General features: G+C 41.7%; 5 protein-coding genes and 1 non-coding gene across 13 annotated transcripts; 2 read left to right on the top strand and 4 right to left on the bottom strand.

Annotated features, from left to right (window-relative positions):
* Window positions 1-9,092: 9,092 nt before the first annotated feature.
* LOC129511651 (nascent polypeptide-associated complex subunit alpha) lies at window positions 9,093-21,739 on the bottom strand. Of its 3 annotated transcripts, none has more exons than XM_055328523.1 (7): window positions 20,757-20,828; window positions 11,533-11,618; window positions 11,277-11,354; window positions 10,411-10,557; window positions 9,779-9,907; window positions 9,441-9,563; window positions 9,093-9,217 (listed from the first exon to the last, which is right to left on the bottom strand). In XM_055328523.1, exons 1-7 carry the CDS (start codon window positions 20,824-20,826, stop codon window positions 9,203-9,205), a joined length of 648 nt encoding a protein of 215 aa, XP_055184498.1. In that variant the 5' UTR covers window positions 20,827-20,828; the 3' UTR covers window positions 9,093-9,202. The 3 variants fall into 3 exon arrangements, with proteins under 3 accessions (XP_055184498.1, XP_055184499.1, XP_055184500.1); XM_055328524.1 differs by adding an exon at window positions 21,628-21,739 and having other exon boundaries at window positions 9,173-9,563; window positions 20,757-20,919; XM_055328525.1 differs by adding an exon at window positions 21,628-21,724 and having other exon boundaries at window positions 9,173-9,563.
* LOC129511361 (nascent polypeptide-associated complex subunit alpha, muscle-specific form-like) lies at window positions 11,630-18,295 on the bottom strand (the record flags this gene model as incomplete). The annotated part of the gene is made up of 1 exon (XM_055327947.1): window positions 11,630-18,295. A coding segment is annotated over one exon (5,583 nt), but the record flags the coding sequence as incomplete, so codon positions are not given.
* Window positions 21,740-23,808: 2,069 nt separating the features above from the next.
* PRIM1 (DNA primase subunit 1) lies at window positions 23,809-48,529 on the bottom strand. The gene is made up of 13 exons (XM_055329124.1): window positions 48,362-48,529; window positions 47,597-47,754; window positions 41,501-41,607; window positions 41,356-41,429; window positions 39,795-39,931; window positions 39,338-39,396; window positions 38,189-38,298; window positions 37,380-37,468; window positions 37,075-37,213; window positions 34,567-34,636; window positions 33,607-33,698; window positions 27,461-27,559; window positions 23,809-25,912 (listed from the first exon to the last, which is right to left on the bottom strand). Exons 1-13 carry the CDS (start codon window positions 48,462-48,464, stop codon window positions 25,893-25,895), a joined length of 1,257 nt encoding a protein of 418 aa, XP_055185099.1. The 5' UTR covers window positions 48,465-48,529; the 3' UTR covers window positions 23,809-25,892.
* Window positions 48,530-48,654: 125 nt separating this feature from the next.
* On the top strand, window positions 48,655-86,809 carry LOC129511964 (17-beta-hydroxysteroid dehydrogenase type 6-like). 6 transcript variants are annotated; one of them, XM_055329139.1, is made up of 7 exons: window positions 48,671-48,718; window positions 70,251-70,342; window positions 72,029-72,117; window positions 75,846-76,178; window positions 78,971-79,229; window positions 83,150-83,313; window positions 86,006-86,809. In XM_055329139.1, the coding sequence occupies exons 4-7, from the start codon at window positions 75,866-75,868 to the stop codon at window positions 86,221-86,223; spliced, it is 954 nt and encodes a 317-aa protein (XP_055185114.1). In that variant the 5' UTR covers window positions 48,671-48,718; window positions 70,251-70,342; window positions 72,029-72,117; window positions 75,846-75,865; the 3' UTR covers window positions 86,224-86,809. The 6 variants fall into 6 exon arrangements, with proteins under 6 accessions (XP_055185117.1, XP_055185114.1, XP_055185116.1 ...); XM_055329140.1 differs by lacking the exon at window positions 48,671-48,718 and adding an exon at window positions 48,739-48,759; XM_055329138.1 differs by lacking the exon at window positions 48,671-48,718 and adding an exon at window positions 69,204-69,568.
* LOC129512266 (U6 spliceosomal RNA) lies at window positions 58,401-58,505 on the top strand. Its single transcript, XR_008665003.1, has one exon. It is a non-coding gene; the product is annotated as a U6 spliceosomal RNA (small nuclear RNA).
* A 4,885-nt stretch (window positions 86,810-91,694) lies between the features above and the next one.
* Window positions 91,695-92,723, bottom strand: LOC129511822 (60S ribosomal protein L7-like 1). Its single transcript, XM_055328903.1, has one exon. The coding sequence runs from the start codon at window positions 92,598-92,600 to the stop codon at window positions 91,830-91,832; it is 771 nt and encodes a 256-aa protein (XP_055184878.1). The 5' UTR covers window positions 92,601-92,723; the 3' UTR covers window positions 91,695-91,829.
* Between the last annotated feature and the right edge of the window lie 17,098 nt (window positions 92,724-109,821).

Consider the following 109,821-nt stretch of genomic DNA (forward strand, 5'->3'; position numbering starts at 1 on the left):
AGACACAGGCAGAGGGAGGAGCAGGCTCCATGCAGGGAGCCCGATGTGGGACTCGAACCCTGGGCTCGATCACACCCTGGGCTGCAGGCGGCGCTAAACCGCTGCGCCACCGGGGCTGCCCAATATTTCATTCTTTTTGATGGCTGAGTGATATTCCATTGTGTGATGTGTGTGTGTGTGTGTGTGTATGTGTGTATGCATATCACATCCTCTTTATCCATTCATCAGTTGATGGACATCTGGGCTCTCTCCATCGTTTGGCTGTTGCTGATAATGCTGCTATAAACAATGAGTGCATATATCCCTTCGAATCTGTATTTTTGTATCCTTTGTGTAAATACCTAGTGGTGCAATTGCTGGATGGCAGGGTAGTTCTATTTTTAACATTTTGAGGAACCTCCATACTGTTCTCCGAGTAGCTGCACCGGTTTGCATTGCAAAAAGCATTAACCTTTGAAGTTAAAGACTGAATCTAAATCCTTCCTTAATGTTATGCTATAACCAGATACACCAACTTGATTTATTACCATATCAATAATCACAGTATTATTCATTATATTTCAACTACAGTTCTCAAACCACACTTTTTTAAAAAAGATTTTATTTATTTATTTTGGATTTTATGTATTTATTCATGAGAGACACACACACACACACAGAGAGGCAGAGCCACAGGCAGAGGGAGAAGCAGGCTCCACGCAGGAAGCCCAATGTGGGACTCCATCCCAAGACCTCGGGAATCACAACCTGAGCCAAAGGCGTAGACGCTCAACCACTGAAAAAGGTGTTCCTGAAAATCTCTCTCTTTCATTACCCCAACAGAAATAAAACAATAATTGGAGGCTGTTCAAATGCTGAATACTCCTTAAATGAATAGGTTAAAAGATGTGTAGAGAAATATATGGAGACCAAGCTAACGACTTAGAATTTCATTATTTGCCTTTCCCATTAGACTAATTTCCAGGAGGGCATATCCATGTCTTATTCTCTGTTGGATTCTCACTGTGTAGCTAATGATAGGAATTGTGGAATTTATTGAATGAGTGAATACTGATTCCCATTTTTCAAACTATTCCAATGAGAGGGATATGTAAGGCCGAGTAGGCAAGGCTCCAGAATAGTTTCTTTAATCAGTTTGTTAGAATTTTAATTAACTTATATGGAACAAAGGATTTCATGACTAAAGTTTTAAAGTTGCTGCTTTATTCAACAGAGCTTTATGTGGGAGAGGATTTTACTCTAAAATTTATTTTAAATTAATTAATTAATTAATTTATAGAGAGTGAGAGAGAACATGAGCAGGGGGAGGGGCAGAGGGAGTGGGAGAGAAAGAATCCCAAGCCAACTCTGCACGGAGTGTGCAGCCCAACTCCGGACTCGATCCCAGGACTCTGAGATCATGACCCAGCCAAAACTGAGAGTTAGGCACTTAACAGACTGAGCCAACCAGGAGACCTGAGAGGTTTTACAGGCAACCCACCTTACGGAGGTAAGTGTAGAGGGATTCTTAGTGGAAAGTAGAACAGTTAGGAAATTATGTCAATAGCTTGCTCAGGGTGGTCTTTCTTTCTTTCATTTGAGAGAGAGTGAGTGAGTGGGGGTAGAGACAGAAGGACAGAAGGACAGGGAGAAGGAGAGAATCTCAAGGGGATTCCCCACTGAGCAGGGAGTCCAATGCAGGGCTCCCTCTCATGATCCTGAGATCATGACCTGAGACAACATCAAGAGTTGGTCACTTAACTGACTGAGCCACCCAGGTGCGCCTTAGGTGGTTTTCTTTTTTTTTAAATATTTTATTTATTTATTTATGAGAGACAGAGAGAGAGGGAGAGAGAGAGAGGCAGAGACACAGGCTGAGGGAGAAGCAGGCTCCATGCACCGGGAGCCCGACGTGGGATTCGATCCCGAGTCTCCAGGATCACGCCCTGGGCCAAAGGCAGGCGCCAAACCGTTGCGCCACCCAGGGATCCCCTTAGGTGGTTTTCAATTAAGGCATTAGGAATGAAGAGAGAGGGGATAGACAGAATTTTTTTTTCTTTTTCTAAAGATTTTATTTATTTATTCATGAGAAACAGAGAGAGAGAGAGAGAGAGAGAGAGGCAGGCTCCATGCAGGGAGCTGACGTGGGATTTGATTCCGGGTCTCCAGGATCACGCCCTGGGCTGAAGGTGGCCTTAAACCGCTGAGCCACCTGGGCTGCCTCAGAAATTTTTTCTTAAAATAATTTAAAAAAGCCAAAACACTTAACATAGGGGCACCTGGCTGGCTCAGTTAGTAAAGCATGAGACTCTTAATCTCAGGGTGTGGCTCAAGCCCCATGTTGTGTATACAGATTACTCAAAAATAAAAAATCTAAAAAAAACCCAAAATCCCCCAACAAAGCCTTTAACATAAACAAATGATTACCATCCTAACCATTTTTTAAGTGTAGTTAGTTCAGTGAGATTAAGTATATTCACATTGTTGTGCAACCCTCACCCTCTATCTTCAGAACTTTTTCATCTTCCCCAATTGAAATTCTTTACTCATTAAACCAAATTCTTCCTTTCCTTTCTCCAACCCCTCGCAAACACCATTCTATCTTGTCTCTATGAATGTGACTAATCTAAGTACCGTATATAAGTGGAATCATACAATATTTGCCTGTTTGTGACTGGCTTATTTTACACAGCTTAATGTCTTTAAGGTTCGTCCATGTTGTAGCATGTGCCAGAATTTCCTTTTATTTTTTTTAAGATTTTATTTATTCATGAGAGACAGAGAGAGAGAGGCAGAGACACAGGCAGAGGGAGAAGCAGGCTCCATGCGGGGAGCCCGACGGACTCGATCCCGGGTCCCCAGGATCAGGCCCTGGGCTGAAGGTGGCGCCAAACTGCTGAGCCACCAGGGCTGCCCAGAATTTCCTTTCTTTTTTAAAGATTTTTTTTTTTTTTTTTTTTAAATTCATAGAGACAGAGAGGCAGAGGAGGCAGAGACACAGGCAGAGGGAGAAGCAGGCATCACACAAGGAGCCCAATATAGGACTCGATCCAGGGTCCCCAGGATCATGCCCCGGGCCGCAGGCAGTGCCAAACCACTGCGCCACCGGGGCTGCCCAGAATTTCCTTTTCTTTTGAGGCTGAATACTATTCCACTGTGTAGATATACTGCTTTTTGTTTATCAATTCATCTGTGAGGGTCATTTAGGTTGCTTCCATCTTTGGGCTATTGTGAATGCTTCATGGATATACAGATGTCTCTGAGGCCCTGATTCCACTGGAGTCTATACCCAGAAGTGGAATTACTAGATCATATGGTAATTCTATTTTTAATTTTTGATGACTACCATACTGTTTTCCATACCAAAGACAGCATTTTACTTTCCATTAATGATGCACAGCAGGGAGCCTGGGTGGCTCAGTTGGTTAAGCCTTTGGCTCAGGTCATGACCCCAGGGTCCTGGGATTGAGGACAAGGAGCTCCCTGGTCAGCGGGGAGCCTGTTTGTCCCTCTCTCCCTCTGCTATCCACCCCGCCTCCCCCTGCCCCCCGTGTGGGCTTTCCGGCTCTGTCAGGATTTTATTTACTTGAGAGAGTGAGCACAAGAGGGGTGGGGAGGAGGGCAGAGGGAGAAGCAGACTCCCCACTGAGCAGGGAGCCCAATGTGGGGCTGAATCCCAGGATCATGACCTGAGCTGAAGGCAGAAGGCAGATGCTTAACCCCAACTGAGCCACCCAGGAACCCTTTTTCAATTTTTTGAAAACACTTTCCTTTTGATAGTAGCTATTCTAATGCGTGTGAGGTGCTATCTCACTGTAGTTTTGACTTGCATTTCCCTAATGATTAGTGACAATGAGCATTTTTTCTTGTGCTTATTGCGGATTTGTAGAACTCCTTGGGGAAAGATCTGTTCACGTTTTTTGCCCATTTAAAAAAAATTTTTTTTGTTCACCTGTAGTTCTTTATATATCCTGAATACTATTCCCTCATCAGATAGGTCATTTATGAATATATTCTGACAATCTGAATGCTTTTTTTTTTAAGGTTTTATTTATTTGACAGAGCACAGGCAGTGGGAGTGGCAGGAAGAAGCAGACTCCCTACAGAGCAGGGAGACTGATGCAAAATTTTTTTGAGGGGTGCCTGGGTAGCTCAGTTGGTTTAGTGGCTGCCTTTGGCTCAGGTCATGTCAGGTCATGACCTCCGGGTCCTGGGATCAAGCTCCTGTTAGTGAGTCTAGCAGTTAAGCAGTTAGAGTCTGCTTCTGTCCCACCCTGCCCCTCACCCCACCTCATACTCTCTCTCAAAATCTTTAAAAAAAAAAAGACTTTTTTCTGAGAGAGAGAGAGAGAGAAGAAAGCACAAGCTGATGGGGGTGGGGTGGGGTGGCGGGGTGGGTGTAGAGGGCTAGGGAGAAGACTTCCTGCTGAGCAGGGAGCTCAAGGCAGGGCCCAATCCCAGGACCCTGGGATCATGACCTGAGCTGAACACAGCTGCTTAACCAACTGAGCTGCCCAGGTACCCCTGTAGGTTGCCTTTTTATTCTGTTGATTTAGTCCTTTGTTGCAGAGAAATTTTAAATTTTGGTGAAATCTAAATTTACTTTTTTTTTTTTTATGGAAAGAGGTTTATATTTAGATTTATTGCCAGCTGGACTCAGTTCAGATGATCCCAATTTTGTTGGCAACATCCAAAGCATCAGTCAGGAGCTAGTGGAACATATGGTTTCTTCTCTCCATCAGGCTTGCACAGGGTGTTATCTTGGCCACAGCAATATTGTAGAGCTTCTTCACAGCCTGATCTGGTGCTTGTCGGCCTTAACATCCACAATGAACACGAGTGTGTTGTCTTCTATTTTCCTCATGGCTGACTTGGTAGTCAGGGGGGACTTGATGGCATAGTGATCAAGCTTGTTTCTCCTGGGGGTGCTCTTTTGAGGATATTTGGGCTGCCTTCTGAGATGCAGGGTGTGTTGGGTCTTCGGAATGTAGGCATTGTGCATATCTTTTTTTTGGATGCCTTTCAGCACAGCTTTCTTGGCTTTCAAAGCCTTTGCTTTGGCTTCTGCTTTGGGAGGGGCAAGGGCTTCCTTCTTCACCTTAGGGAACATCTTCATGAAAGGTATTTTTTTTTTTTTTTTTAAAGGTAATCTCTACACCCAACGTGGGGCTTGAACTCACCACCCTGAGATCAAGAGTCATATGCTTTACCAACTGAGCCAGCCAGGCACTCAAACCTATTTTGCTATTGCCTATGCTTTTGGGATCACATAAACCATTGCCATATCAAAGGCACGAGGCTTTTCTCCTGTTTTTTTCTTAGAGTTTTATGGTTTTAGGTCTTATAGTTAGGCCTTTGATCCATTTGCAGTTAATTTCTTTATATGGTAAGGCAAGAATGCTTTGTCATTCATGAGCTGTGTTAACACAGAGAAAACACAGGAAAATTCTGAGAGGGTAGATAGATAATGGAATTAATTTTGGGGATGTCAAAACTGAAGATGAAACAAATTTAAGAGGAAACAAGGGGATGTTAAGGAGACTAATTTGAAGACAAATATAGCTATGCATCAATGCCCATTGGAATTAGCAACTAGGTGAACTTGAGAGCTATTTGGTGGAAAGGTACAGATAAAAGCCTACTATGGACTAGAAAGGGAATGAATGTAGAGCTACATCTATCATCATAGAGAGATCATGGAAACAAAGTTGAAATGAAATCTGCAGGAAGATATATAATGTACAAAGTTTTTTCTTTTTTTAACCTTGTTTAAAATTTTAAAACTTGTAAATCACTAACTTCTTTGGGTATATAAATATGTATTGAGAAAATATCAACTTAGGTAGAGGAATTATAAAACTAGTTCATGATAGTGCTATCTCAGAGGTAAATAGATCTGAGGAAGGATATACAAGGGTCTCTATACCTATCTGTAAGGTTTAATTTCTTTTTTTTTTAATTTTTTAAAATTTTTATTTACTTATGATAGTCACAGAAAGAGAGAGGCAGAGACACAGGCAGAGGGAGAAGCAGGCTCCATGCACCGGGAGCCTGATGTGGGCTTCAATCCTGGGTTTCCAGGATTGTGCCCTGGGCCAAAGGCAGGCGCCAAACCGCCGCGCCACCCAGGAATCCCTAATTTCTAAAAAACAAAATAGCAGGAGCCTGGGTGGCTCAGCAGCTGAGCATCTGCCTTTGGCCCAGGGTGTGATCCTGGAGTCCTGGGATTGGGTCTCACATCTGGCTCCCTTCATGGAGCCTGCTTCTCCCTCTACCTGTCTCTCTCTGTGTGTCTCTCATGAATAAACAAAGTCTTTTTTTTTTTTTTAATTTTTTTTATTTTTATTTTTTTATGATAGTCATACAGAGAGAGAGAGAGAGAGGCAGGGACACAGGCAGAGGGAGAAGCAGGCTCCATGCACCGGGAGCCCGACGTGGGATTCGATCCCGGGTCTCCAGGATGGCGCCCTGGGCCAAAGGCAGGCGCCAAACCGCTGCGCCACCCAGGGATCCCTAAACAAAGTCTTAAAAACAAAATAGCTGATGTCAGGTGCACAGTTCTCTATCTGCACGTTTGAAGTATTTCCCCAAATAAGAAGAGAGTCTGCTAATGGAGAAACATGGTGAGAGAATACAGCTAACTGGCCTACTTTGTTTTCTTCATCTTTTCCTTTATAAATCAGAAGGGTCATTCAGTAAATAACCAGTGGGATCTAACAATCCTATACATGTTTTGGAAATATCAGTTTGTTTTTATTCCCTTTAACAGATGAAGTCAGAGGTTACTTAAAATATATCTGTTGGAACGCCTGGGTGGCTCAGTGGTTGAGCGTCTGCCTTTGGCTCAGGGCCTGATCCTGGATTCCCGGGATCGAGTCCCAGGTTGGGCTCTCTGCATGGAGCCTGCTTCTCCCTCTGCCTGTGTCTCAGGCAAAAAAAAAAAAAAAGGTCTGTTTACTATTTGAACAGAGACTTAATCATTTTAAGAACCAGGAAAGAGGGGATCCCTGGGTAGCTCACTGTTTAGCACCTGCCTTCGGCCCAGGGCGTGATCCTGGGGTCCTGGGATCAAGTTCCACAACAGGCTCCCTGCATGGAGCCCGCTTCTCCCTCTGCCTCTCTGTCTCTCATAAATAAATAAAACAATCTTAAAACAAACTCTATATTCCCTAACTTAAGAACCAAAAATTCGAAAAAAAAATTGATCATTCTATGATAGAGAATGTTAGTGATACATTTCAAGTGTGGTGGAAAAAAAATGCTTGAAGGGAAGGAAATAATGGTTGAAGAAAAAAGTAGCGATAACAGGTTCTTGAGATGGGAAGAAAGCACTATATAGCACTAGTGGCAGTAATAGCCTTGAACAAGATACTTCTCTAAAAGTAACCAAGAATTGGCAGTTAACACTGTAGAGAGGGAAAGGTGAGGGAACTAGGAGTTAATATCCCTGAATTTCTTTCTGAAACGAGAATTACAGAGCTAAGTCAGATTTGGCAACCAAGGGGCCTATCTTCAGCCTCATGAGACTTTCGTTGAGCAAATGAACTCTTCTACCCCAGTAAATGGAAGGTCACCGTTCTTAGTGAGATATCAATTTGTGGTTCTTCAGTACAGCTTACGACTTCTTACAAATATAGCCTACCGCAATGAAAAGACACTACTACTCAGTGGCTGTCTTTCGAGGAAGTCATTTAACTTCTTTGGCCCTCAGCTTTCACTCACATCTGTTAAAGTATCTACTCTTAGGAATCAAGAAGACTGAATTCAAGGGGCACCTGACTGGCTCAGTCAGAGGAGCATACAACTCTTGACCTCAGGGTTGGGAGTACAAGCCCCATGTTGGGTGAAGAATCCTACATAACTAAAAAAAAAAAAAAAAAATTGAACAGTAATATAAATGTCTAAAGTTTCGTTCCCAAAGCCTTCCACCATGTTAATCTCCCATATCTCTAAATTTACTTTTAAGCCTTCCTATTTCCAAATTTCAGTCCTCGGCTTTTCCCCCAAACCATTTTCTAACAATTCAAACTCAGAAGCTTTACTCTTCATAGGACTTCTATGGAGTTAGGTGTATTTTTCATATACTGGCTAATTATGTATTAATTTACCTGGTCTCCACTCACTGTCTTAGCATAAATTATGGCTACTCTAATTATAATTTATTCTGTACATTAAAATGTCTGTATAATGAGAGCAGAGGATTTGCACTGTATACAACAGTCAAAAACTCCCTTCATGAGGTACCTTTTTAGTCTTTTCATCTACATCCATTATGTTCCCTCTAAGCCCTGTATCAAGCTTTTACGTATCAAGATGTAATCAGTATGAACTTCTCAAAGGCCAATATATATATTCAAAAAGATTGTGGGCCACCTGATTTTGGGCCAAAAAGAAGTGGTTGAGAGCATCTGCCTTTGGCTCATGGTGTGATCCTGGAGTATCGGGATCAAGTCTCACATCGGGCTCCCTACAGGGAGCCTGCTTCTCCCTCTGCCTGTGTCTCTGCCTCTCTGTCTCTCATGAATAAAGAAATAAAAATCTTAAAAAAAAAAAAAAAGAGAAAAAAAGAGAAAAAAGAAAAAAAAAAGATTGTAGGCCAAAAAAGAGGCTGATGATTATCAAATATAGAAGAATCACGGGCAGCCCCGGTGGCGCAGCGGTTTAGCGCTGCCTGCAGCCTGGGGTGTGATCCTGGAGTCCCGAGATCGAGTCTCACTGGGGCTTCCTGCATGGAGCCTGCTTCTCCCTCTGCCTGTGTCTCTGCCTCTCTCTTTGCTCTCTTTGAATGAAAAAATAAATAAATCTTAAAAAAAAAAAAAAAAAAGAAGAATCAGGATTTGCTAACAGTTAACACCTGGGAAAGAAAATGGAAAGGAGAAACTTTACATGTAAGTTGTATTCTCTGAAGACAAGACAGTCCTAACAGCCTAATATAGCATCTTCTTACAAGAGTCAAAAAGACTGAGATTTTAAGTGGGGAATATGTGGCTTTAAACCTTTTCAAATAAAGCTGAGGTCTGAAGAGTAATTATGGATTTTTCATTCTAGAACCTTCATGGTTTTTTTGGGGGGTGGAGTGGGGGGAGGGGGGAAGAGACCAAGCACCCATGGAGTTCATCCAACAAGAAGCCATAACTTTATTAATGATAGAAACAGTACAAATTTCAAACCAAGCTGTAGTTATTCTTTTGAAACACCAAAAAAAGTCCTCGTTTTCATACGGTTACATTGTTAATTCCTGTAAGAAAAGAGATCATTAGTAGTAGTAATAAGCAAATTGAGAATTCAGGCCATTAAAATATGAAGTAACTCAGAATAGGCTTCGGGATGAAGCTTTTTTTTGTTTTTGTTTTTTTTTTTTTTTGATGAAGCTTCCTAACTGGCTAATATTAAACAGAGAAAATAAAGTCACCCATAACTGGTCGGGGCAGAAGTCAAGGAATAAAGGTTTGGACACTTACCATAATAGCATTTACAATATCATTACTGTTGTTCTTCAGGGCTCGGACTGCCTTTGCTCTTGACACATTTGCTTGTGACATGACCAATTCTATGTCCTTAACCTCTACACCCGTTTCATCAACCTAAGAGAGGGAAAAAAAAATAATAATAAATTAAAGGCCAAGAACAATTCCAGTAGTTCTTTGGAGTCAGGAGTCTCTTGAACCTAGATAATATAATTCAGAAACTACTGAACTCCATTGAATTAGATAGTCTAAAGCAATACAAAATCCACTCATCAATACAAACATACTACTATCTGGAGAGGATGAAAAGTATAAAAGATTTCCCTATATACCTCTTCTTCTTCACTCTCCTCTTGTACAGTTGGAGTCTGTGTGTTTTCTTGAATGTTTGAGACAGCTTCACCTTGAACTTTGAATTTCTCAGCAGCTGCTAGCTGTGCTTGCTGAGATAAGTCCTCAATCTATAGGGCAGAAAATACAGATTTATGTAAATAGATCAGTCTGCAGTAAATGAAATACATCATTTTTATCTTTTCTAACCTCTCACTCTAAAACCATTTCAGGTTAACTTACTATATAGCTTTAAATGCTTGCCCTCACCAAGATTATAGATCACTGTACAAAGAGAAGTAGTTTAGGGACGGTTGGGGGGGGCTCAGCGGTTGAGTGTCTCCTTCGGCCCAGGGTGTGATTCTGGAGTCTCGGGCTCGATTAGGTCTAAAGCAGTGGTATACAACCAGGAGGTGGTTTTGTCACCAAGGGACATCAATATCTTGAGATCTTTTTTTTGGTTATCACAACTGGGTAGGATGCTGCTAAACATCTCTAACACTCAGGAAAGCTTTTCTACAATAAAGAATTATCTGACCCCAAATTCCACACCAAAGAATTATCCAACGGAGTATCAATAGGGCTAAGGTTGAGAAACCGTGGTCTAGAGCACATCCAAGAAAACTTTCTTTACCTTGGCTTCCCCAAAAACTATGTAGGTATCTGAAGCTGGGCTCTTGTAGACATCTGGTTTTGTGATGACAAACAGGATATTCTTAGATTTCCGGATAGTGACTCTTGTAACCCCTGTAACCTGTCGAAGACCCAGTTTGGACATAGCCTAAGGAATAGAAAAGAACATCAGATTTTTAACTTCTCTAGAAGCAGATTCAGAGGGGGATATGGGTAGCTCAGATGGTTGCATGTCCAACTCTTGATTTCAGGTTAGGTCATGATCTCAGGGTTATGAGATCAAGCTCCGCTTCAGGCTCTGCGCTTGGTGGGGAGTCTGCTTCTCCCTCTGCCCCTCCACCTGCTCGTGTGTGAGCTCTCGCTTTCACATAAATGAGTAAATAAAGTAAAATATTTAAAAAAAAAAAGAGAAGTAGCTTTAGAAAGTAAAGAACATAGTAATAACTACATCCAAAGCAAAGCCTTTTCCTAGGCTAACTTTATATAATACTGAATTGGTTTTCAGGACTCCTGTTTTTTTTTTTTTTTTTTTTTTTTTTGCCATACTAATTTCTATCACTTTAGGTATGATTTTACTACTATGGTTCCTCCTCTCTAAAGCTGGTTCATCAGAACTTTTTTTTTTTTAATTTTTATTTATTTATGATAGTTACACACACACACACACACACACACACAGAGAGAGAGAGAGGCAGAGACACAGGCAGAGGGAGAAGCAGGCTCCATGCACCGGGAACCCGACGTGGGATTCGATCCTGGGTCTCCAGGATCGCGCCCTGGGCCAAAGGCAGGCGCCAAACCGCCGCGCCACCCAGGGATCCCTTCATCAGAACTTTTAATCATTGTTTGTAACTTAAAAAATCTTACCTTTCGTGCCTTCTTTTCACTCCGGCTCTGTTTTGCTTTACTGACTGGTTCTTCATCGATTTCAGCTGCTGCTGCCAGCTAAGAAGATAAAACAGCTATGAGTAAACTGGAATATAAGGCCTGGATAACAGAATCCCCATGAGGTTTTCCGTTTATTAAGGTTCACATTTCCTAATATTTAAGTCAGCTCTCAACCCTCGTTTTCCAATGCTTCCTTGACTCAAGTACTTTGACCAGCAAGTAAGAGAATACCCACCTGGGCTTGTTGTGTGGTTGCTTGTGTGGAATCCTGTTCCTCAAGTTCTGGTACTGATTCATCACTGTCAGATTCTGTTCCAGACCCTGAGATGACAAATAACTTTTATTATTTTATAATAGATTATAAGGAGGAGGCACCTCACCACAGCCTGCCTGGATTAGAGGTCACTGGCTTATGCTAGACCTCACAAAGTTAAATGTAAACCAACTGACTTGTGTGAAGCCAGCCTGACAGCCTCCAACTTAGCCAAACTAGTGTGTACACATCCATTAAAGACCTAGCCCCAGAAATAGGAGGTGATTACTAGTTACAGCCAAGCAGTTTATCAACTGTAACTGCTTCCTTTCTCTCGGTCTTCACTTGGCACACGCCAATACCAATGACCTATATAACTCCAAATTCTACCCAACAGCCCAACCACCCCCCAAAGGTTCTAGCAGACAAGGTATCTCCAGATAAATAAGATCACATTGTGGAAGTAGACCAGGGAGGACACTTTCCCTTCATCCTTTATATTGGGTTGGGGAAGGCCAGAAGCAGTTGTGTACACACATTCAGCTTTACTTTCAAACTACTTACCCTAGCAATTTGGTTTCATCAATATAACTTGATGATTTTCAATGATTGCCAACCTACAATTCTAACAGTCACCTCTGTTAGAGCCTATCCTGTGACCTCTCCCATTTCTTCCAAATATAATTTACATATTTTACATTTACCTCAATCACAAGGCCAAGCATCAATAAAGACTACTGAGAGAAAAAAAGCATACACCTGCACCATTCTCAGGCTAGGAAAAAAGTCTTGAAAAGGAAGTCCCTTGGGCACTGGTCATTACTAAATCGAAGATGTGAAAAGAAATTCAAGTAGTTCCATATTTCCCAACATTTTAGCAAATCCCAGGCCCAGGGACAAGGTTAGTTATGTGGTAGAGATTAGAGCAAATTAAAAGGCCTAATAGGTCTTGGTTTTCAATGTCAGATCATTTAGGTAGAAAAGATAGCAGATTCGTAGTTAGCTTGGACTGTATTATAGATGATGATACAAAACAGACTATCTGAGGTGATGAAAACCAAGATTGTTACACATTCCTAGAGCTTTTGCATTTAAAATTATCACTCTATGTTCTATGTCCAAACACAAGCAGATATACTGGAGAAAGCGGCGCATCCTAGGGTTAGTATTGGTGGGTAGCCCCAGGAGGGGTGTGGGCGACACACCATGCACACAGCAAACCAAGGCAAATACCCTTGTTGTTCTTCAGAACAGGCTGCTTGGCAGAGGGGGTTAGGGCAGGGATCCCAGCAGGTTTGGGGGTGGGCATGTTGACGAGGACCGACTGGAAAGGCACTCCCCCCGAGATTGGTTCCGGGGGAATCAGAGGCGGCAGCTCATCCTCATCAGCAGGGGCTGAGGGCTTACAGGGTGATTCCAGCACCAGCCCAGGTGAGGACGGCAGAAATTGCTGTTTAGGAAGCAGAGGGGGGACTGGGGAGGGAGCGAGAGGCAGAGAGACTGATGGGGTGGGTGCTGGAGAGACAGGTGCTGATCCAGCTTTGGAAAGGACTTTCTCAGAGGAAACTGTTGCTAGAGGAGGAGACGTCACAGACTCAGGAGGAAGAGCCAAAGGGCTTTTTGGGGAATGAAAAGAATCTTTGCTTTTTAATGGAGAAACAGGGAGGGTTTTGGGAGTCTTTGAAGAGACTTTTTGAGCAGAAACTGTCTCTGTAGAAAGGGGTCCTTTAGTACCATTCTTAGCCGAAGGATCTGGGCACACAGGAGGTGAAGCAGAATTCTTCTTGGCCAGGAGACCTTTCTCAGAGGGAGCTGTAGAGCCTTTCTTTACTGGTAGGCCTTTAGAAGCCTGAGGGGCAACGGACCCCAAGGGACATGTGACTGAAACTGGAGACGTAGGGGCCTCTTTGGGTGAGGGAGGAATCTCAGATGAGGAAGTGGGGGCATCTTTGGATGGGGTAGCTGGGGCTCTCTTGGGGGATGGAGTTGCTGAGGCAGCTTTGGAGGATGGGGTTCCTTTAGAGGATGGAGCCACAGCTGGGGGAACGGAGGCCCCCTTGGGAGATGGGGTTGCTGGGGCCCCTTTGGGGGCTGAAGTTGCCAGAGACTCTTTGTGGGAGGAAAGAGCCACAGTTGAGGGAGGGGGAACCCCTTTGGGAGGTGGAGTAGCTGGGGCTTTTTTTGAAGGAGTCATTGCTGGGGGAATGGGGGCCCCTTTGGGAGGTTGGTTAGCTGGAGACTCTTTGGGGGAGGAAGGAGCTACTGATGAAGGGGTGGATGTCTCTTTAGGGGATGAGGCTGCCGAGCCCCCTTTGGGAGAAGGAGGAGCCACAGCTGGGGCAGTGGGGGTCCCTTTGGGAGGTGGAGTAGCTGGGGCTTTTTTTGAAGGAGTCATTGCTGGGGGAATGGGGGCCCCTCTGGGAGGCTGGTTAGCTGGAGACTCTTTGGGGGAGGAAGGAGCTACTGATGAAGGGGTGGATGTCTCTTTAGGGGATGGGGCTGCCGAGCCCCCTTTGGGAGAAGGAGGAGCCACAGCTGGGGCATTGGGGGCCCCTTTGGGAGGTGGAGTAGCTGGGGCTTTTTTTGAAGGAGTCATTGCTGGGGGAATGGGGGCCCCTTTTGGAGGTTGGTTAGCTGGAGACTCTTTAGGGGATGAAAGAGCTACTGATGAAGGGGTGGATGTCTCTTTAGGGGATGAGGCTGCCGAGCCCCCTTTGGAAGAAGGAGGAGCCACAGCAGGGGCAGTGGGGGCCCCTTTGGGAGGTGGAGTAACTGGGGCTTTTTTGGAGGCTGGAGTTGCCTGAGACTCTTTGGGGGAGGGAGGAGCTACAGGTGGAGGAATGGTGGTCTCTTTAGGGGATGAGGTTGCTTGGCCCCCTTTGGGAGATGGAGCTGCTGGTGTTCTTTTGGGGGTTGGAGTTGCTTGGGGCTTTTTGGGGGAGGGAGGAGCCACAGCTGGGGCAGTGGAGGCCCCTTTGAGAGGTGGGTTAGCTGGGGCTCTTTTGGGGGCTGAAGTTGCTTGGGACTCTTTGGGAGAGGAAGGAGCCATAGCTTGGGAAGTAGAGGTCTCTTTAGGGGATGGGGTTGCTGGGCCCCCTTTGGGAGGTGGAGTAGCTGGGGCTCTTTGGGGGTCTGGAATTGTTTGGGACTCTTTGGAGGGAGGAGCCACAGTTTGGGGGGTGGGAGCCCCTTTGGGAGACTGGGTAGTTGGGGATTTTTTGGGGGAGGAAGGAGTCATAGCTGGGGGAGTGGAAATCTCTTTAAGGGATGGAGTTGCTGGGCCCCCTTTGGGAGGTGGGGTAGCTGGGATTTTTTTGGAGGCTGGAGTTGCTTGAGACTCTTTGGGGGAAGAAGGAGGTACAGCTTGAGGCGTGGTGGCCCCACTGGGAGGATGGGTAGCTGGAGACTTTTGGGGGGAGGAAGGAGCCACACTTGAGGGAGTAGAGGTTTCTTTAGGGGATGGGGTTGCTGGGCCTCCTTTGGGGGAAGGAGGACCCACAGCTGGGGCAGTGGGGGCCTCTTTGGGAGGTGGAGTAGCTGGGGTTCTTTTTGGGGCTGGAGTTGCTTGAGAGTCTTTGGGCGAGGAAGGAGCCACAATCGAGGGAGTGGAGGTCTCTTTTGGGGATGGGGTTGCTAGACCACCTTTGGGGGAAGGCGGAGCCACAGCTAGGGCAGTGGGGGCCCCTCTGGGAGACTGGGTATCTGGAGACTCTTTAGGGGAGGAAGGAGCCACAGCTGAGGAAGTGGAGGTCTTTTCTGGGGATGGGGCTGTGGGGCCCCCTTTGGGGCAAGGAGAAGCTACTGCTGGGGCAGTGGAGGTCCCTTTGGGAGGTGGGTTAGCTGGGGTTCTTTTGGGGGCTAGAGTTGCTTGAGACTCTTTGGGGGAGGGAGGAGTCACTGCTGGGGCAGTAGGGGTCCCTTTGGGAGATGAAGTAGCTGGGCCTCTTTTGGGGGCTGGAGCCGCTTGGGCCTTTTTGGGGGATGAGGTTGCTGGGGCTCCTTTGGGGGAGGAAGGAACCACAGCTGGAGGAATGGAGGCCTCTTTGGGAGATGGGGTATCTGAGGTCTCTCTAGGGGATGGAGTGGGTGAATGCTTCTTGGCCAGTGACCCTTTAGGGGCTTGAAGGGAAAGATTGGCCTCTGGAAGAAAGGAAGCTTCAACCGGAGAAACAGGGGATGATGAGTGATTTCCAGCAGGAGTATCAGGGATAGCAGGAACACTTTTAGAAAGAGAAGGAGAAAGAGTTAAGGTAGTAGGAGCTGAACCCTTCTTGGTTGGACGTCTTTTAGTTTGAGGAGACACCTTAGTCCCTAAAGGAGATGAGGAGTCACCTAAGTAAGTTCCTTGAGAAGATGCATTAACAGAAAGACCAGAGTCCTTAGTTGGGTGCCTTTCAGGAGAGGAAGCCACAGGTGCCAATGCTGAGGTTTGAGAAATACCATGAACTTTCTTTGTACCATGAGGAAGAGAGGGAAAGGGCTCAGACTTGGGAATTTCAGGGGCTAGTGCCACGGCAGCTGAAAAAGCAGAAACATTCTGGGAGGATAAAGTCACAGCTGAAGCCACAGGGCAACTTTCCGAGGCTGGAGGAACCAAAGGTAAAACAGAAAGAGTGGAACTACCCTTCTTATCTGGATGGCTTTTATGAGCTAAAGAGACATCTCCTAGATTAGGGCTGGCTTTAGCGGTAGGAGCGGAGGCATCTTTGGTAATTGTAGGGACCACCCCAACAGTGGCATCATGTTCCAAAGGAAATGTAACTACGGCTGGGATAGTGAGAGAACTTTTGAGAAGCAGACTAGAGGAGTCTGGGCTTGAACAAGGATCTGTCTTAATTACAGAGGTTGGAGAATTAACATCCAGAGGAGAGGGAGCAGTACTGGCTTGTGTAACTACAGAGAGAGGCTCTACAAGGCTTCTCTTTGCTAAGGTGGCTTCAGGAGAAAGAGTTCTCTCCAGAGATGATGATATACTTTGGGGAGCAGGGGGATTTTTAGGGGCTACCAGGGCCAGTGGTATTAGAGTAGAGTCTTTCTTGGTAGGAAGTCCTGCCTGGGCTGGTGAAGCAGGGGTTCCAATAGCAGAGAGAGGTACAGTTTGGAGATCTTTTTGTGTTGGTAACTTTACCAAGGCTGATGCAGGGAGACTTTTGGGGTTCTCAGGGGCTGACAGAGGAGAGACTGGTATTCCCAGAGGGGTCACTTGAGGAATAGAAAGTTCTTTGGGAGCCATAGGAGCCATAACCAAGGCAGCGTGGGAAGCTGAGTCCTTATTACTTATGGGACCTGATGAAGTTGGAGGAGACACACAAGTAGTTACTTCAAAGGTAGTAGGTGCTGCAGAAATTTTAGAGGGGTTAGTCATAACAAATGGGGTGGTTGCAACAGAACAAACAGAAGTTTCTTTCAAGCTTGGACTCCCTGGAGGAGGAATTTGGGTCACCAAAGGCTGAGGATGAGTGACATTAGGAGAGCCTTTGAGAATGACAGAGCCTGTAGGAGATAATGGAGAAGAGGTATCTACACTTGAGCCAGAAAAGGAGGCTATGTCAATGATGGCAGAGGGATCTTTGTCAACAGAAAGAGCCAGAGGGGAAGCTGAAGCCCCCACTGGAAAAGTAGCCATAGCAGCAGGAGCCACCTCATTTCTAGAAGGCAGTGGAGGAATTACAGATCTCTGAGAAGGATAAGAGGCCCCTATGGGAGAATGATCTGCAGAAATGGCATCCACTTTAGGATTTGACAAAACATTAGGGCCTGTTTGACCTAAGGTCTGAAGAGGAGAACCAAGAGAACTCTGATGTAAAGGTGTAAGATGAGAGCCTGGAGAAGTGAGGGAAACTGGAGGGATACTAGGAGCCACAGATAGAGACTGAGTTGAAAGAGATAACACAGCAGGTGAACTAAGGGGTCCCTTTAGGCTGAGGCTTTCAGGGTTTTGTGGAGAAGTCAGAGCTGAGGAAACAGGGATGTCTTTGAACTGAGGAGGAGTGATGGGTGGCATCTGAGGACATGAGGCTACTCCAGACTGAACAGAGGCCAAGGGAGTTCCAAGATGGGAAGGTACAGTACTGACTATACCTGGAGGGATGGGAGTGCCTTTTGGATTAGGGTCTACTTGCAAGGGAGCTTGAATAGGACAGGTCTTTGGATCTAAGAAAGCAATGGGAGGGGACAGAGATGTCACTGACCCAGACTCAACCACAGCAATCAAAGGAGGAGAACTAAGAGGGTTAAGTGGATAAGCAGAACTCTTTTGAACTGAGTGGGGAGCCAAGGCCACCAGCGCCAAGGGAGCTGAAGAGGAATGGGCACCTTTCATTGTCGGAGTTATCATGGGAGAGGCCAGAGCTAAGGCAGCTGGGGAGATGGGAGGCCCTCTTAGGTTGGGTAGGAAAGCTGGGGTGTCAGTGGGGGAATGGGCAACTCCCAAAGGCAGGGCTGTCCCAGAGGATGACTGGGGAAAAGGAGCTTCCAAAGGGGTTGAGACAACACCAGAGGGAGAAGGGAATGGGGAAGGCTGGTTAGGGGTTGCCAGAGGGCATTGCTGGGGGGCCAGGGAACAAGGAGGGGGAAGGGTAGGTTCAGACTGCCCTAAGGCAGCAGTGACACTCAAGGCTGAAGACACAGGAAGCACAGCTGGAGGAGAAAAGCAAAAAGGGGAATAAAAAAGGGAAGGAAAAAAACAAAGGTGAGTTATGCAGCCCAACTTGGTACAACATGCCTCATAGGAAACACGGAATTTTTAATCTGAGAATGAAAGTCACCACACAGGATTAGACAAAGGTGACAGGCAACAGCAACCTCCCCAAACATACTTCAATGGGTGAATAAGAATACATCCCTCTCTCCATCTCCCACATTTCCCAAGTTCTACCAAAAAGAAGCAAACTATTTTAAAGGTGGAGATAACAGTCTAAGCAGCCTATTAGTCTCTAAACGGGGAGCACCAGGCCTAGGAGTGGGTTGGGAATACCATGCTTTCCACCCTTTGTCAGATGTGCCCTCCCTTCCCTCCTTGAACAAACCCAAAGTCTCTCTTCAGGCCATAGAATACCACTAGGATAGCTGCTCTACTGTCAAGGATGACAAACTGAAACCACATATTGAAAACTGGAATAAGGAAAGTAGGGACTGGTGATGATGGGAGTTGGACATGAATGAAACAACAAACAAACCTAAGTCTTTATATGCTCAGGCTTTTACTAGGTCAAGAAAAATCTGACTCGTAGAATAAACTTTTAGGAAGGTGGCGTCGACGTACAATTCTATATGAACTATTAAATACTAAGTCACTTTGCCTCCCTGTGCCTGTTTACCTACTCCCCTAAAACAAACAAGCAAGCAAGCAAACAAAAAAACTCCAACTCAACCACAAATGGGGTGTACTTCATAATCTCTACCTACACACTCTCCTAGTAGTATAGTTAGCTCTTCAGACATCAATTTAAGATGAATCAGACTGCCAGGGAGAGAGTTTAGTCACAAGGGTAGGGACTCTATTATGAAACCGTAGCCCAACTTGTTAAACCAGACTGTGGTTCTATTTTGGAAGTAGGGAATTGGAGTGGAGAATATATTGGCTCTCCACCCCTTAATCTGGATAAGTATGTCATCCTGCCAAAATAGACCAATGTTCTCCACTACAGTAAAGCTCAGCAAAAGATTTTCTGAATGATAAAAATTCACAATTTATTCAACCAGTAATCCTGAAATTGTTAGAGAAAAGACAAGTGGCCCAATCAGTTTTTCCCGGAGAGTAGGTAGATCAAAGTCTTAGGATTAGGGTGCAAATGCCTCCAAACATATTAATCACAATTTGAAACTTAGAATGTTTCTTCTGACTAGAGTTCAAAATAGGATAAGGCCCAATTTTCTTGCTTTAGACACCATAACCAATTCCCCCGGCTAGTTTTCGCATTTGTTGTAATTATAGAAAAAATTCAATGTTTTACCACTGGCACTCCCTTAGTATTACAAAATCTATTGTGCAAGCTCAAACTATTCAGAAACAAACTTAACAGCACTAAGAATGACTTCAAAAGCAAATGGCATTTGTTTTGAGGCTTGAAACCAGATTATTCTACATTCATCTGAATTTCAGTCTCCACATTTGTAAAACCAAATTGTTCAATAAGGCTCTGGTTAGCACTGAATTACAGGATCTTTAGAGACCAGTCCTTTATTTTCTCCTTCTGTTAAGTCCCTTGAACTTTAAGGATGTCATATAGCTTGTTCACTAGCTTAGAGGCCCCCTCTCTTTTCTAGCAGCTGTATTAATCCCTTCAGCTGCTAAAATCAGACAGGTGGGGAGAGAGAACCTCAATGCTTTCAACTATAAACAACTCTATTTTAATTCCAGAAGAAGAAAGAAATTGCCCTTAAGTGACAGGTGGAGTTTAAAAAAAATTTTGTATTAAGAAAAAATGAGCATGGAAGTTACAGCCTGAAGATTTATTTCAACACAACTGACGCAGCAAGAATATCATTAAATATTTTTCAATACCTCTCAAGTTTTCTAGAGAAGTATTTTAACCAGAATTCAAGACTTGCCTTTACACTACGTTTACATCAATCAATTTCAAAGCTGAAGAGCAGTCAAAGGAAAAGCCTTATTTCAATTTTGGGTTCCAGGCAAGCTGCTGATGCAGGCACTATTCCAGCACACTAGAAACATCTTAGCACCAACCCATAAAGTGAGTTAACCAACCTAGGAGGGCGGGGGGCCCAGCGGGGCACGTTTACCACCAGCACACATCTCATCCAGACATGTGATGAAGGCACAGTGCCAAACTCTGCCATCTAAAACCTTGATGCAACTTGCTGGCTGGAACTTCACAAAAGCTCAGGTCTCCTTGGCCTGCAAGTGTGTCATCCAGTTCCAATAGGTAAGAATCACCAAGCCCCTTCCCCGCTCGGTTTTTCTCTGTGGGTTGAGGGTTGGTTCCGCAGAACAGTCTGTGAGGCAGTTGCCATACACTACAAAGCAGGCCAGGGAGCTTTTAATGCTCCTGGATCTTAAATATACGGTTTATATTCCATTCCCTAATTAAGTCCCTCCAGGACAGCAGTTAATACCATGGATTCTCCTCCCTGGTAAAGCTACAGCCATCGTCAAAGAGTTAACCCTCAAAGACCTCGTTTTACCCACCGAATGCTCTTAGGGTCAATCGTACATTTCAATGCACAGTAAGGGGGGGGCCTACCTGTCTCAGCCTGGGGCTGTGGCAACTCCTGCTCTGTAGCAGGGACGGTTTCTGTGGCTTCACCAGGCATTTCTGAAGGGAATAAAAAGGAGGCCTGAATTGACTGGGATCCGTTCTGCTACCCAACCCAGAGTCAAATATCCTTTAAAAACTGTGCGAAGGGCTGTTAAGAAAAAAACAAACAAACAAAACCATCAGGGTGTTTGGGGACAATCTTCCCCACAGCAGCCAGGAATACGTAAACAAGAAGCCGCGAGCCTCCGATCCCGGATCCAGCGGATCACCTTCCTCTACCTCTCTTCACTCCGCAGGGCACGGCCTGCTAGCGCCCGGGAGTTCCTCCACATCCCACAAAGGCGACAGCCGCCACTGCGTTCTCGGGCCGAGGCAGAGGCTCCTCGGACGCTGCCCTGCAGCACCTCCCCTCCGCCGCTCACGCCGCCGGGACGCCCGGTGGCCGACATCGCGCGCCTTAGGTCCCCGCACTCGCTTGCCACAATTAACGGCGTGTGCGTGTGCGCGGGGGGGCTGTTCCCAGGCTGTGACCCCCTTAACCTCCTTTAGGTCTCGAGAGGCCGGCCCCAGCCGCAGACGCGCTCCGCTTCCGCCCCCAACACCGCAGCGGCTCTCCTCTCCCCGGCCTCGGCCTGCGGGTCCGGCGCGCGGGCCCCCTGCCCTGCTTTTGCCAGGACGTCAACCACAGACCCCATTTTGTCCGGAGGCCCCAAGGCCACACTTCCCTGGGCCGAGCGGGGACACAGTCATCCTGCAGAGCCTCCGGCTGCCCTTAGCTCTCAGGCCGCGGGCCGGCTTAGTCCGCAAGAAAGGCGGATGGCTGCGGATAGAGAGTAGCGGCGAAGACAGGACTTACTGTGCGCGGAACGCGGAACCAAGATGGCGGCGGAAAGAGAGCGAGCGAGAGCGTGACCCACGCCTGTTGCAGGAGGAAGCCTGGCGGAGGGGGCGGGGCCACAATGCGATTCCGGGTCAGGAGCGGCCGCAGTCACTTCCGGTAACGGGTGACCCGTCCGAGTGTTCGCGTGTGGAGGTGGGACGAGGTCTAAATAAGGGTAAGAACTGGGAACGCCGCGCGCCGGCCTGGCGGGACCCGCCGCCCCGAGCTCTGCGGCCCTTCCCGTCCGCCGCGTCCAGGCATGTTTGACACCCGAAGGGAAGCTGACGACGGAGCCGCCTCTGCGCGCTCGGCACTGAAGCCGCGCGGCCGTACTACATACAGTGACTTTCCATTTCCCCTTTTCAACGAATGCAGGGAAATAGGAGACACTAAATAATACCGGGTTCCACGGATCGTGGTCACATTATTGCAAGGCAGCGGTGACTTAGGTTAATCCTCCGCTATTTTACTTTTGGAGTACACGGTTTAGACCGGTGCTGAAGCTAGTCGATTGCACTCCTCGGAAGAGCGATACTATTTTTTTTTCTTTTTCTTTTTTTTGGCCTCCTTTTAGGTAAACAGATACTATTCATTCTAGTAGTCCCAGCCCTCAACGTTAAGAAATCATGCTTCAGGGGCTGCCCGGTGGCTCAGCGGTTTAGCGCCGCCTTCAGCTCAGGGCCTGATCCTGGAGACCGAGGATCGAGGCCCGCATCGGGCTTCCCGCCTGGAGCCTGCGTTTCTCTCTCCCTCTGCCTGTGTTTCTGCCTCTCTCTCTGTGTGTCTCTCAAGAATAAATAAAATCTTTAAAATAAGAAAAGAAAATCATGCTTTACACGGTAAGGGTCTGGACAGTAGGGTGTAATTTCAGTGTTTGTGTTAGTGAAAGGCCATGGCGCAAGTACCCTACCGAAACCAGCCTGCGCTGTTCGCGTTGTGGCTGCCTTTTAAGGGAAGCAGCGACTATGCTTTGGAAACTACTTGTGAAGTGAGGATTCGTAAATTAGAATTCAATTAAATAGTGGGGTTTACCGGGAATGAGAAATGCTGAAACTTTTTTCAGGTAGGAGAGGCAGTACCGCGGAGTGATAAGAGCATGAACTCTGTAGGGGGTGCCTGGCCCCTCAGTTGTGGGCACACAGGACTCTTGATCTCAGGGTCATGAGTTTAAGCCCTACGCGGGGTGTAGAGATTGCTTAAATAAACTTAAAAAACATATATATAAAACATGAACTCTGTAGCCGTACTCCTTGTCTGAATCACAGCTTGGTCACCTCATAGTGACCTTTCGCGATTTAACCCATTTGTGCCTCAGTTTCCTCATTATAAAACGGGGCTATAGTAACTACTTCATAAGATTGTTAGGAAAACTAGGTAATATATGTACATTACTTAAAAAGTGCTTGTATTACTTTTTTTTTTTTTTACGATAGTCATACAGAGAGAGAGAGAGAGGCAGAGACACAGGCAGAGGGAGAAGCAGGCTCCATGCAGGGAGCCCGATGTGGGACTTGATCCTGGGTCTCCAGGATCGCGCCCTGGGCCAAAGGCAGGCGCCAAACCGCTGCGCCACCCAGGGATCCCTTGTATTACTTTTTATGAGTAAATATGTGATCTGGAAGATTTGTCAGCACAGTCTATTTACCTTCAGAAGAAAGGGCCAGCAATAGCTTATCATCTCCTTAGACAAGTAAATATTTTGACCATTTCCTTTCCTTTCCAATCAAACCCACTGACCCTTCTGTTGTGAATGACTAAGGAAGGATGTATTTTCTTTGGATTTTTTAATAAATTGGCAAGTTTGGAGATGGAAGACAGTTTTGTGCCCTTTGTTTCTACAATTCTCATATATGTAGGAGTTGGTAAAATCAGAGAATAGGGAAGTCAGTATAGTTTTTGAGCATGTTTCTGCTGTCTTCAAGAACTACATTTATTTATTTAGAAAAAAAGGACTTTATTTTTAAAAAATCCTTTAGGTTTAAAAAATTTTTTTAAATTCAATTTGCTGACATATAACACCCAGTAAAATGAGTGGGGAGGGGCAGAGGGAGAGGGAGAAGCAGGCTCTTTGAGCACAGAGCCTGATGTGGGGCTCAGTCCTGGGACTTGGAACACCAGTATCATGACCTGAGCTGAAGGGAGACGCTTAACCGACTCACCCAGGCGCCCCTTTAATTTTTATTTAAATTCCAGTTAGCATACAGTGTAAAAACATTTATTCTTTTACATGAGTACAATATGTTCAGCTTTATCCAAGAACTTTAATATTAAAGCATTAAAAGACTTTAAATGGTAGACATTTTGGAAGCTTGAAACATCTTGTTGAAGCATAATACCAGTTCTTACACTCTTGTTCTGAAGTCTTTTTTTTTTTTTAAGATTTTATTTATTTATTCATAGAGACACAGAGAGAGAGGCAGAGGGAGAAGCAGGCTCCATGCAGGGAGCCCGATGTGGGACTCGATCCCGGGTCTCCAGGATCACACCCCAGGCTGCAAGCGGCGCCAAACCGCTGCGCCACCGGGGCTGCCCAAAGGTCTTTTTTTTTTTTTTTTTTAAGATTTTGTTTATTCATGAGAAACAGAGAGATAGAGACACAGGCAGAGGGAGAAGCAGACTTCATGCAGGGAGCCCAAAGTGGGACTCGATGGGTCTCCAGGATCATGACCTGGGCTGAATACGGCGCTAAACCACTGAGCTACCCAGGCTTGTTCTGAAGTCTTAAGATGGACTGAGTCTTTAGTAATTTTTTATTCAGGAATTATAACTGACCCACTTTTCCAGACCTAAAAACTGAACAATATATAGTAATTAGAAGCTTAAATAATGAGGAATTTTGCACAATGGTCTTTAATGTTTTTTCTTTTTTTTTAAACATTTTATTTATTTATTCATAGAGACACACACACACAGAGAGAGAGAGAGAGAGAGAGGAAGAGACACAGGCAGAGGGAGAAGCAGGCTCCATGCAGGGAGCCCGATGCGGGACTTGATCCCGGCTCCCCGGGATCACGCCCCGGGCTGGAGGCGGTGCCAAACCCGCTGAGCCACCTGGGCTGCCCTTTCTTTTTTTTTTCTTCTTCTTCTTCTTTTTTTTTTAATGTTTTTTCTTAAAAAAAATTAGAAACGAGAAGGAAATGCAAGGCATTGCAATATGTTGACTGCACTGTAAAGTCTTTTATATATATAACACAAAAGATTAAGAAAAAAAAGGCTGTGTGGCTATAGAGAAAACTATGTTAAAGGAAATGCAAAGGAAGGAAAATTTTCATAAATCACAGAATGCACCAGCCTGATAGCTTGACTTCTCAGTGTTTCTCAAAAGATGGACTGTAAACCAGAATGACTGTTTTGTTTAGATTGGTTGTAAAACGAGGCAAAAGAAATCTGACATTTTCAGAAAAAAAAAATTAAATATGGTAGAAAAAAACCTTTAAAATTAAGTATCTGGGTATGTAGAAAGGGAAGTGTTTTGACAAGTATAACAAGTTTTTATCAGTGAAACTGGTTATTCTAAGCTGCTGCTTTATGGTGCAGCCTAATCCAATTGTTTTCTGAGGAAGGAAGTTGGTAGCTACAAATGCAACAGTTGTAAAAAAACACTCTACTATCTCCTATTGTAATCCAGTAACATATTTTTTGAATTGAAGTTTCCGTGTGTTTAGATGCCCAGTATAAAATGATTTTTAAAAGATGGGCAGTGGGGTGTGGGCTGACCAACAAAAATATCAGTAAGCAACATTAAAAGTGATGAAATACACATTCTAGGTATAATTAAGTGTCTAAGACTTAAGGACAAAGCTCTCATGCACCTAGAATATTCATTCAGTTCATTAATTAGGAGGCTGTATCCAGTGAGCCGAGATTAGAGTCTTTGGGATATTACTGCTCACTTGCCCCTACATGTGGCAACTGGTAGAAGTATATCAAAATACATATGGCAACTGGTAAAAGGTATATAAAAAAAATCTTCGCATTATCTTTGTATGATATTAACTTTTACAAATGTATCTGCAATCCACTTATTTCTCCCATTATTCTTCCTTCCAGAAAGCTGGACACTCTCCTTTGGTAGTCTCAGGAATCTTTTCAACATAATCATTTTTCAAGAAAAGGAAATTTTGCTTTGAGCATTAAGACACATCTATGGTTCTACAATATTTATCAAATGGCTCTTGAAATATCTGATTCTTGGTTGAAGCTAGAAGATATCTACACTGGTTTGAGGAGAGTTGTTATCTTCAGAAGTCTTTTTGTAAATCTGAAAGAGAATAGATTCTTATCAAAGGATAGTAAGGGAAAACAAGACAAATCCCATTTATTTTCACATTCTGATTTGCTTAATGCTTCCATTAAATTCACATCATGCATAAAGATTTGTTTTCACATTTGCTGAAGCCTACATTACAGGCTGAGCTAGTACAGAAAAAGAATACAAAGGACTTAACACAGCCAGTTGGAATGGCAGGTTCATTGAGGCTTTCCAAGTTCAGAGTCATCATTGTTCATTCAATAAGCACATATTTGAGTGTCTACTATGAGTTCAGCATTATCTTGGGCACTACTCTTTAAACATCATGCATATTATTAAAAAATGAAGTGGAAAGGGAGTTTGTATTTCTATAACCCTACTACAGTTGTCTATGGTATCTATCAATTTCCTGAATAATATTCACTGCTGATTTCATTTGGCTTATACGTATGTTCACATCTCTCCTATTCAAAGAACTTTTTCCTTTGATACTGCTGTCCTCTTACTCTTAGTATCTCCTTTTAGTTTCAGTATCCAACAGGATCTTAACAGTTCTCTACTGCATTTGACACTTGATAATCTCCTTGAAATTTTCCTTTCCCCTGGCTTCTGTGACACTTTTAACTTTCCTAACTTTCCTCTTTCATCTCTACTTCCAAATCATTACCAACTCTCAAGGATGGCTCTAGTATTTGCACCTTTTGGAGATAGCCGGTACTAGTGTCCTAATGGGAACAGCCCAACTGGCCTCTTGCTCTCTCTATTCTCCCCCCTTCCTCTCCTCAGATATATTGTTGTTAGTTTTATTTTGCTAGATAAAACTATAAATCATGGTACTACTCAAAAACCTTTGCTAGCTTCCTTGTCCCCGTTGAATTAAGCCCAAACTCTCAAGACTAGAATTCAAGGCCATTGATACTCTGGCTTTAGTCTGCTTCTTCAGAATTCTATCACTTCCTGACACATCTTTGTTCCAGGTTAGCTGTACTACTCGATGGACTCCAGAGTTACCTGACGCTTTCCTGTCTAATGCCTTTACCTTTGCTATTCCTTCAAGAATGAACAACCTGTCTCCTTTTTCCATTCCTGTACCTTTATCAAATCTCTGCTTGTGGAAATCCTACTCATACCTCAAGGCATGGTATAATGGCATTGGGAATTAGAATCTGCATAGCAGCTCACTGTAAAGCATTCAAATACCACTCTTCATATGAAATCTCAGGTTCTCTCAATCAGATGAGATCTTTCTTAGCATTTTATACTTTTTTGTTTTTATCAGTGAGTACTTCCTAAGGGCAGGGAGGCATGGTGTGGAATTCATTTTTGTAATTAATCTTTGTTTCCTTCATATTACCCTATACACAGAAATGTTTAATGAATATCTGTTGAATTGAATTAAGGGAGCTCAATTTTTAAAACACCAAGGATAGTAAGCTAAATTATTAACTTATTTTAGGAGGGCAAAGGCTAGAGCTCTAAAATTACTCACTTGCTGGATGCTTTCAACTTCCCACACTAAGATCTAAGTGGCTAAAAGGGAAAGGTATAGAGTCTTACCACTCTTCTTGAGAAGTTCTCCTTTTCGGGATTTATCCAGGTTTTCAAGAAACTGTTCAAAAACTTTTATATAAGGAGCTAGACTAGTCTTCTTATAATCTAAATTATAAAGGCCATGCATTGTAATTAGCATTTTGGAAGCAAGAATAACAATGACAGCATAATTTTAAGTTTCTTATAAGAATTCTCTAGAACAACACAATTCTCTATTTTTTAAAAAAATATTTTATTTATTTATTCATGAGAGACACACAGAGAGAGGCAGAGACACAGGCAGAGGGAGAAGCAGGCTCCATGCAGGGAGCCCAACATGGGACTCGATCCTGTATTTCCAGGATCACACCCTGGCTGAAGGCGGCGCTAAACTGCTGAGCCACCCGGGCTGTCCCAACAACACAATTCTCTAGTACAGTACTTCCAACATAATGATAAATGTGTTGTTTAACTACTCTAGTAGCCACATTAAAAAGGTAAAATTAATTTTAATATTTAATCCAGTGTATCTAAAATATTAATACACCATAAAAATTGAAATATTTTACATTCTCTTTCATAGTCTTTGAAATCTAGCATTTTGTACACATCTCAATTTAGATGATACATTATCATGAGAAATATTTGATTTATATTTATATTTGAAGTGTAAAATAGTATAAAAGTAGGCTCATTTACCCAAATTTCCCAAACATTAAAACTTTTAAATTTTAAACATTAAAGCTTTTTAAAAAATTTTATTTATTTATATTAGAGTGTGTGCACACACTTGTAAGAAAGTGAGGGAAAGGGCAGAGGGAGAGAGAGAATACTGAAACAGACTCCTCCTCACTGAGTGTACAGCCTGATGCAAGGCTTTATCCCCAAGATCCTGAGATCATGACCCGAGCTGAAATCAAGAGCTGGCCACTTAACCATTGACTGAGCCACCCAGGCCTCTATCAGTTTTAAAAATTTAAAGCAATTAAAATTAAATTTAAAAATATCAGTTCCTGGGGATCCCTGGGTGGTTCAGTGGTTTAGCGCCTGCCTTTGGCCCAGGGCGTGATCCTGGAGTCCCAGGATGGAGTCCCACATCGGGCTCCTGGCATGGAGCCTGCCTCTCCCTCCTCCTGTGTCTCTGCCTCTCTCTCTCTCTCTCTCTCTCTCTCTCTCTCTCTCTCTCTCTCTCTCTGTGTCTCATGAATAAATAAATAAATTTAAAAAAAACCCAAAAAACAAAACACAGGCCACAAAAATTAAAAAAAAAATCAGTTCCTTGTTTATACTAGACATTTTCCAAGGGCTTGATAGCCATATGTGGCTACTGTATTTTAAGAGAGTGCTGCTTAAAAATATCCAAGTCACATGTACGTATCTACTTTAGTAGTCAGGCTTTCTACTGTTAGACTGACATTATCTATTGCTCTTTGTTAAGTCTCATATATTCCTTTCTTTAGAAATTGTGGCTTCAGTAATAAATAATTTTATTACAGAGCAAACATTAAAAATGTGAAGTTAGGGCATTTGACCTGGGGACAAACTGAAGTTTATAGTCAGTGACTTAAGTATAGGTATTCTTTGATTTATATAAAATTTAAAAGATGTACACAACAAAACTTTGAATACAGAATCTTATTCATTTATTTAGTTACACAATCTATAATATCTGTTAGGGGAGAAAATCTGAGAACAAGATGAGATTTGGATTTCGGTAGCATGCTATGACTGCATGGAATATTCCTCATAATGGTTCATTTCAGAGTGAAAAAAATTATACTTAAAAAAATTTAATAAACATACTTGGGGCTAGAAAAGGAATTTTGATGAGGATATTAAGGATAAATATCTGAACTGTGGCAATTATAAAAGCACATTATAGTTTGTCTTAAACTTTTATATATGAATTTTCTTTTAATAATAAAATGTATAACAAACAGTTTGGTTTGGGATCAACCACATAAACTTTGAATCTTTAATTCAAGATTCTAAGCTCCTTGTATATAAGTCATATGGGACAACCCCAGTGGCTCAGCGGTAAGTGCCGCCTTCAGCCCAGGGTGTGATCCTGGAGATCTGGGTTCGAGTTCCACGTTGGGCTCCCTGCATGGAGCCTGCTTCTCCCTCTGCCTGTGTCTCTGCCTCTCTCTCTCTCTCTCTCTCTCTGTCTCTCATGAATAAATAAAATCTTAAAAAAAAAGAAGTCTATATGTTTACTTCACCATTGTGGAATATATAATAGACACTCAATAATTACTTAAATATTTACTAACTACCTATTACATATTAAGTACTATGCTAAATTCTATATGTGCTGCTGAAGTGAGCACCAAACTCTTTGGTTTTAAGAAGTTTTTAAATGAACTGGAAAAACAAGTCCCGTATGTAGTAATAGAAAACAATATAAAATTAAAAGACCAAACAGGCATATTGATAATTATAAGGCCAAATAATCCATCAGTAAAGGGTTACTGAGGTGGCTATGAAGTGGGTCTTAGGAAAAAAAATAGAATTAGGGACACCTGGATGGCTCAGTTAAGCATCTGACTCTTGGTTTCCGCTCAGGTCATTATTTAAGTGGTATGACTGAGCTCTGGATCAGGCTCCATAGTCTGTGTAGAATCTGCTTGAGATTCTTTTCCTCTCCCTCTGCCCCTCCCCCAACTCACACTTGCAACCTCTCTTTTTTTTATTTTTTATTTTTTTTTTAAATTTATTTATGATAGTCACACACAGGGAGAGAGAGAGAGAGAGGCAGAGACACAGGCAGAGGGAGAAGCAGGCTCCATGCACCGGGAGCCCGACATGGGACTTGATCCCGGGTCTCCAGGATTGCGCCCTGGGCCAAAGGCAAGTGCTAAACTGCTGCGCCACCCAGGGATCCCTTGCACCCTTTCTCTTAAATAAATAAATAAAATCTAAGAAAAAAATAATAATAAAAAAATAAAATCTTTATTTTTAAAAAAGAATTTATTTATTCATGAAAGACAGAGAGAGGCAGAGACATTGGAAGGAGGAGGAGAAACAGGCTCTATGCAGAAAGCCCCATGTCGGACTCTATCCTGGGACTCTGGGATCACACCCTGAGCCCAAGGCAGATGCTCAACCACTGAGCCGCCCAGGTAGTCCCTAAATAAAATATTTAAAGAAGAAAAAGAAGGGGTGCCTGGGTGGCTCAGTCAGTTAAGTATCTGCCTTCAGCTTGGATCATGATCTTAGGGTGTTGGGATTGAGTCTCGCATTGGGCTTCCTGCTTCTCCCTTTCCTTCTGCCCCCTCCCCTCTGCTTGTGCTTTCTCTCTCTCTCTCTCTCTCTCAAATAAAATCTTAAGGGATCCCTGGGTGGCGCAGCGGTTTGGCGCCTGCCTTTGGCCCGGGGTGCGATCCTGGAGGCCCAGGATCGAATCCCACGTCGGGCTCCTGGTGCATGGAGCCTGCTTCTTCCTCTGCCTGTGTCTCTGCCTCTCTCTCTCTGTGACTATCATAAATAAAAATAAAAAAAAATAAATAAAATCTTAAAAAAATAAATAAATAAAAAAGAAAAAGAAGAAAGATATAATGAGAGGAGAGGAGAATATTCCAGGATTTGGGAAAAGGGTGGGAACAAATGGTACTAGTATGAAAAAGGACAAAGGCTTCAAATCACAGAAACTAAAACAATAGTAGGGAACTTACATATCACTTACTCCAACCCCCCACCATTTCTAAAGCACTTCTGTTGACTATTTATGAATACTTGAAATGATAGTTTAGTTTATTTTTGAATAGTTATATTAGAAAATTTCTCTTTAAAATATCTGAATAAAAAAGATATCTATCAAGAGATTAATATTAAAAAAATTGAAAAAAATATTTAAAAAATTGTGTTAAAGTAATCTTTATGCATAAAATCTATGCATAAAATAGTACTAACAGGCTGGAAAAAATAGCAGCTTCCTGCTCTAATTCTGACCTCTCCATCCTCTTGAATGGCAACCACTTTTTCTTTTCCAGTATCTACTTCTAGCAAATGAACACTTCAATTGTTTAGAAATTCGAGGCCATTCTTAGGTCTGTGGCTTTTGCGGGGGACAAGTAGGAAGGGATCAGAAAGCTCTTTTCTTAATTCTCAGTGTTTTGAGATTTCGAAATGATGTGCCTTGGTGCTGGTTTGTTTTCTTATGCTGAACCTTTTCAATAAAGGGCCCATTTTCACAATGGTTTCCTATATAATTGATATTTTTTCCCTCCTTGTTTGTTGTTTTTCTGAAACAACAGGAGGTATGAGACCTCCTGAACCATTCTTCTGATTTCCTTTATCATTTTCCTCCTTAAAATAACAACAAACTTATCTTTATCTTTTTTGTATTACTTTCTTCCACTGATTTTTGTATTCTAAGGATTATGTTTCTGATTTCTAAGACCTCTTTGTTCTCTGTTTCTTTTCATAGCAATCTGATCTTGCTTCATGGATACTCTATCTTCCCTTATCCTCTGAGGATATTAATTTCTTTTTTTTTTTTTTTAATTTTTATCTATTTATGATAGTCACAGAGAGAGAGAGAGGCAGAGACACAGGCAGAGGGAGAAGCAGGCTCCATGCACCGGGAGCCCGACGTGGGATTCGATCCGGGGTCTCCAGGATCGCGCCCTGGGCCAAAGGCAGGCGCCAAACCGCTGCGCCACCCAGGGATCCCAGGATATTAATTTCTTAAAAAAAGGTTTTCAGGGTACCTGGCTGGCTCAGTTAGAACATAGGACTCTTGATCTCTGGGTGGTGAGTTTGAGCCCCATGTTGCGCACAGAGATGATTTAAACCATTACTTAAAAAAATAAGGGTTTTCTTTATTCCTTGCATTATCTGTTTTCTCTGAGTGCCTTTTTCCAGTTTATTCTGATTTTTCATGTTGGAGACATTTTTTAAATACTTTATTTACTTACATTAAAAAAATATTCATTTTTTCATGAGACATACAGAGGCAGAGACATAGGCAGAGGGAGAAGCGGGCTCCCTGCAGGGGAATCTGATGCAGGACTCAATCCCAGGACCCCAGAATCGTGACCTGAGCCAAAGGCAGATGCTTAACCACTGAGCCACTCAGGTGCCCCTATTTACTTATTTTTAAAAAAGGGTTTATTTATTTATTTGAGAGAGAGAGAGAAAGTGTGGGGGCGGTGGCAGAGGGAGAGGGACAAGCAGACACTGTGCTCAGTCTGAGCCAGACTCAGCTCGATCCCATGACTGAGAGCGTAACCTGAGCCAAAACCAAGAGTTGGACACCCAACCAAATGAGCGACCCAGGTGCCCCTCAAATACCTTACACAGAATGCTTGTAATCATTCTACAAACATTAATAATAATGAAATGTACTATGTTTAGGTATTATGTTAGAGCTGGAATAGATGAAATGATTTTTTTTTTTAATGGAGTGATATTTGAGCTTGGATTTTGACAGAAGGTAGCATCATTTGACTAAGAAAGGTCAGAGATCACAGATCTGCACTATTACAATAGTCACCAGCTACATGTGGCTATTTTAAATGAAATGAAATTGAAAATCCAGTTTTCACAATTCAGGTGGATTGTGCCACATGTGGCTAGTGACTACCACACTGAGCAGTGCATTAAATTTCCATCATCACAGGAAGTTCTATTGGCTTTGTGGCTATAGAGTGTCTCTTGGGTGTTGTTATATAAAGATTTGGCTTCTATTAGCAGAAGATTTATAAATTCCCTAGCTCCTTCAAAATCTTGAATATATAATTCAACCACAGTTTAGATATATAAACTATATACATAGATACATAGATAAACTGTATACATAGTAGTTGTTAAACAAGTAGCTGTTGAACCTAAGATTGTGAGAGTCAAACAACTATCAACACAAATTGACAATTTAATCTTATAGTATAGATCCTGGCATTTAGATGTTACTTAGTAAATATCTGTTGATTAAATTGGATTCAACAGCACCTTCCGGGCAATTGATGAAGAATGGACATAGCTATGATATTATTTGTTAACATGATATCATGTTACATATGATATTATGATATTATATATTATTATTTGGTGGTTTCAGGATAAATATTGATCCATTCTGGGCTGAATCCAAAGAGAATTAATTACTCGACTGACAGAAGGATGTCTATATAAGCAACATGTTGAAATGAGACTTCAATATATTAACGTACCTCTGGTTCTATGTTTGATATCAGATTCAGCTTCATTTCCCTCCTTTTCCTCATCATTAGTGGAAACGGCATCCAATTCATGGCAGACAGAGCTACAAATAATAGAATAAGAGAATTTTTTAAACTTTTTTTTTAACTCTATACTTAATGTGGGGTTTGAACTCATGACTCCAAGATCAAGAGTCACATGCCCTACCGACTGAGCCAGCCAGGTGCCCCAGAATAAGAGAATTCTAATTTTTTAAAAGATTTTATTTATTTATTCATGAGAGAGGCAGAGACACAGGCAGAAGGAGAAACAGGCTCCATGCAGGGAGCCCGATGTTGGGACTTGATCCCAGGACTCCAGGACCTCACTCCCTGAGCCAAAGGCAGATGCCCAACTGCTGAGCCACCCAGGCGCCCAATTTTTTTTTTTTTTTTTAAGTAGGCTCCATGCTCAGTGTGGAGCCTGTATGGGGCCTAAACTTATGACCCAGGGATCAAGACTGGAGCTAAGATCAAGAGTTGGATGCTTAAGTGACTGAGCCACCCAGGCACCCTAGAATAAAATTTTTTAAAGTTGGTTCTTGGTCAACATTACCCAGTGTGTGATAGCACATGAATCCCACAAGATTTTCTGTGAAAAAGATGTGACCAACTAAATTTGGGATAGTTTAAAAATCACAATCTCTTGTTAGAATTTTCCATGCATAATGAAAATTAGGAAATCTTACAGTAAATAACTTTTTATCTGTTTAAGTTGTTATTTCCCAAACTTATTTGAACTTGTAATCTTTTTATTAGAGAAGAGCAGCTTGTGTTCTGTGGAACTCACTAGGAAATGTTGCCCTACTAGGGCATCATCATATAGCCTCAGAGCAGCTGCCTCTCTGGAAGGGATCTAATTCAATCTACTTCAAATTTAGAGTAACAATCACAAATTAAAAAAAAAAAAAAGATCAATAATCTAGAACATACCTTATGGTTGGAACAGTAAATGGATCAAACTGATCTACTTTCTGTAAATCAATAGGCACAGAAATTCGACCTGTAAGAACCAAAAGTTATAAATTGATGATTGTAAAATACAATCTTATGTGTTATTTTGGCTAAACTTTAAGGCTTAGAAAAAGGGTTAGACTCATCTGTTAAAAAAACAATAGTTAGAAATTACTTACACGTTAGCCGTGCTTTTAATTTCTCTTAAAAAATAGGTATGAAAGACTGTTGAGCTATTACCTAGTGCTCTTATCTATCTATCTATCTATCTATCTATCTATCTATCTATCTATCAATCATCTATCTATTTATATTAATGAGAGACACAGAGAGGCAGAGACATAGGCAGAAGGAGAAGCAGGCTCCCTGCAGGCAGCCTGGTGCAGGACTTGATCCTAGGACCCCAGGACCATGACCCAAGCCAAAGGCAGATGCTCAACCACTGAGCCACCCAGGCATCCCTCTACTTTTATTTCTTTTTTTTTTTTTTAATTTTTATTTATTTATGATAGTCACAGAGAGAGAGAGAGAGAGAGGCACAGAGACATAGACAGAGGGAGAAGCAGGCTCCATGCACCGGGAGCCCGACGTGGGATTCGATCCTAGGTCTCCAGGATCGCGCCCTGGGCCAAAGGTAGGCGCCAAACCGCTGCGCCACCCAGGGATCCCCCTCTACTTTTATTTCTATCTCCTTCCTCCTAATATCCTTTTATATATAAGTACAGAATGATATCAAACTAGTGAGTCCTGAAAATGAAATAACATAGTTATAGTTCATTTCATTAACTTGGTTTATTTGGTGAGACCAGAACAGACACCTATATGTTGGGCATCTTTGGAAAGCATTTTAGAAATAAAGTCGACAGCATTATACTATCATTTCATAATATCCACACCTGGGAACACCTCATAAAATTCATCACATCGCACAAATGAGAAAATGAATCTAAAAAATGCCAAGTAAATAGCAAGTAAAATAATTAGGAGAATTGAGAGTTGCTGCTTGAAGACTGCAGCTGCTTAATGGGAAAAGGATATAATCAAAATGTACATACATACGAACATCATTATTTACCCAAACCCTGGATATTAGAATAAGGGGATACCCACTAAAGCTCTATTTTTTTTTTTAATTTTAAACTTTATTTATGATAGACACACAGTGAGAGAGAGGCAGAGACACAGGCAGAGGGAGAAGCAGGCTCCATGCACCGGGAGCCCGACATGGGATTGGATCCCGGGTCTCCAGGATCGCGCCCTGGGCCAAAGGCAGGCACTAAACCACTGCACCACCCAGGGATCCCCCCACTAAAGCTCTAGAATTAGGTTTAATATTAATAAATATAGGGACGCCTGGATGGCTCAGCGGTTTAGCGTCTGCCTTTGACCAGGGCCTGATTCCAAGGATCGAGTCCCACATCAGGCTCCTGCAGACAGCCTGCTTCTCCCTCTGCCTGTGTCTCTGCCTCTCATCCTCTCTCTGTCTCTCATGAATAAATAAATAAAATCTTTAAAAAAAAATTACAAATATATAATGAGCACTAGGTGTTATATGGAATTTATGAACCACTGAACTCTACTCTGAAACCATATACATGTTAATTAATTGAATTTAAATAAACATTTAAAAAAAAGAAATATTAAGCTTATTACCAAAAGAAGTTGAAAACACATAGTTGATAAGTTTGGAAAGGGGCTTATTCTAATATATGGACTAGAGAATCATTACAGATCATTAAAGAAAGGAAACTAGGCAAGTTGGGAGAATTGAATGTGTGACACTTTTTCCGAGCACTTTACATTTTAGATCTTCATAAAAATCCATGGAGGTAGGTACTATATTATCTCCATTTACAGATGAGAAAACCAAGGCACAGAGAGAAATTTGCCTAACATCCCACCCGAGTGACAGAGTTGGATTATTGATGCTAAAAAGGACAACTATATACAACTATGTATGTTTCCTGGCTGGATGATGCAAAGTTTATGTCAATATAGCACCTTTTATATTTATTTTAAAGTCAGTTTCAGTCTATCAAAACATATTTAAGAGAAATGTAAAGGAAGAACGCTAAAACTATGGAAAAAGAACTGAGGGAGGAGGCATAGTGGGCAAAGCACAGAACTTTGAGTTTTAAGAACTGAATTCTGTTCCTAGCTCTGACACAATTTATTTTAAGACAAGTCACATTAACCTCTTGGACAACTGTTTTCTCAGCTGTACAACAGCTGTTGTTCTGTGATTTCTAAGTTCCTCTATAATTCCAATACTAAACCTCAGAAACCCAGATGAAAATTATTTATGTAGTGAAAACTCATCTGGTAGCTACTAATCAACAATTAAAAAATAATTTAGGTATTACCTAATAGTCTTTCTATTTTTCATATATCTCAGACATCATAATATATTCATACTGAGTGACATGCTTACTAAAACAAAAAGAACTCATTTTTCTTCTAGTTTTCTTTACTTTCTTTATACTGTACCTGTTTTAGGATGAACACTAAAAGGGCTCTTCAATAAATGATTGATTCCTTTGCTAACATTGATATCCAGCCGTGGAAAACAGTACTGAAGCATGATTTCCAATTCAAGCCAGTGCCCACATTTGTCATTTTTGATATCCTAAAAGCAGAGGCAAGTCTAGTGTGAGGATCAGTTAGGAATTTTGAGGATTTCTTTAAAAAAATGGCTTCCAATGCTCTTTAACTTAACTTACTAAGCAAAACAATCAGAATTTAATTAAGAATTACATTATTATATTTATAACAGAGATTTCAATGGAATATACCTGAGAGCTGATGGCTTTCTTCAAACACTCCCAACGCTGAAGTGAATTGTGATGCTTCTGGAAGTTTTGTTGAAGTTTCTCATGAATTGGTAATGAGTCATTAAGGAAACACTCATTTAGGGCACATCAACGAACAACTTGTTTTCAGTATGTATTACCACAAGGATTTCAAAAGTTTATTAGAAAGTAATTATGGTTTTCTAAAATGCAAATTTTAAGATTTTATTTATTTATTCATGAGGGACACACAGAGAGACAGACAGAGAGACAGAGAGACAGAGAGAGAGAGAGAGAGAGAGAGAGAGAGAGGCAGAGACACAGGCAGAGGGAGAAGCAGGCTCCACGCAGGGAGCCTGACATGGGACTCGATCTGGGTCTCCAGGATCAGGCCCGGAGCTGAAGGTGGCGCTAAACCGCTGAGCCACCTGGGCTGCCCTCTAAAATGCAAATATTAAACACATATTCTTAAAACATTCCCCTGTAAAAATATATACTGATATGACAGAAATAATGCCAAAATAACTATATGGTTTAATATAAAAGCCTTCCCTGATCTGTACATATTTTGACTAAATGATTCTGCATTCTTTAAGTATCTATTAATTCTATGAGGATCAACTTCCAAAAATGAAATTTATTTCCAGAATGGCCTCATTTCTTATTGTATTCCAGACTAGAATGCAGAAAACCAGTTTTGTGTAAAAAGATTAAACTTATAAGAGTAAATATATGAGAATATGTAGGCAGAACACATAATATCATAAATCAATACATATAGCTGACATAGAAATGGCCTTGAGAAAGGATATTTTCAGGAACAAGGGCTAAAATTTTATCCCAGGTTTCTTTATTTTCAAGAATATCTTGATCAACTAAGGCATATTCTTCAAAGTATTTTTTTATTATGTTTATAGATTTGCTGTAGGAATAATAATAGCACAGTCCTAATACTATTGGCAACATGTACATTGCGTAGTTTTTCTTGCCATTTGGGAGACTAGTGCTTACTTCTATTGAATTTTTTTAATGAGCATATACTAGTCTAATAAGAAAAACACAAACAGAAATTAGCTATGTAACGTGGGAATAATACACCTTCACAGGATCATAAGAGCTAACTAAGACATTCTAAGGGGGAACAACCTGGTACAGTACCTGGCTTAGAATAGATTCAAGAAATGTTTACTTCTAAAACTCCACAAATTAAAAGGTTAATAGCATCATAAATATGTAATAAGGTAGAAAGCAACCAGGCCAGGACAACATAATAATACATCAGTAGCACAGTATGGGACAGAATCTGAATAGCTTCTACTGAGAAACAGAATAGTTTCTACTGAGGTACTTGCTTTAACACCTCAACAATTATGTAGTGCTTAGCAATTTGCAAATAGACGTCACACCTATTGTTTATTTAATCTGTGCCACAACTCTGAGATACATGGAGCAAATGTTATTTTCCCCAACATATATATATATATATATATATATATATATATATATATATATATGGAAATAGAGGCTCTAATATTTTATCATGGTCTTAGAAAGCCACAGAATAGAGATTCTTACTCTTAATACGATGCTCTTTTCACCTAAAGAAGTAATGAATTTAGTGGAAAGACTATGAGTTTTGAAATTAGGCAGACCAAGACATGAATCCTGAATTTAACAATTACTTGTGTGGTGCCAAACAAATTATATAATCTTTCTAAATCCCACTTTCTTCATCTATAAATGGAGATATCACCATGTCCCTCATGAAGTTATTGTTAATGGCAATGAGAACATTTGTAAAGCATGTCATGCATACTGCAGCATAAAACAGCCATTCAATTAACTCTTGCTATTATTATCTATAAAATGCTACCCCAATAGAGAAAATTGGTAATAGTGTAACTGTAAAAGCACGTGTAGGTAAATCAGACAAGAACTGCATGGAGTCTTTCCCAACAGACCTGACAAAAGGGTGAATTTTTTCACTTAGGTGGACTTTCTTTTTAACGTCCTGACCACCCTGAAAAATAAACCATCAAAAAAAACCTTCATATATATGACACAAATGAAATACTAAAAAAATTTCTTTAATGTGTTCTACAGATATGATTAAATTGTCAAAATACAGAAATTTACATGCTATTTTATATAGTTTCAATACCTGTAACTTTCTGGGTTAACTTCACTTGATATAATTGAACTAGAAAAGCAATTTTTTCCTTTTGTTACAAAGGAGGATATTTACAGTAAAATATGAAAGATCTTAGAAAATGTAGCTACTATGATTATTTGATCTGCTGGTAAGATCATCTACTCTGGAATATGCATATAAAAGATAGTTTCATTTTTTTCACTAAACATTTCAGGCTTGGAAATATCTGGCAAACAAAAAAATGTAAAATATCATTGAGATCTTACCTTTACAAGACTCAAATACTCAACTATCCCAGAACGTACTGCAGAGGACAATTTTCTAACTGATTCATCACAGACCCAACAATGAACACCTCTCCTTCCAGAATATACCCAGAGACGATGCTTAAATCCAAAGTCCTCTGAGGAGGGGAGAAATAAGTTTTAAAAATCTATAAATAAACTGGTTCTTTTTTTTTTTTTTTTTTTTAATAAACTGGTTCTTGCTTACTTCCTTGGTTTCATTTTTACCTCTTATTCACATGTACTCACCTTAACTATACCAAATTACATGTAGTTTCCTGTGTCTATGGTCTTGCCTTCATGTCTATACGTATCGTGGTCTCCTCTCTCTGCCAAGAATTTCTTCACACTCCAGCATTTCCATTTTTCTCCTTGACCAATTGCCATTTATCATTTAAGACCATGTCTAGGGGGACGCCTGGTTGGCTTAGTGTGTTAAGTGATTGCATTCGGCTCAGGTCATGATCCTAGGGTCCTGGGATTGAGCCCAGCATCAGGCTCCCTGCTCAGCAGGGAGTCTACTTTTTCTCCTCCCTCTGCCCCGACCCCAACTTGTGTTCTCTCTCAAATAAATAAAATCTTAAAAAAAAAAAACAAACCCTGTCTAGGGACATTAAAAAAGTTAATAAATTTAAAGTGTTTAGAACAGTGCCTGTACACGATACACAGCCTATATAGAGTTAGCTTATTTATTTATTTATTTTTTCAGAGAGAGAGAGAGAGAGCATGTGTGTACAGGGGCAGGGAGGGGCAGAGGGAGAGAGAATCCTAAGCCGGCTCCACACCCAGCATGAAGCCCAACATGGGGCTAGATCCCAGGACCCTGAGATCATGACCTGGGCTGAAATCAAGAGTTAGAGGCTTAACCAACTGAGCTACCCAGGTGTGCTGAGAGTCAGCTATTTTTAACATTATTATCATCACCTTTTCATTTTTTTTTTAAAGATTTTATTTATTTATTCATGAGAGACACACACACAGAGAGAGAGAGAGAGGCAGAGACATAGGCAGACGGAGAAGCAGGCTCCCTGTAGAGAGCTGGTGCAGGACTAGATCCCAGGACCCTGGGATCATGACCTGAGCCAAAAGTAGATGCTCAATCACTGAGCTATTCAGTTGCCCCTGTCATTACCTTTTCTGATGCAGTCTCTTTCCATTTCTGTATGTACTCCTGCTGTTCTATATCTCCAGGGCACCCTGTGTGTATTACTTAACATAAATGTAATCCTCAATTTTGTCTCCTTCCTAGACTGTATAACCTACTTGAGGTAATCATCATCTTTCATATTTCCCTCATCTAGGACAGTTTGTAGCACATACAGCTGCTCGACAGATGACTGAATTGGGAAGAAACTCAGTGGTTTGATCAATAGCTTTATTAGAGTTTCAACTACAACTTTATTCTAAAAATCTCTTATTTTCTGGCCATATGTTTCAAGGAAACATGTTAGAAATCTATGAGATTTGATTATAAAATGGTATAGACAGATAAATATTCACAGGAAAACAGATTATTGCATTTGACCCCACTGCCAATACTTGCCCTTCAGTGCTCGGTCGATTATGCGTATGGCCATCGTCATGAGGGTCCAGCACTTAGAACATATGTCTGCAGAACTGGAGCAGAGGAATCATTACTCATTGTCAGTGATATCACCCACCCTACCAGCAAGGCATGCAGCACTTACCTACAACATCTCCTCACATCATCATAGTCTGTCATGTCAATGTCAAACACCAGTTCTTTTTCCTGAGCCTGGAAAGCTCCCAGCTTTACTGTATTGTGTTGATTGGGCTACAAGTAGAAAATATCAATCATTTTCTATAAGAGCTGTCATGCTGCCAATTATGCTATTTTCTACCCCCATAAAAAAAAAAGTGGCCGAAGAACAATGAAGAAACCATACTATAATGCCAACTCTCTATCAGTTAAAATTCATTAATTCGGATTCTATACATCCAGAATTGATGACAGTGTAAATTTCATCTACCTAAAACAGGTTTTGATAAATATATATTACCATAGATATTTGTTTTTTTTTCTAGTTCTACTGATATAATTGACATGTAACCTTGAATAATAAATATTTATTAATCAGTAAGAGATCATAATAAAGCTTTTTTAGGTTTCTGATTAGGAAAAGCACATACAAATAATGCCCTATTGTAAGCTGTCTTAAAGACCTTTAATTATTATTGGACATATAAGTAATAAAAATGTATTTAAAATATTTCAATAATTCAAAAGGTCTCAATTAGTTTGAACTTAGCCTTTGGCTCAAGCTGTAAGTAGCCTCCTTTGAGGCTATGGGCCACCAGGTATAGAAAGCAGGCTACAGATACCTATCTTGGTCTTTCCAAACCTGCACAAAAATGATAGTAAGGTTTTTTTTTTTTTAAGATTTTATTTATTTATTCATAGACACAGAGAGAGAGAGAGAGGGGCAGAGACACAGGCAGAGGGAGAAGCAGGCTCCACGCAGGGAACCCAATGTGGGACTCGATCCCGGGTCTCCAGGATCACACCCCAGGCTGCAGGTGGCGCCAAACCGCTGTGCCACTGGGGCTGCCCCGATAGTAAAGGTTTTAAGAAAGGCATAAATCTTTTTAAAAAGGACCAGAGGAAAAAATCTTTTTAAAAATCAAAAAGTTCCAGAGAGGAGAAAATATTACCACAATTTTTATAAGGATACCCATAAGAGCTGAATCTTAAGCTCTCAATAAGGAAATTACACCTCAGCATCCCCCCAAAATTCAGGTGACAACAGGTATCTCTAGAGTGAGAGAGTAAGAGTGTGTGTTTGTGTGGTAGAGGTGAAGCTATTATTAAAAATATTATCAGTTAAAAATCTATGAAGCAGTTAGTTCCTCAGATTCCTCCATTACTCTGCAGAGCTAGGTGACTGCACTTTCAGTTTCCTGGCAGATACCTAATTATTATCGGGAGAACCTCAAACAGTGGGTCTCTTTGGATTGGGATGGGAGGCAGGAACAACAGGTACTGTTGAAGAAAGTGTATTGTACTGATATACAGGGGATTAAGTGGGTATTTACATATGGAAAGCTGAGACCCAGTGCTCTTCTCCACTTCTATATCCTATCACTGCCACCCCAGGCAGGAGACCAGAAGATTCCTCTCTGAAGAATCTGATCAGGAGTGTCAGGCATTAGGAATAGAAGATGAGTGATCAAAACAAACATCTCTGTGCTAGTGGAGTTTTCATTTAAGCAAAGATCTAGAGAAATTAACATCAGAACTTGCTTCCCAAAAATTGGTCCAGTCAGATCACTCTGTAATAAATCTCAGCCATGTATACACATCTTCCAATCAGCTTTTTTAGTACTTTATTTAAAAAACATTTTATTTATTTATTCATGAGAGACAGAGAGAGAGAGAGAGAGAGAGAAAGAGGCAGAGACACAGGCAGGGGAGAAGCAGGCCCCCTGCAAGGAGCCCAACAGAGGACTTTATCCCTGAACCTGGACTACACCGAGCTGAAGACAGATGCGCAACTGCTGAGCCACCCAGGCGTCCTTAGTACTCTATTTTTGAATATAAACAACATGCAAGAAATTACCAGACTTGAGGAAAGCCTCTAATATGAAAGAGGAGTTAAAATGGGGAAAAAAAAGCAACTTTGAGAAAACACTGAATAACAAAAACTTAAACTATCATTGATATCCTCAGAAAGATATGACATATCAATGAAAAAAAGTACTGGATGCTCTAAAAAAAGTTATTGGAAATTAAAATAGCAGAAATGAAAACCTCAATGGACATTCCCCAGAAAGTAGAGCAAAAGGACAAAAAAATAGAAAATACGATTAAAAAAGAAGTAGTGGATCAGTCCAAGACACATAACATCTGACTTAAGGATTTCTAGAGACATCAGAGAAAAATTATAGATAAAAAAAAATTGTATTTAAGAAAAAAAAAAAGGGGGTGCCTGGATGGCTCAGTCAGTAGAGCATGAGACTATTGATCTCTGTGTTTTGTTTTGTTTTTTTTTTAATTTTTTTATTTTTTTTTTTAAATTTTTTTTTTGTTTTTTTTTTATTTATTTATGATAGGCACACAGTGAGAGAAAGAGAGGCAGAAACACAGGCAGAGGGAGAAGCAGGCTCCATACACCGGGAGCCCGACGTGGGATTCGATCCCGGGTCTCCAGGATCGCGCCCTGGGCCAAAGGCAGGCGCCAAACCGCTGCGCCACCCAGGGATCCCCTGTTTTGTTTTTTTTTTTTAAAGATTTTACTTATTTATTCATGAGAGACACATAGAGAGAAAGATGCAGAGACACAGGTAGAGACAGAAGCAGGCCCCATGCAGGGAGCCCAACATGGGACTCGATCCCAGGTCTTCAGGATCACACCCCGGGCCAAAGGCAGCGCTAAACTACTGGGCCACCCAGACTGCCCGATCTCTGTGTTTTAAGTTTGAGCCCTACATTGGGTATAGAGACTACTTCAAAATAAAATCTTTTTTTTTTTTTAAGATTTATTTATTTATTCATGAGAGACACGGAGAGGTAGAGACATACACAGAGGGAGCAGGCTCCATGCAGGGAACCCGATGTTGGACTCGGTCCCTGAACTCCAGGATCATTCCCTGGGCTGAAGGCAGATGCTCAACCACTGAGCCACCCAGGTGTCGCCAAAATAAAATCTTAAAAGAGAAAAAAGAAAATTTCCTAGAATTGAAGGACATGAGTTCATGATTATAAGAGTCCATCAAGTATCTAGCACTTACACCTATTGGTGTAAAAACATGCACACCAAGGCACATCATAGTCAAATTTTAGAACATTAGGGAGATGGGGGATAGGTAGAAAATCCTAAGAGCTTTCAAATCCAACATAGTGGAACAAAAATGAGAATGCATTAGTAGTCTTTTTTTTTTTTTAAAGATTTTATTTATTCATAGAGACAGAGAGAGAGAGAGAGGCAGAGACACAGGCAAAGGGAGAGGCAAGCTCCATACAGGAAACCTGATGTGGGACTTGATCCTGGATCTCCAGGATTACACCCCAGGCTGCAGGCAGCGCTAAACCGCTGTGCCACCGGGGCTGCCCTGCATCAGTAGTCTTTTTTTTTTTTTTAAATGCAGTTATATAGATAGTTACTTTATTTTTTTTTCTTTTATTTATTTATGATAGTCACACAGAGAGAAAGAGAGAGGCAGAGACATAGGGCAGAGACATAGGCAGAGGGAGAAGCAGGCTCCATGCACCGGGAGCCCGACGTGGGATTCGATCCCGGGTCTCCAGGATCGCGCCCTGGGCCAAAGGCAGGCGCCAAACCGCTGCGCCACCCAAGGATCCCTCTGCATCAATAGTCTTAACAGCAACACTGGAAACTAGGGGAAACTGATTTACAAACTCAACCATTACTTAAGCCTAAAGGTAGAATGAAGACATTTTCCAGATATAGAAAGTGTCAAGTATTTTCTTTTCCATGCACCTTTTCTCAGGAAACTCCTGAAGGATGTGCTCTACCAAAACCAGGAAGTAAACCACAAAGAGAACAAAGGATTCAGGCAACACAGGACCCAAAACAGGAGAGAGGTGAAAGGAAACTGGGGTGATTACAGGATCATATTTATCCACGAGGCTTAGAGGGAGCAATCAGTCCAGCTTGGAGGTTGGAAAGCTCCAGTGAAATTTCTTTGGGATGAAACTGACCAACTACCTGGTGGGTCTGAATACATTAGGAGATTAGACAATTGGCAAGAAATTTGGGGTTGACTTAGTGATCTAACTCTGATTTTTAAAAAATATTTTATTTATTTATTTGAGAGAGAGAGGGAGAGCATACAAGTGGGGGGCGGCAGGTGCAGAGGGGGAGGGGAAGCAGACTTCCTGCTGAGCAGGGAGCCCAATGTGGGGTTCGATTCCAGGACCCCAGGAACATGACCGGAACCAAAGGCAGATGCTTAACTGACTGGGCCACCCAGATTTTTAATCTAACATATTGGGACATGTAGAAATGGGAAGGTGAGGTGAAAAAAAAGCTAAATCCTCACTTGCCAGAGTAGAAGGTCAAGTAGATTATGCTTAAAATGGAAAACAGAAGAAATACAAAAATACTATTTTCACACGAGGGGCAAATACCTTAAGAATCAGCTAAAAGAAAGTAGTTGCCTCTGGGGAGCAGAAAATAATGGGAGTAGGAAACACTTAAAAAAAAAAAAAAAGCCTGGGGCGCCTGGGTGGCTCAGTCCATTAAGTGTCTGACTTCTCATTTTGGCTCAGGTCATGAGTTCAAGGTCAGAGGATTCAGCTCTGTGTTGGGCTCTACCAGTAAGTCGGCTTGAGATTCTTTGCCTCTCCCCCTGCTTGCACACCTGCACTCTCTCTCTAAAATAAATAAATAAATCCTGGGAAGAAAGAAAAGAAAAAGCTCCATATAAAAGCTATTATCCCATGAGCGTATTTCTCCCCCTCATTTGTGTGTTTTTAAGGAGAGAAAGAATGGCAATTTTGGTATGTTCACTCGTTCAACAAATATTTATGGTGCACTCTCTCTGCCAGGCACTATTCTAGCATTTAGACTACATCAGTAGCGATGGGTAGGAGCGGCAGGTTACAGTAGGCATCACTGAGTGAAGACTTGAGGAGGTGAGGGAAGGAACCGACAAGATACCTGGGAAAATGGGATTAGGCAATGGAAACTGCTTGAGCAAGGGTTAGTGTGGCTGGAGTGAAGGGAGTGAGGGGGAGAGAGAGGCTTCTACTCTGTGTGAAATGGGGAGCCACTGGAGAATGGTTTTGAGCAGAGGAATCACAGATTCTGACTTGCTATAAAAGGACTGCTGTTGGGCAGCCCTGGTGGCTCGGCGGTTTAGCGCCGCCTTCAGCTCAGGGCATGATCCTGGAGACCTGGGATGGAGTCCCACGTTGGGCTCCCTGTGTAAATCTGCTTCTCCCTCTGCCTGTGTCTCTGCCTCATGAATAAATAAATAAAATCTTAAAAAAATAAAATAAAAGGACTGCTCTGGCTACTCTCTGAAGAATAGATTTTAGAGTTTATAGGGGCAAATTGTTAGAAAGTTTTTACCATGATTCAGATGAAAGATGATAATGGTAGTAGCACCAGTACCAGTGGTTGGATTTCAGATACTATTTTAGTAGAGCTAAAGGGATTTCCTAATGGAACAGATGTAGAGTGTGAAAGAAACAGAGGAATCAAGACTCCATGGGGTGCTGGCCTGGCTCTGCCCGTAGAGTAGGTGACTGTCGATCTCAGAGTTACATTGGATAAAGAAGTTACTTAAAACAAAACACCTCCAATGCTGGAAGACAATGTAATTGTTTAAAAATACCGTCCTTTAAACCATGCTGACTTCCTCATTTACTCTTTCGGCCAGATACTCAATATTTTTGTCCGAGTGAGAATACAACCAACTCACTTCCAAATGTAGAGTATCAAGGAACAAAAAATACTGCAATTTACTTGCAAGAAAGTTAAAGTGGGGCTCCACTAGAATAAGCTCTAAAAATTAAATCTCAGAACAATGGGGGTACCAATCCATTCTTGGTTTATTTTACTTATTTATTTTTAAAGATTTTATTTATTCATGAGAGACACAGGGAGAGAGAGAGAAAGAGGCAGAGACACAGGCAGAGGGAGAAGCAGGCTCCATGCAGGGAGCCCGATGTGGGACTCGATCCCGGGATTCCAGGATCAGGCCCTGGGCCAGAGGTAGGTGCTAAACCGCTGAGCCACCCAGGCTGCCCTGTTCTTGGTTTAAAAACAAAACTACAAAATACACAAAAGACTTCTTACCCTGTGGGAATATACCGCGCCTATATCAATCTTGTATGGGTTCATTTTCTGCATCTCCTTTTCCAGATCCCTCTGGTTGCTGAAGGATTGGTAGCGAATGTAAATATCATCTTTCAATGTGAATGAAAATTCACGGTGTTGAAAGTAATTCTTTATTACTGCAAAATAAATATACAATTTTAAAGTTAATTTGGTACTTTTTGTTTTGTTTTGTTAATTTGGTACTTTATTCAGCTCGGGGCATTATAACTCTGACCCATGAGAAGATAATTTTAATGAGCCCTCTGTGCCCAACACTGTGCTACATGTTAAAAAAAAAAAAAAGACCTAGTCCCTAACTTGAAAGGGCTTACCATCCTGCATCTGATAGGAAAAGTAAAAATGGGGGAAAAGATGCAGAAATATTTATTTATTTATTTTATTATTTTTTTTTTGATGCAGAAATATTTAAAGGTGCAATGTCACCCGCGGCTCCTCGGCGGGCCGCAAGAAGCTCAGCTGCGAAGTCGGCAGCTCTCCCCTGCAGCCTGAGGCTCGGACCCAGTCGTCGCCCGGGCTCAGGCACGGCGGCCGGCGAGCGCGGCCCTGACGGGAGTCCGACCGCGCAGGGGCCGAGGCTGCTTACGCTCGCCCGCTCCGCCCCTTTACACCCCTGAGGTGGTGGGAGCGCGCGACAGGACGCCCGGCGAGCGGGAAGCGCCCTCCCAGAGCCCCCTCCTCACCGCCCCCCGAACCACTGCCCTCTCCGCCCCCGGCTTCCATCACCTCCGCCATAGTTGAGCCAGCGGTAGTACTGGGCGTAGGGGAAAAGCCTCCGGTAATAAAGCTTAAGCAGCTCGGGCAGCTCGGCCGGGTCAAACGTCGCCATGGAGCACGGGACTCAACCCGGGCAGGATTACCGCAAGAATTGGCGGGAAGCACACAGCCCGGGCTTCGGCCACTGCGCAGGCGCGCTGTGCCCACGCCCCGGCCTCTGCAAGGGCCTCTGGGAATTGTAGTTCCCTCTTGGGGGTTGGCCTGGGCGTGGCGGGATCTCAGCGAATCAGCTGCCTCGCTAAACTCGGCTGCTCTGGTGGGCAGAGGAAAGCCGCTTCCGTTCCGGGAGGGATCCCCTGCGGAAAGGTGAGAGCCCTTGGGCTTCTGGACGTAGGTGCTAAGATGAAGTAAGAAATGATGTTCCCCGCTAACTTTATGAATGTTTCAGAAATAACGCATTTGAACAGTGTAAGCCAGTATCTTTTAAAGAGGGTTTGGAAATTAATTCTTCATAGAATTACTAGGTCTAATATGTGGAAATAAACGAAGACCAAGCAAATAAGAAAATCAAAGCCTATTTACTCAGAGTTCGCTATATGGCAAGGGGTCAGCTGCAGACACTGGAGTTTTTGGCAAAGACTCAAAGGCGGGCAGAGGCAAGGGAAAGCTTTACAGTGGGGGGAAGGGAGGTTTCAGGTATACCTCGACTCAAGGCTGTTTGCAATGGGAAAGCTGTAGTTGGGCTATCCAGGAGTAGGGACACATATCTGACTTTATCTGGTTGGTCCTAAATTGGAAGGGGCCACAAAATTTAGGGAAGCTGGTATTTATTAATCAAGGGATGGCCATTTGGGGCCAGTTGTTATAGGGGCTATTGTTTGGCTTCCTGGACTATTACTACAGACAGTGATCTGACTTCTGCAAGTCTAACTTAGAGCAGGCTGGCTTCCTGAGATGTTTATTATAGATAGGGGGATTGGTTTCCTGGGTTGGCTTCTTCAGGTTGTAGGTCAGGGTTTTGTTTTTAAGTAAACTCTACACCCAACATAGGGCTTGAACTCCCAACCCTGAGTTGCATGCTCTTCCACCTGAGCCAGCCAGGGTTTCTCAAACTTCTGTCTTTACATATGGCCACTGTTTGTATACTCAGTCTCTCAAATAGAACACCCAGGAATCCTAAAATCTGAATTAGAGGAATCTTGCAGAATCATGGAGAGCTTTGAAAGGAGTCTGCTACTAACGTGCCAATCTGCCAATCAATCTTACCTGGTAAAGATACACCTCATTGAAAATGTGGAGTGGGGTGGGAAGTCTATAATTACAAAGTATGTTACTTGAAAACCATCATTTTCATGAATTTTATGTTTGCAGTAACAGTAGAAGAACAAGGAGAGAATAGAGTCTCTATTAGCTTAATCTCGAAAATGATCACAGTCTTTTAGCTTCTGTGGGCAAAGTGGTCAAAAATGGACTCTGGGCAGATCATACTTATTTGAATATTCCTTGAAATCTAATTTCGTGCACAAACTTAGTTGATTTTCACAATCCTTATGCATCTTGTTTTGAGTAGGGTGAATTTTGTTACTGGGAAGATCTTCTCTCTAATAAGAAAGGCAAGAGTGCCGTGGGGAGTGCTCTTTTCCAGAGCCGTCTCTCTCTGGACTTTTTTTTTTTATATTCTATTTATTAACTCATAAGAGACACACAGAAAGAGGCAGAGGGGAGCCCAACATGGGACTCAATCCCAGGACTCCTGATCACCACCTGAGCCAAAGACAGACACTCAAGCGTTGAGCCACCCAGGCTTCCCCTCCCTCTGGACTTTTTAATGGAGGTTTCTCAGTTTTTGCATTGCTGCCTTTAGGAACTGACTTCTTTGGAATATTTGAGAATCCCCTGTTTGAATTTCAGAACCACTAAGGAGCACAACACCTGAGAGAGCTAAGATGTAAGGGAAAAAAGCAAAGGAAGTTATATTTTTTTAATTTACTACTGTGTACTCTATTTAACATTGATTTTCTCATCAGAAAAAGGGAATAATAATAGCTACTATTTATATAGTATTTGCTATGCTGTCAAGTACCCTTTTGAGAATTTATTTTTCTCCCTTACACCTGTCAGAATGGGTAAAATTTAAAAGACAAGAAATAACAGGTGTTGGTGAGGATGTGGAGGAAAAAGAACCCTTGTGGACTATTGGTGGAAATGTAAATTGGTGCTGGCCCTGTGGAAAACAGTATGGACTTTCCTCAAAAAACTAAAAATAGAAATACCCTATGATCAAATAATTCTATGATTGGGTATTTACTCAAAGAAAATGGAAGCACTAATTAGAAAAGATATGTGCACCCCTATGTTTATTGTAGATTATTTACAGTAGCAAAGATATGTAGGCAAGCCAAGTATCTAAAATAGATGAATGGACAAAGATGTGATATCACCTCACCCCCCCACACACACACAGAGGAATATAAAAGAGAGTGAGGTCTTGACATTTGCAACAACAGGAACGGACCTAGAGAGTATTATGTTAAGTGAAATAAATGAGACAGAGAAAGACAAATACCTTATTATTTAACTCATATGTGGAATCTAAGAAACAAAATGAAAAGACAAACAAAAAAAAAAAAACAGACTCTTAAATACAGAAACCAAATAGTGGTTGCTGGAGGTGAGGTGGGTAGGGGGATGGGTGAAATGGATAAAGGGGATTAGGAAGTATTAACTTCAGTTATAAAATAAAGAAGTCACAGAAATGAAAAGTACAACATAGGGAATATAGTGAATAAGATTTTTAAAAAGTATTTTATTTATTTATTCATGAGAGATACAGAGAGAGAGAGAGAGAGAGAGGCAGAGACACAGGCAGAGGGAGAAGCAGGCTCCATGCAGGGAGCCCGATGCAGGACTTGATCCCAGGACTCCAGGATCACCCCCTGAGCCAAAGGCAGATGCTCAACCACTGAGCCACCCAGGCGTCCCAATAGTGAATAAGATTGTAATAACACTGTTTGGAGACAGACGGTGACTACACTTACCACGGTGACCACTGAGTAATGTATAGGATTGTTAAAAAAAAAAAAAAAAGAACTTAATTGGGGCACCTGGATAGCTTAGTCCATTGAGAGTCTGATTTTGATCCCAGTTCAGGTCTTGATTTCAGGGTCATGAGTTCAGGCTCACTGAGCCACGCTCGACATAGAGCCTACTTAAAAAAATTTATCCCTCATAAGAACCCTATGTGGTAAATAGTAGTATTATCCTATTTTTTTAAGTTTCTTTTTTTTTTAATTTTTATTTATGATAGTCACACACACACACACAGAGAGAGAGAGGCAGAGACACAGGCAGAGGGAGAAGCAGGCTCCATGCACCGGGAGCCCGACATGGGATTGGATCCCGGGTCTCCAGGATCGCGCCCTGGGCCAAAGGCAGGCGCCAAACCGCTGCGCCACCCAGGGATATCCCGTATTATCCTATTTTATAGATGGGGAAATATGCAGAGAACTTAAATTCTTGGTCCGAGGTCACACCACCTAGTATGTTGGGAAAGCCAGACAGCTCTCTGCATTTAACTGCTAAGCTACATGTTGTGTCTCTACAAGGAGTTGTTGTCAGAATTAAGTGAAATAAAGTGAGAAATCCCTAGCACAGTTCTTAGGCCACAACCACACTCTATCAGAAAGTTGTTATTCTGTAAAAGTGCCCTGGTATAGAGGCTGTTATTTTAGGTGCCACTGGGAGGCAGTATTGCCATTCAGTTGGTTTCCCCTTGTGCTTTCATCCACATAGGTGCAAAACCCCTTTGTCCTTCAAGCCATAAACCGACTGCCATCCTGTTTTCTTTTACTACATACATCTACCATCATCCTCTTTGGGTAATCCATCAATCCTAGGTCTCCGCAAATTATTTGCAGACTTGGACACCTACTTCATGACTTCCTTTCTAGTTCGACTCTTGTTCTTTCAGATGTTTTTAACATAAAGGATGATCTATTTGATTGATAGATCCACAGATAGTTAATGAACATTTGTGTTGAGCACTTAGCTAGATTCTAGGGCGAAAAAAATTAATGACATAGTTTTTGTTTCTGAGAAAGTTATATCCTAATAGGGGCAATAAACACAAATCAAAAAATGTAATTGTTATAGGTGTATTTATAACCCAGCTGTCTATAGGTATCAGCATTTTCCTTAAGAATTGGGTAGGATTGGTACAGGGAACACAGGGACAAAATTGTAAATGGCATGGCACTTTCCAGAAACTGCTTGAGTTCCATATGGACAGAGCTCAGACTTGAAGGGAAGGCCTGATGAGAGGTGGAGCTAAGAGGCAAGCCATAGCTAGAGCATTGCATATGGAAATAGAAATGATTTATCTTTTGTTTTTATTCTGCTTTGGTTAAAATTAAGATAAAATATTGATCATATTAAAATTTGATGAGCCGTCTTAGAGTAAATAATCTTTTTTTTCTTAAAGATTTTATTTTATTTATTCATGAGAGACACAGAGAGAAAGAGGCAGAGACAGGCAGAGGGAGAAGCAGGCTCCATGCATGGAGCCCAAAGTGGGACTTGATCCCGGAACTCCGGGATCACGGCCTGAGCTGAAGGCAGACGCTCAACCGCTGAGCTATCCAGGTGTCCCTAGAGTAAATAATCTTGTTGAAATGAATTAAGTTGAACATTTGAAATACTCGGGGCACCTGAGTGGCTCAGTTGGTTGAGCATCTGCCTTTGGCTCAGGTCATGATCCCAGGGTCTTGGGATCGAGCCCCAGAGTTAGGCTCCCTGCTCAGTGGAGAGCCTGCTTCTCCCTCTCCCTCTGCTGCTTCCCCTGCTTGTGCTCTCTCTCCCTCTGTCAAATAAATAAATACATTTTAAAGGAGAAGTCGTCATTACCCTTCTTCCTCTTTTTTAAAAGATTTTATTTATTCACGAGAGACACAGAGGTAGAGACCTAGGTAGAGGGAGAAGCAGGCTTCTCACAGGGAGCCCAGTGCGGGACTCGGTCCCCAGATGGGATCACACCCTGAGCCTAAGGCAGACGATCAACTGCTGAGCCATCCAGGTGTCCCATAAATAAAAATTTAAAAAAAAATGAAATACCTCTGCACCAGTTGTTTTCCTCTTTAATAAGGTAAAAAAGAGAAGTTTAGAGAATGTGTTCTGATGATGCAAGATCATAATAGAGACTTATCTAGTTGTGGCCAAGGTCATATTTAAGTTTAATTATGATAGATTTTATCTCTTGTTATCATGAACTACTGAAAAGTAATAAAGAGAACCTTCATAATTGTTTAAGAGCAAAGTTTTAGTTTAATATCACATGGATGCTTCTTCTAACTACAAAGCAAATGATGACCACAAAGCCGATATAACATATTAAACATGCAGGCTTTTTTTTTTAATCTCTACACTGGATTTCATATATAAAATTGATTTTTTTCATCTAAACTGTAAATTAACCCATCAGTTTTTTGATAAGTAATCCGCCAGTGTGCATATTGTGTAGGTTTTCATGTTAGTCATGAAGCTACGTACTCTTTGGGTCTAGCTTTCTCTTTGCAGACTGCATAAAATAAAGGATGACAGATTCAAATGGAAACACATCAAGCCTTGTTCTTCCACAGGAATTTGGATTGGTGGGAAGACAGTGGGGAGCCTTGGAAGTCTTTTAAGCAGGAGAGAGGCATAAACAAAGTTGTGTTTTAGAAAAAAATTCTGGAGCTCTGAGGAGGGCAGATAGAAGGGGAGAGAGCAACCAGAGGCAGAGCAGTCCCCAGAAACTGTTGCTGGAATCCAGGTGACAAATACTTGGGGCCTGAACTAAGACAGTAAAGTGTAGATGGAGGGAATTGGGTGGACATAACTGACTTAAGGTGGTAGAATTAATATTGATTGGGTGTGGGGAGTGAGGAAGTGGTCTAGGATGATTTCTCAGGCTTCAGGCTTGGTCAGCTGGAGAGAAGGGGGTTGTCTGGCACCTAGTGTGAACTCATTACATTTGTTGAGTGGATTAGATTTAGGGATAGGAAATAAGATGAAAATGAGGAGGACCAGGGCAGCCCCGGTGGCGCAGCGGTTTAGCGCTGCCTGCAGCCCAGGGCGTGATCCTGGAGACCCAGGATCGAGTCCCACGTCGGGCTCCCTGCATGGAGCCTGCTTCTCCCTCTGCCTGTGTCTCTGCCTCTCTCTCTCTCTCATGAATAAATAAATAAAATAAAAATCTTAAAAAAAAAAAGAAAAGAAAAAGGAAATGATGAGGACCAGATTGCAACAAAGCATCATTATTACAGTTTTGGAAAGTTGAGTTACTGCTGTGATACTCCCTAAGCACCCTGTGCTTTTCTTTCATAGTTCCCATCAGTATGTAATATTATATTTATTTGTGGGATTATATATTGAATGTTTTTTCTGCTTAGATTGTAAATTCTAAGATTTCAAATATCATGTCTACTTACTCACCTCTAATCCCTAGCTCACAATAGGAACTCTGTTTATGGAATGTATCAGTGAACCCAGTGGAAGATGTCTAGCAGGCATTTGGATCTGAGGAGCTAAATCTCAGGAATCATCCAGACTGAAGATCAGAGTTGAAGGTGATGATTCCTGAGGATGTGTTCAATGAGAAGAGAAGAAAGGCCAGGATAGAACTCTTAAAGATACTAACTTTAGAAACTTGGTAAAGGAAGAGGAGCCAGCAAAAGACAATGCGAATGAATAGGAATAGAAGCAGAAAAGAGCTGGGAGAGGGTGATTTCATAAGAGCCGAGGGAGGAGAGTTGTGAGAGGATGCTGATTCCCATTCCAACGTGGGTACAGAGTGTTTCCCACATATCCAAACCAATTCTTTAGACACTAGCTGGGTGTCCTACAATTCAACTCCTTTACGACACTGTCTACCTGGAGGTAGCATCAGATTCTGTAGGTTAAGGGTTCAATCACTTAAGACTGCCCTGCTTCAGATGCTGATTGCAAGCCCAGCTTGTCACTCGTGCTTCTGACCAACTGGCTACAAATCAGTGTCCCACAGATCGCTCCTTGGGTTTGATTAATTTTCTAGAGCTGCTCACAGACCTCAGGAAACCCATTTACTCACTAGATTACCAATTTATTACAAAGGATATGAATCAATAGCCAGATGAAGAGATACATAAGGCAAGGTACGTGGGAAAGGGCATGGAGCTTCCATGCCCTCTCCAGATTCTTCCTGAATCGAATCTACGTGTGTTCACCAACCTGGAAACTCCCTGAACCTTGCCCTTTTTGGGTTTTATGGCAGCTTCATTATATAGGCACAATCAATTAAATCGTTGACCTTTGGTGATTAAACGATCTCTGGCCCCTTCTTTCTCCCTGAAGATCTGGGAGTGGGACTGAAAAAATCCCAACCTTCTACTCCTGGTTGGCTCCCCTGGCAGCCAATGAAGTGCTTTTCAAAAATCACCACATTAACATAAACCCAGTTGTGGTAGAAAGGGGGTTGTTAGGAATAACAGTATACCCACTTTATCTTCTTGACTCTGAAGTGATTTCAGGGACTGAGGAGAAAAGGCCAAACATTGTAAGGAAAGATGCTCCCATTGCTCTCTATCCCTCAGGAAATTCTAAGGGCTTTGGGACCTGTGAGCCAGAAACATTGACGAAGACCAAACATTAATGAAAAATATGTTTTTGGTCATCTGAAAGACCAAACATATATTTCTTAACAAATTACAGTACTGCATACTGATACACACTACTGTGTGGAAGAAGCTTGAAACCATTCTACACGAAAGGAGCCAGTCATAAAGGGCCATGTATCGTGTAATTCCATGTACGTGACATTTCCAGAATAGGCAAATCCATGGACGTGGAAAGTAGACTAGTGGTTGCCTAGGGCTAGGGTAAGAAAGAATGGTGACTGCTAAGGAGTACAGGGTTTCTTTTTGGGGTGAAGAAAGTGTTCTGAAATGAGATACCCTGTGAATATACTAAAACCTACCAAACTATATACTTTGAAAGGGTGAATTGTATGGTGTGTGAACTTTGTCTCAATAAAGCTGTTATTAACACACACACACACACACACACACACACACATACGCACAAAGGCACATATCCTGGCTGCAGGGCCTGAGACTAAGCAGCTGCAGCTCTTTGGAAAGGTGTCTGACTACTTGAAGGCTTAGATCCCAAGTGTGAAGCAGCTAACCTCAGGTTGGCAGGCTTGTGGGCTCTGGTAAAATTAGCCAGCCTCCTTACTCCTTACTCCAGCAGGGGTTTGCACTGTAGTATTCCAGCTTAAGTTGGAGGATGGAGGACTGAAGAGTATGGGAAATGCTCTGGTTAGCCAGGGCAGCTCTTTTCTTTCTGCTTTTTGTTTTGGTTGTAACAGATGAGCAAGGATGACACTGGTCATCCTTGAGAACTGCGTATCCAGCTGAGCAAGGATGACACTGAGTGTCCAGCTGAGCAAGGATGACACTGGTCATCCTTGAGAACTGCAAGCTTAGCTCAAATAGTGGAGTGGCCCCGGCTCTTCCCACAAGAGGGAGACGTTGTGAAAGCAGTGTTTAAGGTGGAGGGTGGGCAGCACTGGGGTGGGAGGGGGCCACTCCCCTGGGGATTCAGGAAGTCCTCTCAAGTCTCCGGGACTAGACTTTTCCTAAGCTGTGTGTGTATATGTGTGTGTGTGTTGGGTTGGGGACAGGGAGGAGATAAGGTCTGTGTGGAGAGAGGTCTTGATAATGATTTTTTAATTTTCTGCAAAGATCTTTCAGCTTTCATTCCTGAAAGACATTTCATCAGCATTATTCTTTCTGCTTTTTAAATTTTTTTTAAATTTATTTATTTATGATAGTCACAGAGAGAGAGAGAGAGAGAGAGAGAGGCAGAGACACAGGCAGAGGGAGAAGCAGGCTCCATGCACCGGGAGCCCGATGTGGGATTCGATCCCGGGTCTCCAGGATCGCGCCCTGGGCCAAAGGCAGGCGCCAAACCGCTGCGCCACCCAGGGATCCCTCTTTCTGCTTTTTAAATCTTTACTCTTGGGGCACCTGAGTGGCTCAGTGGTTGAGCGTCTGCCTTTGGCTCAGGTTGTGATCCCGGGGTCCTGGGATCGAGTTCTGCATCAGACTCTCTGTAGGGAGCCTGCTTCTCCCTCTGCCTGTGTCTCTGCCTCTCTCAGTGTGTCTCTCATGAATAAATAAATAAAATATTTTAAAAATATTCAGTCCTTTGGAGTTTGGGAAAGTATTGTTTAAAAGTTGGGGGTGAAAAAAAAGTTGGGGGTGATTTTATGCTTGCAAATAAGAGCTCCTGGGTATGTTCTATAAATTAAGATTCTTGACAGTGGGGAAAATCAACTCTTTCATAGTTAATACTGGTAGCTGTGAGGTTAAGTTCATGAAGCTGTGGGTAAGCAAAAGGAGCCTTCTCTAATTAAATCAAGAGAATTGTGTTGCTGAAGCTTGACAGTCTAGTTTAGGTCTTGCCTTAGCCAGTCCCCACTCCCCCACCCCAAAGCCACCCTTTCTCCCGTTTCCAGCAAGCCCTTTGTAGTGGGAGTGGTAAATTTATTTTTTCTTTCTTTCTTTCTTTCTTTCTTTCTTTCTTTCTTTCTTTCTTTCTTTCTTTCTTCTCACTTGTCCAGTAAACACGGTTTAATCATCCCATTATTCTTTCCTACTTGTTAAATTTCTAATTCTGTAGGAAACAGAAGTAAAATTTCAAAGGCAGTTAAACAAGTAGTATTTGAAATCTGACATATATTCCCAAACAAGAATTCTTCAGGTAACATTTCTCCTTTCTCTTTGTGGAATCTTATATACTGATATGAAATGAAGTGTGATATTAAAAAAATGCCTGTCCAAGGCATCAGTTGTTGGAGTATTTGCTTATTTTTTCCCCTTGGCAGAAGTGAAGTCAGTTTTTGGAATGAGGCTGAGATTGGAGAATCTTTTAAAGTTTTATTCTTGGACAGATGCAGCATCTTCAAAAAGAGTTTGAGGTAACCTAAAGTGAAAGACATATATACACTTAGGGATATTAAAATGCAAATTGAGTGCTTGCTTTGGCAGCACACATACTAAAATTGGAGTGATAGGGAAGATTAGCATGGCCCCTGCACAAGGATGACACGCAAATTCGTGAAGTGTGCCATGTTTTAAAAAATAAATAGCCAGTGGAATACAAAAAAGAAATAGAAAATTAAAGTGATAGAAGAGAGAAGAAAAAGTGCTGTCGACAAAGGCTAAGAGAATTACTCTGATTGATCATTAATTAAATTTGGCTTTGAAATTTTTTTTTAATTTTTATTTATTTATGATAGTCACACACAGAGAGAGAGAGAGAGGCAGAGGGAGAAGCAGGCTCCATGCACTGGGAGCCCGACGTGGGATTCGATCCCGGGTCTCCAGGATCGCGCCCTGGGCCAAAGGCAGGTGCTAAACCGCTGCGCCACCCAGGAATCCCTGGCTTTGAACTTCTAAGATAATATGAAAAACTAAGTAGTTTAAAAATAATCAGTAGCATACTCTTTACTTAGAAAAGACAAAGTCTCTCCTGGTAGTAAATGCATGACAGCATTTATTATGTGGCGTCTTGCATAGTGTACAGATGCATGCTGTTCTTGATAAGAATTTTTAAAAATATATTTTATTTAAATTCAATTTGCCAACATGTAACACCCAGTGCTCATCTCATCAAGTGGATAAGAATTTCATAAGCAAATGCAGAGGCAATTTTCTTCAGACTTTTTTTTTTAATCAAAGAAGTAATTTTATTTATCTAATTTGAGTCAAAAAGATACAGGTCATAAGTGGACAATTCAGTGAATTTTTACAAAATTAATACTTCTATTAAAGCCACACAGGCCAAGAAATAGAACATTACCAGCACCACAGACAACCCGTAAAACCTCGCTGCATCTTTCACACCACCCACCTCCGCATGGGTAATCAGGGATCTGATTTGCAGCAAGATAGATTAGTTTTGCCTCTTTGTATTAAGTTTGTGAGATTCATACATCTAATTGTGTAGCTGTAGTTCATTTTTGTCATTATATAGCATTACATTGTATGAACATATTTCAACTTACTTAACTGTTGTTACATATTTGGTTGTTTTCAGCTTTTGGCTCTTGCAGATAATGCTGCTATGAACACATCTTATGCACATGTGCACATATTTTGTTGTCATTGTTATAATGTACCTAAAAGTGGAATCAATTAGTATAGGGAAGGTGGATCTTTATTTTTGGTAAATAAGGACAAACCATTTTTTCAGATTGATTGAATCAGCTCTTTAAATGGAAATGATTGATCCATATTCTTGTCAGCACTTGACATTGTCAGCTTTTTTTTTTTCAGTTAAAACATTATGGTGGGTGCCCAGTGACATCTGATTATGATAAACAGTTATTGACTTGAGCACCACCTAGTCTGTATGTCCAACATGGGAAGAAAGAATGTTGTGGTGGATCAGTCCATGATTCCACGTGGTGATTATAGACGCACTCATAGCATCAGGGACTAGACTGATAGGTGTCTATAGACAAACCCAGGTCTGAAGATTTGAAAGGAGGGAATAAAGGCTACTCCTTATTTTGCCGTGCACCGTATTGCAGAGAGATATGTCCTCCGCTTGAGATTGAAGAAAGGGTGAACTGGCATTGTCTAGTATGGGGATAAAGGGCTGGTAGAAATGATGAAGGAAGTTGCAACACATGGAGTTTCGTGTACTGTGAAAAAATGGTAGCTGAATGCACCAGGTAGTTTGAGTTCTCATGGTGAAATTTCCTTCTGTTAAAGTCTGAAGGAAGAGGTAGGATTCATAGAGAAAGGTGTAGAATGGCACCGATAAAACAACAACCAAAATAGTGCTAATAATATCTAATAATTTTATACAGTTTTATGTGTGTTAACTCATTTAACTCTCAACAAATCACTGAGGTGTCGTTTTCCCATTTTGAAAATGAGCATCCAGGTATAGAGATGTTAATTCACTTACCCAAGGTCACAAAACAAGTAAATGATAAAGCCCGAATTTGGACCCAGGTAATCTGGTCTCACAATCCAGGCTCAAGACTTTATGGTATCCACAAAATTAGGATTGGGGGCAGGGGAACTCATGCAGAGAGATTCTTAGAAAGGAAGAAAAGGAAAAGTAGGCAGGGAATTAGCAGGTAGTCTCACTGGTATCAACTGACAGGCTCCCCCCAAAAATGTTCTGACAAATGGAATACATTCTGCGCTGTTGCTGAAGAGGAACATCATGGAAGCTTGAAACATCACCAGGTTGGGATGTGAGAGTCTTCAGAACACAGCAAGCACAATGGCTAGGTAGGGAAGCCCACATAGCAGAGAGCCTAACATTGAGAATTGCTAGTCTTCCCTCCTTCTCACATCTGTATTAGGTTTTTATGGTTCCCTTACTGAGGGATAGATATGAGTATCGCTGCTAGTTTCTTTTGGGTTTCCTGGTTGTAGAGAAACCAATCAGGGGCGCGGTTGATACTTACATTTTAATATCCATGCCAGTGGCTAGGGACCCTGTGGTTGCCCTAGATTCCAAGACAACTGGAGAGATAATTCATGGGGCTTCAAAGGAGCCCTGTCACTAAGACCTGGGCTGAAGGGTGGGATCTGGAGACTGGTAATGGTGAGAGAGGAACAATGGAGGGACAACCTAGTGGGTGCTTAGGTGGAGATTAGACCATCTCTACTTCTTCTTGGAGCCCCTGGACATGTCCCACTTCCCTACATCCTTTTATACCTTTGTTTCCTCTTCTGCTAGCTTTTCCCTTTTTTCCTTATACTTACATTGCCCCACCCAAAAATATAAATAACCTTCTCTGGGAGAAGAGCTCACTCTAAATGGGGAGAAGAGGAAGGAGATCTCAGGCTGGGAAATGGCCAGATGACCTCTGTCGTTTATGTGGATAGTCTCAGGACCAAGTCTCCAAGACAGAACAGGCCAATGACTGCACTGTTGGTAAAGAAAAGGCTCTGTAGGTGTTCCCTGCAGAGTCATGTTTGGACTCAAGCATCTCCAGCCTAAGGACATAGCTCAGTGAAGACACTAAGCAGAACCCGGCCCCAGTGTTGCTCATCTCCCTGAGACTTCACTCAGGCTTTCTGTTCTCTCTTTCCAGCTTCCTTCAGGTTGTTCCCCATCCTTTCCAACACTTACTATTTCTTGTCTTTTTGGATCCTATATATATGTTGACTGTGTATATGTGGGTTTGTTTCTGGGCTCTTGATTCTGTTTCCTTGGTCTTTGTGTTTTTATGCCAGTAACATACTTCTTTGATTACTGTAGCTTTGTAGTATAGTTTGGAATCAGGAAGTGTGATGCCTCCAGCTTTGTTCTTCTTTCTCAGTATTAATTTGGCTATTAGGGTCTCTTTTGCTTCCCTAAAAATTTTAGGATTGTTTTTTCTACTTCTGTGAAAAATACCATTGGAATTTTTTAAAAAAGATTTTATTTATTTATTCATGAGAGACACAGAGAGGGAGAGGCAGAGGCACAGGCAGAGGGAGAAGCAGGCTCCATGCAGGGAGCCTGATGCAGGACTCGATCCTGGGACTCCAGGATCGTGCCCTGGACTGAAGGCAGGCACCACTGAGCCACCCAGGGATCCCCCAGGATTTTCTATATATATTGACCATGCTTGCATCTCAAGGATTTGAAATGGAAATCATCCTAGGACTCCCCCATCTAATCACTAGGTCCTAGGGCATCTGCCTCTTATATTTCTAATTGCTCCCTTCCTCTTCAGATCCACTGAATGGTTAACTCTTTCTTCTCCTGTATATCTTTGTTTCAGATGTTGCTTTCTCCTTGAGGCCTACTCTGACAACTAAATGCTATAAACTATCCTCTCTCCAGCCTTCTTGATCCTCCTTATTCTGCTCTTTTTCTTTTTTCCAAAGTGCATATCTTCTTCTAACCTATTTATTATGTCTGTTGTTTATTTTACTTTTTTAAAAGCTTTATTGAGATCTAAGTCACATACATAGTTCACACATTTAAGTTTACAATTCAGTCACTCTTAATATATTCACAGAGTTGTGTGATCATAACCAAAATAAATTTTAGAATATGTTTATTACTCTCTTTCACAGTCACTCCCCATTTTCCCTCAACTCCTTCAGCCCAACCCTAGGTAACTACTCATCTACTCTTTGTCTCTATAGATTTGTCTATTCTAGAAATTTCATATAAATTGAATCATGCAATATATAGTCTTTTGCAACTGACTTCTTCCACTGAGTATAATGTTTTCAAGGTGCCAAAGCACCTGCACCATTTTACATTTTCATCAGCAATGAATGAGGGGTGAGCACTTAATGCAGTACCTGGCACATAGTGGGTGCTCAATAAATGTTTATTAGAGGAATGAATGAAAAAATGTAGGACACAGTCTACATTTTTTAAGCATGCCAATTAAGGGCTTTCCTGATCAGGTCCCTACTATTTTTCTAGCATCATCTCCAGCCTTACAAACCTCTCTGCCTTCTCATTTCCTGTTCCTGCTGCCTGGGGTATACTTCTTGTCATTCTGCTTAGTGTGCTGAGCTTCTGTTCACTTCTAACACTACCTCTGCCCTTACACCTTTGGCAAAAATAGGTGCTTTCTCTTCCTGTCCTCTCCACATTTTCTTAGTGATTTATTTCTATTTCTATATCCCCTACTTGTTTTGTGAGTTTCTTAAGGGTTGGCACTGTTCTACTCATCTTTGTACCCTCAGTCCTTACCCAGGGTTTGGCACAGAGTTGGTATTTAATAAATGTCTGTTTCAGTGAATAAGTAGAGGAAATGGCAAGAGCAAAACCCCAGAGGGAGAAACTGAGTTTTCCAACTTGACTGTTAAAAAACAAAATTCAACAGAGTAAATTTGAGGATCTAATTGACTTTATTAAATAACTCATGAATCAGGCAGTATCCCATTTAGCAAGTAGAGGGGAGCTGCACTGAGCTTGGAAAAGGAAAGGTTTTTAAGAAGAAATTTTTTAGCAAGGAATGCATTCTTTAGGCAAGGTTGCCCTCCTAAAGGAGAAAGGGTCTATGGGAGATTATCTCCTAGTGTTGACCAGGAAATTCCATTTTGGCTGGTTAAAGGTTGCATTCCTGGGGAGGTTGAAACTGTAGTTAGCTTCAGTATTAAATCATGGTTTACTGACATGGGATCTTAACATAAGTGACTCCATTTGGGGCCTGAGGTTTTCTTTTTAATGTTCTCCCCTTTTGATCAGACTTTGAGTTTAAGTGAGAAATGTGATTTAAAAAAATTGTTTTTTGAGATGTGATAAAAATTTAAGGCATTAGCGCCACCCTCAACTACTATTCTGCAGTTTTTCACAGCTGTTAGAAAAACAAAATTCAACTGAGTAAATTTGAAGATTTAATTGGCTTTATTAAATGATTCATGAGTCAGGCATCCTCCCATCTAGCAAGTAGAGGGGAGCTCAGAGGAGTTGTACACAATGGAAGGTTTTTATAGAAGGAGGGTAGGGCAAGAAAATTATTAACAAAAGAAAAGGATTATTCTAGGCAAGGTTGCTTTCCCTTAGGGGGAAGATTAGGGGGTTTTAGCATTCAGATTATCCCATCTTCCTTTGGAGGATGGAGAGAGCCCATGTGGCCGACTCATAGGTACTGATCAGAAAATTCCTGGTTAAGACTATATTTCTGGGGGAAGGTTGAAACTGCAGTTAAATTAGGTATTAAGCCCCTAATTAGAACTAAATTAGGCCTTGACTTGAGTGATACCGTTTTGGGCCTGTGTTTTTCTTTTTAATACAGCTTTTGTTGATCCTTTGGTATTTATAGGTCATGACCTTTTTTTTGCTTAATTTCTGAGATATCCACAGGTTATAACCTCAGATTCACATTTTTTTTTTAGATTCACTTTCTTTTTTTTATTTAAAAAAAATTTTTTTTAAATTTATGATAGTCACACAGAGAGAGAGAGACAGAGACACAGGCAGAGGGAGAAGCAGGCTCCATGCACCGGGAGCCCGACGTGGGATTCGATCTGGGGTCTCCAGGATCGCGCCCAGGGCCAAAGGCAGGCGCCAAACCACTGCGCCACCCAGGGATCCCAGATTCACAGTTTTTGAGTTGTTCATCCTCTTTGTTCTTTTTCTGATGTCCCAGTCTTAGGAAGATCATTTGCTTGGTGGTTAGTGGCTATGAACATGCATATAAAACTTTTGAGAGAATAAAACACATCAGGGAGATTATTATAATTATTTTAAGGAGGATAATTTCCAATGTTTGAAGTGTACTTTGAAGCCATAGTCCCTAGGACCCAAACCAATCAAAATCAAATAAGTTAAACAAAGACTTTATGGAAGGAGTCACCTTTTAAGCCAAGTGGCTTATTCAGTGATCTTATGTAGTTGAGTTTTAGCTTTCCCACAAGTGTTAATCTAGATATCACACGTGGTGTTAGCCACAACAGAGACACCTTGTTCAGCTAACAGATAATCAAGGACTATCTTATTATGAAGAACAACTTTGAGAGTCTAAGGATCCTTGTTGGGCAGCTGTTGTTTTAGCAAAATTTTGCAATATCTTCAAGAGTTGAGAAGTTTCTGATCATATTCTCATTTACTTTTACTCCTAATCAGGGAAGTATGACTCTGACAAAGAAAGTGAATCCTGAGTCACAAATGCCTCCTGGTAGGTTTTTTCTAACTTAATAATGTCAATCCAGGGAAACCAATCATTGAGATGTCTTATTTCACTTGTGAGAAATTAGGGACACAGTTAGAAACCCTAAGAGGCATCACCCAGCTACGCTATTTAGCCATTCATAGACTCAAGGGGAATGGTAATCACCACAGACAGAGGCAAACTCTGAGAAGGCACAAACCAATTCCAGTAACATGGTATTGTTAATGGACAGATAGAAAATTTGATGACAAATCCAGTAGTCTGAAAGGTGAAGGTTTCCACTCCTAGCCATGGCCTAGGAGATGTGGATGATGGTATCTTTCCAGGTCAGCACCAGAGGAAAGAAAGGGAAGAAGAAAGCATTTCATATTTAGTTAAAGTATGAAGTCTTGATCTGATGTCTTAGGAGAGAAGCAGTCTATCTCAATGTCAGCTTATTTTCCTACTCACTTTGATTTGGAAGTCTCCACTGCTTGTGTAGGACCAGATGTAGGTGGGGCCTTCTTCAGCTGTGGATGCATTTTCAAGGTTTAAGTCCCTGAAATCTGGCTGCCCTTTAAGTAGTGAAGAAGACCTGGTAAAGTCACTTCCAAGGAGATTCAAAAGGCAGTCTTTGCTCTTACCTGTTCCAAATCAGAAGGATGGAAGAAAATTGGAAGCTAAACAAAAAGTGTCTAGTCATGGGCCCCTGGGTGGCTCAGTTGGTTAAGCATCTGCCTTTGGCTCAGGTCATGATCCCAGGGTCTTGAGATCGAGCCTTGCATCAGGGGCCCGGCTTCTCCCTCTCCCTCTGCCCGTTCCTCCCCCTGCCTGTGTTCTTTATGTCAAATAAATAAATAAAATCTTTTTAAAAAAAGTCTAATCATATCTGAGTCTAGGCCCATCTCTTTAAGATATGATATTCTGAAGCACCTGGGTGACACAGTCATTTAAGCATCTGCCTTTGGCTCAGGTCATGATCCTGGAGCGGGAGGGGGGGGTTCCTGCTCAGCAGGGAGTCTCTTTCTCTCTCTCCCTCTGTCCCCGGCTTATGCTCTCTCTCTCTCTCTCTCAAATAAATGAATAAAAATCTTTAAAAAAATAGGATATTCCAGTCAAAGCTTTGGTAATACAACCAGTCTTTCTACTTGTGTCCTGTTAAAAGGAGAACAGATTTTCACTGAATTTATGTAAATGACTATTTTGTCATAAAAAGAATACTAAAGAGTTTTTGAACTATGGAGGGATCAGGTAGGGAGAGAAAGTAAATGTCTATGTCTTACCAAATTTTTGGTAAGTTACAAGAAAAAGAGAAGTTTTCCTAAAATATGAAAAAGCAAAATTTTAGAGAATGAGTGATGTTTTAAGCAAGAGTCATAAAAATTATAATAATCTTCTTCAGTTCATTAGTTCCATGTTATTAATTCTAATTCTTGTTCTGTTTAAATCCAGTTTTCCCACCAGTTTTGGAAATTCTTACTCAGTTCAGTTGTATGATTTGAAAGTTATCAGAAATCTGTATTCTAGAGTACTTGTCAGATTCCTTTCCATGAATTTCTCTGAAGATGAAACATTTGCTGGAAGCTTTTGTAAAGACATCTGAGTAAAGCAGTAACTGTTTGTAAATGGCTTAAAAAGGTCATGGTTAACAATAGCCGCAGACTGACATTAGTAGGTTGGACTTTAGGTACAGGGCCTGAAATCATCTGGTGAGGTTTATACTTTGTCTGGTGGGCCACTGGGGACTGCTGAAGGGGAATAACATGAATGAGGCTGGGCCTGAGAAAAATGAACCCAGCAGTGATGTGTAGAATGAACTGTAAGCTGGGAGACAGATTAGCTGGGTGAGAAGAGTGAAGGTAAAAATCCAAGGTAGAGTGTCAGGAAGAGCAGAGGAGTAAGAAATAGTAGTAGAGAATTTGTAGGATGTGGTTTCCTTTCCAACCAGGACCTAGCAGAGTGGCTCCCACAAAGAAGGACTGTTGTGCTGTCAACATGGTAGTGACCAGAGAACACACCGTCGACCTTCACAGAGTGAGTTTCAAGAAGCATCGTCTCTGGTACTCAAAGAGATCCAAAAAATTGCCATGAAGAAGATGGGAACTCCAGATGTGTGCATGGACATCAGGCTCAACAAAGCTCTCTGGGCCAAAGGAATAAGGAGGAATGTTCCATTTTGTATCTGTGTGTGTGGTTGTCCAGAAAACATAATGAGGATGGAGATTGACCAAAATAGCCCTATATGTTGGTTAACTATGTATCCGTCATCACTTTCAAAAATCTACAGACAGTTAATGTAGATGAGAACTAACCAACTGCCGACTATCAAATAAAGATATAAAATGCACAAAAAAAAAAAGAAGAAGAAGAAGAAGCTGTATGGTTTGAAAAGCAACTGAGTGTGAGTGAAGAGTGATGAAAATGGAACAGCCGAAGAATGGACAAGACTTTGGACAAGCCCAGTTCCTGGCAGAGTGGTCAGGTTGAGTAGGAGAGTCTTGGCTTATTACATTTGCTTCCATGCCTCTTTGTGGAGTTAGATACTTTCTAACTATCTACAGAGGGGAAAAGCCTGTAGAAACACTATGTATTACAATAGCGGCCTTTAAGAAAAACAAAAATACTGCAGGGGATACATGACATATAATTATAGTCGATCAATTAGGTGCAGTGGCATTGTTTTTCAATTGTTCTGAAAACAACGGGCTGGGGCACCTGGGTGGCTCAGCAGTTGAGCGTCAGCCTTCAGTTCAGGGCATGATCCCGGATCCTGGGTCCGAGGATCGAGCCCCACATCAGGCTCCCCGCAGGGAGCGCCTGCTTCTCCCTCTGCCTGTGTCCCTGCCTCTCTCTCTCTTTCTCTGTGTCTCTCATGAATAAATAAATAAAATCTTAAACAAACAAAACACAGAAAAACAAACAGGCTCTTCCAGAAGTGGTAATTGTTTATTCAATTCAATTACATACTGGACGAAAGCCCTGAGGTGGCTGCTGTGTCACTTATAAAGATGAATCACTCACGGAACTGCACCAGGGGTACCAGTCCTGTTGGAGAGATGAGTTATATGGGAGAGGTATGAATAGATGTTATGGGAGAACAGATCTATCTGCTGGTTGATGCTTCAGAGGGAGCTTTATATGGAGGAGGTATGAATTGCTGAGCATTGTGGGAGGACAAGATAGTATTTGACGTGCAGAGAGGAGCAAGAAGGGCATTTACAGGAAAAGGAGTGGTAAGAGCATGGACAGACCAGAGCACAACTAGGTGGAGAGCGGCCAGTTCTTTCGTTTGGTTGCAACATAGGCTCTATGAGTGGGAGGAAAGGGAGATAAGTTTGAGGCCTAATCATGGAAGGCCTTGTACACCCAACTAAGGTTTTAAACTTAGAATATTTTTAGTAGGTTCAATGCTTTACGTGGAGTTACATCAGCAGAGCTGTGCTTTGGGGAAGTTAACCAGACAGCACCATGTGGATGAGAGGGGAAGGGACTGACACCATGGGGACAGCAAGAAGTCGTCTATGATAGGCAAGCAAGAGGCACTAAGTGTAGAAGGCTTGAACAATGGATGCAGCCGTAGGAGTGAATAGGAGGGAACAGGTGCTCCAGACACAACAGAGCCAGACTCTACAGCCTCATCTCAAGGAATATATGTGGCAAGGAAGAGAATGTGTCAGCACATTAAGGCTAAAATGTAATACAAATAGAAATTGGGAATACTGGAGGAGAAGCACTTTTAAGAGAGAAGATGATGAGTTCTATCTTGGGTATATTGAGTATCTGGCTAAACATCGGGCTGGAGAGTACTTAAGGAAATTAGAAATACAGGACAGGGCCTCAGAAAATGGTCAGGTTGGGGATACAGATATGAGCAGTTGTGTGGAAGTGAAAGTTGAGAGGGGATAAGATTGCCCAGGAGAGAGTGAGGAACAGGCAGGGAAGGATTCTGGGACAGAACATTGGGGAATCTTTGCATTTAGGGCATAGGAAGAAAGGGAAGGGCAGAGGAGGAGGAAGGGAAGGAGCACTGTGATGGAAGCAGGAGAACCAGGAGAGTGGAGTATCTCAGAAGTCAAGGGAGGAACATGTTCCCAGAATTGGGTGGTTAAGATGGAGCAGGTGATGGCTTCTGCCTGTGAGAGCAGGGAGCTTAAATGGGAAAAGTAGACCAGGGCCAGACCATGGGAAGTCTTCTAGGGGAGAGAGAATATACATAGTGACTTGATCCTGTCTCTACTACTCATTTTCTGTTTGACTTTGGACAATGCACTTAATTTTTGCCTTAATTTGTGCCTTGGTGTCCTCGCCTGAAAAATGGGTATAATGATTGCATATACCTCATGAGGTGGTCGCATGAGGATCACATATGTGTGTGTTGCTTTGAACAGTGCCTGGCACAAGATAAGTTCTTAATTACTGTTCACTATTATAATTATTTGCCACGCTGAGGAGTTTTGACTGTATCTGTGGGTGATAGGGAGCCATAGAGAGTCTCCAACAAGGGCATTGGCGTGATCTGAAAGCAACCTCCTCCTTCACCCAAGAGCCACTTGGAATCTGAGAATCAGGTAAGATTACTAGAAAAAAGGAAAGTGCTAACTATTGCAGTGATATCAGAGAAGGAGGAGAGATAAGAGGATTGGCTGCCAGGTTCTTGGTGAGCTCTGAGTTTCCGGAGAGTGATGGGAGTGGGGGGTGGAGTACAAGGGGTTGGGGAACACAATGGGTGGTGGGACAACAGAGGACCTGTTCATAGGCTCTTTGAATATTTTGACCATATGAGGTAAGAGAGGATGGTTATTTAGAGGGTAGCGGGGTAGCCTGGTCTCAGGGAGGAAGGAAGACAGAAGAGGCAGCCCAGAGGACAGAATCAAGAGACATTTAGAGTGGGGATGTCCTCTGTGGATGTGGCAGCCTGAAAGGAGAGGTAAAATGTGGGTATGAATTAGATTGTGCCGGCCATTGGTTCAATTGTAAGGAGGATAAGCTGGTCTGGATTTTGGCGGAGGCAAGAAGGGAGCTCATCTGTGGAAGAAGAGCCCCGGTGAACGGGCGGTTGGGAAATCGAGAAAGTTAGAGAAGATTTGGAGTGGGTGTTATTGGGAAAACAGGAGGGAAGGGTCAGATGGAGGCAAACAGAAGGTCTGCCTTGTATCAGCGAAAGTCCAGCCGAGGAGAGCTATCATTGATTTGATAACAAATTGACAACAAATAACTTGTTTATGGCCATTCCCTTGTGCCCTTTGACAGCTGCCAGTGAGGGAAGGCGGATGATACAGGCTTTGGGAGGCCAGTAAAACATCCCTCAAGTGGCTGGCCGGGGACCTACACTGAACAAGGCGGTAAGCCGTAAGAGGACTGTAATAATAGAGACGGAGGAAAGGGAGGGCACAGTAGGAGGAAAGAGACCGGAAGAGGTGAGGGAAGAAGGGGGAAGAGCCCTAAAGATACAAAGGGCTGTAGTCCGAGAGGACAGTTTCAGCTTTCAAGATCTTTGTGGGAGAGCAGCTTCAAATGCTGATGAAGACGGGGGTGGGGTGGGGGGGTTAGGCCTGGAGTAAATGGTTAGATCTTAGTTGTGCATGTGTTTATGAAGGTGTTTTCTGAGTTGCACTTCAAAACTCCTTAAAGAAAATTAACCAGGTAGCATCATGTGGATGAGAAAGAGAGACTGACGATGTAGTGTGAGAAAGAGCTAAGTTCCCCTTACCTCAACAGGAAATCAGTCGAAATTGTCTAGGGTTGATAAATCCAGAAATAGTAGTATATCAGTCTATAAATCTCCTGGGTCAAAGGCGGAGGCCTAAGTGCCCGGCTTTTGCAGATGGATGGTTGTAAAACAAGCAGACCACTTGGGGTTTGATATTTGAAGCAGTCAGGGCATCTTTAGCTCGCGTTTAGGTGTGGCCCGCGTCTGGAGATTCTGTTTGGCCTGGCATCTCTCTTCTGCAGCTGTCTTCTTGCTGCTGGGTATGCGGTGCTTGAAGAGTAGGACCCGGGGAGTCGGTGCTGCTCTCTGATGGGGAAGTGGATTTTCATCTTTGATTAGAATGAGGAAATTACTCTTTTAGTGAATAAACAGGCAGGCTGAAGCCATCCGTAGAGTGCACCAGAGAATGCCAGGTAGGCAGAATGGAAGCAAGGGCTAGAGAACGCAGAGCTCCCAGATTGGAAAAAGACCGAAAGCTGGGGGTGGGAAAGAGTGGGGAGGTGGAGGGAAAGGGAGAGGGGAAGAGAGGTGGAGAGAGGGAGGGAGCATTAAACATCTCTGTCAGTTATTTTCTCCCCATGCACTGGCTCCTTCAGTTTTACTCCCCTACACCCTGAGTGGCTCTGCACCCAGTTACAGTGTGTTGGCAGGGGGAGGGGTGTTGTCCCCGCTGACAAGCAATTCTCTGTGACACCAGCTGGGTGTCCTCCAGTTCAGCTCCATTCAGACATTGATGTAGGAAAGATGTTGGGCTTCAGAGCCAACAGCCAAGGAAGAATTCTTGAGATGCCTTTGGGGCAAAAAAGGTGGTTTTATGAAAGCATGGGGGCAGGGGCAGGGCCTGTGGACAGAAAGAGCTGCAATGGGGTTATTAGGGGTGGCAGTTTATATACTCAAGTTGGGAAGGGGCTGGGGATATCATAAGTCTCTAAGGAATTTTGGAAGCAAAGTTTCCAGGACCTTGAGGGGGCTATCTATTGTTGGGAAAAGGTCATTTATTACTGTCTGATAAAACCTGAGTCATGAGACCCTTCAGATGCTTATCAGTGGTTCAAATGGCTGGGGGATGATTGCCAACAAGTATCTTGGGAGGTAGAGATAAAGGACATTTCCAAAGGGATTTTTATATGTTAAAGAAGGCTTCAGGGTCCTGGGCTAAGATTGCCTTTTGCTCTTAGCAAAATACTAACTTTTAGGCAGCTGAATCCCTAGAGGCACATCACTCTCTGTTTCAGGGACTTGTCAAGGGTTTGTAAATAATAAGGAAATCTAATAATTTTCCTTCTGCTTTGTTTCCCACATCATCACTGTCTACCAGGAGATAGCATCAAATCCCAGAGGTTAAAGGTTCAGTCCTGCAAGACGGCCTCCTCCCCACCCCAACTGCAGATGCCAGTTACCAGCCAGGTTAGCACCCGTGCTTCTGACCGACTGGTTACACATTGGGAGTTCCAGTGATCCGCTTTTTGAGTTATATTAATTTGCTAGACTTCCTCACCAAACTCCTAGAAACGCTTAACTACAGAGAACAAACTGAAGGTCATCAGAGGGGGGGTTGGTGGGGGTGGGTGAAATAGGTGAAGGGGATAAAGTACACTTAACATGATTAGCACCAGGTGATGTATAGAATTGTCGAATCACATATTGTATACCTGAAACTAATATAACACTGCATGTTAACTATACTGGAATTTAAAAAATTCACAAAAATATTGTATGTACTAGATTACTGGTTTATTATAAAAGGATATAACTTAGGAACAGCTAGATGGAAGAGATGCCTAGAGCAAGGAGTGGGGAAGGATACAGAGCTTGCATGCCCTCTCTAAGCATGTAGCCCTCCTGGAATCTCCCAAGTGTTCACCAATTCATAAGCTCTCTGAACCCCATTCTTTTGCTTTTTTATGGAAGCTTCATTACATAGGCATTATTGATTTAAATCATCGGTCATTGGTGATTGGACTCAATCTCCAGCCCCTTTCCCCTTCCCAGAGGTGGAGGAGTAGGTGGGGTTCCTTCCAACCCTCCAATCACATTATTGCTTCCCTCATCCTTAGGTGTGGTTTGCAAAGTAACCTCATTTACATGATAAGACAGCTTCGTGTTCTCCTCACTTAGGAAATTCCAAGTGTTTTAGGAACATTATGCCAGAAATGAGCAAAGACCATATGTATATATTTTATTATAAATCACAGTATCATAACCCTTCATTCCTCTAGAGCTATTGCCTTCTTTCCTCTCTTTCCCAGACTCTTTTGAAAGGCTCTACTTTCTGCCCTCCAGTCCATCCATCAGCCCACTGCAGGCTGGCGTCTTTACTCTTAACTCCCTAAGAGTCTTGTTTCGATCGCCAGTAACCTGCTAGTATTCAGTGAACCTCCATGCCGCGAAGTTGATCCTCATGAAGCCCCTCTAACGTTGGCTTCCTTGGGCTTTCTTTCTATAACTTCTCTGGCTCATTCTTCCTGTTGTTCTTTTCTCCGTTTGTCCCTCCACCCCCATCCCCACCTCAGGATATTTTCATTTAATTTATCTAACAGCATTTGTCTAACAACATAGCACCGACTGTGTACCATTTACTGTGCCAGGTGCAGATGAATACACAACCCTGGGCTCTCCAGGGTGTTCATCTAAAAGTGGGAGGAAGCCTTGCAACAAGTTGGTGAGTGCCATGATCCACTCAAGTGCAGGCTGCGGTGGGGATGCCAGGAAGGAAGCAGTCCATTTTGTCAGACCAGGGGTCAGGTCAAGAGGGGTCAGGAAAATCTTATGCCTGGACCACTCTCCCCACCACTTTGCCTGAGCTATCCTTAATCTCTCGGTGCTCATCTATAAAGTAATATGGCAGTTGTGGAGGTGCATTACTCAGATGTCTTTTTTGCTTTAAGGAGTGCAGTTGACTCGCAGCCTCCAGCTGTTGCTTTTGGATCGGCTATGGAATGTATACTGAGGCACACTTCTGGGCACCCCCAGCCAGTGACTGGGCATGGCAGCAGCAGTAGAGCCCAGCAAGTTCTGCCCAGTGCAGGATTCTACTGGGCAGTCTGTGCTCAAGGGCCCCCCTCTGGCCTGGTTGAGACCTTCCTAAAGTGTAGGCTGTCCTACACTTTAAGGAGCTTCCTCTCAAATCCTCCCTTCGCTCTCTCCTTTCACACCCACATTACCATCTACTCCTGCACTCCTCCCTTTTCCCCCACTGAATCACTTGCAATACTAATTGTTTTGGCATTTGAACCTAACACAGGGCTAGGACAGGACTGTGCCATAGAGTGCTGTTGTGAGAATTCAGTGAGTTAATATATGGGAAATGCTTAGAGAAGGTCCTGATACACAGCAAGTGTTATGCTATTGTTGTTGTTAGCTATTGTTATTATTATTATTGTTTTATTATCCTTTAGATATCAACTTCTATTTTACTCTCTCAAGAAACCTCAGATCTGCCAAGCGCATCTTGTCCTTAATTCTGTTCCATTGCTTTTTCTTGTTGGCCTTCACACTTAGATGGTGAATTCAATGAATAATGGAACATTGCTGGGTTTACTGTTGTTTATCAGTGCCTAACATTGTGTCTGACTCGTAGTAGATATTGAATTGATGTTTCTTGAATGAAAAATGATTCAGCTAAGTATTAACAGATGAGCATTATTTGTCAAATGGATTAGGGCTGGAAGAAAGGAATTGTTGAGAGAATTGTCTACTGTGGTGTGAAAAGCCTGTACTGTGAATTGTGTACTGAAAGCTGCTAGTTATGATTGAAAAATAGGGTGCAAGAGAGATGTGGCAAGAAAGAAGCCTAAGGAGTAAGTCAAGGGCCAGACCTCTGGGAAGGCCTGAATGCCAAGCCAGAGATTTTGAATGGCAGAGTCACCTCATGCAGGTGTCATGCAGGTGTCACCCAGGCCTTCCGATGTCCTAGTGGGCTCACATCCATCTTTGTTAGTGGTTATGTGCTTACGAATCATATATTACTTCACCCAACACTAAAGATTGCCCCCCAAATGGTGGCTCTTTCTCTAGAACTACATGAAGAAATGTGGGCATCTTTGAACACTTATTTTATTTTATTTTAATTTTTATTTTATTTATTTATTTATGATAGTCACAGAGAGAGAGAGAGGCAGAGACATAGGCAGAGGGAGAAGCAGGCTCCATGCACCGGGAGCCCAACGTGGGATTCGATCCTGGGTCTCCAGGATCGCGCCCTGGGCCAAAGGCAGGCACCAAACCACTGCGCCACCCAGGGATCCCTGAACACTTATTTTAACAAGGCATCTTAATTGGTCTTTATTTACAAACTGCTTTTTTTTTTAAGATTTTATTTATTTATTAGAGAGAGAGAGAGAGAGAGAGACAGAGGGAGAAGCAGGCTCCATGCAGGGAGCCTGATGTGAGACTCGATCCCAGGTCTCCAGGATCACACCCTGGGCGGAAGGCGGCGCTAAACCACTAAGCCACCAGGGCTGCCCTACAAACTGCTTTGGCTGCTCTATTTCACCCAAACAGCTGGGTCTCTTAACTGGTCTCTTTGCCTTCCTCAAAGCCCTGTTAAATATACCTTCTACTCCCACCGTGAGACAGATCTCTCTAAAGCTAAATCTGTTCATCTTACTCCTTAATTTAATACTTCCCAATAATAGCAACAAGATAATGTCCAGATTCCTTAGTGTGGTCCACAAGGACCATCATGGTCTGAGCCTTTCCTGCCTCTCTATGCTCAGTACCGCACCGTGCTGAACTGCTTGTAGGCATCAGGAAGTTACGCTGCTCACCACTTCGTTCATGTACACACTACTGCTGCCTGGAATGCCCTTCATCGGGGTCTACTTTTTGAACTCTTACAGGAATTAGTTCCAAAATCAATGCGTCTGTGAAGCCATTTCTAACTTTGTAGGCAGTGGTCATACTCCTTTGCAGCCTCATTAGACTGCGTGTATATTGCTATGGCACTCACCTCACTGCATTGCACTCGTCTGGTTACCTCCGATCCCCTCTCTAGACTGTGGCTCCTTGAGCATTAGTGACTATGGAGTCCCCAACATCTGGTGCAATGCCTGACATATAGTATATACTCAGTAGATAATTGGTTAAAGAGAAAAGGACAAAATGAAATAAAAGCCGTTCTCTTTCTTTTGAAGGGGAAGGAGGTCCCCTCACCATGTGGTGGTCCCTGGTGGCCCTCGTGGGCCTGTACTACCTCCTGCGCTGGTACCGGGAGAGACAGGTGGTGAGCCACCTCCAGGACAAGTACGTCTTCATCACGGGCTGTGACTCGGGCTTCGGGAACCTGCTGGCCAGGCAGCTGGACCTGCGAGGCTTGAGGGTGCTGGCTGCATGTCTGACGGAGAAGGGGGCCCAGCAGCTAAGAAGCCAGACGTCAGACAGGCTGGACACGGTGATCCTGGATGTCACCAAGACAGAAAGCATTTTGGCAGCCACCCAGTGGGTGGAGGAGCGTGTGGGGGACAGAGGTATGGAGAAGTATTTTCTCCTTTTATTTACTTGGGCATGAAGATGTTAAAATTTTCTCTCTATATATAAAATCTCAAAAGCAGGGCTTAAAAGACAGCAGGCTGTCTTTTTCATTCGAAAGATGATTGTGCTCTTTGGTAGTGTTTCATTTCCTTAACAATGTTTACCTTAAAAAATGAGCCAAATAGATTTGAAGCTATTATTTCACCTTGTCAGTGGGGTATTTATAACATAGTTATTTATGTTTAAACAATTTTCAAGGTATTCTTAAGAAACTGATTCTTTCCCCCTTTGCTACCATTTAAAATATAGTCATTCCTGGGCCCCTGGATGGCTCAGTCAGTGAAGAGTCCAAATTTGGCTGAGGTCATGATCCCAGGTCCTGGGATTGAGTCTCGTGTTGGTCTCCCTGCTTGTTGGGGAATCTGCTTCTCCCTCTCTGTTTGCTCCTCCCATTGCTTTACTCTCTCTCTCAAATTAAAAAAAAAATATATATATATAATATATACATATATTTAGAAATACATAGTCATTCTTTGAAGTCAGCCTTTTGGTCCATTTCTTTCTAAAAAATATTTTTTTTCTGATCGATAGACTGTATTTCTTAGAGATATTGTAGATTGACAGAAAAATTCAAAGTGAGTACACAGTTCCCATTTATAACCCCTCTTACAGTTTCCTCTGTTATTAACATCTTACATTGGTGTGATACGTTTATTACATTTGATGAGCCAATATTAATATGTTATCATTAACTAAAGTCCATAGTTTACATTAGGGTCCACTTTGTATTGTACAATTCTGTGGGTTTTGCTGAATGTCAAATAACATGTATCCACCATATAGTATGATATAGAATAGTTTCACTGCCCTAAGATCCTGTGTTCCACCTGGTTGCCATCTGTGCCCTCCAACCCCCATGAATCCTGGCAATTACTCATCTTTTTCCTGTCTGCGTAGTTTTGCCTTTTCCTGAATGTCATGTAGTTGGAATCACATTGTATATATGGCCTTTTAAAATGGCTTCTTGCAACTAGCAACATGCATTTCAGCTTCCTACTTGTCTTTCTGTGGCTTGATAGCTCATTTCTTTTTATTACTGAATAATATTCCACTGTATGTATAGCAGTTTTTTGTCATTCACCTCCTGAAGGACATCTTGGTTGTTTACAGTTTTTGGCAATTGTGGATGAGTCTTCACTTTTTTTTTTTTAAGATTTTATTTATGTATTTGAGAGAGGAGAGAGCAGGAACAGGGACAAGGGCAGAGGGAGGAACAGACTCCCCACTGAGCAGGGAACCCATGTCAGGGCTCTATCCCAGGACCCCTGGGATCATGACCAGAGCTGAAGGCAGACACTGAACTGACTGAGCCACCCAAGCACCCCACGAGTCTTCACTTCTAAGTTTAATTTTTATCCAGATCCTCTTCATTCCCCTTCCTGTCTCTCCCTCTTGTTTTCTGAATCCATAGATTTTGTTAATTGACCTTCCTAAACCTCTCTTCACCCCAGGAGTTGCAGACTAGCAATAACATTGTTTTGTTGGGTTGCAGGAGATTTAATATTTTAAAAAATTGACTTGAAAGTTGACTTCAACATATTATATCCTCTCTGAGGATGTATCCCAGGCAGAGTCAGGAATTCTGGGGAGTTACAGCCTCTGTGCTGTGCCTTGCAGTTTATTTCTGTTGTATTGTTACTGGTTTCCCATCTGTTAGAGTGTGAGCTACCTTGAAGACACGGGCTTTCCTTACCCATTATTGTATTTCCAGTTTCTGGCATATTCTCTGGTACCTGTTAAGGGCTCAACAAATGCTGAATAGATCCTATCTACTCATAGTTGTTTGTTTGTTTGTTTTTTAAGATTTTATTTATTTTATTCATGAGGGACACAGAAAGAGAAGCAGAGACACAGGCAGAGGGAGAAGCAGGCCCCCTGCAGGGAGCCTGATGCAGGACCCGATCCCAGGACCCCAGGATTACGCCCTGAGCCAAAGGCAGATGCTCAACCACTGAGCCACTCAGGTGTCCTGAAGAAACTATTTTTTATTAGAATCCCTACCTTAGGTGGGCCCTGGACTTCATATCTTATTGAGGCTATAAATACTGAAACCCGTATTCACATTGGTTGGCAAATTCCCTCAAATCAAAGCTGGTATCAGTGTCCTCTTTATTGTTTCTGGATTCCCGCCCTTTCTTAGTTTTTGGCTTGACCTTTCTATACTTTCTTTTTTTGTTTGTTTTTTTTAATATTTTTTTAATTTTTATTTATTTATGATAGTCACAGAGAGAGAGCTAGAGAGAGAGGCAGAGACATAGGCAGAGGGAGAAGCAGGCTCCATGCGCTGGGAGCCCGACGTGGGATTCGATCCCCAGTCTCCAGGATCGTGCCCTGGGCCAAAGGCAGGCGCCAAACTGCTGCGCCACCCAGGGATCCCTATACTTTCTTGTTACAAACTGATGGACTCAGAAACATTAGAGAATATATATATATATTTTTTAAAGATTTTTTTATTTACTTATAGAGAGAGAGAGAGAGAAAGAGAGAGGGAGAGACACAGGCAGAGGGAGAAGCAGGCTCCATGCAGGGAGCCTGACATGGGACTTGATCCCGGGTCTCCAGGATCCCACCCCGGGCTGCAGGCAGCACTAAACCGCTGTGCCACAGGGGCTGCCCTAGAGAATATATTTTGTCTAACATTTTTTTAGTTGTCAGCAGGAAGATTGATTAAGGTAAAAAGTTTGTCAGTTTTGTTTGAAACTGAACTTCTGCTTTGACTTTGTTCTAGGTCTCTGGGGCCTGGTCAACAATGCAGGCATTTTTCACCCACATTGCTACAGCGAGTGGCTGAAGATAGAGGCCTATGTGGATGTCTTCAAAGTGAACCTCACTGGTTTGATTGAAGTGACCTTAAGCATGCTTCCCTTGCTGAGGAGAGCACGGGGGAGGATTGTTAACGTCTCCAGCATTCTGGGAAGACTTGCTTTCTTTGGAGGAGCCTACTGTAGCTCCAAGTACGGAGTAGAAGCCTTTTCAGATACTCTGAGGTAATGCTCTTAAGTTAAAACAAAAGCATCTCTTGAGCACTTAAATATGTTTAAGCCATTGCGCTGATTGCTTTCACCTACGTTATCCCGTTTCATTACTCTAAAAATCTTGATTTGTAGATATTATTACTAGTCTGTTTTATATAGGAGACTGAGGCTCATGGGCACCTCGGTGGCTCAATCAGTTGAACGTCTGCCTTCGGCTCAGGTTGTGATCCCAGGGTCCTGGGATTTAGCCTTTCCCTCTGCCTGCCACTCCCGCTGCATGTGCTCTCCCTCTTTCTCTGTCAAATAGATAAACAAAGTCTTAAAAAAAAAAAAAAAAAAAAAGGAAACTGAGGCTCAGATTTAAATCTCTTTTCCCAAGTTCACCTGCCACAACCAGGGTTTGGCATAACTGTGTTTCGACCCTAGGTCTTTGTCTCCTGCCACCGATCACACTTTAATTCTCAAGATTTATCTTTGATGAAATTTCATTTCTGAAGAGAAGGTGACTGTCCTCCTTCCTCCTTAACGTGAGCCTGGCCTTGTCTCTCCCTGGTGAGACTCTCTCTCTCTCTCTCTAGCCGCTCATCTCCTTACTCTGTATATCTTTTCTTTTTTTTTTTTTGTATATCTTTTCTTTATCTAAGAACTTCTTTTCTTAGGACTTCAGTTCACCACAGCCCTTAATTGGCCCTGCCTCTACCTCCTGGCTTTTTTTCAGGCAGTGTTTTAGCTTCATGTTGCTCTGTCAGCTTCTTCCTTTTTATATTTCCCTTTACATTTTCATTCCCAAGAGAGACGACTCTATCAGCTGTGTTTATTTTCTGTGTGTGCCAAGTGACCTCTTACGTGACATTTTTGTGTACTTATTGTTGTGCCAGACACTGTTGTAGGTACTTGACATCTAACAGGTCATTTAATTTTCACAGCAACCCAATGAGGAAGGTATTATTTGTATCTTTATTGTAGGTGTGAGGAAACTGGGGCACAGAGGTTAGTAAGTCTTCATAGTCATAACACAGGTAATAACAGGCAGAGCCATCCCGTCCCAGGCAGGGCTTTCCTCCCCATCCAGTACCTTCCCTGGTCCAGTTAGCTGTGGACATGATGGTGTAGTCACATGGCACGAAATATTGCTGCTTAGTCTCCCCATTAGTGGGGGCTGACTTTAGGGCAGTTACTTGGAAATGAGCTGTGAATATTTTTAGGCACTATGGATTAGCTTCCTATAGCTGTTGTAACTTTTTTTTAAGACTTAATTTTTTTAGGGATGCCTGGGTGGCTCAGTGGTTTAGCGCTGCCTTCAGCCCAGGTCGTGATCCTGGAGTCCTCGGATCGAGCCCCATGTCAGGCTCCCTGCATGGAGCCTGCTTCTCCCCCTGCCTGTGTCTGTGCCTCTCTCTCTCTCTCTCTCTCTCTCTCTCTCTCATGAATGAATAAATATAATCTTTAAAAAAAAAAAAAGACTTAATTTTTTTAGGTAATCTCCATACCCAACGTGGGGCTTGAACTCACAACCCCAAGATCAAGAATCGCATGCTCTACCGACTGAGCCAGCCAGGTGTCCCATACACATTGAAAGCAACACGTATTTGTTTCCTCACAGTTCTGGAGGCCAAAGTCTGAAATCAGTGTTACTGGGCCAAAATCACGTTGTTGTCAGGGCCAGGTGCCTTCTGAAGGCTCTCGGGGAGAATCTGTTCCTTGCCTCTTCCAGTTTCTGGTGGCTTTCAGCATTCCTTGGCTTGTGACTACATCACTCCAGTCTCTGCCTCCAAGGTCACATTGCCTTCTCATCCCCTATGGGCTTTCAGATCTGCCTCTGTGTCGCTTATAAGGATAGTTGTGATTGCACTAAGGGCACACCCAAATTATCTAGCATAATCTCCCTATCTCAAGATGCTTAATTTAATTAATCACAACTGTGAAGTGCCACATAGGGTGACATTTATAGGTTCCAGGGATCTCTGGGGGCCGTTACTGAGCCACCATGTGCCATAACTGGTAGATATGTCTTATAACACGCACATTGTACTATCTGCCTAGGAAGAGAATAGGGAAATACCTGAGGAAGTCATGTGAGTCGTCACCGTGTAGCAGGCACCTTGCCTGGCCTGCAGCCTAACTGACGTTCTGCCTGCCCCCACGTGGCTGCTCCTGCTGGTTTACCACCACTCATGACTGGTGTCTCTGGACCCCTTGACTCATTCGCAGACCAAGAGCAAAGAATGTCCTTCCAGTGTTCAAATCACAAATTCCTTTAGAAAATTGCAATGTGCCTTAATTGTGCTAAGGCGGAACAGGGAAAGGAAGTTCTGTCCCACATTTGAGTTGGAGTTTTAAAGGGAATGTAGATGTTGTGGTGTGATGGGGATCACAGTGAGGAAGCTGCAAGGGGAAGTGAAATCTTAGGGCAGAGGTGCCACTGGCTTGCATAGCCGTCTCTTCTCCAGCAGGAGGATCTTTCACTGAGGCTCTACCATGGAAAGTTTTAGGTTTTGCTTTGATAAAGGGAGGCTTTTCCTTTAGAACAGTGGTTTTTAACCTCTAGGATGTCTCAGAGCCACTTGGATGGCTTATTCAAACAGATTGTCGGGTCTCACCCCCAGAGTTTCTGACTTTATAAATCTAGACTAGAGCCCAATAATTTGTATTTCTAACAGGCTCCCAGATGCTGGTGTTGCCATTTATTTGGGGACCACACTTTGAGGACCAGTCACTCACTGCTTAGAGGGTCATGATGCTTTGTGTTTTACCTTCTTATGGACTATTATTTCAGACATTTCTCTTTTTTAAAAAAAGAGATTTATTTATTTATTCACGAGAGACACACACAGAGAGGCAGAGACACAGGCAGAGGGAGAAGTAGACTCCTCATGGGGAGCCCGATGCAGGACTCGATCCTGGATCCCGGGATCACGCCCTGAGCCAAAGGCAGACGCTCAACCGCTGAACCACCCAGGTGTTCCTCAAACATTTCTTCTTGATATCAGCTTGGGCTTCACCTTCTCCAGTGAGGCTACTTGAACCTCTAGATTAGGGAGCACCCCTCATCACTGTCTCCTAAACACCTAGAGGATACCTCCACTGTGGTCACGATGCCATCTTCCTTCACTTGGTGAAGGCAGCACCTAGCCCCATACCTGCTACTACATACTCAGCCCCTGATAAATATTTTGGAACTGTTTGTTGAACTAACCTGAGTATTCTAGAGCGACCAGTGACTTGTAATCTTAATGCCCATGTTATATTCCACTAATGGTCTCTTGTAGACTTTGAATATATGGTGATTTTTCAGAAGCCCATGCTCTTGTGGATATGATTCCACTACTTGGTATTATGTTCATCCCCTTTCTTTACTCAGAAATTCCCTCTTTATCCTTCAAGGCTCTACTGAAACATTCTCTCCTCACTGAAGCCTTCTCTGACTCCCTCAGAAATCTGTCTGCCTCCTCCTCTCTACTTATATAGCCCCTCGAATACCTCTCCTTTATAATTCTTTTGAGTTGTATGACAATTATTTGCTTACTTGTTGGACTTGCCCACTGTAAGCTTTTTGAGGCAAGCAACTGAGTGTTAATTTTCTGAGATCATGCATGTGAAATACTTAGCACAATACCTGTCATAAGAATGCTAACTTTCTTTATTATTCCTTGTATTCTTCGTGGTTCTACATCTAATACATGGCAGGTACTTAATAACTCTGAAAAGAGTGGATGTAGAATTGAATGGTTATGGTAGTTTGTATGATCATGTCCCAATTTGTTGGACCTAGAGATACTAAAAAAATTTTTTTCCTCTCCATTTCTTTATCCTTTAAAATATTCAGTAGAGATGTTTTTATAAACTTGTTCTTTTTTGTTTTCCTCCCTGAGAGCGTTGAAATTGTGGTGTCTTTCAATCAAAAGAGTTAAATCGAGGGTTTTTATTTTCAGGCGTGAGCTTCGACATTTTGGGGTGAAGATCAGCATAGTTGAACCCGGCTACTTCAGGACCGGAATGACACATGTGGCGTGGTGCCTAGAGAGACTAAAGCAAGCCTGGGAAGAAGTCCCCACACATATTAAGGAAGCCTATGGACAGAAGTTCTTTGATGCTCGTGAGCTTTTTTTTTGGATAGGATAATAGATAACCTTGCATGAGAAGGGGAAAAGAGGGTTGGTGAGAATGATTGGCAGGTCCTCTGAGAGCAGAGGTCCTTAAGCAAAACCTTCCCAGGACAGGAGGGGTTTGGGAAAGTCCCAGTGCTCTCATGGTTGTTGGTGATGGCTGCCATGGCTGAGGAAGAGGTTATATAGATAGCCAAGGACCAAGGCTTGTGCTGCTTTGTCACCTGTGGGCCTGGCCACCTGAGCAGGAGGGAGGGATTACATGGTTAGAGGCATGGTACCTCTGGATCTTGTGTGCCCCTCTGTAGTTTGGTGGGGCTGGTGTGGGAGGCCTGCACAACTAAAGTCCAGCCTTCAGTATTGTCTACCCTTTTGGTAACAAAGGGCCCAACCACAAACTCCATGTCTTATTGTAGGAAGAGGAACGCTGTGTGTGGGCAGAGGGAAGTGGGTTAGGGCTAGCTTTGCAGGGCCTTATTGACTGTGTCCAGAGACTAGACATCATATGCAGGTCCCAGGAGCTTCATTGGAGTGAGATGGTTCAATTTCTTGTAAGAATGTCATTCTTATGACCTGGAAGAGAAGGCAGTTTGGGAGTGGGTGCAAGGCAGTCGTCTTCATAGAAATAAGTTAGGCACATTGGTGTGGGGTTCCATCTTCCTGGGAGAAGCAATGCTTTTTCTTCACACAGAGAAGTCAACAACTTGCCAAGGCCAAATGGAGCAGCTCTCCTTTCATAAAGGGACCCTGTGATGGGTAGGGTAGCAGCAGCCTTGTCGCTGGCTTTGAGTGGTATTGTCATCCAGCGAAAAGGAGGTAGACAGAAGTCGAACAGAAGACTCCTGACCTGCAGCACTGTCTTCTGGGCGCATACGGCCCAAGAGCGTCACCATTAGCACAGGGGAGAAAAAGTGGATCAGGAAAAAGCTGGCACAAAACAGTGCCTGAGCTTTTCAGAACTCGCTAGGGAACTGTTCCCAGCATGCCAGGGCCAGCCATAGCTGTAAACTCTTCCCCATCTAAGGTTTTAAACTGTGTATTGGGAATTTTTCCCCCTCTGGATACATACAGTTTGATGATAGAAATTAAGAGGAAAATAGAATTTATTATAGTGGCTATACATGAAAGTATATATAGATATAAAAAGATATATATATATTTCATAATTTAAAAGGAGTTGAAAAAAAAATAAATAAAAGGAGTTGAAATGTTCATAGAGTTGTCATGGATCAGGATAATTTACAGTGCTATCCAATAGAAATATAACGAGAGCCGTATATGTAATCTTAAATTTTCTAGTTGCCACTTCAAAAGAAGGAAACAAGTGAAATTAATTAATTCTAATCCAGTTTATTTAATTGTACATATCCAAAATACTATCATTTCAGTATTTATTATCAATATAAAGTTGTTAAGGTATTTTATATTCTTTTTTCTTATTAGTCTTTGAAAATCGGTGCATATTTTACATTTACAGCATATTTCAACTTGGATGCTAAATTTTCCTAGGAAATACTTCATCTATAGATTAAGAAAATTTAGAGTTGCCAGCAGTATTATTCATAATATCTCAAAAGCAGAAACTACTTAAATGTCCATCAACTGATGAATGGGTACGCAAAAGACAGTAGTCATACAATAGGATATTATTTGGCAATAAAAAGGAATGAAGTACTGATACATGCTACAGCCTGGAAGAGGCTTGAGAACATTTGGCTTGAGAACGTTTTGCTTAGTGAAAAGAAGCCAGTCCCAAAGGATTACAATGTGTAATTCTATGTATATGAAAGGTCCAGAAAAGGCAATCCACAGAGACTGCAACCCTACAGCTGGGTTGGTGATGCTGATAGGTATAAGTTTTCTTCTGGGGATAGTAAGAATGTTCTAAACTTAGATTGTGGTGATGTTGCATAACTCTGAATATACTAAAAGCCATTGATTTCACTTTAAATGGCTGAATTTTGGGATGCCTGGGTGGCTCAGCAGTTGGGTATCTGCCTTTGGCTCAGGGTTTGATCCCGGGATGTGGGATCAAGTTCCGCATCGGGCTCCCTGCAGGGAACCTGCTTCTCCCTCTCTCTGTGTCTCTTATGAATAAATAAATAAATCTTTAAAAAAAATAAATAAATGGCTGAATTTTATGGTATATTAATTATATCTCACCAGGATTTAAAAACTTTCCAGTTGCAAAGGTAGATTCACATATCTCTGTTATTCCAAAAATACTAAAACATTTTCCAACAATGGATTTGAGTTTTAAAATTAAAATTTTTAAATTCCATTTTTAGTTATACTAGCTATATTTTAAGTTCAGTAACTACATTTGGCTAGTGGCTGTCACTGGGAAGCATAGATCTAATCAGCCTAATCCTTGTAGAAATAAAATGTAGTTAGACTTCTATGAGCGTATAACAGGATCTTAACATTAAAATGCAAGGATTGGGACGCCTGGGTGGCTCAATTGGTTAAGTGTCTTTTGGTTCAGGTTGTGACTTCAGGGTCCTGGAATGGAGCCCCTGTCCTGGGATGGGCTCCCTGTGCTCAGCAGAGAGTCTGCTTCTCCTTCCTCAGCCCCTGTCCCCCACTTATCCTCTCTCTCTCTCAGATAAATAAATAAAATCTTAAAAACCCAAAACCACAGGGAGTAAGATCGTTAACCGTCATTTCTCTTTTTGTATACAGATCACAATGGCGTCAAACAAGGGCTCTTGAAATGTAGCACAAACTTGAACCTGGTCACTGACTGCATGGAACATGCTTTGACATCTGTGCATCCCCGCACTCGATATTCAGCTGGTTGGGATTCTCAGTTTTTCTTCATTCCTTTATCTTATTTGCCTACATCACTGGCAGACTACATATTGACGAGATCCTGGCCCAAACCAGCCCAAGCAGTCTAAGAAAACTAGTTTGATGGCTCTTGAAATGAAGAAGAGGGGGATCCCTGGGTGGCACAGCGGTTTGGCGCCTGCCTTTGGCCCAGGGCGCGATCCTGGAGACCCGGGATCCAATCCCACGTCGGGCTGCCGGTGCATGGAGCCTGCTTCTCCCTCTGCCTGTGTCTCTGCCTCTCTCTCTCTCTCTCTGTGTGACTATCGTAAATAAAAAAAAAAAAAAAAAAAAAAAAGAAATGAAGAAGAGGGAAGTCTGAAATTGATCATTAGTATCTCAGTAATCCTTATTTGGAATTAACATGTTTATATTCTAGATATCCAAAGCTTTTTCCTTTAGGGAATAAATTTTTACTGTTTTAAGCATTTTTTCATTAGAATATTTCCAAATACATCATTTTTCTTTGCCTGTTAAACAGAGTGGACTGAAAACAATTGAACTTGTTTTAATATTATTTCTTTACAAAAATGACTAGTTTTCCTGTGCAATTATACACTATTGCTTGAGGACTATTGAGAAATATATGGGCCTGTTTATTTGAAATGGATCTGTACTATGGTACTTTAAATAAATATTTCATTTATTTAAATGAAATATTTCTGCCTTCTCTCTGTTGCCAGCTATTTTTGAGGATGTTTCTTCTTTGTTTAAAAATAAGTGGTTTTTAATGTTTTTCATTAAAATAATATACACAGGGGATCCCTGGGTGGCTCAGCGGTTTGGCGCCTGCCTTTGGCCCAGGGCACGATCCTGGAGTCCGGGGATCGAGTCCTGCGTTGGGCTCTTGGCATGGAGCCTGCTTCTCCTTCCTCATGTGTCTCTGCCTCTCTCTCTCTATTGTCTATCGTGAATAAATAAATAAAATCTAAAATATACACAAACACACATAGTGAAATGTTCAGCTAACATTCAAACGCTTAAAAAAAAAGCCAGCAGTTCCCAACCCTTCATTGCTGCTCCTCAGAGGTAAATGCTTTTAACTTTTAGCTACTTCTTCTGGTAGTAATCTCTGTATTTGTAAATAATATACTGTTACTTCTTGATTTATTAAGTTTAGACATTCTCAGTTGATTTCTTGTTAAGGAAAATCCTGTTGATTTTTCCTATTACCTTATTTATACCACTTTCCTGGCTGTTTCCTATATTTCCATATTTTTAATAAAGTTTTATCTTATTTTCAGTCAAATTAATAGTGTTGACTTTGTTAAGTATGTGACTATTGCGTACTGTTTAGTCAAGTATTTTTCCTTTATAGTACCATGATTTTTTTGGTTGTTTTTCTGAGAGTTCCTCATTGCCTTGGTTTTTTACTTGCACTGTTTTTATTTTTTACTTTTGGTTGTCCCAGATGTCAAAACACTATCAGTAGTATTTTTTAGACAGTTAAACATATTATAGAATTATCTATTGCATTTCAACAGATCAAATACAGGGTCATACTTTGATTTAGTTGTTATCTCCCTGTACTCTCATTTAACCTATAATAGCTTCTTAACTGAAAACAAAAACAAAAACAAAAAAACAAAAAAACAACTTTTATGATACTGATATTTTTGAAGAGTACTAGTTATTTTGTAAAGCATCCCCCCCATTTGGATTGTATGGCCTGTCCTCATGATCAGATTCAGGTTATGCATTTTGGCAAAAATGCCACAGAGGTAATATTGTGTCCCTCTCCGTGCATCATATCAGTGGTCATAGATGTCAGTTTATCTCATTATTGGTGATGTTAAGTTTGAACCCTTGGTTAAAACAGAGTCTGCCAAGTTTCTCCACTATAAAGTTAATTTTTTTCTTTTGTAATTAATAGGTAATTTGTAAGGATATTTTGAGATTATATAAATATCCTGTTCCTCATCAAACTTTTACCTACTAATTTTATAATTATTAATGATTCTTTTTAAAATCAGTTATTACTGTGATGATTACAAATGGTGATTTTTAACTCCCTCATTCCATCTACAACTTGAAATTTCCATCTCCTTTATTTTTTAATTTATTATAAGAATGGACTCATGGATTCTTATTTAATTAGTTATAAGCCATTGTTGTCATTATGTGTTTCATATTTTTAGAATTCTTATACCCGTACAACTTTTTAAAAAATCTACCAGATGGAGTTTAATATTTATGTGTGTGTGTGTGTTTGTCTTTAAACAGAAAATATATAGTCAAAGTACTCCTTGCAAACATTAGATTTTTTTCTTCATTCAGTGTATTCTTATTATTCATTCAAAACACAGTTTGGTGTATTTCTTTCCTGTTAGTATTTAATTTACCTTTTTTCCCCCTGCAAGCTCATTGATTTCATTTTTTAATTAATTAATTAATTAATTAATTAATTAATTTATTTAAGAGAGAGCATGAGTGGAGTGGGGGGAGGGGCAGAGGAAGACGGGGAAGCAGCCTCCCCACTGAACAGGCTCCATCCCAGGACTCTGAGATCATGACCTGAGCTGAAGGCTTAGTGCTTCAGTAACTGAGCCACCCGGCTGCCCTGATTCTATTTTTTGAATATGTAAAACATTAACATGATTCTAAATTCAAACCTGGTTTATATTGAAGGAAATCTCAGACATTATATAGGAACTGTAATATAAAAAGCTATCATTTGCAACAGCAACAAAAAAAATATAAGGTACCTAGGAATAAATCTAACAGAAGATATGCAATGCCTTCACTTAGGAAATTATAAAATTTTATTGCAAGACATTAAAGAAAGCCTAAATAAATGTAAAATGTAAATACATACCATCACTATGAATAGGGAGTCTCAATATCAGAAAAAGATATATCAGTTTCTTCCAAATAACTTATAAATCCAATCCAGTTAAAATTCCAACAGCATTTTATTCAAATTAAAAAGCTGGTTTTCAAATTTAATAGTAAGAGCAAAAAGGTATGCACTACCAAGAGACTTTTGAAGAACAAGATAAAGGAAACTTGCCTCCTCTGAGCATTAGACTTACTATAAAAATAATATGAACAAATATATGCAAAGCAAAGATAGACCAATAGATGTAAAGAGCTGAAAAAAAGGGGGGGGCACCTGGGTGGCTCAGTGATTGAGCATTTGCCTCTGGCTCAGGTCGTGATCCTGGGGTCCTGGGATTGAGTCCTGCATCAGGCTCCCCATAGGGAGCCTGCTTCTCCCTCTGCCTCTGCCTCTCTATGTCTCTCATGAATAAATAAATAAAATCTTAAACAAAAAAAAAATGTAAAGAGCTGAGTGGAAGGATTTGGGTTAAAATAGTGGAGTAGTAGGACCCTCTATTTACCTCATCCCTAGAACATAGTTAGACAAATATCAAATCATTCTGAATACCCAGGAAATCAATCTCAGGAGTGAGAGAACAAATTGCACAACCAGGAGAAAAGAGGCCACACTGTGGAAGGTAGGAGATGCTGAGACATGATTTGGGGGAGAAAACAATCACTGTTGCTGCAGAGAGAAGGGTGTCCTGATCAGGGAGAGAGGGGAGAGTGACAAAGAGAGAACAGAGCTCAGGGCATTGCACAAGAAAAACACTTCCCCAAAACCACTGATGGGGAAAATGGAAGGGGCTGAGTATTGCAAGTTTTTACAAGCAGCAGAGCTCAAAGACTAAAGTTTTAGAAGTCTGCACATCGCTGGGTGGACCCTGGCAGATATATTGGTACTCCTGTGGAGAAGGATGGGAGAGGCCCAGGAGCGGACGCATGGTTTGAGGATCCCTGGAGTTGCACTGGGAAAAACAGTTCTTCTTGGAGTGCATTTGGGTGAGGTGGCACTGTCTCTCTGGGGGACAAAAGAGCGAGTGCCATTGAGCTGCCCCACTCATTAGCATATGAGTAGAGATGCTAAGGGCAGTTAACCTGGACACCAGCTTTTTTGCTGCACTTTGCCACAAACTCCAAGCTCTGTGCATTCATGTGACTGCCCTTCTAGGACAAATTGGCACCAGCTATAGTGCAGTGAGACTGTCCTCCAGAGAATCAGGGAGTGTCCATGCCTCCCTAGCTCCCTAAAATTTGTGTGTGTGTTTTTTTAAAGGTTTTATTTATTTGACAGAGAGAGGGAGAGAAAGCACAAGTAAGGGGAGCAGCAGGCAGAGGGAGAGGGAGAAGCAATCTCTCTGCACAGGGAGCCTGATGTGGGCTCAATCCCAGGATGCTGGGATCATGACCTGATCTGAAGGCAGATGCTAACCCCCTGAGCCAGCCCGGTGCCCCAAATTTGGAATTTTGAAACCCAGCCAGTGGACCTGAGATAAAATGCAGGAGCACTGCTCTGTTGGGGGAGCAGATAGCTTAGACACAGACAGGGTGAAGGCAGGGATCGAGGGAAGCCTGGGACACATGAGGGGAGATGGTTCACTCTTCTGTGAGGGCTTCCTGAACAGCAGGGGTGTGAACTGCCTCCTTTCCCCACCCCATAGCACTCACAGTGAGGACTTGAGCCAATTATACCAAGCTATGCCCCCTTAACATGGGCAAGGGTGCCTGAGAGAGTAGCAGTGGGTCCTTCCCCCAGAAGACCAGCATAAACCCGCGGGACTCACCAAGTCTGCGAGCAGAGTGCTGCTAAACTTAAGCTCTAGGGGAAATAGAATCTAGCCTCTTTTTTTTTTTTTTAAGATTTTATTTATTCATGAGAGAGAGAGAGAGAGAGAGAGAGAGAGAGGCAGAGACACAGGCAGAGGGAGACGCAGGCTCCATGCAGGGAGCCTGATGTGGGACTTGATCCTGGGTCTCCAGGATCACGCCCTGGGCTGAAGGCAGCGCTAAACTGCCGAGCCACCCGGGCTGCCCTACCAATGTGTTCCTAGGAAACACCCAATTGGATTCAAGGGGAAAAGCTATCTTGGTAAGCTTTGGTCTTCCACAGGCCATGAGACCAGAGAAGACTAACAATGTCAGGGCCCAGGTGACCAATCCAGGTATTGCAGGACTTCCTTACATAGGCGCATGGATCCCTAAGAAGAGTCTATGAACATACAAAAATCTGAGTGTATGGGTTTTCTGGGAAAAGTGCTATTCCCTTCTCATAGACCCAAGAACAGGTTAAGATCCTGAGCTAAAGCAATGGACCAAGCCAATGGCAGGCTAGGTGAAGGATGCCACCAAATACACTTCAGGGGCCAGTCAAGTGTGAGAACTCGCAAAGCTGTCCCCAAAAAGTTAGAACATGGACTCACAGCAGAGACAGCTGAGCACTGTTTTTGTGCTCTTCTTTGTAACTATTTCAAGGTCTATCCAAAACAAGGCCCCAGAACCCCCAGGTTCAAGTATGTCCCTGAGCTTGGTCCACTGCCATCTTCCATTCACGTTTGGGTATTCGTTCACCATTAAACCTCAGAACAGAAGATGTGATGCAGCAGGACTCCTTCTATGGCATGAGTCCTCTGCTGATTTGAGAGGTGGCAGTGGCAGGCAATGTGGAAAATACACTGGAATTTTTCCTTGAAACTGCTGTGGTCAGAAGTGCCTGCCAGGAGCATCATCATCTTGTCCTTGACCCTCTCTCTGGTTTCTGAAGATATAGCAGAAAATAATCTTCTTTGAAGATACTGGTAACAATTCCAGAAGACAAAACACATGCCACCAATGCACTGTGCTTCCAGATATTCTGGGTTTAATTTAGCTGCCGAATGAGCTGATTGATGCGTTCACCTCGATAGCCAGGTAAGCCCACCTCCTTGAGGAAGCCCACTCTGTTCTTGGTAGCATGTCGGGCCATTGAGAGGTGGAAAGGACGTAAGAACGCAGAGATGGCCTGGAAATTCTTCCCCGGAAAGGCAATTTCATGAATGAGGTCTTGCAAGCAAATAACACCATACTTCCCCAGATGCTCCTCAATCACTGTGTTGTCCGTCAAAGGGATGGTTTTATTCTTGACCTTGGCTTGTCCACGTTTCAAGATGAGTTCCCGGACAGACTTCAGATTTGGAAATCCCCAGGTCACATAAGGTTCCACTATCCGCAGTGTCTTCATGGTCTGGGGGGTTACTCTGAAAAAGACACCACTGAAGATCTTCTTCAGGCACAGCCTTGCAATGGTCCTCTGTACCAGTGAACTCACCCCATTAATCCTTTGGATGCGTACAATGAAGGCCAAGGAATGTTTATCTGGCACTTCTAAGCCATGAGGTTTCACTTCCAGGCGTGTGAGGCGCACCCTGTCACGCTGCTGCCGCCAGGAATCATGTAGGAACCACTCCAGTCGCTTAAACTTGAGCTTTTTCCCTTTATTCTGCTCCTTCTTGTCCAAAAGCGCCTGCTTTGCTTGAGTGGCTTTAAGGGCCTGATAAGCCTTCCTCTTTTTCAGGAGATTTTCTGGAACCAAAGGGATCTTTTTTCTTTGCACTTGCTCCGCCATGTTTCCCGAGCAGCGGCTACTGCTCATGCCAGAATCTAGCCTCTTAACAAGCAAACCCAAGCGCACCTACTTAGAACTTGCCAACATTGGATAAGGTCCAAATACTCAACACTGCAGGCAAGCAGAAAGAAAATCCTAACTTACAAGGGAAGACAAAGTTAGCAGCAGATCTCTCCACAGAAAGTTGGCAGGCCAGAAGACAGTAGCATGATATATTCAATGTGCTGACTGGCAAAAATAGGCAGCCAAAGATACTTTACCCAGCAAGGCTGTCATTCAGAATAAAAAGAGAGAGAAAGAGTTTCCCAGACAAACAAAAACTAAAGGAGTCTGTGACCACTAAACCATGCTCATGGATTAGAAGAACAAATATTGTGAAAATGTCTATGCTACTAAGAGCAATCTACACATTCAATGCAATCCCTATCAAAATACCATCAACATTTTCCACAGAAAATACAAAATACAATCCTAAAAATTATATGGAACCAGAAAAGATCCCGAATAGCCAAAGGAATGCTGAAAAAGAAAACCAAAGCTGGTGGCATCACAATGCTGGATTTCAAGTTGTCTTACAAAGCTGTGATTCAAGACAACATGGTACTGGCACAAAAACAGACACCTAGATCAATGGAACAGAATAGAGAACCCAGAAATGGACCCTCAACTCTATGGTCAACTCATCTTCAACAAAGCAGGAAGGAATATCCAATGGAAAAAAAGACAGTCTCTTCAACAAATGGTATTTGGAAAATTGGATAGCAATGTGCAGAGGAATGAAACTGGACCATTTTCTTATATTATACACAAAAATAAACTCAAAATGGAAGAAAGACCTAAATGTGAGACCGGAAACCATGGAAATCCTAGAGAACAGGGGCAGCAACATTTTTGACCTCAGCCTTAGCAAATTCTTACTAGACATGTCTCTGGAGGCAAAGGAAACAAAATTGAAAATGAATGATTGGGACTTTATTAAGATAAAAAGCTTCTTGCACAGTGAAGGAAAAAATCAATAAAACTAAAAGGCAACCAACAGGAGAAGATATCTGCAATGACGGAACTGATAAAAGGTTAGTATTGAAAATATATAAAGAACTTATCAAACTCAACACCCAAAACCCAAATAATCCAGTTAAGAAATGGGGAGAAGACATGAATAGACATTTTCCCAAAGAAGACATACAGATGGCTAACAGATACAAAAAAGATGCTCAACATCACTCATTATCAGGGAAAACAAATCAAAACCACAATGAGATACCACCTCACATCAGTTAGAGTGGCTAAAATTAATAACACAGAAAACAACAGATGTTGGTGAGGATGTGGAGAAAAGGGTGGGAATGTGAACTCTTACACTGTTGGTGGGAATGTGAACTGATGCAGCCACTCTGGAAGACTGTATGGAGGCTCCTCAAAGAGTTAAAAGTAGAACTACCTTATGACTCAGGAATTGCACTACTGGGTATTTACCCAAAGGATACAAAAATACTAATTTAGAAGGGGCTCAAGCACCTTGATGTTTACAGCAGCATTATCAACAATAGTCAAATTACAGGGGCAGCTAGCTGGGTGGCTCAGTGGGTTAAGCATCAGCCTTCAACTCAGGTCATGATCCCAAGGTCCTGGGATCCAGCCCTGAGTAGGGCTCCCTGCTCAGCAGGTGGTCTGCTTCTCCCTCTCCTTCTGCCGCTCCTCCTGTTTGTGCTCTCTCTGTCAAATAAATAAATAAAAATCTTTAAAAAAATAATTTAAAAACCCAAAAGTCAAATTATGGAAAGAGCCCAAATGTCCATCGACTGATGAATGGATAAAGAAGGTGTGGTATATATACACAATGAAATACTATTCAGCCATCAAAAAGAACAAAATCTTGCCATTTGCAGTGATGTGCATGGAGCCAGAGTGTATTACGCTAATTGAAATAACTCAGAGGAAGACAAATATTTATGATTTCATCCATATGTGGAACTTTAAAAACAAACAGATTAACATAGAGGAAGAGGCAAAAAAGAGAAGGAGGCAAACCATAAGAGACTTAACTATAGAGAACAAACTGAGGGTTGCTGGAGGGGAGGTGGGTGGGGAATGGGCTAAATGGGTGATGAGTATTAAGAAGGGCACTTGTGATGAGCACTGGGTGTTATATGTAAGTGATGAATCACTAAATTCTACTCCTGAAACCAATGTTATACTATAGATTAAGTAACTAGAATTTAAACAAAACCTTAAAAAAAAAAAGAGCAGATTAGAGAGCTGAGACATGTGGAAGCTTGACACAACAGTATCATAAAAAGGTAGTGGGGAAACAATCTGATAACAAATATTGGAGAATAGTTTTTTTTAAATGGATAATAATAAAATTTGATACCTATTCCATACTACTCACAAAAATGAGTTCCAGAGGAATAAGTACCTAAATGTGAAAAGCAAAACTTTCTAATGATCTAAATAAAACATTGAGAGCATATTTATATGTGTAGGCTAGGGAAGACTCTTTAAATAAGATATATACACAAAAACACAGTCGTAAGGAGGTATTAAGTCTGACTGCAATGAAATTAAGGACTTCTCTATATCATAGGCCAAAAGACAAGCCACCAATTGGAGAGATGTATTTGCATCATAGGTAACCACAAATACACCACAAATTTTTAAAATTAAAATTTTTTCCAGTTTTATTGAGAAATAATTCACATACATGACTGTATAAGTTTAAGGTTTATCGCATGATGGTTGAATTTACATATAGTGTGAGATAATTAACCACAATAGGTTTAGTTAACATCTATCATCTCATATAGATAAAATAAAAAGCAGTCTCCTTGCGTTGAGAACTCTTACGATCTACTCTCTTAATAACTTTCCTATATATTATACAGCAATATTAGCATCATATTTATATTATAGTCTTAGTAGTTATTTATCTTATAACTGGAAGTTTGTACTTTTTTTTTTCATCCAAGGGAGGATATTTAAATTTTAATTATTTTATTTTATTTTAATTCCAGTATAGTTAATATACAGTGTTAAATTAGTTTCAGGTATATAATGCAGTGCTTCAGCAATTCTACATATTACTTAGTGCTCATCAAGATAAATGTACTCTTTTTTAAAAAAGATTTTATTTAGGGATCCCTGGGTGGCGCAGCGGTTTGGCGCCTGCCTTTGGCCTAGGGCGCGATCCTGGAGACCCGGGATCGAGTCCCACATCGGGCTCCCGGTGCATGGAGCCTGCTTCTCCCTCTGCCTGTGTCTCTGGCTTTCTCTCTGTGTGTGTGTGTGTGTGACTATCATAAATACATAAATAAAAAAAAAATTAAAAAAAAATAAATGACCTTTTTAAAAAAAAAAAAAAAGATTTTATTTATTTATTCATGAGAGACACACAGAGACAGGCAGAGACATAGGGAGAGGGAGAAGCAGACTCCTTCCAGGGAGCCTGATGCAGGACTTGATCCCAGGACCCCAGGATCACGCCCTGAGCCGAAGGCAGATGCTCAACCACTGAGCGACCCAGGTGCCCCAAGATAAATGTACTCAGGACTCTTGAGATCCACACTCCAGGCTCCACACTCAACCAGGAGTCTGCTTCTCCTCTTTCTTCCCCTCTGCTCCCCCACCCCCTGCTCATGTACTCTCTCTCTCAAATAAATACATAAATCTTTTTTTTAAAAGATAAATGTAGGGATGCCTGGGTATATATATATACATATAAGTAAATAATCATATAAATAATAATAATTATATATATATACGCAGGCATCCATATATATACATATACCTATATATATAATATTATATATTATATATACATATCTCACAACTTTATCCATTGTTTGTCTTGGCCAATGTCAGTAGTGTTGCTATGAACATGAGGGTGCAGATACCTTTTGCATTAGTATTTTTTTTTTTGCATTAGTATTTTTATGTCTTTTGGATATATTACCAGAAGCGGAATTACTGGGTCATATGGTAGTTTTATTTTTAATTTTTTTGTGGAGCTTTCATGCTGTTTTTCATAGTGGCTATACCAACTTACATTCTCACCAATAGAGCATAAAAATTCCCTTTTCTCCACATCCATGCTAGCTTTTGTTATCTCATATCTTTTTTAATGATAGCCATTCTAACAGGTGTGGGGTGATATCTCATTGTGGTTTTAATTTGCATTTCCCTAGTGACTAGAGATATTGAGGATCTTTTCATGTACCTGTTGGCCATTCATGCATCTTCTTTGGAAAAATGCCTACTCCATTCTTTGCCCATCGTTAAAATTGGATTATTTGTTTTTTTTCTATTGAGTTGAATGAGTTCTTAATATATTTTGGATATTAATTCTTTATCAGATATATGGTTTACAAAATTTTTTTCCATTCAGTGGGTTGTCCTTTCGCTTTGTTGATTTTTTTTTTCTGTGCAGATGCTTTTTAGTTTGATGTAGTCCGACTTATTTATTTTTTTCTGTTGCTTGTGCTTTAGGTGTGACTTCCAAAAAAATCATTTCTAAGACCCATGTCAAGAAGCTTTTTTTCCCTTTGTTTTCTCCTAGGAGTTTCATGGTTTCCATCTTACATTTAAGTCTAATCCATTTCAATTTTATTTTTGTGGGTAGTGTTAGATAAAGGTCCAGTTTCATTCTTTACAAATGAATAGCCAGTTTTCCCAGCACCATTTATTGAAGAAACTGTCTTTTATTCACTGAATATTTATTCATTGAATATTCAGCCAAAAATATTCAAACTAGTTGACTGTTTTTATGTCAGTATCATACTGTTTTATTTTATTATAATTATTTTTTAAGATTTTGTTTATTTATTTGAGAGAGAGAGAGAGCCCAAGCAAGGAGAGCAGCAGAGGAAGAGGGAGAATCAGGCTCCCTACTGAGTAGAGAGCCCAATGTGGGCCTTGATCCCAGGAACCTGAGATCATGACCTGAGCTGAAGGTAAATGTTAACCTACTGAGCCACCCAGGCGTCTCCATATCTTACTGTTTTAAACCCTATAGCTTTATTGTTGAAATCAGAAAGTGTGATGCTTCCTGCTTTGTTTTTCTCAGGATTTGCCATTTTGGGGTCTTTTGTGGTTCCATATATATCACAGAGTTTTACTGTTAAATGGAGAGAATTTGAAATTGTAACCCAGAGAAACAGTGATGGGGTACCTGGCTGGTTAAGTTGGTAGAACATGCAACTTGATCTCAGGGTCATGAGTCTGAGTCCCACATTACATGTAGAGATTATTAAAAAAAAAAAAGAAAAGAAAAAGAAAAAGAAACAATGATAGAAAAATGGACAAGGGAAAACATTTATTTGAGATTAAGCAGAGGTGAGGGGCAGAGGGAGAGGGAGAGATAATCTCAAGCAGACTCCCACTGAGCCTGGGAACCTGATGCAGGGCTTAATCCCAGGTCCCTAAAATCATGACCTGAGCCAAAATCAAGTGTTGGATGTTCAACTAACTGAGCCACTCAGGCACCCCTAATTAATATTCTTTATACTATTTTGTAGGACAGAAATTTTAATAACAAAAATAAAATTTAAAGAAATTATAGTCTGTATAATCTCAAATTATAGGAACTGCATCTTTAAACACCTATTACTATACCTCATGTATAGTAACAGTAAAAAAGTATTTGTTGAATGTAAAAAAAAAACACATTTTTTTCAATAGGGAGTAATAATTTGAATCTACTTTTCTAAGTTCTCATTTTAGTAGGTATTGTTAAAAATTGTATTGTGGCCAAACACTGTTTCAAAAAAATATGTTCAAGTAGATCATTTACAGAAACTTCTATTTATCCTGTCAATTTATTTAGTAAAGTGTAGACTTTTTAGAGGGCACCAGCATTACAAAATAGTTTAGTCCTTATAGAGGAAATCAATCAATAAATGTGTCAGTAAAACTTTAGGACCTTTCATCTATTAGTTATTAAATAAATATTTGTTGAATGACGCAAATACAGGAAATATAAAATTATCTTTTTTTCTGATGCTTTGAGGGGAAGGTTTTCTTGAAGAGTTAGCAATTGTAGGAACAAAAATCAACTTAAATTGCTGACTGGAACTCAAAAGAGTGATAGCTCTCTCTGCATGTTTAGGAGTTTTTCCCCCATGAATTACACTATTTTGTACCGTTGGAAGCCTCTAGACATTCATTTAGATGTGCTGTACAGGATAAATAAAACATTAACCTTCCTGTTAGTGAATTGCTTAAACAAAACCTCTAAATCATCAAGTTTTTATCTACATAGAAAGCTGTGTGTAAGATATATTATCAATTAAAAAATATAGAGTAGCATGTATATTATGAAACCTCTTTAAAAATAAATTTATATATGTACATATACATACATGCATGCATGTGAGGGGCAGGTGTATGTGTGTGTGAGAGAGAAATAATCCCGGTTGTTGGTGTTTGTCTCAGAGGCAGGATGGGGATTGATTGAACCTATATTTTCTTTGTTTGTTTGTTTTTTTTAAGATTTTATTTATTTATTTGACAGAGAGAGAGAGAGAAAACACAAGCAGGGGGAGCAGAAGAGGGAGAAGCAGACTGCCTGCTGTGGGGATCAATCCCAGGACCCTGGGATCATGACCTGAACTGAAGGCAGATGCTTGACGGACTGAGCCCCCAAGCACCCTGGACCTATACTTTCTGCATTGTACATGTTTGTAATGTTTTAATTTTCTATAATTTATGTTGTGTTTATGATAGGAGATATTTATATTTATATTTCTGGCAGGCCAGAAAACCAGTCTATTAATCAGTGTGATGAGGTTCCTGTTCTTAGGGAATAGGGGAAAGAAAGCACTGGGGTGCCTTCTACTAGGGGTAGATGATAGGATGGGAGTTGGGGACAGCATTACCCAAAGCCTCTGTAATAATTTAAGGGCCAAGTTGACGTTCTTACCACCTGTATAGTTTCTTATTGCCAGAGGACAAAGCAGGCAACTCTAGATGTTTTCGTACTTTCACTTCCAGTTAAAGGAATGATTTTCAGGGTTTTCCTTGACGAGGACTTCTCACCTCCAGTCCAGCAGCAACTAACAGTCTCCCAGTGAGGGCAGTGCGTCCTTAAGGAAGCCTCAAGTCCTGGCTTAGGGCACTTTGACCCACTGCTTGTGAGAATGTAAATTGCTTCAAGCCTGTTGGGGGCTAGTTTGATTATACATCATTAGAATTTGTAATGTTATGAATACTCTTAAATCCAGCAATTTATTTATTTTTTTTAAAGATTTTATTTATTCATGAGAGACCCAGAGAGAGAGAGAGAGGCAGAGACACAGGCAGAGGGAGAAGCAGGCTCCCCACCAAGCAGGGAACCCGATGTGGGACTCAACCCCAGGACCCTAAGATCATGAACCTGAGTCAGGCAGACACATAACCAGTTGAGCCACCCAGGTGCCCCTACATTTGACTTTTAAAAAGGAAACACCTGTGGGGCACCTGGGTAGCTGAGTCGGTTACTTGTCTGCCTTTGGCTCAGGTCATGATCTCAGGGTCCTGGGGTTGAGCCCTGCGTTAGGCTCCACCCTCAGTGGGGAGTCTGCTTGAGATTCTTTCTTTCTCTTCTGTCTTCTCTGCCCCTCTCCTCACTATCACTCCAAAAAAAATTATAATAAATTAAAAAAGGTTACACATGTGCATACATATACTCACACAAATAAAGAAAAGTCTAGGGTTCCCTGGGTGGCTCAGTGGTTTGGTGCCTGCCTTTGGCCCGGGGCGTGATCCTGGGGTCCCAAGATCGAGTCCCATGTCAGACTCCCTGCATGGAGCCTGCTTCTCCCTCTGCCTGTGTCTCTGCCTCTCTCTGGGTCTCTCATGAATAAATAAAATCTTAAAAAAAAAAATAAGGAAAAGTCTAAAAGGATACACATTCGAGTGTTAACATGGGTTCTGTCCAGTGGGATTACAGATCGTTCTTTCTCCATCCTTTGCCTGTCTGCCTTTATTTCTCATTTCCTTCCTTGTTTTATTCCTGTAAGTCATACTTTCTAAATTTTCTACAAAGAGCATTGTAAAAAATAAAAAAGAACCATTGTAAGAGTCTCAGTTCAGGTCGCACCATATGGATATCCTTATTGCCACTTAACTGTATACTTAAAAATGATTAGAATGGTAAAATTTGTTACGCATGTTTTATCACATAAAAAACAAAATAAAATCTCAGTTTAGGTATCACTTCTAAGAACACTTCCCTGACTCTGTTCTCTTCCCCTTAGTCTGAGGCATGGCTTTTCCTCTGGTTGGAGCACAAAACATCAGAGGAACCGCCATCCCAGCGCTCACCACATTGTGACAAATGTGCAGCGTGATGTGGCTGTCTCTTCCCCGGCCTGTAAAATTCTGAAGACTTCAGTTTCCCCTGGAGTTAGCTGGTACATGTCACATAGAGGTTTGTTGAGGCAGTGAATAAAAAACAGAAGAACACCACCGGTTTAGTTATCCCCCTTACATCTATGGTAAATAAAGATTTGGAATTGGATTATGGTTCTAAGTAATATTCCAAAACCTGTACCTTCATACATGCTATCCCTACCCTCTGGGAAGACCTGCCCCAGTGACCTCTCCCTCCTAGGGATTCCGGTGACACTTCATCAACACTGTCACTATTCCTGAGCTGTTTTTTACTGTTTTCTCTCCACAGACTTCTCTCTCACAGTGGATTATAACATTCTGGAGAGGTACCAGGTACACAGGGTACTTGGCCCTGGGTCTAGCCAGGTACAAACACGGTAAATATTTGTGGAATGGGTGGATATCAACAATTTTAGAGCACCATTACATCAGTTGAAAAGAATAAACCTTAACATGGCAAAACATATTAAATCTTTGTTTTTGACTCTCCAGATAAGCTGTTCATTTTAAACTCTTAGGAAAGAAGGACAAGGACAAGTGCAGAGTGGCGGGTGTGCACATCTTCAATAGAAAACCCAATGGGACGTTTGAAGATTTTTGACAACATTTCCAATGTTGATTGGAAAAAGAAAAAACCCGTGCAGTGTATATAATTCCAAATATAGGGTGACTGCATAATCATTGTTGAAACTGGGGCATTTTTGGGAATGAAAGTTGATGCTGAAATACATAAAATTATATAATTTTGTGTTGGTTTGAAACCCTCCCAGGAGCTTCCTGGGTGAAATCTGAAACCACCTCCGTACTCAGAAGGCAGAGAGAGCATCTTCTTTATCCATCATCTACTCTTGGACATTTGGGCTCCGTCCATAATTTAGCCGTTGTAAATAATGCTGCAATAAACATAGGGTACATATATCTTTTTGAATTTGTGTTTTTGTATTCTTTGGGTAAATTACTCTGCAGTGGAATTAGAACAAAGTATTTACTTTTTTTTTTAATTTATTTATTCATGAAAGAGAGAGAGAGGCAGAGACACAGGAAGAGGGAGCCTGACGTGGGACTCGATCCCGGGTCTCCAGGATCATGCCCTCCGCTGAAGGCAGCGCTAAACCGTTGAGCCACGGGGGCTGCCCCAAAATATTTACTTTTAGCATCAGTTTTGCCACAACACATTTGTAGTTCAGCTCCTCTGTATATAAATTAAAACATTTGTGAAAGTTGACAGAACTTTTACTTTGGTTGGTAGAAGATTCCAGCTTGTTTGGAAGCCATCATTAATGATTTGTGTGCCACAACCGAGGCCAAGTGCATTTCTCCTCCACAAAATTTTAATTTAGTCAAAACATTGTTCTCATTATGACATTGGACTCTATCAACTTTTGTACTTGTAATTATTACCACCAAAAATAATAACTTTATCTTAATGTTGAACTTTTAAGCTGAATTTACAGTTATATTTACAATGTTGCATGTTTTCATCTTTCATAGTTTTGAATTAACTTCAAAAACTTTACTTTCATTTTATTAGTTTGATAAAAAATCAAAGCATTATTGTAACTTTTTAATTTTTTTAAAATTTATTTATTTATTTATTAAATTTATGATAGTCACAGAGAGAGAGAGAGAGAGAGAGAGAGGCAGAGACACAGGCAGAGGGAGAAGCAGGCTCCATGCACCGGGAGCCCGACGTGGGATTGGATCCAGGGTCTCCAGGATCGCGCCCTGGGCCAAAGGCAGGCGCCAAACCGCTGCGCCACCCAGGGATCCCTGCATTATTGTAATTAATTCGTCTTCTACTTGAATCACATGATAATACTGACATAAAGTGACATTATTAGCCATTTGTGAAATTCTTCTGCTAATGAGTTGACACATCAACAGCTTTGGCTTCATTTATCACATGTGGACAAGAAAACTTGGAATCAAAACTGTCATTTGTTCGAAATGCAAAGTAATTCTTCACAGAGTGATGTGGGAAGGTGTCATGTGCAATTGCAGGTGTTAAGTCTTTGTCTTTGGGTAGAGTCTTCATAAAATAATGGCTGACTTATTTTTTTAAAAAAAATTAGGGATGCCTGAGTGGCTCAGTGGTTGAGCATCTGTCTTTGGCTCAGACCCTGTGATTGAGTCTGGCATCGGGCTCCCAGGGGGGAGCTTGCTTCTGCCTCTGCCTATGTCTCTGCCTCTCAAGAGACACACAGAGAGAAGCAGAGACATAGGCAGAGGGAGAAGCAGGCTTCTCGCAGGGAGCCCGATGCCAGACTCGATCCCAGGAGCCCAGAACCATGCCCTGAGCTGAAGCTGGACGCTCAACTACTGAGCCACCCAGGCATCCCTATAAATAAACTCTTAAAAAAAAAAAAAGATTAAAAAGATTTTCTTTTTAAGTAATCTCTACACCCAACATGGGATTCAAACTCACAACCCCAAGATCAAGAGTCTCATACTCTACTGCCTGAGCCAGCCAGGCACCCCTCCAAGTGCTATATTTAAAGAGGAAGAATTAGAAGCTGAGTAGTCAAAAACCAAATGCCCACCACATCCATCATGTTTTTTCATCTGGCTTACTATGGTCTTCTCCATCACAGTTTTTTTTTAATTTTTATTTATTTATGATAGTCACAGAGAGAGAGAGAGAGAGGCAGAGACATAGGCAGAGGGAGAAGCTGGCTCCATGCACCGGGAGCCCGACGTGGGATTCGATCCCGGGTCTCCAGGATCACGCCCCGGGCCAAAGGCAGGTGCTAAACCGCTGCGCCACCCAGGGATCCCCTCCATCACAGTTTTATCATCAGTCTAGGTGTCTTCTGTATCCATGATGATGATATAATATCCTAGTTTCACACTTTTTTTTTTCTTTAGAGAGGGAGGGACTGAGAGAGGGGCAAGATGAGAGATAGAGAGAGAATCCCAAGCGGGCTCCACACTCAGTGCAAAGGCTGGCTCGGGTCTTGATCTCACAACACTGAAATCATGACCTGAGCCAAAATCGAGTCACTTGCTTAACTGACTGAGCCACTCAGGCGCCCCCACACTTTCTCGATCTCCCTAACTTTAGTGACTATTTCTATTTCAGGCAGCCAGGTCATCAATTCAGACTTTTAACGTTCAGAGGCATTTCTTCTCTGAAGCCTCAGTTTGTTTCTTTTACAAGATATTTCCAGGTGTCTCCATTTTCTCTTCCCAAATCCCTTGCTGTGGCCTCATGTACTCTGCAGGTCCCTTGACCCTTTCCTTCACTTCCTTCAATCAATCAACCTGTCCTTGCCTTTACTTTCTTCCCGGGAGAGGACAGACACATGGTCCATTGTAATAGTCAGTCTTGCTACTGTAATATTGAGGTTCCAGTCGTACACTGAGTTAGCTTACTGCAGCATCGTCTTAAGTCCCTAACCACCTGTCTCCCATTTCCCTGGGAGTTCATTTAAACATTCACCATTATTCTCAAGGCTCCAACCACACGGTCTACTAGTTATACTGAAAATTGGAATGAGGAAAGTTAGAAATGAAGAACCTCTCCATTTCCTGTGTTTCCCACTCACTGACCAACATAATTTCCTTCCCTGTAGTTTTATGGGAATAAGCGTCCCTCCTCTTGTTGTAAGGCTAATTCCTTCTCCTGTTCTGATTCCAATCCCTCCTGCATCTTACTCCCGCAGTTATTCCTTCCCTAGCCTGTGTCCTCAACCTCTCCTGTCCATAGGCTCTTCCTTCAGGCCTAGAGACACTCTTCCATCTGCCATCTTGAAAAGACTTCTGCACTTTAGCATCTCTTTCTAGATATTGCCCTGTCTTGCTCTTCCCTTTCAAATTCTTCAAAAAGAGTAGTTTATATTCCACTCTCCACTTCTTTTTTGAAACAAATATTTCAATGACTCCATTTTATTTTATTTATCTTTAAATATTTTTTAATTTATTTGAGTGAGAGAGATAAAGAGAGCACGAGCTGGGAGGAGAGGAAGAGGCAGGCTCCCCACTGAGCAAGGAGTCCAACGTGGAGCTCAATCCCAGGACTCTGGGATCATGATCTGAGCCGAAGGCAGACACTCAAACAACTAAGCCACCCAGGTGCCCCCACTCTCCACTTCTTCACCCTGTGCCCTCCTCAGCCTAGTGTAAGTTAGCTCTTTGCCAGCTCCTGTAACTTCCAGATTAAAAAACTAACGGATGTTAGTCAGCTCTGACGTCAACTGACCTCACTATAGTATTCGCCTGTCCCTCTTTCTTGAGGCTTCCTCTTAACACTTCACCTTCCTAAGTCTCCTCTGAGGAGGGCTCCAACCTCTGTGCGAGCCCAGGCTCCTCCACCTCACACCAACCCTCTTCTCTGCACAGAACCAACTCTGTACACTTCTTTATTGAGTTGGAAACTGAACTTCCATTTCTACGTAATTTAGTTATATGAGGAAGAGCGAAGCAATTTTTTACAGCAGTCAAGTTCTTCGGTTCCGCTGGTCTAAGGACACATTCTATTTCTCACGTATTGTAGTCACTTCTCATTAGCCATAGAAGCTGAAATGAGAACATACTATGACCAACAAAGTTTTCCTAAACTTTAATAACCTGACTTACAAATGCTGATTCTAGATGGCTTATATCATGCTTACAGCCCAAGTTAGAAAAGTTTAAAAAGCACAGGGAAAGCTGGGACGCAGGAAGTACAGGATGTAATCATTTTGAAAGCACAAATTGCAGAAGTAAAGCACCCTCATCCGTCATTATTCAGTGTCTGGATGTACATTTATAATAGTGCCTTTGTTTACTTCTTGCATTGGGCCCCGGGGGGGCGTGGGGGACGTCAAAAGACATTGTTCCTTGAACATAATAGTTGCTTAATAAATATTCATTGAATGAGACAGCAGAGACAGACACTTAGAGCTTCACAGATATGAAGAGTTGTTCATTGAGATATGCTGCAGGATTTTGGTGTGGGTGGAAGTGGTAACAAAGTGGTGGTTTTATGTGGAAAAGCCAGGGCACAGGGGCGAATGAATAGAAAATAGCGCCATGAAAAACTTTTAATGTGATTATGTAACAAAGTTGACGTCTCTTTAGTTTAGACCCAAGGACACCTGATGTCCCCTAAACCTTTTTTATATTCTTTTAGCTTTAATTTTTTAAGTTGGCATCCATGTAACACAAATGAGCTCCTTGGAGCCAGGCAGTGAGGTCACAGAGGCAAGGAGATTCACAGTCTAGACCACACAGGAGGACTGAAGCTTGTTTAAATATGAATGAAAATGCATATAAGGCCTCTAGTGTTTAACAATAGGTTAGACTTGAGGACTTGTTTTTGTTGATGAACCCAGATATGGTGGTCTTTTGTGCTCTTGCTCGGATAGCCAGAAACAGACAGTTTCTGCCCCACGTAAATCCAAAAGTAGGATTCAGAATCCCTCCAATCTTCCCCCCAAAGAATCCATTTACAAAAGAGTAGTGAAGGATCTACTCTTCCTTAGGTTTCATTGAAGATTTTGTAGGGAGAAACTGAAGGGCGTTCACATGCCTCAAAGAAAGCAATTAAATATCCATAACTGGCTTGATCCCCCAAACTTGACTTCTCTTTTACCTTTATCATGGGGCCTTCTCTCTCTGATGCTCTTCCACCTGCACCCAGCCTCTTGACTTCTTCCCATTGCTCTGGGGATTTCCCATGGGAATGTCAAAGTCTCCATCATGCAGATTGATTTAACTTGGTCCTATTTCCTGTTCCAGGTGTGCAAATCCATGTCTCTCTTGGTGTTCAACAAACAAAAGTTTACTCAGATCTAATCTCCTTATGGGGTCTATATGTCCTATTTTGCCAGTTTTTACTCATATTGCCTCAGCATGATTATTAATATCCCTCTCACACTCTCAAAAATGACTTCGTTTGGATAATAAATTATATGTTCTAAGTGGTACATAACTTTTCTCCCTTGAGTAAGCTAGATCTTTCTATTTTCTCAAATTAGATTGATAATGCTTTATTCTTCTTTAGATAATGCTCTACTGTCCAACATGGGGCCCAAACTTAGGATTCTGAGATCCAGTGTTGCATGCTCCACTAACTAAGCCACCCAGGTACCCAGATATTGGTAACTCTTTAGATAAAGGACTCAATCTTCTATACATTTGTATCATTTATCTTGGTAGCTACTCAGTAGGTACTTGTCAAATTAGACAATGTGAGTCAAAGTGTATGAGCAGCCTCCTGCAAGGGTGTGTATGGACAGGACTGTCCTTTTTTTTCTTTCTTTTTTTTTTTTTTTGGACAGGACTGTCCTTAAAGAGAGTGTTCTTGCTAGGGAACTCTGGTGGGAGATCAGGTTGCTAGAAAAGGTAGGACCTATAGGGGGCAGGAACTGTTTGAAGATTAAATGAGATTGTGTGTGTGTGTATGTGTGTGTGTGTACACACGTGCATGAATGTAGAGAGATCCTAGTACCGTGACATGAATACCAAGGTATTCAATGAATGTTAGTTTCATTCTCTCATATTTGTATCCCACTAGCTTTTTTTCTCATATTTGTATCCCATTAGCTTTTTCTTCTCATATTTGTATCCCACTAGCTTTTTTCTTTCTTTCTTTTTTTTTTTTTTTAAAGCTTTATTGAGGGACTCCTGAGTGGCTCAACAGTTGAGTGCCTGCCTCTGGCTCGGAGTGTGATCCCAGAGTTCTGGGATCAAGTCCCACATCAGGCTCCCCGTAGGGAGCCTGCTTCTCCCTCTGACTGTGTCTCTGCCTCTTTCTTTGTGTCTCTCATGAATAAATAAACTCTTTTAAAAAAAGCTTTATTGAATTATAATTGAACATAAGATCGTAAGATCTTTAAAGTGGACATCCTGGTGAATTGATTTATTTCATTAGCTTTTTATGTGACTTTACATTTGCCTAATATTGGGCAGTTTCCAAAGTGTTGGTAAAAACATTGTCTAATTTTAAGTCTCAACATCCCTCTGAGGGTGTATTATTATTATTATCCCCATGTTACAGAGGGGATAATAAGATTCAAAATGTAACAACTTTGTTTTCAAATAATCAATGGCTAGATTCTTTAAAAAACAATTTTAGAAACTGCATGAACAGCATTCACTCAAATGAAAATAAAGAAAGATAATAATCCAACTAAGAAGAGTTCAGTCACCCTAACAAATTAAACCATTTGATTTTTTTCCACATTTCACTATGCAGACATACTTTTAACATTTTAAGTATAGTGTCAAAACAATGTCCTTTTTTCACTTAATATACTGTCTCTCTACATAATCTTTATATATTTTAATGATTTGAATTTTAATTTGTAATTCATGTAATTCCTAGGAATTGGATATTTAGGCTGTTTAAAAAAATATTTGTTTTGGGGGATGTCTAATTTGACATTAAAGACCATAACTATTTTGATCACAATAATATCTCCTCTCTGGGCATAGAAGCTGTAGCAAATATGACAAATACCTAATAGCTATGTCATATAAATGCCCACATATGCTGGTAGACAAAACATCAAGACTCCATTGGATAAAAGGGCACAGAACTGTGTACCGTGGGACAGAAAAGAAACGGATCTACAGAGACGTCAGGCGCCTTTGCCATAACTTAAAGGAGTTTTTCTATCTTCAAATTACCTGTTATGGAGCCTTGAAAATATGCTCCCTGACCTCCTCCCCTCCCAAATTAATACAAAACACAGATCTAAAGTCCCAGTGCTGCTAATTGCAATAGCATTTACAAACACAAATATATTTTTTAAAGATTTCTTTTGTTCAGAAAGAGAGAGTGTGTGTTTATGTGTGTGGGTGTGTGTGTGTGTGTGTGTACAAGCTGAGGGAGGGGCAGAGGGAGAAGGAGAGAGAGAGAGAAAGAATCCCCAGGCAGACTCCCTCACCCCACTCCCCACTGTCCCACCCCTGATCGCAGAGCCCCAACGCAGGCTTTAATCTTAGGACCCTGAGATCTTGACAAGAGCTGGCCGCTTAACCAGCTGAGCCCCCCAGGGGCCCCAAACACAAATATTAACTGACAAAATGCATGAAATCCAGCCAAGGAAAGATCTAGCTCAACTTACATAACACATAACACTGACACCTTTTTCCAAATATGATGTATTGACAAATGTATTGAAATAGATTATTTTGACAGTATTAGTCATGGGAGTCACATTGCTCTGGGCAGAGATATCACAAGGCATCATTTAAATTAAAGAGACTCTTTTAATATCAAATATCTATCAGGTTAACATTCAGAATTATTGTTTTCACAAAATGTCAGATCAGTGTAGTTAAGAAACAAAAAAGGAACTGATTTGAGAAATATTCCAAAGCTTCAATGTGATTGAACATAACATCTCCCCTGGGGAAGTGATTGTACTAAAGTACTACTTATGTACAATCTGTTGACTCACCTGCTCAAAGGTACAGGCTGTTCTGGGTTAGCCTTGGGCCTACTTCTATCTGCCTTCCCAGTGGAGCTTAGAGGTCTTTTAGGGCCAACCAGTTCCACCAACCATAACCTTTAGTAGAGCCCGGTCCCTGCTCATATCAGTATCCAGAAACTGAATAGCATGACTTTGCATTAAATGCAAGTAAGAATGAATCAAAGAAGTCTGTGCTGATTGAGATGACTGGGTAATTGAAAAATTCACGATAGAATAATGACTACTTGGGATGCACTTGGAAGAGGATAGTGATTATGTCTCTTTGACAAAATTAAAACTTGATGGTGTTAAAAAGAAAACCACAGGCTCCAAATGGTGTCACTTATGTTGGGGCCCTATGTCATGAAACCAAGACTTAATACCTAATCTAACTGCAGTTTCAACCACCCCCACTCCAACCCCGAATGTAACTCTTAACCAGCCAGAACTGAATTTTCTGATAGGTACTAGGAGGTAATTAC

This window comes from Nyctereutes procyonoides, unplaced genomic scaffold (genome assembly GCF_905146905.1).
Source record: "Nyctereutes procyonoides isolate TBG_1078 unplaced genomic scaffold, NYPRO_anot_genome, whole genome shotgun sequence".
Lineage (NCBI taxonomy): Eukaryota > Metazoa > Chordata > Mammalia > Carnivora > Canidae > Nyctereutes > Nyctereutes procyonoides.

Excerpts from the sequence above, each read along its gene's own strand:
- LOC129511651 (XM_055328524.1), bottom strand. The coding sequence starts at position 20,826 with ATGCCTGGTGAAGCCACAGAAACCGTCCCTGCTACAGAGCAGGAGTTG. Across the intron at positions 11,619-20,756 it reads ACAGCCCCAGGCTGAGACAG|GGTCTGGAACAGAATCTGAC; the intron begins GTAGGCCCCCCC and ends TTGTCATCTCAG. Across the intron at positions 9,908-10,410 it reads TAGTTTTTGGGGAAGCCAAG|ATTGAGGACTTATCTCAGCA; the intron begins GTAAAGAAAGTT and ends TCTGCCCTATAG.
- LOC129511964 (XM_055329142.1), top strand. The coding sequence starts at position 75,866 with ATGTGGTGGTCCCTGGTGGCCCTCGTGGGCCTGTACTACCTCCTGCGC. Across the intron at positions 76,179-78,970 it reads GGAGCGTGTGGGGGACAGAG|GTCTCTGGGGCCTGGTCAAC; the intron begins GTATGGAGAAGT and ends ACTTTGTTCTAG. Across the intron at positions 79,230-83,149 it reads GCCTTTTCAGATACTCTGAG|GCGTGAGCTTCGACATTTTG; the intron begins GTAATGCTCTTA and ends TTTTATTTTCAG.
- PRIM1 (XM_055329124.1), bottom strand. The coding sequence starts at position 48,464 with ATGGCGACGTTTGACCCGGCCGAGCTGCCCGAGCTGCTTAAGCTTTAT. Across the intron at positions 47,755-48,361 it reads CTGGCTCAACTATGGCGGAG|TAATAAAGAATTACTTTCAA; the intron begins GTGATGGAAGCC and ends TTTATTTTGCAG. Across the intron at positions 27,560-33,606 it reads TATCAAACATAGAACCAGAG|ATTATAAGAAGACTAGTCTA; the intron begins GTACGTTAATAT and ends TTTATAATTTAG.
- LOC129511822 (XM_055328903.1), bottom strand. The coding sequence starts at position 92,600 with ATGAGCAGTAGCCGCTGCTCGGGAAACATGGCGGAGCAAGTGCAAAGA.